We start from the raw sequence: 144,179 nt of genomic DNA on the forward strand, positions 1-144,179 counted from the left end.
TACCCATGACCCAATGCCTGGCCGTAGGAGGAAGCAAAAAGCTCCTTCTGGCAGTTTTGACTCACATGTGTATACAGATGCCATTGGAGTCCCAAGGGGGGTGCCTAATAAATTTAAAGCCAGAGACCAAGTAAAAGCAGGCTTTGAATTTCTGATCCCCATAATAACTGTTAATAAAAATGTAGATTGGATAAATAACATATACTACAACCAACAGAGGTTTGTGAATCACACCAGAGATGTCCTCCAAGGAATCGTTGACCAGTTAGCCCCTACATTCTACATGACATTCCAGAATAGGATGGCTCTGGACATGTTTTTAGTGGAAAAAGGAGGTATCTGTAAAATGATAGAAGGAACCGGAACATGTTGTACATATATTCCTGACAATACTGTCCCGAATGGTAAGGCTATAAAGAAATTGGAAGACCTGTCAGTTGAGTTGAAAAAGAATTCAGGGATCACAGATCCGTGGGATCAATATTTCATTTGGATGAGTGGGTGGCAAAAGATACTTGCCCAAATAGAGGTAATTGTACTAATAATTCTGATTCTCCTGGTCCTGGTTGTATGCTGTGTTATGCCATGTGTGAGGAAATTGATGAGCAAAGCGGTAGACAACAGAACACCTACCTTCCTGAACCAGGAGCAAGAGGATCTCCATATGATAGATGAAGGAAAACCTTATACCCCATTACGGTCCCTCCCCGCCAATAGTAATCTCACAATTTTGTAGGGATAGCATCTGACTTCCTTATGTACAAAGTCTGTGGCAAGGGGGGTGATGAAATAGTCATCACCTGTCTAACGTACAGCATAAAAGAGTTCCAAGGTACATAAGGACAGATGAGCGAGGTCTTATAGGGACAGAGTAAAATAGTCATTTTAAGGGGGGACTGTGATGGATATGGTAAAATGCCTATTTGGTTTCCTACTGAATATATATATATATATATATATATATATATATATATATATATATATATATACGTTTTTCTACACATTTTTTATACATATTTATTTTTATACTTTAATATTATTTCTTTCTTCATATTTATAAATGTTTACTATTGAATATATATGTTGTGTGAATATTTTCTGCCTGCTGGGCTTTGTGGTACTTTAAGAAATTCTTGTTTAAGAAATGTCTGCTCACAGACACCGATCCCCCCTCCCATCGTGCCAACTTGAAACAAAGGAATGTTTTTCTTTCTATAGATAAGACTTGGAAGAAGATCACACCTATACCATGACAGAGATTGTTTTCGTGTGGAAATGACCAATCAAAGACTAGTATAATGCTTATTCTGTTCTCACATGACTCTCGCATCATTTTGCATATATAAGCTCACTTTCTCATTATAATAAACTAGAAGTGTTCATAGACTGAACTTGTGTGTAAGCGTGAGTCTCTTCCGGTGTGCGCACATTCCAAAGCTAGAATGATAAATTAGAACAGGAACAGATAAGCACGGACATTTTTAGTCCTCTTCTAAATCACACTGACTGGTGGCACTGCTGGGCACTGGTGGGTAGCACAGCTGGGCACTTATCATCAGTGCTCTGATGATTGGTGCAGATGTACTCTGTCATTTGCCGGTTATCGGCAGTACTTTCCTCACGGTGTACCAGCGTGAGGAAAGTGCTACCGATAACTGGCAACTGTATCTACATTGTGATCTGCTGTGTCCGTAGGGAGAGCACTGGGTATGTCCTACTGGGGGCACGCGGGAGGGCGCATTCAGGGAGGACGTCATTTGATGCCCTCCCAGAACTTGGACGGCTACAGCGCGGTTCGCAAGTGGTTAAGATGGGACCAGAAATAAATCGAAAAAAAGACTTTGCAGAAGTTACTACAATCTTTTGGGGTTTTGTTTCCAGCAAGAAAATGAAAACCCAATATTTATGTTTAATAGCTGGTGGTGAACCTTTTCAAATGGAGCATATTACAAGTTATATGCACACTGTGCATGTAGATACTAAACTTGATTTGGCGTAATTTATTTCCTCATGGATGTTAATGGTTTTACTGTTTTGTTTCCCTTCAGAGTCTTCCATGTCCCCTTTGTCATGATGCTGATATGGCTATACTGGCTGTTTTATCACGACTAGTACATCTAGACAACACCTCTCCACCCTCTCCTGGAATGTGAGAGGTTTAACTTCCAAATTCAAACGTGCTCTTATGTTTAAAACTCACAATACCCATGTAATTATGCTACAAGAAACGCATCTGATGGGCAGCAATATTCTAGCTTTGAAACTCCCCTGGATCCCAAAGGCATTTCATGCCACCTACTCCTCCTATTCTAGAGGGGTTTCTGTTTTAATTAGCAGATCCTCCTGTGTGATAGAAGAGGTTGTCACTGATCCACAGAGCAAGATTGTGTTGTTGGTAAGTACTGTGTCTAATCAGAAATACTATATATCATAGTGAATGTATATTTACCACCTCCATTTAAGGCGGATGTTTTGTACATGTTGCTGGAGAAGCTGACTCCTCATTGCCCTGCTAAACTTCTCTTTAAAGGAGACTTCAATACCACCCTCTCCCACGATCTGGACAGACCTACCCCCTCATCAACCTACACTACTGATCTCTTCATGTGGGCCCAGGCAGCTGTACCTACTGAGATATGGCGATGGAAGAACCCTCAATCTAGAGCATATTTCTGCTTCTCCACAACCTATAAAACCTCCTCTAGAATTAATTTGGCTTTCTCCAACCTCTCCTTCCTTAATGATACGCATATTTACCCGCTGGTCTGTCAGATCATTGTCCCCTTTTTCTGAAGGTGCGCACTACTCAACTACGTTCCTGAACTCTGTGGTAGTTACACCCTCAGTGGATCTGATACCCTAGCTCTCCAGAATGCCTGCCTTCAGCCTTACAAGACAATTGGCTCGCTAATGTTGGATCTGCTTCTCCAGACATCATTTGGGATGCTTTTAAGGCGTCAACTAGAGGGCTGTATATTTCCACCATAGCTGCTATAAAGGCAGAACAATCAGCCCGTGCCTCTACTCTACAAGACTTGCTAGAGGACAGCGCCCAGTGGTATTCTGAGTCCCCCTTACAATTTTGACCATCTTATGGCGGTAAAGAGGGAACTCCATCTTCATCTATCTGAGGTAACGCAATTGGCGTTAAGTAGTCGCAAGCAAGAGTTTTTTGAACAAGGGGATAAAAATGGCAGGTTCCTGGCTAGGTAGCCATATTAGATGAATTTATCCTATTCTACACTAAGTCATATTCTTGCTCACTCCCATTGGCCAGCATCACTGGCTTCCATTTTGGATCCCTTGGCATTGTGTTGGTTGTCCGGTTCGGAGCGTACCCCTCTGGTTCACAAGATCACCCCGGAGGAAGTTGCTCTAGCCGATTGCTGAGGCCCTCAGAGTTTCTCATAATATCAGAGGCCTACAGGTGGGCTGGTTGGCAGAGAGGGTAGTGCTTTACGCAGGTGACCTTCTCCTATTCTTGAACGATGCGGGGCCCTCCCCACAAGGAGCTCTTAACTACTTTTGGAGAATTTACAGACCTGCATGTTAATTGGCATAAGTCACAACTGTTTCCTGTGGATGATGGGGAGCAACAGTCGTCCTCTGGGGCCTGTCCCCTCTCTAATTGGCTGCATTGGCTGCATTAATTGCTTAAAATGAAATTTCGCCCAAAATTAACCTATTTGTTTCGTAATTCATCTCAATGGCTCCCCCAAAAAATTTTCTGTACAACTCAATCAGCTTTTATGGGGCGATATGCCACCTAGATATAAATTCTCTACCCTTACTAGACCCTCTGTCAGGGCTCTCAGGTATGACCAGAGGTGTGTGACTGAAGCAGGGAAACGCAGACTTCAGATATGTGATTAACAATGTAATTTATTAACACTAACAATATAAACATAAACGCAGTGCAATACTAAACATAATACAGTGCAAACAAACCCAACCAACCACCCACAGATAACAGTACATACAAGCAAGCGTCGTCAGGCAGGCCGGGTCAATATCAATAGGGCAGGTAGGTACAGGGGGAGCAAGCGGAGATGGGTCGGGGTCACAGGCCAGGTTCAGCAGGTAGCAAGCAGCGTAGTACAGAGGGTAAGGCGGAGGGATGGTCAGGGTCACAAGCCAGGGATCAGAACAGGTAGCAAGCAGCGTAGTACAGAGGGTCAGGCAGAGGGATGGTCAGACAAGCCAGGGATCAGAGCAGGGTCAGCAGAGAATCAGACAGGAACAGAGAGCAGGAACAGGATACAGGGCCCAAGAGAACACAACACCAAGGCAGAGTCTGCAAGTCTGGCCATCCCTTAAATACCCCAGCATAATCAGTTCCAGGTGTTAGCTGGCTGAAAGGTTGAGTCTCTGATTGCTGGGAGCACCCGCTGGCCAGCCCTGGTACTGCAGATCAAAAGGCAGGTGAGTCCCACCATTGCTGGCCAGTCCATTCCTGACAGTACCCCCCCCCTCAAGGAGCGGCCTCAGGACGCTCCAAACAGTCCTAGCTGGGAAAAATGTTCCACCGCCCGGGTCTGGTAACTGGCGGGATATCAAAGACTGGCACACCGGGCAGGACTCCGGGCAGCGGTACACCGGGCAGAGGCACATCGGGCTGGACTCCGGGCAGAGGCACATCGGGCTGGACTCCGGGCAGAGGCACATCGGGCTGGACTCCGGGCAGAGGCACATCGGGCTGGACTCCGGGCAGAGGCACACCGGGCAGAGGCACATCGGGCTGGACTCCGGGCAGAGGCACATCGGGCAGGACTCCGGGCAGAGGCACATCGGGCAGGACCCCGGGCAGAGGCACATCGGGCAGGACCCCGGGCAGAGGCACATCCGGCTACCAGGCGAAGCGGCAGGCAGCGGGCCACCGGGCGGAGCGGCAGGCACCGGGCCCCCGGGCGGAGCGGCAGGCACCGGGCCCCCGGGCGGAGCGGCAGGCACCGGGCCCCCGGGCGGGGCGACAGGCACCGGGCCCCCGGGCGGGGCGACAGGCATCGGGCCCCCGGGCGGAACTACAGGTCTCGGGCCCTCAGGCGGAGCGGCGGGTGCCGGACCCCCAGATGGAGCGACAGGCCTCGGGCCCCCAGGCGGGGCGACAGGCATCGGGCCCCCAGGCGGGGCGACAGGCATCGGGCCCCCAGGCGGGGCGACAGGCATCGGGCCCCCAGGCGGGGCGGCGGGCGCCGGACCCCCAGGCGGAACTACAGGCCTCGGGCCCTCAGGCGGAGCGGCGGGCGCCGGACCCCCGGGTGGAGCGACAGGTCTCGTGCCCTCAGGCGGAGTGGCGGGCGCCGGACCCCCAGGCGGGGCGACAGGCATCGGGCCCCCAGGCGGGACGACAGGCATCGGGCCCCCAGGCGGGGCGACAGGCATCGGGCCCCCAGGCGGAGCGGCGGGCGCCGGACCCCCAGGCGGAGCGGCGGGCGCCAGACCCCCAGGCGGAACTACAGGTCTCGGGCCCTCAGGCGGAGCGGCGGGCGCCGGACCCCCAGGCGGAACTACAGGTCTCGGGCCCTCAGGCGGAGCGGCGGGCGTCGGACCCCCGGGTGGAGCGACAGGTCTCGGGCCCCCAGGCGGAGCGACAGGTCTCGGGCCCTCAGGCGGAGCGGCGGGTGCCGGACCCCCAGATGGAGCGACAGGCCTCGGGCCCCCAGGCGGAACTACAGGCCTCGGGCCCTCAGGCGGAGCGGCGGGCGCCGGACCCCCGGGTGGAGCGACAGGTCTCGTGCCCTCAGGCGGAGTGGCGGGCGCCGGACCCCCAGGCGGGGCGACAGGCATCGGGCCCCCAGGCGGGACGACAGGCATCGGGCCCCCAGGCGGGGCGACAGGCATCGGGCCCCCAGGCGGGGCGACAGGCATCGGGCCCCCAGGCGGAGCGGCGGGCGCCGGACCCCCAGGCGGAGCGGCGGGCGCCAGACCCCCAGGCGGAACTACAGGTCTCGGGCCCTCAGGCGGAGCGGCGGGCGCCGGACCCCCAGGCGGAACTACAGGTCTCGGGCCCTCAGGCGGAGCGGCGGGCGTCGGACCCCCGGGTGGAGCGACAGGTCTCGGGCCCCCAGGCGGAGCGACAGGTCTCGGGCCCTCAGGCGGAGCGGCGGGTGCCGGACCCCCAGATGGAGCGACAGGCCTCGGGCCCCCAGGCGGGGCGACAGGCATCGGACCCCCAGGCGGGGCGACAGGCATCGGGCCCCCAGGCGGGGCGACAGGCATCGGGCCCCCAGGCGGGGCGACAGGCATCGGGCCCCCAGGCGGGGCGACAGGCATCGGGCCCCCAGGCGGGGCGGCGGGCGCCGGACCCCCAGGCGGAACTACAGGCCTCGGGCCCTCAGGCGGAGCGGCGGGCGCCGGACCCCCGGGTGGAGCGACAGGTCTCGTGCCCTCAGGCGGAGTGGCGGGCGCCGGACCCCCAGGCGGGGCGACAGGCATCGGGCCCCCAGGCGGGACGACAGGCATCGGGCCCCCAGGTGGGGCGACAGGCATCGGGCCCCCAGGCGGGGCGACAGGCATCGGGCCCCCAGGCGGAGCGGCGGGCGCCGGACCCCCAGGCGGAGCGGCGGGCGCCGGACCCCCAGGCGGAACTACAGGTCTCGGGCCCTCAGGCGGAGCGGCGGGCGCCGGACCCCCAGGCGGAACTACAGGTCTCGGGCCCTCAGGCGGAGCGGCGGGCGTCGGACCCCCGGGTGGAGCGACAGGTCTCGGGCCCCCAGGCGGAGCGACAGGTCTCGGGCCCTCAGGCGGAGCGGCGGGCGCCGGACCCCCAGGTGGAGCGACAGGTCTCGGGCCCTCAGGCGGAGTGGTGGGCGCCGGACCCCCAGGTGGAGCGACGGGTCTCGGGCCCTCAGGCGGAGCGGCGGGCGCCGGACCCCCAGGTGGAGCGACAGGTCTCGGGCCCTCAGGCGGAGCGGGGGGCGCCGGACCCCCAGGCGGTGCGACAGGTCTCGGGCCCTCAGGCGGAGCGACAGGTCTCGGGCCCCCAGGCGGGGCGGCGGGCGCCGGACCCCCAGGAGGAGCGGCGGGCGCTGGACCCCCAGGCGGAGCGACAGGTCTCGGGCCCCCAGGCGGAGCAGCGGGCACCGAGTCACCAGGCACGACAGTGGGCTCCGAGTCAACTGGCATGACCGCTGGCACTAGGTCAGACATTGGATCGTCTGGCTGGACAGCGGGCATCGGGTCACCAGGCATCAGGTCATTTGGCTCGACAGCGGGCACCGTGTCATCTGGCAAGGCAGTGGGCTCCGAGTCAACTGGTATGACCGCGGGCACTGGGTCAGACATTGGATCGTCTGACCGGACAGCGGGCATCGGGTCACCAGGCATCAGGTCATTTGGCTCGACCGCGGGCACCGCGTCATCTGGCAAGGCAGTGGGCTCCGAGTCAACTGGTATGACCGCGGGCACTGGGTCAGACATTGGATCGTCGGACTGGACAGCGGGCATCGGGTCACCAGGCATCAAGTCATTTGGCTTGACAGCGAGCACCGCGTCATCTGGCAAGGCAGTGGGTTCCGAGTCAACTGGCATGACCGCGGGCACTGGGGCAGACATTGAATCGTCTGGCTGGACAGCGGGCATCGGGTCACCAGGCATCAGGTCATTTGGCTCGACAGCGGGCACCGCGTCATCTGGCAAGGCAGTGGGCTCCGAGTCAACAGGCACGACAGTGGGCACCGGGTCATCAGGTACCGGATTGTCTGGCTCGACAGCAGGCATCGGGTCACCAGGTATGACAGCGGGCACTGGGTCACCAGGCATCAGGTCATTTGGCTTGCCAGCGGGCACCGCGTCATCTGGCAAGGCAGTGGGCACCGGGTCACCAGGCATTGGATCGTCTGGCTCGACAGCGGGCATCGGGTCACCAGGTATGACAGCGGGCACTGGGTCACCAGGCATCAGGTCATTTGGCTCGCCAGCGGGCACCGCGTCATCTGGCAAGGCAGTGGGCACCGAGTCACCAGGTACGACAGCGGGCTCTGAGTCAATTGGCACGACAGCGAGCACCGGATCAGGTACCGGATCATCTGGATCAACAGCGGGCATTGAGTCAACTGGCCTAATAGGATCGTCAGGCTGGATCAGTTCATCATGCTGGGTAGAGGTATCAGGCTGAATGCCGGCGTCCGGCCGAGTAGAGGCTTCAGGCCGAGTAGAGGCATCAGGCCGAGTAGAGGCATCAGGCCGAGTAGAGGCTTCAGGCCGAGTAGAGGCTTCAGGCCGAGTAGAGGCATCAGGCCGAGTAGAGGCATCAGGCCGAGTAGAGGCATCAGGCCGAGTAGAGGCATCAGGCCGAGTAGAGGCTTCAGGCCGAGTAGAGGCTTCAGGCCGAGTAGAGGCTTCAGGCCGAGTAGAGGCATCAGGCCGAGTAGAGGCTTCAGGCCGAGTAGAGGCTTCAGGCCGAGTAGAGGCTTCAGGCCGAGTAGAGGCTTCAGGCCGAGTAGAGGCATCAGGCCGAATAGAGGCTTCAGGCCGAGTAGAGGCATCAGGCTGAAGAGAGGCATCAGGCTGCATACAGGCATCAGGCTGAAGAGAGGCATCAGGCTGCGTACCGGCATCAGGCTGAAGAGAGGCATCAGGCCGCGTACAGGCATCAGGCCGCGTACAGGCATCAGGCCGAGTAGAGGCTTCAGGCCGAGTAGAGGCTTCAGGCCGAGTAGAGGCTTCAGGCCGAGTAGAGGCTTCAGGCCGAGTAGAGGCATCAGGCCGAGTAGAGGCATCAGGCCGAGTAGAGGCTTCAGGCCGAGTAGAGGCATCAGGCCGAGTAGAGGCATCAGGCCGAGTAGAGGCTTCAGGCCGAGTAGAGGCTTCAGGCCGAGTAGAGGCTTCAGGTCGAGTAGAGGCTTCAGGCCGAGTAGAGGCATCAGGCCGAGTAGAGGCATCAGGCCGAGTAGAGGCTTCAGGCCGAGTAGAGGCATCAGGCCGAGTAGAGGCTTCAGGCCGAGTAGAGGCTTCAGGCCGAGTAGAGGCTTCAGGCCGAGTAGAGGCTTCAGGCCGAGTAGAGGCTTCAGGCCGAGTAGAGGCATCAGGCCGAGTAGAGGCTTCAGGCCGAGTAGAGGCATCAGGCCGAATAGAGGCTTCAGGCCGAGTAGAGGCATCAGGCTGAAGAGAGGCATCAGGCTGCATACAGGCATCAGGCTGAAGAGAGGCATCAGGCTGCGTACCGGCATCAGGCTGAAGAGAGGCATCAGGCCGCGTACAGGCATCAGGCCGAGTAGAGGCTTCAGGCCGAGTAGAGGCTTCAGGCCGAGTAGAGGCTTCAGGCCGAGTAGAGGCTTCAGGCCGAGTAGAGGCTTCAGGCCGAGTAGAGGCTTCAGGCTGAGTAGAGGCTTCAGGCTGAACCACGGAAGGCAGGCTCACCGGTTTGGATACTGGCAGGATGGTATTGGTTGGAAAGAATTTTCGCTTTTTTCTGGTTTTAACTACTGGAGCACTGCAAGTAAACGCAGGTCTGCAAACGAATGGAGCAGCTGGAGACAGAGAAGAACTGGAGGATGGAACAGGAGAGGGAGCAGTTGCTACAGAGGGCTTTTTTACAGGGTTAAAGGCAGGATAGGTGCAGCGAGTGGGAACAGGGTACTGACATGCGGTAGATAGCCAAGTATACTGGGCTGTAACTGGAGGAGCTGTTGGGAATACAGGAGTAGAGTTAGAAGCAGGACTGGGTTTTTGTAAGCTGACTGAGGCTGGGTGCAACAAGTCTGTCCATGTCTGCAGTATGGGTTGAACAAAGCTGAGCTTACACAAAGCCTGTCTGGTCAAAGACTGCACTGCGTTTATACAATCTCTTAGTGTCTGTGGTGAACATGTGGAATAACGCTCCAGAAAGTAACCCACATCATCCTCTAATAACCACACCAGGGACTCTACCTGGTCTGTACTAAATGGTGGAAAAAATTCATCCCTGCATTCGGGGGTACCAGATGAAACCAACTCTGCACAAACCTCAATCAAAGGCTGCACCTCAGAGAACTCTGTGCCCTGATCTACTAGAACATGAGCAAGCCGTATACATTCTAGCAGTTCATCCCGGGTATACTCCTTCAGAGTTTGATAAGCATACTCTCTGTCATCAAACACTAGCAGATATAAATACGCAACCTCATCCAGATCCATCCTTCCCATCAACAAGCCAAGATGGCTTCCCTGTGCAGCCACTTCTGGTCAGGATTGGCCTTGGTGTAATGTCAGGGCTCTCAGGTATGACCAGAGGTGTGTGACTGAAGCAGGGAAACGCAGACTTCAGATATGTGATTAACAATGTAATTTATTAACACTAACAATATAAACATAAACGCAGTGCAATACTAAACATAATACAGTGCAAACAAACCCAACCAACCACCCACAGATAACAGTACATACAAGCAAGCGTCGTCAGGCAGGCCGGGTCAATATCAATAGGGCAGGTAGGTACAGGGGGAGCAAGCGGAGATGGGTTGGGGTCACAGGCCAGGTTCAGCAGGTAGCAAGCAGCGTAGTACAGAGGGTAAGGCGGAGGGATGGTCAGGGTCACAAGCCAGGGATCAGAACAGGTAGCAAGCAGCGTAGTACAGAGGGTCAGGCAGAGGGATGGTCAGACAAGCCAGGGATCAGAGCAGGGTCAGCAGAGAATCAGACAGGAACAGAGAGCAGGAACAGGATACAGGGCCCAAGAGAACACAACACCAAGGCAGAGTCTGCAAGTCTGGCCATCCCTTAAATACCCCAGCATAATCAGTTCCAGGTGTTAGCTGGCTGAAAGGTTGAGTCTCTGATTGCTGGGAGCACCCGCTGGCCAGCCCTGGTACTGCAGATCAAAAGGCAGGTGAGTCCCACCATTGCTGGCCAGTCCATTCCTGACACCCTCTTCCCAGAGAGGGTTGACCATGCCTGACTGCTACAAGTATTTCCTCACTTCGTAATTGGTTACAGCGCATTGGTGGCGTCAACCAAAATGTAACAACTCTGCCACCTTATTAGAGACCGCTATTCTTAATTCTGTAGAAGCCCTCCAATACATGTTATTTTGGGGGTCCAAAGGCTCAATACAATTTAACCCCATCTATGCTTACCGCGCTGAAAGCCTAGACAATGGGTCTTTGGTTTGAATCCATTCCACCTTGCACACTGTCTCCCCAAACCCCTCTTTGGCTCAACCCTTCCCTTCTCCACTTTTACACTCTTCCAGTAGAGCATATTATCACACATCATAGACTATTACCTATCCCCTCTCTTAAACAAAAATTCAACCTTCCACTATCAGTTTAGATACCTCCAAATTGCCCAAGCCTTCGGCGCTCAGTTATCTGCTATGCAGCTACAACTCTCCTATTCTGAATTAGAGTCCATCCTAAGAGTACCTGACTCCGAGATCTATAGGTATCTGTTGACTGCAGCTTTACCTGACTTAACCTTCCTTCAATAAAAGTGGAGTACAGATGTTCTGGAGATGAATGATGACAATTGGTCTGAAGATATGGTATGGGATTTTCCCTTTAACCACCTGGTATCAATAAGGGACAAATTAATCCAACTCCACACAGACTCCACAAAATAGATTCCACCATATCCCCCACATGCTGGTGATATTCCATGGGAGACTACATACATGTCTTTTAGGAGTGTCCTGCTATAGTGGTGTACTGGTGGCAGGTTCTAGGGCTTATTAATTCAGTGGTACATATCCCTATTGCCTTATAACCCAGATTTTGTCTCTTAGGCCTAGTCGTAAAACTGGTCCCCAGGTTGGCAACAAAAATACTTTTAAGTCTTATTCTGTTCTATGCCCAGAAAGCCATTGCTCTTTATTGTAAAAAGCCTTCTCCACCCTTAGTTTAATTTTGGATGAAACTGGTTAACTTGGTTTTACCCTGGTACCAAGACACCTAGCATAATAGGGGTTGCCCAACAAAGTTTAACAAAGTCTGGTCTTGTTGGTTGGAAACCTCCTCAACTGACACTCCATTTGACACCTGAATTTTCACTACTACCCATCTAGGTGATGTGGTATCTGATTGATCCCTACTCTTACATGTGACTTTATTTTGTGCATGAGCCTTGCAACTTTTTGATGCTTTAATGTTTTTTGAACAATTTTTTGGAATTGCACTTGGGCATTGGCTCCTGTGCGAGCCACACCTTTTGTATTTTGACCATGTCTGTTACTATTGTATATCTGTGAACTCAAATGAACATATTTAAAAAAAAAAAAACTAATTTGGGGTATTTTTCAGGAGAACAAATTACACTCATGTCTAGATTTTGAAATCGGTGTTGAGGGTCCTTTTCCAAATAAGCCCTAGTACAAATGATTTAAGTTGGGCTTCCTTTTTATGTGAGTAACCTATGATAATTTTCATATTAGCAATGGATGGCATACAGTAGGTCCTGCTCAAAGTAGGGCCTAATATAAAAGAATTAAATGCTGGGCATGTTTGTGCAGCAATATTTTGGGGTCTTTTTTCTGTGAATATATTACATTCTTTTGATTACTTCATGAGCAAATGGCTGGTGGTTACCCTGTTCAAAATTAATTCAGTAGTGCACATGTAAACACTACAACAGCTGGAAATTTTTCCAGTGAAATAAATACATTCTAATGTTGATGTTTTGATTAAAAGCTGGTTGTTGTATATCCTGTTCAAAATTCAACTTTGTGAAAGTGCTTAACCACTTGCCCTCCTGAGGATTTACCCCCCTTCCTGGCCAAGCCATTTTTTGTGTTACAGCAACGCATTATTTTAACTGACAATTGCGCGGTCATGCAACACTGCATCCAAATTAAATTTATGTCCTTTTTTTTTCCCATGAATTGAGCTTTCTTTTGGTGGTATTTGATCGCCTGTGCGGTTTTTATTTTTTGCGCTATACACAAAAAGACCGACAATTTTGAGAACATAAACAGTATTTTTGACTTTTTGCTATGAAACATGTCCAGTAAAAAAATTTAAAAAATCAAATTTCGTCATAAATTTAGGCCAAAATGTATTCTTCTACATGTCTTTGCTAAAAAAAAATCCCAATACGTGTAAATTACTTGGTGAAAGTTATTGCGATGATCAGTGACTTATAGCGGGACTGCGGCGGGCATTCTGACTCTGGGGGGAACTGACTTGGTGTCACTGACATCCACAGTGACACCAATACAGTGATCAGTTCTAAAAAAAGCACTGACACTGTACTAATGGCACTGGGCAGAAAGGGGTTAACATGAGGGGCAATCAAAGAGTTATCCTTGTGCTGTGTGCTGTTTTACTAAGTGCTGTGCCCGTGTGCTTTACTGTAAGCCATCCAAAGCAGTGTGCCTGAGCTGACAGGGAGGAAAACTGTTTTGTTTACAAACAGTTCTCCTCCCCATCAGAGATGCTCGGCAATCACCGGGCGCCGCCAAGTAATCACCGTCAGGGACCTGGTGATTGACAGCCGTGGCTGTGAATGCGAAATCATGTATATTTGTGTGGTGATTTTGCGCACTCGTACCGCCCTGTAGCAGTATTTCTGATATAGGGCAATCGGGAAGCAGTTAAATAGTGTGCATGGAGTTACAACAATAATTTGTTGGCTTTTTATCATCAAAACAAATACACTCTACTGTTGTGTTTTTAAATTGGTACATCCAAAAGGTAAAGGAGAGTATAGCCAAAGCTATTTGGCTAAACTTCTCATATGGATCACAGAAGTGCAGTCTGTTTTGCACTCCTGTTACCCGTTTTCAGCCGACGGTGGATTGAAGCCTGTCGTCGGCTGACGTAACTCAGCTGGTCCAGGCTCAGGAAAGATCCTAATTTTACAGTCGGGATCCACCCAGATGCCTGGAGCATTAGCTGGCTCAGCCTCTCATCATGTTGCTGAGAGACTAAGCCAGCCCCTCCTGCACCCTCGAAAGTCCAGAGATACTTTGAGAGCATACTAGCATTACTGTTTTATTGTTAACCATTGCTGTTTTCTTTGCAGGAATGCTTTCAGCTGCAGCACCGACCTGTTTATTCTGAAAGCAACAGGAACTTGCTCTCAGAATATCCATACAGTAAGTCAGTGTGTGCAGTGCTGTTGGATGAGATTTTTCAAAAAAAAAAGTTAAAAAAAGAGCATATTTGCCGAAGCATGGGGGCCTGGGGTAGCCAGTGGATGGATGGCCCCTATGCTTCAGCATATATATTTTATAATATTTGTTGGCACATTTCATGTGTGCCCACCATTAGAAGTGGGTGGATGCAGGAAGATATAATCTAATGCTAGGCATAACACACACTTTTTCTGGCTTTTTTTTCATTTAGTCCACAGGCTGCAAAAAAAAAAAGAACATAGCATATACACCCAACAAGGACCAGTGACGTACTGGTTCATCACTGAACTTTGAGTGGTTATACCAGGATGATGCCTGCAGCTGCAGTGGCTAGTGGCTAATTAGCTGCAGGATTGCTTTTACAAGCAGCCGGAGAAGATGCCCCCTCCCCCGCTGCTTTCCACGGCCTTCTCGGGCAGAACCTGAGAATGCAGCCGATGTTTCTGCCAGCTCACCATAGAGCTGATTGGAGACCAGCATGGTGCCAGTCATCTCTATAGTCTAAGAAATCGGAAGCTACGAGCATTTTATAACTTCAGTTTCGCAGGATATAAACAGCGCCATTTGTAAACTGGGAAAGCATCTGATCACACCGATCTTGGCGAGATTAGATAATGTAAGGGCAGAGGAGATATCTAGAGTCTGATAGACCCCAGATTTCTCAAAAAAGAATATATGACAATGCCCATTGAAGTTATAGGGAATATTTGCAGTCCCTGTGATAGCATTAAAAGTGCTAAACAAAATAAATTAAATGGACATTATTATTATTTCAGGTACTTGTATAGCGCTGTCAATTTATGCAGTTCTTTATACACATATATATATTGTACATTCACATCATTCGCTAACCCTCAAGGGGTGTACAATATAAAGTCCCTAACTTACATTCATACATACACATATTAGGGCCAATTTAGACAGGATCCAATTAACCTACTAGCATGTCTTTGGAGTGTGAGAGAAAACCGGAGTACCCGGAGGAAACCCACGCAGGCACAGGGAGAACATGCAAACTTCAGGCAGGAAGTGCCGTGGCTGGGATTTGAACGAACGACCCTAGTACTGCCAGGCAGAAGTGCTAACCATTTAGCCATTGTGCTGCCCAGGACATAAAATTATTTAAAAAATCAAAATAACTTTTAAAAAAAAGTACCCTCGCCCCCCGCGTGCGCAAGCATTGACCCTGTGCCAGTGTGTAAACAGCAGTTGCAGTAATTCTAGCACTAGACCTCCTCTGTAAATCTAAAATGGTAGCTTGTAAAGGCTTTTAAAGTGTTGCCTATGGATATTAAAAATGTATGCAGTTTGTCGCAATTGCACGGGGCATGCACAGTTTTAAAGCATGTCATGTTTGGTATCTATTTACTCAGCATAGCATCATCTTTTATAAGTTACCAAATAATCGGCTAATATATTGTGTTTTTGTGCATTAAAAATAAAAAAAAGTGTGTGTTTTTTTTTTTTTTAAATTTGCATGTGAAAAATCTCTGCGTGAGTACTATGTGACATAAAAAATTGCAGCACCCACCATTTTATTAAAATATACAGAGATCCTCCTGCGCTCCATGGAATCCCTAACCAAAGCCAGCTGCTGTCACCTTTTTCCTATACCATGGGATATGTGCAAATAACAAAAAATATTGTGATGAAGCGCTCAGCTTATATTGTGTATAAAAATTATAATTAATTCATTCAATCCCCTATAAATTAATGATGAATACCGTGATTACAATAATAAATTTGTGCTCAAATAAATATAAAATATACAAAATACACTACTAATCCATTGAGATAATATATTGTGCCAAATCACACTCCTATTGGGCCACCTAGTGGCTAACCAAAACAAGTGAAATATTTGATGAAGTGATAACACTTGTTGTGTTCAAAGTGACAGGTGTAATAAATTAAATAAATCAACAAAAAACAGTCCAAAATACATGTGAATAAGTGTTCAGTACACAGTGATTCATAACTTCATTCCATGCTGCAAACGTGCTCCTAGTGATACTCTGATGTGACTACCCCGGACGCTTCTTCACCTTCCAAACTCAACCCTTGCGGGTCACAGAGCTTTATGTATAAAGGATCTCAACCTGGCTTTATTAATTCCACTGACTCCACCGACTCCACTGAGGTCCCCCTCCATGCATGACCGCGCAATTGTCAGTTAAACTAGCGCAGCTCTGTATAGTAAAAAATGGTGCAAATTGCAGTATCTATACTTTTTATTTTTTATGCTATAAACAAAAAAAGACCAAAAATTTTGGCTATAAAAAGTGCACAGGTGATCAAATACCACCAAAAGAAAGCTCTATTTGTGTGAAAAAAAGGACGTCAATTTAATTTGGGTACAGCATTGCATAACCACGCAATTACCAGTTGAAATAGTGCAGCGCCGAATAGCAAAAAAAGGCCTGGTCATTAAGGGGGGTAAATCCTTAGGATGGCAAGTGGTTAACACACTTGGAGTTTCTCCATGGTATAAAAAGCACTGAAAAGAACATTTTCAATACCAATTGATTTCTCATGGCAGTAAAATGCACATTGTAATCAAATGGTAGAAAATTAAAAACATAAATGTTTTATTATCTGATTTACACTGTGTATTTATAAATCGTTTGCTATAGGATAGAAGTTTTCCCCCTTGGCATTTTGAGTTTTCTTTATTTACAGATATGCAGTGGATTGTACAACAACATAGAATCAGTACAGAATTCTACTTGATCCATTCTTTAAAACAAGTGTAGTATTTGAGGCATTCAGATGACCGATAGAATATGTAGAATACACCATTTAGTAAATAAAAAATTGTAGAAATAAGCCTGGCCAGCAGAAGTGCAAGGGTTGCACATCATCTTAGTAACAAAAGGGTTAAGACCAGCCCCCAATCACATTTCCAGCCTACACAGTGAGGAGAGTTCCTCCTCCTGACAGCTACAAAGAGTCATTTGGTTTACAGTCAGACAGAACTGAGGCGAGAAAAGAGTTCAGATGTGCTTGTCAGTGATCCCATCCTCCTTGTAACCACTGAGAGCTGAAGAAGGAAGTTCTAAATACACAACAGGAAAACGACTTAATTCGAAACATTCGTTTAATTTAGACAGGATACAAAAGCAGCACTGCAATGAAGTTTTTTTCAAGTTTAATGTTGCTTGTTTCGTTAAATGGAATTGAGAGCTGGGGTCTCTCCCCTGAAAAAAATAATCAGTATGCCTCCTGGGATGAAATGAATGTGATTGCTCATGGGTTACTCCAGCTAGGCCATGGCTTGAAAGAACATGTGGATAAAACTAGGACCAATTTGAGGGACATCACAGGCAAGTTAAACCAGCACAATGTTTCTATGGCAGCACTCCTCACTAATGCCAAGGAAGTCAGAGACAGTGCAGATGTGCTGAAGGACAGGATGCAGAAGCTGGAACAAAGAGATAAACAACTGCAGGACCTAACTCTACTCCTACGTGACAAGCTGCAAGAAGTCAGTAAGGACAGAGAGGTTCTGGACAGTAGGTTGCAGAACATAGAAGAAAAGCTCCAGCTTTTGGAACCAAACAACAATTTCAGCGCCAAGGAAGATGTTCGGAGTATTCAGGTAAACTTTACATTAATCCTTTTATGTTGTTCTTGATATTATTATATATCGAATATACTACAAACCTCCAGCTATGCATAAATTGTTTCACAAGTAGTAAGGGGTAATAAAGGATAAATTAAGTCCCAAGGGTATGGCAGTAAATGTTGGCCTAATAGTTTAAATAAAACTAAAGGAAAAATTTTTGTTTTGGATAGAGCAGAGAGGGATTGGAACACATGTCAGTTACTATTGCTGCCTATGCCCCCATTTGGGAGATTCATCCTTTCTATTTGTCCTATTTACCAATATCATTGAGAGTAAAAGTGAAAGAAAATTCCAAATTTTGGGTTGTCAATAGAACAGGGATAAAGGAAAATTATTCTACTGTGGACACTCGATCTGGTCACAGACAAGTATTCCCTCACTTCAGAGGGATTTCCTCTCACTTACTGTTTTAGCTAAGGGACAGGTAGGTATATCTCCTCATTGGGTCACAGGAGGTAAAAAAGAAACTGAGAGGGGTTATAACTCATCCTTACTCTATCCAAAAGGAATAAAAAAAATATTTTGCCTTTTAGTTCTAGCTTTTCACTAACTATTCTTGATGATTGTGTGGAAATCTCTAAAGGTGGACTCTGGGTCAGTGTCTATGAGTGTATTCTATGGAGTGCAGCACAGGTAGCAGATATATATATAATTTGTCTTTGAAGAAACATTGGAGGAGGTATGCAAGAGAGGCTGGTCATAATGGGGGGATTCAGAGAATGCAAAATATAGGATAGTGAAGATGCAGAGGGTGTAGATTGAAATGTAATGAGGGTGCAGTATGTGGGATAGCGGAGGATGCAAAGTGATGATATATTGGAGATTCAAGGGGTGTACAGAGTGCCAGGGGTGTAGAGTGTTTTTGTAGTGGGGAATGAGGAGGTATAGAGTGAGGTGTAATACAGGGGGTGCAGGATGTACAGCAGTGTGAGGTTCAGCATGTGAGGTAATGGGAGATGTAGGGAGTGCAGAATATGGGGTAGTGAGGGATGCAGGGGGCACAGAATATGGGATAGTAAGGACTTGCAGGGGGTTCTGAGTTTTGGGATATTGAGAATACAGTGGGTACAAAGTGTTGGGGTGGTGTGGGATGCAGAGGATGCAGGGTGAGGTATAATATGGAATGCAGATGGTGCAGAGTGCAGGGTAGTGGGAGATGCATGGGCAGTGTGTGGAAAGACGCTGGAGAAGAGGGGCCCTGTCAAGCAAGCTGTACAGAGCCAAATGATCTCTAAGGACAACCCTTGAAGTGGCACTTGACAAATTGCCTCCACCAAGGCATAGACCAGGGGCGGACTGACAACTCATGGGGCGCCCGGGCAATAGGGGATCATGGGGCCCCTGTGTCCTTGCCAAAACTCAAAAAAGCCTATGAAAAAGGTACCAGGGGCATGTCATGGGGCCCCCTACTGACCCCGGGCCCTCGGGCAGTGCCCGAGTTTCCAAATGGTCAGTCCGCCCCTGGCATAGACTGAGTGATATAGGTGATCAGCACAAAGCCAAGGTCATTTATAATTGTGGGGGAGTGTGAGGATCCTCGGGTGAGATCTACCCTGCATTATTTATAGAAGTCAGTGGGTGGCTTAAATAAACAGCATCAACCTATTTAGAAGGATATATCAAATAATGTTTCTTACTATTTATACTATGTATTAATATAGTAATTGCTACAGGTAATGTAGCAATAAAACAGTAATAGGCTCAGGTAATAATAGCTTTGTCAGCTTACCCAAAGCTAAGAAAATTTTGATTTATTGCTAAATATTACCTGTTCTGAAAAAACGCTATCTAAGCTTTGCAAAATGTACAGTAATCCATGAACTCTGCATTGTTTCATATGCTTCATAAAGAATGCTCTGAAATTATTTCTTATCCAAAAATAAGCACACTTATAGTACAGAGAGGTATAAGATCATTTACAAGCAGAATAGGATTTCTGGCATCCATTTGACTCAGCTTCTGGCATGCTATTTACAGTTAAGTGACTCAGAAAGTATTGAAGCTAGAAACAGCAAAGTAAGGGGGATTTTCAGAAGGCCAGCAATGGCAAATTGCATAATTGTTTCAGTTCCAGTTTATTTTTTTAAAGAAAGATTATCCTATGTGAAGTTGGTCCTTATTTTCCTAAAAATTAAATATTCGTAATTAATCAAATGATAACTGTTTTTCTAAAATTGTCTTGCACACAAAAATCTCATTGGAGACAAATGCAGATGTTAATATTAAATTTTCCTATTGACAATACATCTTTTCATTAATGGTTTGGGCCACTATACCGCACGGACATTATTTTTGCCAATCCTCAAATTTCAGAGCGTAGGTAAAAATGTTCATTTCAAAAAGCAGGAATAATGTTTACCTGTTACACTATTTGCTCTATTTCAGTCACAAATGGAAATCCAGAGCAAAAGAATCAGCGAACTTCTGGAAAAGATTAAATTCCAGCAATATAAACTGGACAAGCAAAATCTGCAGATCAAAAATATACAAAGTAAAGTAAGTCAACCTTTGTACTGCTTATTTTTGCCAAGGACTCGTGTATTCAGGGTGAAGACAACTTTGGTACTAGCCATATTTCTGGAGAACTGTAGTATAATCTGGAAAAATCCACTCCAGATGGTTGGCTTGATAGTTTCTGCAAAGGAATCCTCATAGATAAGTGTTTTCTCTCTTGGTATAACTGTAATCGGCTTAATTGGAAAGCAATCATTTCATGTCTACAGCAACCATAAAGGATAAGTATGCTTTCAGTATGTATCATTTATTTATATTTGTCTTCAGCCTGCTTACAAAAAAATCAGGGGCTACCTGTTTTACTGATAAACAGAATATTCATACACAGGAACATCTATCCTAGAAGCGGTGTGTTTACGTTCTCTGTAAACACACTGAGTTTGGCCACCAGAACAGAAAATACATTTAGTCCTAGATTGTGCCTACCAGGCTTTTCAAACATAATTCCATAGGTTGTTAGGGGTTTCTTGAGCTATGAATGGATTGGTCTTCCACCTGTTGGTGCTTTCATAGTTAGTTCTTGCATCAGTATTATTCAACAGAGCTAATTGTGTGAGACCAGAGAAGCCCTTCCTCTTTCCTCTTGTCTCTTAGGTAAGTAGTCACTGACTCCATTGATCTTTTTATCTTCCTGTAAGGGTGGGACTTTTTCCCTTGATTACCCATATTAGGCACTTTCTGGTCACTAACCCCCTTTGTAACAGGGCATCTTCCCATTTGCCACCAATGTAAGGGGACCCTTTTTTCAACTAACCACTAATCTAAGGGATCATCTCTCCCTCTGAAAGTAAATAAAAATTAGCAAACCAAACAGCTAGTGTTTAAATATTTGCATATGTTATCGGCTTCATAGAACAGAAAGTATACATTATAATCCATATACGTACTGTATATAAAGACGAAAAAACTCCACCATCCAACCCACTAGTTTAGACAAAAGCATAGTATTAACTGTATCAGAGCAAAGGTCAATGGGGAGATCCTTTACACATATACTGTACTTAATAGTATGTTGTATAATACCAGAAAAACACACAGAACACAGACACCTGGATGCAGGTGGAGGTAGAAGTAACCAACAATGTTTTGGGGTGAAAAACCCTTTCTAAAGTCAAACTCTTGATGGGACATGGCTGTAATTCAGGTGATAGTATGCTATTGAGAGCATAAAATTGCTGTATCTTCTTATATGTTATTAGTAGCACCACATCCCAACATTTTAGAGAAAATAAATAGGGCTTATTCACATGAAAGAGCTCATCATGGAAAGATAAGGGACTTTTCATGAGGTGTGTGTGAATTGATCAAAGAGTTCACAAACGTGTTAGGTTAAAAGTAATTTTTTTTTCTTTTTGTACATATTACAATTCATTCTCAAAAAAGAGTAATCTTGTATTTGTACAGTCATTATATTTCTATATGCCTCTACCCATACATTATGTCATTTCCTATGTAATCTATGAGGATCTCAATTATTTGCAACAAATTCACTATTAATCTTGCAATCTCATAAAATCAGGGAACGAGCAGGCATCTTCCTTTGAATCTGCCCAGCATTATGTTCAAACGTCTAACATTATAGGGTAGGCTTATGTGCACCCTGTTGAACTGAATTAAGCTCTCCTTCTTGTACACTCAAGACACTCTTTTTTGAGCCCCCCCCACCCCAGTAGTGCAGATGCTCATAAGATTTCTTGGCCATAATGGGCTCCCGGTTTGATAACGTAGAGACTAAAAAGTGAGAAAATGTTAATAGTAGTGGGGCAATAAGGAAACACTACTGTTTGGGTCTTGACAATATAGTAAGGTAAAGTTAATCCAATTGTATTTTTTGTAGACCATTGTTATTTTGTAGACCTTTTGTTATTTTATTTGTATTTGTACTCATAAAGTCAAAAAGAATGTATTTTTTTCATCAGGGGTTGGGATTGCAGAAGAGTATTTTAATTCATGCCTGAAATACCAGGTGCTGGCCTATGGGAAAGTTAAACCAGGTCCAGGACCCAAAACTAAACTGTACATTTAAGATGGGGTCTTAAGCATAATTTGAGCAAGATTATGGGGTTAGTTTACTGAAGGAATGGAGGCTGTTTACTATGGAAAGTAAATGCTTACTTTGCAAACTGAATATTGAGTAAGGTAAAGCTGTGTTAAAGTGGGATGGAAAGAAAAGAGAATACTTTTTCTAGCAGGTCTGTAGTTTCTGGGTTACGGATTTAATCCTTTTTAAATATAGGTCCCACATTTCTCTTTGGGCCAATCCATTGATACCATTGAAACTAACATATGTAAGACATATGGTCCAAGTGCTCTATTTTATTTTATTTGGGTTGTTTCTGGAACAAATTTGGGCTCCGTCATACATTTGGAATTGTGTTAATACCATTCTCATTTTCTACATCAAATTTATTCTCTATAATTTGTATACATAGGGCTAAGTCGAAATATTAATAGCTGTACTTGTCCTTAGATCTATTATTTTTACTATTAATATTGTAACAGGGTTAGCTCGGCAGCGGGTGTGTGTGACCCCCTGGATGGGTGCACAACACAAAACAAATAGGCACAGCACAACAATAGTGGAGGTGAAAACAAACAGGTGCAATTTATTTACAATATTTACAGAAAAAAGGATAAACAAAAAGAAACATCAAAATAAATCCTGGCCAACTTGGCTACTTACTGCAACAACAGCTTCTCCCTAGCTACCCACTAGGTACAGCCTGCTGCTATACCTAGTTGCTAGTACTTGGAGGCTAGCCACACAGGCTTTGGTCTCTCTGCACACAGGTAACAGGTCAGCTCCCCAGACAGTTCAGGCACAGATCTGGTTCCAGGGTGGAGCAACTCCCTAAGCACTCTGGGAGGTTTTATAGAGGTGTTTAATGAGCCCACTACCTTCAGCTGGGCTCATTATCTCAGTGCTGAAGGACTCAGCACTTCCCTCTAGTGGTACAAATCCCCATAAAGCCTGAACCTTGGACAAATATATCGTCCATCCAGGACGCAACCAGGTGATTTCACCTGCCTACTGTCACATAATGTTTAAAGTGTTACTAAACCCAGGACCCTGCATTCACTATATATGGTTTCCCATAGTACACAGAACATGGAAATGCAATTATTTTAGTAAATATAAACTGCTAAATACCTTTTCTCATCAGCAGTTAGAGTAGTCTTCTACTTCTATCATTGTCTAGAAGAGCACTGGTTAAAGCTTGTAGGAGGAGTTTTAATTCTGCTCTAGGAGGATGCAGGACCCCTGACCTCCATGCAGACCGTGCTGATTGGCCTTGTGCTGATCACATGCACCCTCCCAAGAAAAAAAAAAAAAAAACCTCTCTAGCAATACACACCAAACTGTGCAGAGTGACTCCACACGATATGTCTTATCAGGACATAAGAGGGTGACACCTGAAAAAGGGAAGGATCAGAGAAGTCAGGATCAAACAGCATTTTTACACAATGCAGCGGATTAACCTCTTAGGTTCCACAATGAATATATCAAGCATGCTTTACTGCACATACTATACAGACTGACATTACTGTTGTGGGTTTAGTAACACTTTAATTGATGTTTGGGGGATTTGGTTTGTTGTATGAATGTTTACCAACTTAATTTTGTCTAACAGCCTCTGTTTTATTTTTTTTGTCTTGTTTGCCCTTTCATTTTCTAACATTGGAAAAAAACACGCATATTTTATTATTAAACGTGTTACCCATGTGAATATATTTTACATTGTGTTTCCATATCATCAATCATCATATTTTGTAATGCTAATTATTGGGTACTGGCCACCAGCTTTGGGAAATAACATTTGGTGTTATAGTTGTTTTTAGTAAGTGCATGTTGCTTATAACCTAAATGAATTCATGTTATGGTCACTGCTACCTAAATGTTTGTTTTTAAACATTTAGTAGTATCAAGCACTGCATTGTTTGAGATTAACAGATCCAGTAAAAGTATATTTTTTAGTTGTGGCTTTTATAAACTATCCCATAAAATCATCTTTTGATTATTTTTAATTTTGCTTCTCACTTTCAAAGAGACAATCATCACCAACTTTTTGTTTACCTTGGCTCTTTGAAAGAGAGTAAAAGCAGCAATATTAAGGGCAATAAAAAAAAACAAAACAAAACAAAAATCTCATACTTACCTCCTCTGTGGAGTGGTTTTGCACAGAGCAGCACAGATCCTCCCCTTTTTGGGTCCCCTGATAGCACTCCTGGCTCCTCCCTCCTTCCAAGTGCCGCCAGTGCAAGCAGCTTGCTGTGGGGGCACCCTAGCAGGCTCCTGAACCGCTGCTCTGTGTGTCCATTCAGACACAGAGTCACAGCTCAGCCCCACCCTTCTCTCTCCTCATTGACTCACTCTATGTGATTGAGGAGGGAGTCAATGAGGAGGGAGTGTCCTTGGAGAGCCAAGGCTCTCGTGCACATTGCTGGATTGCGATGGGGCTCAGGTAAGTATTGAGGGGGCTGGGGGGGCTGCTGCACACAGAAGGGTTTTTGGTCATAGAATGCATGAAAGTAAAAAACCTTGAGTCTTTACATCCATTGTAACAACCCAGTCTCATTAAGAATCAAGACAAGATTCTGAAATACAAATTAAATTGTAGTGCTTTACATGCACCACAATTTCCCCCTATCCGATATTTGCTTGCCACACTTTTGCCATTTATAAATAGACTTTATAATCCACTATTACATTTCTTGTTTAGATTTCTATATTTTTTTTTGTTGTTGTGCTATTGGAGCTGTATATATGTGCTTTTTTTTTTTCTAACACAGGGTTCTCCTTACCTACCATAACCTTTCCCCATTTCTCCCATTTCATCCTCCAGTAGTATCTGACACAGGTAAAATGATTTTGGAATAGTGCAAGTGTAGACTGACAGAAGTAAGGAGACAGGATTACATATAGTGATGCTTAGCTTGAGCAAAGGAGAGATGGTTCTGCTAAGGGAAAAGCTGAGTGGCAAACTAGGTCAAAAGGGAAGATTTATGCATGGTGTCTGCAAATGTAGAAGGATTTCTGTCTCTTAGAAACATGAGCAGCTCTTTATTCTTGTTGCCTTAGAGATATTAAGCTGGTATGCAATTGATAGCTAACAGATAACATGCATTGCAGATACAAAGAAGTAAAGTGGAAAGCCAATACTGGAGGCTCAATCTTCAGGGAAATGATGACTGGTTTGAGAAAAACAGCAGCCACAATTCCGCAAAAAAAAGTAAGTTAGTTATATTTGATTTATTTAATTGTGAAAAATCTTACATTTCTTTAAGGATTAACTTTCCTCAAAATCATATTCCAGTTCTGGATGGGCAACAGTGGATCAACCAACTTCTTATGTTGCATAGAGAAGCACAAATAACTAGTGGTGATGCTACATACCTCAAGAATGTCTACTCTTGTCCTAAAAGATAGTGTTTATAACTCCCACACAAATAGTGTCTCCTACCTAACACAATAATCTGGGTAGCTGTTCAGTTAATATGTAAACGTATCATCCAAATGCTAAAATTAAGACTTGTGCTTTCCCAATACCATTTCATGTGAACATAACACTGATGCATACACACTATACATATAACAAGTGATCTGTAAACTCCAACAAATAGTGCCAGTGTATAAAGAAAAAAAGTGCCAACATTCTTGTGTTGACTGTCTTCTTTAATGAATAAAGTGCATAATTGTCTGTGTTACTCCACCACAATAATCCCTTCTCTATGGTCCCTCTGGGACTGAACTCACCGGAAGATGTTGACCACCCAAGTGTATACCAAGGTAGGTCAAATGTGCTTTTCCACAGCCTCACTGTGTATGGCAGTATCTCAGGGTTAATTCAATACCTCATGCCCATATATTATTATTATTGTTATTCAGGATTTATATAGCACCGACAGTTTGCTCAGCGCTTTACAATATAAATGGAGACAATACAGCAACGATACAGTACAATACAGGAGAAGTAGGAGGGCCCTGCTCCTGGACGCTTACAGTCTAATAGGGAGGGGCTGGTGGAACAAATGGTAATAACTGTGGGGGAGGAACTCATGGGAGAGATAGAAGATTTGGTTATTAGCTGTTGGCAGGATAGACTTCCCTGAAGAAATAGGTTTTCAGAGATTGCCTAAAAGTGGATAAAGCAGGTGATAGTCGGACAGATTAGGGTAGAGGGTTCCAGAGAATGGGAGAGGCTCTGGAGAAGTCCTGGAGACAAGCATGAGAGGATGAGACAAGGGAGTTAGAGAGCAGGAGGTCTTGGGATGAGCGAAGTGGAAGGTTTGGGTGATATTTAGAGACAAGATTGGTGATGTAGTTTGAGGCAGAGTTGTAAATGACTTTATATGTTAATGTTTGAATTTTTTTTCGATGGCCAATGGGAAACCAGTGGAGGGATTGGTAGAGAGGGTAGCTGACATTGAACAGTTGGTAAGGTGGATGAGTCTGGCGGTAGCAGCAGCATTCATGATAGACTAAAAAGGGGATAGCTTGCGATTAGGTAGGTGTTATAGAGTTATTATGCAAATACTGTGACCCTACTTGCATATGGTAATATTGCATTGCCTTATACTTCCTGTTTCCTGTTCTGTGCCCGACCTGGATGTAGTTCTGTTGTACAACATGATTCCTCACACCAGCAGCTTGTGTTGTCTGCATTCCTGTACATGAAACATGGTGTCAGAAGTGACTTGAATCAGGACTGAGCCTCTTGTTTGGAGCACAGCAGCTTTGTGAAACACAGGTTTGTGAACTACAGCCTGAGACTGAGGATTTTCTGATATTTGATAGCTCAGAGGCTTACTGACATTATGGCTGCCATGAATTGCATACTTCCCCCAGAGGGGATGACAATGAGTGGGGATTGGAGCAGCAATTGGGAATCTTTCAAAGCTGAATTTGAAGATTATTCTCTGGCTACAGGCTTGAATGAGAAATCTGCAGTAGTGCAGGCAGCAACTCTGAGAAGAGTCATGGGCAGTGAATGCAGGCATGTGTATAAACACAATCTGACCCTCACAGCAGATCATCAACACAATGTTACAGCCATTCTAAATGCACTGGAAGCTTATTTCAAACCTGCCAAAAATGTAATTTATGAAAGGTATGTGTTTGGATGCTGCAAACAAGAAGAGGGAGAATCTTTTGATAACTTTGTTACACGCTTGAGAGAAAAGGCAGCAACTTGTGAATATGGCACACTCAGAGACGAATTGATAAGGGACAAAATTGTTCTTGGTATAGCTAGCGAGAGCACACGCAGGCGCCTCCTAAGAGAACATGAGTTAACTCTAAACGCAGCCATTGAGACGTGCCGTACAGCAGGGCTCACTGACAGACGTCTGAAAGTTATGGAACAGGACAGACAGCAAACCGACAGCATAAACATTGCAATGCAGCATCGCAACATAAACAAACTTCAGCAACGCCGCCTGATTAGCACAAATACTGCCAACCCTACAGCTTGCAAATACTGTGGGACTGTGCATCAAAGAATTAAAGAGCAGTGTCCAGCTTATGGGAAGTCTTGTGGAAGAACAAACCATTTTGCTAACGTTTGTTTGTCAAATAAACGACGGCCATCAATGGGCAAATTACACAACATGGAGAAGACATCCGCATATGAGGAAGAGACACACACCACTGAAGTTATATACAGCAGTGAATTGATCGGCACTGTGCAATCCAGAGGAAAGAAATGGTTTGTCACTTTACATTTAAATAATAAGCCCCAATCCTGCCAGCTCGATTCAGGAGCAACGTGTGATGTAATGTGCTTAAGAGACAAAATGGTGTTAGCACCAGAAACACGTCTACTGCCAAGTGACACCAGATTAAAGTTATACTCAGGTGCGATTATGAAATCTCTAGGGCTCTTCAAGACAGAATGTGCCATACGTGGACTAACACACAAGCTGGAGTTTGAAATTGTGGAAACCTGCCAAAAGCCACTGTTGTCTGGCTCAACCTGTGAGCGTCTAGGGCTGATACGTTTCTCCGTCCCTGCAGAGCTTAATGTGATGGACAATCTATTCAAGGGGCCCTTAACAAAACAACGCTGCTAAAGGAATTTAGTGATGTGTTTACTGGGCCAGTAGAATCTGTACCAGGGGAAGTTCATTTCGACCTTGATGTGAGTGTCCCTCCAGTCCAATGTGCACCACGCAATGTGCCGGTGGCATTAAAACAGGCAGTTAAGGCACAGCTTGACCAGTATGAGGCCAATGGACACTTGGCACCAGTGACTGACCCAACTGACTGGATAAGTAACATGGTGATTGTAAGGAAGCCAAATAAGCTACGAATATGCATAGATCCCAAATTCTTAAATATGGCACTGAGACGATCTCACTACATCATGCCAACTCTCGAGGATGTTTTGTACAAGCTGCCTAAGGCACGTCTGTTCACACTTGTTGATGCCCGAGATGCATTTTTACAGTGTAAGTTGGATGATGCAAGTTGTTACATGACAACCTTCTGGACTCCATGGGGCAGGAAAAGATGGCTCAAACTGCCTTTTGGAGTATCAGTTGCACCAGAGGCGTATCAACGTAAATAACATGAACTGTTGGCTGGACTCAGTGGTATTGAACCAATAGCTGATGACATCCTTGTGGTTGGCTGTGGCTGAGATGAGGAAGCAGAGCAAGATCATGATGGCAAACTGCTGGAACTGATGACTCATTGTAGGCAGGTAAAATTGAGACTTGGCATGAAAAAGCTGCAATTCAAGGTCAAAGAGGTCCGCTTTCATGGACACATTCTAACCTGGGAGGGTTTGAAGGCTGACCCAGAAAAAAATCAGAGCCATACTGGATATGCCGCAGCCAGCAAATGTGAAATCCCTGCAGAGCTTCATTGGATTTGTTACCTACCTAGCAAAATTCCTACCACGCCTCTCAGAGGTCTGCAAGCCATTAAGAAGGCTTCTGGACAAGGACGCTGTTTGGCATTGGCTTCCTAAGCATGATAATGCAGTGCAGGACATCAAACGCTTGGTTACGGACACACCTGTCCTGAAGTACTATGACGTTACAAAACCTGTAACTATTCAAAGTGATGCAAGCAAAACTGGACTTGGGTGTTGCCTATTACAAGCTGGCCAGCCTATCGCTTTTGCTTCAAGGGCACTGACTCTTACTGAGCAAAACTACGCACAAATAGAAAAGGAATGTCTGAGTATAGTGTTTGCCTATCAGCGCTTTCACCACTACCTCTATGGGTGCGACGAGATCACGGCAGAAACTGACCATAAACCTCTGATGTCTATTTTCAAGAAACCACTTTTGCATGCACCCAAACGTCTACAGAGCATGTTGCTCACGTTACAAAACTATTGCCTAAATGTTGTCTATAAACCTGGTCCTGAAATGTACATTAGTGACACTCTTAGCAGAGCTATAGCAGCAGGTGGTACACCTGAGTATGCACAACACACAGTTTGCAATGTTCAACAGGACCTGGATGTCCTGTCACAGATTAATCATTCAGACAAGGAGTCCTCAAACTACGGCCCGCGGGCCACATGCGGCCCTGCTGAGCACATTCATCTGGCTCGCCGGCAGGGGACACTAAGTACGGGGGCGGGCAGGGGGCTGCTGTCTCTTACCTGGCTCCGGTCCCAGTCCCACAACGATCCAGTCCAGGATGCACAACTCCTTCACTCCGGCCGCTTCCTCACTCGATGTCCGCGCTGCTGCTTAGCTCTGCCTCCTCACCGGTGATTGGGCGCCAGTACTGTAGCTCAGGAAAGGCACAGAGGCGGCCAATCACCGGCGAGGAGGCGAAGACGAGCGGCCCCGCGAAAATCAAGGGAGGGAGAGGCCGAAGTGAAGGAAGGAGGACAGCTGACCGCCCGGTAAGTGTGCCATGCAGATGGTACTGCTGCAACCAGGTATGCTGGCTGCAGCAGCACCATGCTGGAACAGGGGTCGGCTAGTTAAGTGTCATTGCTGTCAGTGGGAGGAATAGTGCCCCATCATTGGTGTCACTGATAATAATGATGGGGCATTATTCATCCCACTGACACCAATGATGGGGCACTATTCATCCCACTGACACCAACGATGGGGCACTATTCCTCCCCCCCTGACACCAACGATGGGGCACTATTCCACCCCCCCCCCACTGGCACCAATGACGTACTATTCCTCCCACTGACACCAACGATGGGACACTATTCCTCCCACTGACACTAATGATGGGACACTATTCCTCCCACTGACACCAATGATGGGGCACTATTCCTCCCAATGACACCAATGATGGGGCACGATTCCTCCCACTGACACCAATGATGAGGCACTATTCCTCTCACTGACACCAATGATGGGGCACGATTCCTCCCACTGATACCAATGATGAGGCACTATTCCTCCCACTGACACCAATGATGGGGCACTATTCTTCCCACTGACACCAATGATGGGGCACGATTCTTCCCACTGACACCAATGATGGGGCACTATTCCTCCCACTGACACCAATGATGGGGGACTATTTCTCCCACTGATACCAATGATGGGGCACTATTCCTCCCACTGACACCAATGATGAGGCACTATTCCTCCCACTGACATCAATGATGGGGCACTATTCCTCCCACTGACACCAATGATGGGGCACTATTCCTCCCACTGACACCAATGATGGGACACTATTCTTCCCACTGACACCAATGATGGGACACTATTTTGCTCCATAAGACACACTTGGGGGGAAATGTCAGTGGGAGGAATAGTGCCCCGATACCAATGATGGGGCACTATTCCTCCCACTGACACCAATGATGAGGCACTATTCCTCCCACTGACATCAATGATGGGGCACTATTCCTCCCACTGACACCAATGATGGGGCACTATTCCTCCCACTGACACCAATGATGGGACACTATTCTTCCCACTGACACCATCAATGATGGGGCACTATTCCTCCCACTGACACCAATGATGGGGCACTATTCCTCCCACTGACACCAATGATGGGACACTATTCTTCCCACTGACACCAATGATGGGACACTATTTTGCTCCATAAGACACACTTGGGGGGAAATGTCAGTGGGAGGAATAGTGCCCCGATACCAATGATGAATTCTTCATCATTGTCCCTCATAAGACACACTTGGGGGGAAATGTCTGTGCGTCTTATAGAGCGGCCGGCCCAGTATTCCCACCGCCATTGTATATCCGCAGTCTCTGAACAAATGCGGACACAGTACAGGAGATGACCATAGTTTTTTTTTTTAAACTATAGTCCAGCCCTCCAACGGTCTGAGGGACAGTGAACTGGCCCCGTTTAAAAAGTTTGAGGACCCCTGATTCAGACTATTTAAACGTCACGGACCAACGATTGCTTCAGATAAAACAGCACACTGAAACCGATGAGAGTTTGTAGACTCTTAAATATGTTGTTCTGAATGGTTGGCCTGATTCCAAGTTGGAAGTGCCATTACTTGTGAGAGAATATTGGACTTTCAGAGATGAAATCGCCATTCAAGATGGTATACTGTACAAGGGGCCAAGGGTCATCATTCCTAAATCTTTAAAATCGGAGATGCTGACTCGTATTCATGCTAGTCACATTGGCGGAGAAGCATGCTATAGGTAAGCACGTGATACCCTATACTGGCCCAACATGCAGAACGAGATTAGAGACTTTGTTAGCTGTTGCTGGGCATGCAATGAATATGCACAGGTACAACAGAAAGAACCTATGATGTCGCATGTGCTGCCCACACGGCTTTGGAAAATTGTAAGCATGGACTTACTGAATTATGCTGGGCAGGATTTTCTACTAATTGTTGATCACTATTCCGACTTTTGGGAGATTGAGCTACTTCCTGACCTGTCTGCTGATACTACCATCAAGCATTGTAAAGCACAGTTTGCACGTTATGGCCAGCCGGATAGAGTAATCTCGGATAATGGACCTCAATTTGCATGTGAGCAATTCAGACGGTTCTCTACAGATTGGGGATTTGAGCATGATACCTCATCCCAGAGGCGCCCGCAAACCAATGGCAAAGCGGAATCGGCTGTCAAGATAGTGAAGAATCTTTGTAAGAAGGCCAAGTTGGATGGTACCGATCCGTGGAAGGCCATTCTACATTGGAGGAACACCCCATCTGAAGGCATGGACAGTAGTCCTGCACAGCGTTTGATGTCTAGGAGACTGAAGACTTCATTGCCTGTGGCCAACAAATTACTTGATCCTTGTGTGATTACAGGTGTCCCAGCAAAACTGCAGAGGAGGAAACAGATTGCCAAACTGTCATACGATGTCTCTGCTAAAGACTAACCTGAACTAAGCATTGGAGAGCCAATCCATATGAAGCCACTTCCAGGTGACAGGACTGGTCGCTGGAGACTGGGTTCCTGTGTTCAGAGGGTTGCTCCTCGATCATATCTTGTGGATGTAGAAGGCAGTCTTTACCACCACAATCGAATGGACCTACGAAGGGCAGAACGATTCACCGCACAAGCCTATGAGCACCCTGCACGTGATCCTCCTGAGGTGCTCAATGCCCCGAGTCCTACTGGACCATATACTCAAAGCAGAGAGAACTCTGCTGTCATATGGGGATAGAATGAGGATGACATAATGCAGCCACATATCCCGTCAAGTTCTTCTCTGCCAAACACACCAGCCAGGAAAGAGGGTAGCTCCTTAACACCTTCTGGAGCTGAACAGATTTCCCCAGGCAAAATCCCTGTGACCTTGCGTAGTGGTCGAGTTTCAAGACCACCAGATAGACTCAATCTGTAGTGTATCTACCAGTAACACAGTATGCCATGTTCAAGACTGTTCAGGATCTGTTTTAGTTTAATTGTTTACAAGGTTTGAATTGAATGTAAAAAAGGGAGATGTTATAGAGTTATTATGCAAATACTGTGACCCTACTTGCATATGGTAATATTGCATTGCCTTATACTTCCTGTTTCCTGTTCTATGCTGACCTGGATGTAGTTCTGTGTACAACATGATTCCTCACACCAGCAGCTTGTGTTGTCTACATTCCTGTACATGAAACAGTAGGCCAGTTAGGTGGGAGTTACAATAGTCAAGGCGAGAGATAGCAAGGTGAATAAGTGAACAAGTTGCTTAGTGGTTTCAATGGTTAAAAAGGGGTGTATTTTAGAGATGTTATGGAGATGAAGTCTACAAGATTTGAACAGTGATTGGATTTGGAGCTGAAAGGACAGGTCGGAGTCCAGGATTACACCTAGCACCGTGGCATGAGGGGAGGCACTGATGTTGAGGGGGAGACTGATTTATGATCTTGATGGAGAAGTCAGGGGAGGGGGCATGGGCTGGAGATATATGGAAGGGATCAAACAAAAACATCTTCATAGTGTAATACTGTTTATTAAAAACATACTTAAAAACCAAAAAAGAAACACACTCACGCCAATATACAATATGAATCACTGCCACTTCAGCCAGCATGGGAGCCAGAGTGCATTCCAAAGTGCAGAAGTGGCCCGTGAACTGATAGTTCCTTCCCCTGCGCATTTTGTCACATCTGAGATGTCATCAGGAGGTGTGTCCACAGCCATTACTTCTGCCATTTATATACTCTAAAATTGCCCTTGAACCATTACTAAAAAAAACTCCAAAAACGCTTCAAACTAAATGTATATTACCCATTATTATTGGAAGGTGATGCTTACATTAGACAATTATATCTCTATTGACAGATATATACCACATGTATCTTGGTATTCCCATCTATTGGTGCAAGAATAAACTATACCCATTATCTACATGTCAAATTGAATATGTCCATTTGATACCCCTCATGGTATGAATGTTGACATAGATCTGTTTCATCATAGACTTAATTTTTTGGCCCAGATCCATATTAATGTAATAAAGGATAAAGTACATAAATGTTACATATATATATATAAAAAATTTTTTTTACATATCTTTTACATTTTTTAAAACTTATTCCCTAATATACATACAAATTGGACATATTCAATTTGACATGTAGTTTTTGAATTCACCACAAGATGGAGCCAGGAGCCATTGGCTCCCACTGCTGTCAATCACAGACAGTGAGCCAATGGGGAGAGATAGGAGGCAGGGCCGAGCTGTGGCTCTGTGTGTCAATACACACAGAACAGTGGCTTGGGAGAGAGCCTGCTTAGGTGCCCCCATAGCAAGCTGTTTGCTCTGAGGGCACTTGGCAGGAGGGAGGGGCCAGGAGTGCTGATGGGAGACCCGAGAAGAGGAGGATCCAGGCTGCTCTGTGCTAAACTACTGCACACAGCAGGTAAGTATAAACATGTTTGTTTTTTTTAAACTTGCCTTTAACCGCTTAATGCCTGCGCCTGCCGGCCCTTTAAGGGGTTTCTGATGCCTGGAGGTGGAGTGAGGTTTATGATCACATGATCGCTGTGATTGGCACATGATTGGAAAGTAACTCTCTATAAACCAACTTAAAGGAGAAATACAGCCAATGCTCTTTTGATTGTGCTTCTGTGGATCACAGGAGTGCAGTTTGTTTTGCACTCCTGTGACCCATTTTCAGCTGACAGCTGACTGAATCCTGCTATTGGCTGACATCACTCAGCCGGTCCAGGCTGGGGAAAGACCCCAACTTTAAGGTCGGGATCCACCGCCGAGTTTGGAGCGGTACCTGTCTCAGCCTGTCAGCGATCTGCTGAGAGCCTGAGCCAGCCACTCCTTCCCCAGCCCAGTGCTCCAGTGAGTGCGGGGGGGCAGAGCAGACAGCAGTGACTGACTTTCTGCTCACAGCGGTGGTAAGGATGCAGTGATCAGCGGTCATGTGATCACTGAGTTCTCACATTCAGAGCTAGCGGGGGACTGATGCTGCATCCACCTAAGTATAATTTGGAAAAAAATTTATTATTTTAATTTAATTAAAAAAGACATTTCCTGACATTTGTTAAAAAAATAATAATAATCAAAAACTATTCCCAAGTCTCATTTGTTCAATGAGATTAATAACTAACCACTATCAAGAAAAGTAATTGTCCTGTATCTGTTACATTAAAGTGACCTTGTCAACACAGAGTTGAAACCAATGGCTGAATACTTGCAGTTGGTGGGAGGCTGAGATGTTACGTATATGAAGTATATAAGCACTTATTTACAAGTGACTTATTTTGTAAAAGCAACCCTGTATTAACAGGTTCCCTTTAAATGATAATGCTTGCATGAGGGCACTGGACAATTTTGAGATATTTGTTACTTAATAGTAATCAATTAAAAAAGGAGAGGGTGAACTCACCTCCAGAAAGAAGACCCTACTTTGAGAAAATCCAGCTTTTCTATGTGCTTAAACTAATGTAATATATTTACAAAGCTTTTGGCTGATCTATGGTATTTTCACTGGGAATATCTGTAAATGATTCAATAAATTATTCAATATCGCCATCTTAGTATTACTTTAATTAAAGCAGTTAAACAAATACAGTTACTTCTATGTACTGATTTACATTGGTAATTTTCTTAGCCAGAAATCACTGCACTTATCACAATGTGATCTCTCCTGCAATAACACTGTACAGAAACCAGAGGTCAAAGTTTGTTTTCACTGTACAGATGATAACATTGCCAGTGTGTTAAAGTTGAAACTTGTTTTCTCTTTATATGTTACACACTTAACCAGTTCCAGAAGGCAGTTACAACACTTGGCTTTTTGTCAACTAGGCCGAAGTTCACTAAGTGTAATAGACTGTTCCATGCTATACCATCAGAGTGCTCACATTTTTCTTCTCTTATTCAAAGCCTTTTTCTTTTATATCTGGTTTGTATTTATATATTTACAATTGTAATAATTGTTCATTCATTTTCATCTGCTACAAGACAGAAATTCAACTTGATGCATAATAGTTTAGGCTCTATGTTTAAAGGAGGAATAGTATGTGTGTGTGTGTATATATATATATATATATATATATATATAAAAAAAATTAGACCACTACAACTAATATAGCATATATTTAGTGGGTCAGGGAAAATGTGTAGTACTGGACTTCCTTCCTGTACTTAAAAATATTTATTTCTTAGTGTTTGTAGGAAAAGTAAGTTGCTGCTATGGGGATATTATGTTTGTCTCTTGGTGATTCAAAATTTTATGTAGTTTAGCTCCAGGCCAGTGTAAATGCGGAAACCAGAAGTGGGTGAAAGTTCATAGCTGTCTGAGAATCTGAACATTCCTTCAATATTCTGTTACGGGAAGCCCTGTGGGATTCTGTGTGTAACCTTTCCCCTACATTTCACATCAATGGCAGAGTGACGTATGAACAATTACACTACAATTGTTACACTGTATATGACATGGGAAGTGCAAGGATTTCTTTCTTTATTATACTAGCCATGTAAAGAACATCTTGACTAGTTCATGCAGATGCATAATTACCCAGAGGTTTGCATTCTTTATTATACCAATTTAAAATTGGCCTGTATATCCGCTTGTAGAACAAAGAATTGCAGGTAATTTGATTACCATTTCAGGGCAAAAGTAACTTTTAAAGAAGGGACACCTGGGTGATCTTGATGAAGGTATTTCTTGACATGTTAGATTACCACATTGTTTTTACTTGCTTTTGGATTGGGCAATTATACTATTGACTTGAGTACATTTAAAATAGCAGAATAGGTAGGAGTGGGGTTTTTTAGGTGCATATATTACACACCAACAAAAAAAATTAGTGAATATATTCCAATTTATTTTACACAAATACATAAGAAATTCTAAAGAAACTATTTTAGTTTCATAGTTCATATCCAATATATGCCATTTGAATTGAGGTCCTCAAACACAGTCTCTTCTACATGTTTCGCCTACTTGGCTTCTTCAGGAAGGAAACTTGTAAATGGAATACTGATAAAGATACAAAAACACAATTAAAGTTATCCAACAATAACAGTGATGATACTGTATACACTACACGCATGCAGATAAGGGGGGGGGGGGAGAATAAAAAAAATACCCCAACTACTTGATCTGTCCTGTTCCCACACACCTCAGACCCAGCACATCAAGAACTCGACCAGATGGATTCAAAGGAGGGAGCCCACGGGGAAAACAGGAGCGATCCATGGTGGCACAAACTGCAGAAAGGATATAATGTCCAGAGAATGACCCAAGTGAAATAAAATCATTGGCTATAAAGTATTCCAACACAATCTGTCCCTTTCTTTTATATATCTATCTCACCACTGTATATTGCAATAAAGTAATACTCACTAGAAAATCAGTGAGACAGTTCACTAGGGGAAGCCAGAGTGCTGCATTGATGGTAACAAAAAGAGCTTTGTAATCCAGTCTTTTTGCTGGATTAGGCTGTCTCTTTGCTATATGGGGATGTCTCTTTACTGAATATATAGGGATGTCTCTTTGCTGGATTGGGCTGTCTCTGCTGAATATATGGGGCTGTCTGTATGCCGGATTGGGATTTTTCTGTGTTGAATATATGGTGAGGTATCTTTGCTGGATTGGACTGTCTCTATGCTGAATATATGGGAATATCTCTTTGCTGGATTGGGCCATCTCTCTTGCTGAATATATAGGGCAGTCTGCAGAGACAAAAGACATATGTTGACCGAACATTAAATTGTAAGGTCATATACTTGAGGTGAGCAGACGTCTGGAGGTGGTGGTTTTCAGCACAAAGTTGAATTAAGCTCTAAAGGTATCAAAGCATAAGATTTTCATCCACTGATGTTAACGGATTCTTCCAAGAATATTTATAGATATATTTTTTATATGATATATTTTTTAGATGTGGGAGTCTGTGGCTTTGTTAATGGCACTGGTATTGGTGTTTTTTTGTATACACTAAGCTGCCACTAAGCTGCACTAATTGGTTGTTTACAGTGTATTTATCTATTGGTGATTCACAATTTCCAACCATGTAGTTTAGCTCATGTCTGGTATAATTGTGGAAACCAAAGTGGGTGAAAGTTCATAGCCGTCTGAAAATCTGAATGTTCTTTAAGTTTTCTGTTGTTACTGGAAGTCCTGCAGGCTTCTGTGTGTAACCTTTCCCCTAAATTCCACATCACTGGCAGATTGACGTATGAGCAATTACACTACAATTATTACACTGTATGGCTTGAAAGTGCAAGAATTTCTTGCTTTAACATATTAGCAATGAAGCAACATATTAACTAATTTATGCAGATGCATATTTACCCAGACGTTTGCACTGACATGATGCACACTATGTCCTCTAATATACCAATTTAGAATTGACCTTTATATCACCATTTAGAACAAAGAATTGCAGGTAATAGGGCCACAGTAACTGTTAAAGAAGTGACCCCTGGATAATATTGATGAAGGTATTTCTTGGCATGTTAGATTACCACATTGTTTGTGCTTGCTTTTGGAGTAAGGCAAATAATTATGGTATTGACTTGGGTACATTAGTGTGGTTTGAAGGAATTTGTGTAAACGAAAGAACAATAGTGTGCAACATGGAATGCCATGACAGTCCTAAGTCACATGCAAGCAGTCTAATGACAATTTTTTTTACCATGCATGCAGCCCATTGCAATCTTTCGTAACGGTCTGTCAGTTTCATGTCAACATGTGAACTATAGCATTTTAAACATTAAAGTCTTACTAAACCTACAACAGTAAAATCAGTCTCTATATGCAGTAAAGCATGCTTGTTAAACTCACTGTGGAACCTAAGGGGTGGGGTTAATCCTCTGCCTTGTGTAAAAAACACTGTTTGATCCTGATCCTCCCCTTCTTCCAGTGTTCCTCTCTTATCACCTGATAAAACATCATGTGGAGTCACTCTGCTCAGTTTGGTGTGTATTGCTAGAGAGGTTTTTTTTTTACCTTGGGAGAGTGCATGCGATCAGCTCAGGGCCAATCAGTACTGTCCAGACAGAGGACAGGGGTTCTGCATCCTCCTAGAGCAAACTTAAAACTCCTACAAGCTTTAACCAGAGCTCAGCTGGACACTGATAGAAGTCACAACACTGCTCTAACTGCTAAGGAGAAAAGGTATTTAGCAGTTTATATTTACTAAAATAATTGCATTTCCGTGTTGTGTATACTGTGGGAGACCAGATATAGCGAATGCAGGGTCCTGGGTTTAGTAACACTTTAAGAGTGTTTTAAACCTTTTTCTAACTTTTTTAATCAGTGCTAATTTTAACACTAGTTATGATAGATTAACTAGTCACACAAGTGTGCTGTGGTAATGTTCCATGCACTGGCACAATGCTGTGCCATTAATTCTAAATTGTACTCCAGTGCACTTTACCAACAGATGTAATGTGGGCTACTTTAAAGTAATACACATTATTGTATGACATAATATGTGTAAATAAACGCAGTGGTGTGAATGCGCTCTCAAAGTGCACAGATTATTCAATGATTTGATTAGACAATAAAAAAACAGAGCAGGCAGAAACAAAAACTAAATGCAGTCCAAGTTGCTGACAAAAAAAAATCCAAAATACTAAGTGGATAGAGAGGTATGAGACAAACCAAATCTTTCATCAGACCCAGGCTGACAATACTAAAGTGCATTTAAGCACTCCCAATGACAGCAATATGACTTGAACTATAGTGCTGAGTAACAATCAGCAGGTGATAAAGGCTCAAGACTGACCTATGCAATATGAATGGTAAAAAAACAGCTACAAAATTGGGAGAATGAATTAGAGTTAACGGAGGGTAATAATTCTTAGCAACAGTTCTTGAGCTTTTTTCTCCTAGTTTCAAGTGGTATATCACAGAAAAATAAGATTCCAGACATTAAAACATCTTAAGGGTCTATTTGCATCTTTGCATAGCAGTACCTTCTGCTAAAACGTGGCATGGGGTGCTTGAATTTTAGCTAAATATTAATTATGCTATTAATTTATTAATGCTGTTGATGATGCTACCTTGAAGTTTCCCATGATAAAGGCTATGGTACCAACCCCAATCAATAATTCTCACAATGTCCAGCTGTTGCTGTATTCAGTGCAACACTGCATCTCCCCTTTTCTGCTGGGAGGATCATTATGCTCAGATTCCCACTAAAAGTCATGCTTTCTTGTAGGTTCAGGTTGGGAGAAGGTGCTTTGGCACTTTCTAGAACAGTCCAGGCTCACAGGTAGAGTTGTTTAGCTTCTGATATGTGTTTGTTATGAGTGTAATTTTTTGTAGTTGTGATGAATTCCACCACAGGGACAATCAAATTCAATCCATTGGATGAGATTCCTTTAATAAACTGGCTAAACTTTTTGTCCAGAAGGTTCTTTATCCATTGTTTTTATTGTTTTGGGGTGTTTCTTATCATCCTTTATTCCTCCAGGATAACTCCTCTGTTCTGTTGGTGATCTGTAGTAGCAAAATGTTCCACTTGTTCACTAGTCTCTCCTTGCTTATTAGTTTGTTGTATTAACTCTTTTGAAGATCTCAGGAGAGAGTTTTGGTGGCAAATTCTATTTAACACTTTTAAACTTTCTATTTCAGGTCAGGTGGACCACCTGCCACCTATAAATATTGTTGTTTTACATCTTTTCAACAGTGATTTGACAATTTACATGCAATATCATGATTTTTTTTTATATTCCAGTCGTCATCAAACCACTCACTGGTTCACAAAATACTCTATGGTGTAATTACCTCTGGAGCTGGGAAAAATGTTCACAGTATATTGTACAGAAAGACTAGCCATACATTTTAAGATTTCTCTAGTTCATCCCTGTAGGGTAAACAAGAGAAATTAATTAACTTAATTAAAATCTGCACTCACTGTTTGACTGCAAATTTTCCACCCAGCTCTTTTGATTGTCAGATCAAAGTTTGTCGAGCTGGTTGGTGACAAGGTCATGATTTAGCAGAAATCTGTCAAAATTCATGCTGTGTATGTCCAGCATTTCTGCTGATGTGCATGTGTGATACCTACCTAAAACAATATAAACTCTCCTGTCTTTCCAGAGCTGCCTTCTGATTGCCATGCAGTGTTTTTGAAAGGAGAGAAGAGTGGCATATTTAAAATCCAACCAGCCAATGCTCAGCCCTTTGAAGTATTCTGTGAAATTACAGCAGGTAAGTCTGCAAGTTTAATGGTAGTAAAGAAAACCTGTGGCATCTTTCAACAAGAAAAAGGCATAAATCATATATATATACAGTGAGGGTCTGAAATTCACATTGTAGGTGCATTCCCACTCTGAGAGGCAGAATTTAAAAAAAAATTCAGGAAATCACATTGTATGATTTTTAAAGAATTTATTTGTCTTGCACTGCTGAACATACGTATTTGAACACCTAAGAAACAGCAAGAATTTTTTTTTTTAACTCTGTCTCTCAAAGTGGGAATGCACCTGCAATGTGAATTTCAGACCCCTCCATGATTTCTAAGTGGGAGAACTTGCAAAATCATACGGTGTTCAAATACTTCTGTTCCTCACTGTATGTATATATATATATAAATTTAAAGGCTAAGTTAAAGGCTATAAATCATTATTATAAATGTAAAGGCTAAGTATGAACATGTTACATGTTACACCCGTATTTTGGGTAAACATGTAACCTGTTCAGCATCCTCCCCTTCTACCACAGAAACCCAACCCCCCCCCCCCACAGACACACACACACCCACACCCCATGACAGCGAACAGAAGATCTTCTCCCCGCACCCACGATCACAATTTAAAAACAGTGCAGCAATGTGGAGCTCCACCCACACAGCTACGTCATTCATTCCACAGTTTCCTTGTAGTTCTCCATGAACTGTGAGGGAGCTGGTGACCACTCCCATTGTTCCTTGATCTTCCTGCTCTCAAGTAACTGCCTGGTCATATCGGAGGTATGTGCAGACAGCTATCTTGAGAGTCTGCAGGAGCCTGATATCGCACCCGCAATATGCTGATCATGGGTGCAAAGCTTTACAGGTTCCTTAGAAAAAAAAAGTAATACATGCACATTTTTTTACCTGCAAAAAACATGCATTTATTATTTTTTTCAAAAGGTTAACTAAGCCTTGAAGATCTAGATTCACATCTGTGCATAGTCTTGCAATTTCAAGTTCTGATTAAAACTTGAAAGGAGACTTCATTAGGGAAGGAGGGGCTTTTTCAGCTAAGCACATCCTCCTGCCTGTGTGCCTAAGCTAAGAGCAGATGGGTTTCAGGAAGTAAATGCTACATGAATCATTTGCCTTTACTCAAGATGGGCAAAGCCAGAAATGCTAGAGTGGTGTTTTTGAAAGTGATTTCTCAGCAAAAAAAACATGGAGACATCAGTTCCCACTTTAAGCAACATAAAGTTTAGTTAAAAAGTAAAAAACAAGGGAGTCCACCCCCCTTCCCCTTTCTTTTCTTTATTCCTGCCCTCACTTTACCCTCCATACATTTCTTGCTTGTTCACTATGCCCCTTTTGCCTGTATTCACCCTTGAATATGAAATACACTTATTAAAAAATTTGTGGGAAAAATTATGGCAATAGGGTAAAGAGTCAGCCACCACATACGATTGGTATGAATGAACCATCATTATCTGCAGATTGTATGTTTCCTTAGTTTAATCTTTATAGATTTGCTCTTGATACTCATATTCATGAATCAGCTGATTGGAGTGTCACCGTATAGTTTTGCTCCTTTTTTTAAGCAGCTTTCTACTCACATCTAGATTCCACTGACTTTTATCTACGATCTTATCCACTCCAGCAGTTTTTAAACCCAACTTTGATTTCAAAACTAGAGTTCAGCAGATTTCATGCAGGCTTACTTCAAATAAATGTACCATGTTGTAAATATTCACTCAGTCCAGGTTGTTCTAAGGTCATCAAAATTCATATCTAGGTAAACTGACAGTGGATGATAGCAAAGTCTTGTAGAATGTACTAAGCACTGTGGGCCCTCTTTTAAATACTTTCTACATTCATGGCCCTTAGGTCAGTGTGTAAACTGATCAAAAACCTGGGAAAATCAAACTGTGCATATAATGAAAAAGTACACAAGCAGGTGTATAGCCATGTAGTTACATGACAAGTGGCTGTGACTATCCACCCATTTTCACAAAGGTTCCAACAAGAAAACAATGCCTGCTACAATGATCATTCCGGCAATAAGACTCCCACCTTTTGAACTTTAGGTAGACGATTAAAAATGGGAGTAATGGGTGTTTCCAGTTTCATGTCCTGGTAAGAGCACTCATACACTCCTTAGCAGATACAAGATCAAAAATTGTTTTCTAAAATAAAGTACTGAGATTCATGGTACAGTAAACCTCATTTTCCTTGAGTTGTCTTATAGCCTTTTTTTAATAATCCAGGTGCTCATATTAACCACACAGCCTTCTTTATTTGCATTTCTGATTCTTTCATTTTTATTTGTGTTTAATGTCTGTAAGGCATCAAATCTAGCTTTGGTAATGTTTTGGGCACTCCCAGATCTGCTACTCTGCTTTAGATTAACCAGTTTCTGATCAGTCACTTCCCAAAATTGTTCAACTGCAAAACTCCTAACCTGAATAGGGTAAATAGGTTAGCACTTAACTGTGAAAACTGTTGCAGATCCCACATATGATTCTTGGTAGAACTTCCCCAAAATCAGTTGTGCCTGCAAATCCTGAGTTATTTTCTGCCTATGACTGGGGTTGATTTACTAAAATGGGAGAGTGCAAAATCTGGTGAAGCAGTGCATGATAGCCAATCAGCTTCTAAATTTTTTGCAGGTTACCTCCCCTGGCTGACAAAAACAATCTTTCTATCCCAAAGAATGAGATGGCTGTCATATTGCCACCATGAACATTTCTGTATTTAACTGTTTATCTGGAGTTCAGTTTTAAGGTTCTGAAGTATACAGCTAGCAAGAAAAATGGGAGAATTAAAACTAAGTTGAAGTCTACAGAAACTGCCCTACTAAAACTCACTAAAAACTTACTATCTGCTAAAAGCAATGATCACCACTCTGAACTCCTACTTTTAGACCTTTCAGTTGCCTTTCATACAGTTGACAGTTGCTACTTCTCAAAAAAGTCCTCTCCCTTGTCTTTTGAGACTCTGCTCTTTGCTGGTTCTGCATATCCCACCGTACCTTACAATTCTACCTCCCCCTCTCCTCTCCTCTTTTTTTTCTGTATGGGCCTGCCACCCTCTACCCTCAGACCTTTTCTTATTCTCTATCTACACCTTGGGTCAGCATTCTATGCTGACAACACTCAAATCTACCTCCTCTACTTCTCTGTGTATTAATTTTAATATGTTTTTAGTGTTAATTAAAAGATTATACTCTTAGCATCTGGTAGAGAGAAGGTTTAATTAGAGGAAGAAAGGATATACAGTATATGGTTTTTAAATTGATCAGTGATTGGTTGCATTATGCTGGATTCGCACTGGTGTGATTTTTAAATGTGCATTGTGTAGTTTATTCATTTTAAATGGGCTGTCAAAGCACCTTTGTTTCTAACACAGCACATCACAATGCAAAGATGGTTCACATCTGTGCATTGTGGTGCTATAAAACACATTGATGAATGCAGAGTTCTAGCTTGGACTTATTAGTTGCTGTGTCAGACTGCTACACAGAGACCACTACTCTCCCACAGAGCTCAGTTGGCACTCTCCAGAGTCTGCTGCCTGGCCACAAACTTTGTACTAGTTTCCCTTGATCATATTTAGTATACTAAAGTGATCAACAGTCTAAAACTGAGCATACATGGTTAAAAGTTAAAAATTGAAAAAAGGTTTCCACATTTTTGTCCGCTTGTAAGCCTTTAATAAAAATACCTAATAAGGGCAATTGTTAAAACAGAGTACACAATAAATATGTGATTAAAAAAATTAAAAAATGATTTAGCTAGTGAAAATTGTCATAAAATGTCAAATTACATTGCTAAATTTGGCCAGTGAATTCATTCATCAGTTGACCATTGGCAATGAAAGGGTTAAAGAAAATAGCAGCCTCTTAATGATTACTAATTTTTTTTTCTCATAGAAGCAGGATGGACTGTCATTCAAAGGCGTAAAGATGGGTCTGTTGATTTTGACCAGCTCTGGGAATCATACAATAATGGATTTGGTAATCTAAGTGGTTAGTAGCAAGTTTCTTATTTATATATTGACACATATATTTTAACCACTTCCTGTCCGGACACTTTTACCCCCTTCCTGTCCAGGGCAATTTTCAGCTTTCAGCGCTATCACACTTTGAATGACAATTGCGCGGTCATGCAATACTGTACCCATATGAATTTTTTACCATTTTTTTGAGACAGATAAAGCTTTATTTTGGTGGTATTTATTCACCGCTGGGATTTTTATTTTTTTACTATGTAAATGAAAATGTCCAAAAATTTTGAAAAAAAAGTGTTTTTTTTTATAAAATTTTGCAAATAAATAATATTTCATCCTAAATCTTGGCCAAAATTTATTCCGTTATTTTTTTAGTAAAAAAAAAAAATCCAAATTAGTTTATAACCAAACATTATAATTTTTAAACATTTTTTTTACATTTTTATTTTATTTTTTTTATATTATTTTTTATTTTTATTTTTTATTTTTACATACTGTCACCCTAGCAGTACAGTGTCACCATGGTGACACTGTACTACTTGTGGGGGGTGATGAAGATTTTTTTTTTTTTTTTTACACTGATTGCTTTTACACCCATATAGGATGTAAAAGCAATCATTTCTCTTTCTCTCTGTCTGCATTCTTGCAGTCATTGAGAAATACTGAGTGAGCTGTGATTGGTCACAGCTTGTCACATGGTACAAGGCTGTTGTGAATAGCCTTGTACCATGTGACCTCTGTGATCATTCACAGATTTCACACGTAGTAAGCAATGATGTCACAAGTGACATCTTGCTTACTACTTTGCATGTGCTCACTGATTCGCCAATCAGTGATCACATGACCGGGACCTCGTACAGAGGTCCCGTCCGACGATCGGTGTTTCACTGTGTCCGGAGGACACAGCGGACACCGGATCGCGGTGGTGCGCGCTCCTAGGGAGCGCGCACAGCTAGAAAAGGCGGGTGCCGTTTAGGAACGGCAACCCGACCTTGGACTGCCACCGCCCTGCCGTTTATAAACAGCAGGCGGACGGCAAGAGGTTAAAACTGTCTTAAAAATGCCTCTTGTTTTTATCACTATGGAGATTGGGAATTCTAGCCATTTCATTTTTTATGTTTTTAATTTTATTAAGTGAACTATGTAAGGTCTTTTTAAAAGCCTGGCTCCAGCTTATTGTCACTTTAAATTAGTTTGGTCCAAATGAAACATTACCTTCACTAACAAATGCAGCCACTGTGAGCACTGTATAAACTGCATGTAGTGTCAGCTACATACAGTATAGACTTCCTATCCTGCATCTGGAACAAAATCAAGTCTGACTCAGTGCTGCTCAGCCATTTAAAGGAAACTTTGTATTTTATGGATGAATACAAGTCTTCCTCTGATTGGCTGAAGTGGAGAGGAGGGCGGATGATGTCACAATCTCACAATTATTAGAGGCAATTTTAATGTGACCCAGAGCTAGAGTTTGTCTTTAAGTTTAAAGGCCTTAATGACAATCTCCTGCCTTGAAAATCTTCTGATTATCACATTTGACAGAAATAAATTTACCTTGGCTTATGCATTGGAGAAGGTCCATAGAGTTATACAAACATGACCTCCTTTAACTATTTAAGATAGAAATTAATTTAAAAAAGAATGGGGTACTGTTGCAATCAACAAAATGATAGCAGTATTTCCTGATTTTTCTGTACATCAGGAAACACAATGAGCCAAATTTACTGAACTAGAATGGGGTTTCCATGGTCTCCATATTATGTGTGAAGTGCTTTTTTCAGCTAATTTGAAAGTAATGGACAGAAGCTATATCTTCTTCACATGTTCAGAGAAAGTCTACCTCTGGATTGAAACTCATAACTAGAGATGAGCGAATCGAAGTATCCGAAGTGGAATTCGAGTCGAATATCGGAAAAATTTCGATTCGTGCCGAATCCGAAAAACAGCCTAATTCGGACGCGCGAATCGAAATTTTTCCGAAAATGGCGGCTGACATGTGCGGCGACGGAGCGGGGATGTCGGGGAAGGCGCGCAGACAAGGCGCGCTGCCCCATAATGCATTCCTCAACGACATGTGATCGCATCAGCCAATCAGCAGCCAGCCAGCCAGCACTGTGTAATGGTCGAGGTATATATAGCGGCCATTTTGGAAATCTTCATTTGCCTGCAGTCATTGAACAGAGGCAGACCGCTCTGTACTAGGGACAGGGACAGAGTTAGGGCCACAGAAACGAGAATTGGGGACAGAGAGAAGTTACTTAGGGACAGAGAACCATTACTCAGGGACACAGACTTGTTAATGAGGGCCACAGAATCGTTATTTAGGGACAAAGAAACGCTAGTTAGGGCCACAGAATTCATACTCAGGGACAGACAGAATTTTCACTCAGTGCCAGAGAATTGTTACTTAGGGCCACAGAAACGTTATTAGGGCCACAGAATTTTTACTCAGGGACAGACAGAATTGTTACTGAGTGCCAGAGAATTGTTACTCAGGGACAGACAGAATTGTTACTGAGTGCCAGAGAATTCTTACTCAGGGCCACAGAATTCATTCTCAGGGACAGACAGAATTGTTACTCAGGGACAGACAGAATTGTTACTGAGTGCCAGAGAATTGTTACTCAGGGACAGACAGAATTGTTACTGAGTGCCAGAGAATTGTTACTCAGGGACAGACAGAATTGTTACTGAGTGCCAGAGAATTGTTACTCAGGGACAGACAGAATTGTTACTGAGTGCCAGAGAATTGTTACTCGCACAGACACAAAATTGTTACTTGCACAGACACAGAATTGTTACTCGCACAGACAGAATTGTTACTCAGGGCCACAGAATTCATACTCAGGGACAGACAGAATTGTTACTGAGTGCCAGAGAATTGTTACTCAGGGACAGACAGAATTGTTACTGAGTGCCAGAGAATTGTTACTCAGGGACAGACAGAATTGTTACTGAGTGCCAGAGAATTGTTACTCAGGGACAGACAGAATTGTTACTGAGTGCCAGAGAATTGTTACTCGCACAGACACAAAATTGTTACTTGCACAGACACAGAATTGTTACTCGCACAGACACAGAATTGTTACTCAGGGCCACAGAATTCATACTCAGGGACAGACAGAATTGTTACTGAGTGCCAGAGAATTGTTACTCAGGGACAGACAGAATTGTTACTGAGTGCCAGAGAATTGTTACTCAGGGACAGACAGAATTGTTACTGAGTGCCAGAGAATTGTTACTCGCACAGACACAAAATTGTTACTTGCACAGACACAGAATTGTTACTCGCACAGACACAGAATTGTTACTCAGGGCCACAGAATTCATACTCAGGGACAGACAGAATTGTTACTGAGTGCCAGAGAATTGTTACTCAGGGACAGACAGAATTGTTACTGAGTGCCAGAGAATTGTTACTCAGGGACAGACAGAATTGTTACTGAGTGCCAGAGAATTGTTACTCGCACAGACACAAAATTGTTACTTGCACAGACACAGAATTGTTACTCGCACAGACACAGAATTGTTACTGAGTGCCAGAGAATTGTTACTCAGGGACAGACAGAATTGTTACTGAGTGCCAGAGAATTGTTACTCAGGGACAGACAGAATTGTTACTGAGTGCCAGAGAATTGTTACTCAGGGACAGACAGAATTGTTACTGAGTGCCAGAGAATTGTTACTCAGGGACAGACAGAATTGTTACTGAGTGCCAGAGAATTGTTACTCGCACAGACACAAAATTGTTACTTGCACAGACACAGAATTGTTACTCGCACAGACACAGAATTGTTACTCAGGGCCACAGAATTCATACTCAGGGACAGACAGAATTGTTACTGAGTGCCAGAGAATTGTTACTCAGGGACAGACAGAATTGTTACTGAGTGCCAGAGAATTGTTACTCAGGGACAGACAGAATTGTTACTGAGTGCCAGAGAATTGTTACTCGCACAGACACAAAATTGTTACTTGCACAGACACAGAATTGTTACTCGCACAGACACAGAATTGTTACTGAGTGCCAGAGAATTGTTACTCAGGGACAGACAGAATTGTTACTGAGTGCCAGAGAATTGTTACTCAGGGACAGACAGAATTGTTACTGAGTGCCAGAGAATTGTTACTCAGGGACAGACAGAATTGTTACTGAGTGCCAGAGAATTGTTACTCGCACAGACACAAAATTGTTACTTGCACAGACACAGAATTGTTACTCGCACAGACACAGAATTGTTACTCAGGGCCACAGAATTCATACTCAGGGACAGACAGAATTGTTACTGAGTGCCAGAGAATTGTTACTCAGGGACAGACAGAATTGTTACTGAGTGCCAGAGAATTGTTACTCGCACAGACACAAAATTGTTACTTGCACAGACACAGAATTGTTACTCGCACAGACACAGAATTGTTACTCAGGGCCACAGAATTCATACTCAGGGACAGACAGAATTGTTACTGAGTGCCAGAGAATTGTTACTCAGGGACAGACAGAATTGTTACTGAGTGCCAGAGAATTGTTACTCAGGGACAGACAGAATTGTTACTGAGTGCCAGAGAATTGTTACTCGCACAGACACAAAATTGTTACTTGCACAGACACAGAATTGTTACTCGCACAGACACAGAATTGTTACTCGCACAGACACAGAATTGTTACTCAGGGCCACAGAATTCATACTCAGGGACAGACAGAATTGTTACTGAGTGCCAGAGAATTGTTACTCAGGGACACCTAATCGTTGAATTAAATAGTATGTCAGACAACATGCAGAGGAGTGGCAGAGGAGGCAATGTTTTAGGAGCGAGCAGACGTGGCAGCAGAGGAAGGGGTCGAGGCAGCAGTATTCGCAGCCAGAGGCCAGTGCTCCCGGTGTCATCCAGCGGTCGTGTCTCCACCGACAACCCTGCCGTCATTGATTGGTTGGCTCGGTCGTCTTCCTCTTCCCAGGTCACCTCTGACACCTACAGCCAACGGTCGGTGGGTACGTCAGACACAACCGTTAGTTGGCATGGCCCGGGAGCAAGCCCACTGAAATCACGTGTCCTCTACCTGCCCCTGTCCTTTGCTGTTCCCTCACCAAGCGAAGTATCGCATGCTGTGGGCTCAGCCCCACTGTACAGTGAGGAAGAGCTAACAGAGGGCGGTCAGGAACGGGGGGAGACATCGGCCTTTTCAGCAGCCAAGCGAACAAGTACTGGCGAGGAGAGTGGCTCGGTAGCCGGTCTAGAGACAGGTCTGTCTCCTGACCCAGACGCAGCCGAGGGGGCTAGTAGTGAGGCGGAGACCCTACTTGATGATGAGGAGGTTGATCGCACTTGGCAGCCTCGTCGTCATCAGGCAATTTCTTCCGCATCATCAGGAGAAGAGGGTGGCAGCTTGGCAGCGAGCAAAACAGTCGGTGGGTTGCCCAGGAGACAGCAGCAGGGTCGCATCAGTGTCAGTGGAGCCAAACGTCCACGGAGTAGAGCACCAGCTCCACTGCAGCCTACCACCACGGCCAGTAGTGGTGCCGGTGCGCACGGAGGAAGTAGCAGTCAGCCAGTGAAGAGTAGCGGGGGCAAAGTTTCCTACTCGGTGGTGTGGCAATTTTTCCTCAAGCCGCCCGAGGAAGTAAACGTAGCCGTATGTCGACTATGTGGCCAGAAATGCAAGCGTGGCCAGGGGGCCCATGTTGGGACTACAGCGTTGCGTCAGCATATGCAGCGTCACCATTCGGTGGCCTGGGAAAACCGTGATAAACATACGGCGGTTCTGCCTGCCCCAGCCCCCGCTCCATCACCCGCTCCGTTACTTGCTCCGTCACCCGACGTCGTCAATCGCCCTCTATCAGCCAGTCAAGGCTCCAACACCTCTGCTGAGGGGAGTTGTCGCTCGTTGGCATCTTCCGCTCGTTCAGATGCTCCTTCTCCTGCTACTCCTCTTCTCGGATTCCGTCAACAGTCTTTCTTGGAATCCGTATCCAAGAGACAACAGTTTGCGAGCACGCACCCGACGGTGCAAAAGCTGAACGTCCTCCTGTCCAAGTTGCTGGTGCTGCAGTCCCTCCCTTTCCAACTGGTGGACTCAGCACCTTTCCGAGAAATGATGGCTTGTGCCGCGCCGCGGTGGAGAGTGCCAAGCCGTCATTTCTTTGCCCAAAAGGCAGTGCCAGCCCTGCATTCACATGTAGAAGAGATGGTGGGCCAGTCTTTGAGCATGTCGGTCTCTGCCAAAGTGCACGGCAGCGCCGACGTGTGGAGCTGTAACTACGGTCAGGGACAGTACATGTCATTTACGGCCCACTGGGTGAACGTGGTGCCGGCACAGCCGCACCAGCAACTTGGACAGGTCACGACGCTTTTGCCTCCACGTTTGCACGTCCTTGGTCCAGCAAGCATGTCCGCCTCTACCACCTCTTTTTCCGCCGTGTCCTCAGCCGCCACCCCCGTGCCAAGTCCCATTACCCGACCGGCATATCACATGTGCAGGGCGCAACGGTGTCACGCTGTGCTGCACCTGGTATGCCTTGGCGAACGTAGTCACACAGGGGAGGAACTGCTGAGTGTAATGAACAGAGAAATCGACAGATGGCTGTCTCCGCGCAAACTAAAAATCGGAACCATGTTGACTGACAACGGAAAGAACATGGTGTCTGCTCTGCGTCAAGGAAGGTTGTGCCATGCGCCATGCATGGCTCACGTGTTCAATCTGGTTGTCAAGCGGTTCCTAAAATCCACCATCCCACTGCAAGACATCCTTAAAATGTCACGTAAACTGTGCATGCATTTCAGCCATTCCTACACCGCAAAGAACACCCTCATTGAGCTGCAGCGGCAGAACGGAATTCCACAGCATCGCCTGATCTGCGACGTTGCAACAAGGTGGAATTCAACCCTACACATGTTAGACCGCCTTTACGAGCAGCGAAAGGCCATCACCGATTTCCTGATGTTACAAGCGGATAAAGGTACTCCCCTGTGTAACTTAGATGTCAGCCATTGGCAGCTCATGCGTGACACCTGCCGCTTGCTCAGGCCCTTTGAGGAGGCCACGCTATTCGTGAGTCGGCAGGACTATGGGATGAACGACGTCATTCCTCTGTTGCACGTCCTGGAACAAATGCTGTTAACAATGGCTGGTCAGGGTGCGGTAGACGTGGCGCACAGATCTCAACGCCACATGACCCCTGTGGGGGCAGGACAGGAAGAAGAGGAGGAGGTAGAGGAGGACATTTGTGCTCAGGAATTATTGAGTGAAATGGGTGGTTTTTCCACTCAGCGGACAGGAGTGGAGGAGCAGGAGCATCTGGTAGAGGAGGAGGAGGAGGAGACAGAGGACCCAGACGCACCGTGGCAGTATGCTGTGGAGATGGAGGCAGGGAGTCCCTCGCATTCCTTGGCACAAATGGCCCATAGCATGCTCGGTTGCTTGCGTAGCGACAGCCGAATAATAACCATCAGACAGAGGGATGACTTTTGGCTGTCCACCTTGTTGGACCCTCGCTACCGGTCCAAAATGGTGGCCTTTTTCACACCTGCTGAGAGGGAGGCCAAAATTACGTACTATAAAAACCACCTATGTAGTCAGTTGGTCTCTGCCTTTGTGCGCCAACGTCCATCCTCAGACACTGTGGGCCCTGTGCGCTCGCGTTCCGCTGGCATGGCAGCAGGGGAGGGGTGGGGTGGTAGGAGCAGTGGCAGCTCCACCAGCAGCGGCTGCCTCAGTCTGCAGTCGATGATGAGTAGCTTTCTTCACCAGCGCAGTGAGGAAACTACTAACCAGCCGCAGCAGCAGCAGCAGCATCAGGTGGACCTGGAGCAGGAGCTCAAACAACAGGCTTGGGCCTACTTGGACAGCACCCTGCCAACCGAGGTAGACAATCCCCTTGACTACTGGGCAACGAAACTTGACCTTTGGCCCCAACTAGCTGAATTTGCCCTTGAAAGGCTGTCATGCCCGGCCAGTAGCGTGGCATCGGAGCGCGTGTTTAGTGCGGCAGGAGGTATTGTAACTCCGCGGAGGACACGACTGTCCACCCAAAGTGTGGAGAGACTCACGTTTGTGAAAATGAATCAGGCGTGGATTAGTCTGGATTTCAAACCACCAGTTCCTGACACAACTGACTAAATCCGCCATGAATCATGCCTCAAACATGTGCCACTTTCAGGTCTCCTCACACTGCTGGTGTGTTTAATTTTTTGACATAGGGTGCTGGCAGATTACGGGCCTCACATAGCTGCTGCCAGGCCCCTAATCTGCCATGGGCCCCTATATACCGCCTCCTCATGCTGCTGCCAAGTCCAGAGTCTCTCATGGGTCCCTGTACGGCCTCCCATTGCTGCTGTCTCCATCGCCACACTCTGCTGCCATGTGCCACTTTCAGGTCTCTTCACACTGCTGGTGTGTTAAATTTTTTGACATAGGGTGCAGGCAGATTACAGGCCTCACATAGCTGCTGCCAGGCCCCTAATCTGCCATGGGCCCCTATATACCGCCTCCTCATGCTGCTGCCAAGTCTAGAGTCTCTCATGGGTCCCTGTACGGCCTCCCATTGCTGCTGTCTCCATCGCCACACTCTGCTGCCATGTGCCACTTTCAGGTCTCTTCACACTGCTGGTGTGTTAAATTTTTTGACATAGGGTGCAGGCAGATTACGGGCCTCACATAGCTGCTGCCAGGCCCCTAATCTGCCATGGGCCCCTATAAACCGCCTCCTCATGCTGCTGCCAAGTCTAGAGTCTCTCATGGGTCCCTGTACGGCCTCCCATTGCTGCTGTCTCCATCGCCACACTCTGCTGCCATGTGCCACTTTCAGGTCTCTTCACACTGCTGGTGTGTTTAATTTTTTGACATAGGGTGCTGCAAGATAACGGGCCTCACATAGCTGCTGCCAGGCCCCTAATCTGCCATGGGCCCCTATATACCGCCTCCTCATGCTGCTGCCAAGTCCAGAGTCTCTCATGGGTCCCTGTACGGCCTCCCATTGCTGCTGTCTCCATCGCCACACTCTGCTGCCATGTGCCACTTTCAGGTCTCTTCACACTGCTGGTGTGTTAAATTTTTTGACATAGGGTGCAGGCAGATTACGGGCCTCACATAGCTGCTGCCAGGCCCCTAATCTGCCATGGGCCCCTATATACCGCCTCCTCATGCTGCTGCCAAGTCTAGAGTCTCTCATGGGTCCCTGTACGGCCTCCCATTGCTGCTGTCTCCATCGCCACACTCTGCTGCCATGTGCCACTTTCAGGTCTCTTCACACTGCTGGTGTGTTAAATTTTTTGACATAGGGTGCAGGCAGATTACGGGCCTCACATAGCTGCTGCCAGGCCCCTAATCTGCCATGGGCCCCTATAAACCGCCTCCTCATGCTGCTGCCAAGTCTAGAGTCTCTCATGGGTCCCTGTACGGCCTCCCATTGCTGCTGTCTCCATCGCCACACTCTGCTGCCATGTGCCACTTTCAGGTCTCTTCACACTGCTGGTGTGTTAAATTTTTTGACATAGGGTGCAGGCAGATTACGGGCCTCACATAGCTGCTGCCAGGCCCCTAATCTGCCATGGGCCCCTATAAACCGCCTCCTCATGCTGCTGCCAAGTCTAGAGTCTCTCATGGGTCCCTGTACGGCCTCCCATTGCTGCTGTCTCCATCGCCACACTCTGCTGCCATGTGCCACTTTCAGGTCTCTTCACACTGCTGGTGTGTTTAATTTTTTGACATAGGGTGCTGCAAGATAACGGGCCTCACATAGCTGCTGCCAGGCCCCTAATCTGCCATGGGCCCCTATATACCGCCTCCTCATGCTGCTGCCAAGTCCAGAGTCTCTCATGGGTCCCTGTACGGCCTCCCATTGCTGCTGTCTCCATCGCCACACTCTGCTGCCATGTGCCACTTTCAGGTCTCTTCACACTGCTGGTGTGTTTAATTTTTTGACATAGGGTGCAGGCAGATTACGGGCCTCACATAGCTGCTGCCAGGCCCCTAATCTGCCATGGGCCCCTATAAACCGCCTCCTCATGCTGCTGCCAAGTCTAGAGTCTCTCATGGGTCCCTGTACGGCCTCCCATTGCTGCTGTCTCCATCGCCACACTCTGCTGCCATGTGCCACTTTCAGGTCTCTTCACACTGCTGGTGTGTTTAATTTTTTGACATAGGGTGCAGGCAGATTACGGGCCTCACATAGCTGCTGCCAGGCCCCTAATCTGCCATGGGCCCCTATATACCGCCTCCTCATGCTGCTGCCAAGTCCAGAGTCTCTCATGGGTCCCTGTACGGCCTCCCATTGCTGCTGTCTCCATCGCCACACTCTGCTGCCATGTGCCACTTTCAGGTCTCTTCACACTGCTGGTGTGTTAAATTTTTTGACATAGGGTGCAGGCAGATTACGGGCCTCACATAGCTGCTGCCAGGCCCCTAATCTGCCATGGGCCCCTATAAACCGCCTCCTCATGCTGCTGCCAAGTCTAGAGTCTCTCATGGGTCCCTGTACGGCCTCCCATTGCTGCTGTCTCCATCGCCACACTCTGCTGCCATGTGCCACTTTCAGGTCTCTTCACACTGCTGGTGTGTTAAATTTTTTGACATAGGGTGCAGGCAGATTACGGGCCTCACATAGCTGCTGCCAGGCCCCTAATCTGCCATGGGCCCCTATATACCGCCTCCTCATGCTGCTGCCAAGTCTAGAGTCTCTCATGGGTCCCTGTACGGCCTCCCATTGCTGCTGTCTCCATCGCCACACTCTGCTGCCATGTGCCACTTTCAGGTCTCTTCACACTGCTGGTGTGTTTAATTTTTTGACATAGGGTGCTGCAAGATAACGGGCCTCACATAGCTGCTGCCAGGCCCCTAATCTGCCATGGGCCCCTATATACCGCCTCCTCATGCTGCTGCCAAGTCCAGAGTCTCTCATGGGTCCCTGTACGGCCTCCCATTGCTGCTGTCTCCATCGCCACACTCTGCTGCCATGTGCCACTTTCAGGTCTCTTCACACTGCTGGTGTGTTAAATTTTTTGACATAGGGTGCAGGCAGATTACGGGCCTCACATAGCTGCTGCCAGGCCCCTAATCTGCCATGGGCCCCTATATACCGCCTCCTCATGCTGCTGCCAAGTCTAGAGTCTGTCATGGGTCCCTGTACGGCCTCCCATTGCTGCTGTCTCCATCGCCACACTCTGCCATGTGCCACTTTCAGGTCTCTTCACACTGCTGGTGTGTTTAATTTTTTGACATAGGGTGCAGGCAGATTACGGGCCTCACATAGCTGCTGCCAGGCCCCTAATCTGCCATGGGCCCCTATATACCGCCTCCTCATGCTGCTGCCAAGTCCAGAGTCTCTCATGGGTCCCTGTACGGCCTCCCATTGCTGCTGTCTCCATCGCCACACTCTGCTGCCATGTGCCACTTTCAGGTCTCTTCACACTGCTGGTGTGTTTAATTTTTTGACATAGGGTGCAGGCAGATTACGGGCCTCACATAGCTGCTGCCAGGCCCCTAATCTGCCATGGGCCCCTATATACCGCCTCCTCATGCTGCTGCCAAGTCCAGAGTCTCTCATGGGTCCCTGTACGGCCTCCCATTGCTGCTGTCTCCATCGCCACACTCTGCTGCCATGTGCCACTTTCAGGTCTCTTCACACTGCTGGTGTGTTAAATTTTTTGACATAGGGTGCAGGCAGATTACGGGCCTCACATAGCTGCTGCCAGGCCCCTAATCTGCCATGGGCCCCTATAAACCGCCTCCTCATGCTGCTGCCAAGTCTAGAGTCTCTCATGGGTCCCTGTACGGCCTCCCATTGCTGCTGTCTCCATCGCCACACTCTGCTGCCATGTGCCACTTTCAGGTCTCTTCACACTGCTGGTGTGTTAAATTTTTTGACATAGGGTGCAGGCAGATTACGGGCCTCACATAGCTGCTGCCAGGCCCCTAATCTGCCATGGGCCCCTATATACCGCCTCCTCATGCTGCTGCCAAGTCTAGAGTCTCTCATGGGTCCCTGTACGGCCTCCCATTGCTGCTGTCTCCATCGCCACACTCTGCTGCCATGTGCCACTTTCAGGTCTCTTCACACTGCTGGTGTGTTTAATTTTTTGACATAGGGTGCTGCAAGATAACGGGCCTCACATAGCTGCTGCCAGGCCCCTAATCTGCCATGGGCCCCTATATACCGCCTCCTCATGCTGCTGCCAAGTCCAGAGTCTCTCATGGGTCCCTGTACGGCCTCCCATTGCTGCTGTCTCCATCGCCACACTCTGCTGCCATGTGCCACTTTCAGGTCTCTTCACACTGCTGGTGTGTTAAATTTTTTGACATAGGGTGCAGGCAGATTACGGGCCTCACATAGCTGCTGCCAGGCCCCTAATCTGCCATGGGCCCCTATATACCGCCTCCTCATGCTGCTGCCAAGTCTAGAGTCTGTCATGGGTCCCTGTACGGCCTCCCATTGCTGCTGTCTCCATCGCCACACTCTGCCATGTGCCACTTTCAGGTCTCTTCACACTGCTGGTGTGTTTAATTTTTTGACATAGGGTGCAGGCAGATTACGGGCCTCACATAGCTGCTGCCAGGCCCCTAATCTGCCATGGGCCCCTATATACCGCCTCCTCATGCTGCTGCCAAGTCCAGAGTCTCTCATGGGTCCCTGTACGGCCTCCCATTGCTGCTGTCTCCATCGCCACACTCTGCTGCCATGTGCCACTTTCAGGTCTCTTCACACTGCTGGTGTGTTTAATTTTTTGACATAGGGTGCAGGCAGATTACGGGCCTCACATAGCTGCTGCCAGGCCCCTAATCTGCCATGGGCCCCTATATACCGCCTCCTCATGCTGCTGCCAAGTCCAGAGTCTCTCATGGGTCCCTGTACGGCCTCCCATTGCTGCTGTCTCCATCGCCACACTCTGCTGCCATGTGCCACTTTCAGGTCTCTTCACACTGCTGGTGTGTTAAATTTTTTGACATAGGGTGCAGGCAGATTACGGGCCTCACATAGCTGCTGCCAGGCCCCTAATCTGCCATGGGCCCCTATAAACCGCCTCCTCATGCTGCTGCCAAGTCTAGAGTCTCTCATGGGTCCCTGTACGGCCTCCCATTGCTGCTGTCTCCATCGCCACACTCTGCTGCCATGTGCCACTTTCAGGTCTCTTCACACTGCTGGTGTGTTAAATTTTTTGACATAGGGTGCAGGCAGATTACGGGCCTCACATAGCTGCTGCCAGGCCCCTAATCTGCCATGGGCCCCTATATACCGCCTCCTCATGCTGCTGCCAAGTCTAGAGTCTCTCATGGGTCCCTGTACGGCCTCCCATTGCTGCTGTCTCCATCGCCACACTCTGCTGCCATGTGCCACTTTCAGGTCTCTTCACACTGCTGGTGTGTTAAATTTTTTGACATAGGGTGCTGGCAGATTACGGGCCTCCCATTGCTGCTGCCAGACATGTAATCTGCCATGGGCCCCCGTACCGACTCCTCATGCTGTGACGTTGCAACAAGGTGTAATTCAACCCTACATATGTTAGACCGCCTTTACGAACAGCTAAAGGCCATCACAGATTTCCTGATGTTAAAAGCGGATAAAGGTACTCCCTGTGTAACTTAGATGTCAGCCATTGTCAGCTCATGTGTGACACCTGCGCTTGCTCAGGCCCTTTGAGGAGGCCACGCTATTCGTGAGTCGGCAGGACTATGGGATGAATGAGGTCAAATCGGCCATGGGCCCCCGTACCGCCTGTTCACGCTGATGCTGGTCCCACAGTGTGACCTGGGTCCCTGTACGGCCTCCCATTGCTTCCACTCTGCCATGTACCTCTTTGAAATCTCCTCACACTCCTGCGGTTGTCCATTTTGTCATAGGTTGCTGGCAGATTAGCGGCCTTCCATAGGTGCCGCCAGGCCCCATATCGACCATGGGCCCCCGTACCTCCTGGTCACGCTGCTGCTGAGCCCACAGTGTGACCTGGGTCCCTGTACGGCCTCCCATTGCTTCCACTCTGCCATGTGCCACTTTGAAATCTCCTCACACTCCTGCGGTTGTCCATTTTGTCATAGGTTGCTGGCAGATTACAGGCCTTCCATAGGTGCCACCAAGCCCCATATCGGCCATGGGCCCCCGTACCGCCTGGTCACGCTGCTGCTGGGCCCACAGTGTGACCTGGGTCCCTGTACCGCCTCCCATTGCTCCCACTCTGCCATGTGCCACTTTCAGGTCTCCTCACGCTCCTGCTGGTTTCCATTTTGTCATAGGTTGCTGTATGGCCTCCCATTGCTGCTGCCTCCACCGCCACACTGTGGCTCCAAACACTGGTTTTGGCCCCGTGACTGGCCAAAGGAGTGAAGTGTGCAGTGATTCTAAGATCGACGGCACTCATCTGCATGTCATACTGACAGACAGTATTATTTCTCTTCCCCAGCAGACTCCAAGGGCATTTAAATTAAAGGTACAGTGTTCTGCACTAATATTAAGTCTCTCTGAAGCCTAGAAACACCCTTTTTTAAGTTAAATTCACAGCGAATTTATTCGACTCGAATCGAATATTGTCCACGAATTCGCCGAATCAGTCGAATCGAATTTTTCATTTCTTCGCTCATCTCTACTCATAACCATTAAAGAAGTGAAGTACATAGGGCCTTCTCTTTTCTTTGTTCAAAGACTTAAAGTGTATTTCCACTTTTGCTGTTCAAAAGCGAAAAGTGAATATGTGTTCCCAGTCAAACAGCATACTTTAAAATATTTTTTTATTCAACTTTCTAGATATTTGTTTGAGGTGATTGTAGCTGTATTAGTGCATTTGCGACAGAAACAATTGAGCACTGTCCGTGATACTTTTTTTATTTTCACTAACATACAAGGTCCAAGCAGTACTAATCACAAAGTTTTAGCAGAATGGTACAAAAGATAATGGCCTTAATTTGGACATGGGATTCCTCAATCATTATCCAACAGTTTTATGACTATCACCTCAAGCATGACTCCCTCTGTGAGTGTTGTCTCCCCCCCCCCAGTCTTTGCTTTTGTCTTATCTCTAGTCTCTTTTTTTTTTTCATTCCCCACATCTCTTCTAACATTCTGCTAAAACTTTGTGATTAGTACTGCTTGGACCTTGAAGAAGGGGACATTCCCCGAAAGCTTGTCCTCAAAATTGTATGTTAGTGTAAATAAAAAAAGTATCACGGACAGTACTCAAATGTTTAGGTATTTGTTTGCTAAGCTACTCAGATCAGTTAGAAATGAGAGGAAACTCTCAGTCCTCAGTCTTTCCTCCTTAACAAAGAGGGAGTTTACCCTCATTAACATACAATGAAGAAGCCCAGCTTCTAAAACTTTAAACCTTTTTTAGGACATAAGAGGGTTGATTGACTATAAATGGAGGGTGCAAAATCTGGTGCAGCCGTACATGGTAGCCAATCAGCTTCTAACTTCAGCTTGTTCAATTAAGCTTTGACAAAAAAAAGTTCAAGCTGTTTCTATGTAGAGCTCCACCAGATTTTGCATTCTCTAGTTTTAGTAAATCAACCCCATTTTGTTCACATCTAGTTTACAAATGATAATGAGATCTGTCAGTACAGCACAGACAAGTTTAATAATGGTAAACATTAACCTCCCAACCCCACTAAATCTCAGAGCCCCCTCTGCATAGCTGAGGAAAAATTCAGTTTTGAAGTTTTCAGAAAAGAGGAACTAAAATGTAAAGCAGCAATTTGTTTTAAATGATTTCTGGTAAAGCAGACCAAACTTTGTGGTTTAGGTCTGCTAAAGGTCCTACTGTTTTGAGGTTTTTTTGTACTGCTTATTGTTATCCAAATTTCACACAACCAATATAAAAATCATGTAAAGTCTTACAGTAAATTTATTACATTAGTACTGTAAGAACTCAATTTTGTTATCTGTTTTGTTTTTTCTGCTTTTCAATAGGTGAGTTTTGGCTAGGTCTAGAAAAGATGCACCATATTACTGAGCAGGGGAAGTACATTATGCACATAGAACTGCAAGACTGGGAGGGAAACATCAAGTACATGGAGGTCCATTTTCACTTAGGAGGCCTTGACAAAGCCTACGCCCTGCAGCTACTTGGAGCGGTGACTGGAGATCTGAAAAATGCTCTGAGTGAATTTCAACAAGCATTCTCTACCCAGGACCGAGATAAGGACTTACAATCTGATGTTAACTGTGCAAAACTTCTTTCAGGTAAGCAAGACAATTTAGAAAAAATAACAGTGGGATTATACTGTAACTGTCTGATGTTTGATTGTTACCTACTGGAAAAACACTTGTACATAAAAGTAAATAATAATAATAAAAAATTACCCAGATTGTTACTATATAGTTGCAGGTTTAAAAGATAAGTTTGGGGCACTGGGGACATTTGGAAAGAAGTACTTTTAAAAGAATGTGTATAATTTCTCCATGTTCATGTTATATCATCTGGAAGGGAACATTCCATGGAAATTGAAGTTCTGCTTGACAGGCCTACTCTGCATGCCTTCAAAAGGTTCATAAACAATGGTGAAAAATACCAGCATCTGAAAATTCTAGTAGGCGCGGGTGATGTCACTGTGAAAATTTTTTTGGGAGAGCTTGAAGTTCAAAATCCCATGAAAATTAGATTCTCCAGGGATTGTGAGCACCCAGCTCACCCAGCATGCATGAGAAGTTGGGTTCTGATGTAAGATTTTTTAAAAATGTATTTCCTAAAATGCTGTTTTTTAATCACTGCTTATGTACCTTGTTTAATACAGGTAGTGTGGGTCTGTTGTTTAAGCAGGCCATCCATTTTAATGGAAGGTCTACTTAAATAAATCTATGCAAATTCCTGTTAGGACAGTGTTCCCACTCTGTGTAATCTAGGTGGATCTCCTGCTGCTTCTTATTCATTCGTACCCCCAGTCATCAGTTCCTCAGATCACCAGTTATAGGTGACATGTACAGTGGGGCAAAAAAATATTTTGTCAGCCACCAATTGTGCAAGTTCTCCCACTTAAAAAGATGAGAGAGGCCTGTAATTGGCATCATAGGTAGACCTCAACTATGAGAGACAAAATGAGAAAAAAAATCCAGACAATCACATTGGCTGATTTGGAAAGAATTTATTTGCAAATTATGGTAGAAAATAAGTATTTGGTCACCTACAAACAAGCAAGATTTCTGGCTCTCACAGACCTGTACCTTCTTCTTTAAGAGGCTCCTCTGTCCTGCACTCATTACCTGTATCAATGGAACCTGTTTGAACTTGTTATCAGTATAAAAGACACCTGTCCACAACCTCAAACAGTCACACTCCAAACTCCACTATTTTTTTATTTTTTTTTTTAAGTCCGCAAACGTGCAACTATAACGAAAAACCCGTAAGTGTTCACAAAAAATGTGCAAGTGCAAAACACCACACGAAAAAGTGCACTTAGGGGTGTGCTGTGTCCTACCCCTAAAGGGGCTTGGACCGCTTACCCTGATCCCCCGGGGCACGAAGCTCCTGACGGGGACAAGGTTCCCAATTGGTCCTCCTGGCCAAAAGGCCTGGTGGACCACCGTTCCTTGTGTCCAGCCGAAGCCAGACACCCAGTACTTGGTCAGGGGGCTCTCCCGAAGAAGGGCCCCCTAGGGATCAGGGGAGGAAGGAACCAAAAGGCCACACATCCTCCCCCTAGACTTCAGGGTAGGCCCAAGGACCCACACCCTCCATCCGTGAAACACACACATAAGCAAAGAAAAAAGTGACAAACGTGGGAGGTGAAATAAATTAAATAAATCTCCAAACTCCACTATGGTGAAGACCAAAGAGCTGTCAAAGGACACCAGAAACAAAATTGCAGACCTGCACCAGGCTGGGAAGACTGAATCTGCAATAGGCAAGCAGCTTGGTGTGAACAAATCAACTGTGGGAGCAATAATTAGAAAATGGAAGACATACAAGACCACTGATAATCTCCCTCGATCTGGGGCTCCACACAAGATCTCACCCCATGGGGTCAAAATGATCACAAGAACGGTGAGCAAAAATCCCAGGACCACACGGGGGGACCTAGTGAATGACCTGCAGAGAGCTGGAACCAACGTAACAAAGGCTACCATCAGTAACACACTACGCCGCCAGGGACTCAGATCCTGCAGTGCCAGACGTGTCCCCCTGCTTAAGCACGGGCCCATCTGAAGTTTGCTAGAGAGCATTTGGAGGATCCAGAAGAGGATTTGGAGAATGTCATATGGTCAGATGAAACCAAAATAGAACTGTTTGGTAGAAACACAACTCGTCGTGTTTGGAGGAGAGAGAATGCTGAGTTGCATTCAAAGAACACCATACCTACTGTGAAGCATGGGGGTGGCAACGTCATGCTTTGGGGCTGTTTCTGCGCAAAGGGACCAGGGCGACTGATCCTTGTACAGGACAGAAGGAATGGGGCCATGTATCGTGAGATTTTAAGCGCAAACCTCCTTCCATCAGCAAGGACATTGAAGATGAAACGTGGCTCGGTCTTCCAAACGACAATGATCCCAAACATACCGCCCGGGCAATGAAGGAGTGGCTTTGTAAGAAGCATTTCAAGGTCCTGGAGTGACCTAGCCAGTCTCCAGATCTCAACCCCATAGAAAACCTTTGGAGGGAGTTGAAAGTCCGTGTTCCCCAGCGACAGCCCCAAAACATCACTGCTCTAGAGGAGATCTGCATGGAGGAATAGGCCAACATACCAGCAACAGTGTGTGCCAACCTTGTGAAGGCTTACAGGAAATGTTTGACCTCTGTCATTGCCAACAAAGGATATATAACAAAGTATTGAGATGAACTTTTGATATTGACCAAATACTTATTTTCCACCACAATTTGCAAATAAATTCTTTCCAAATCAGCCAATGTGATTGTTTGGATTTTTTTTCTCATTTTGTCTCTCATAGTTGAGGTCTACCTATGATGCCAATTACAGACCTCTCTCATCTTTTTAAGTGGGAGAACTTGCACAATTGGTGGCTGACTAAATACCTTTTTGCCCCACTGTACATGTACTGCTCCTCTACCAAGATAGCCTCTTCCACACATGGTACAGCATGGAACAAGGCATGGCAGGTATGTAGTTTTGAAATATAGATTTGTGTAAGACATGCATTTGACCCAAATTTACAGAGTTCAAATTCAGTATATCCTGCAAACAAAGCTACCACAATAAGCAAAAAAAAAGTTCTCTGGTAGTGATCTTAAACTGTTAATAAAGGTCTGCATTCCCTCTTGCTTTAAAGCAAGGAATTGTCTACAGTGACCCTGATATTAGGTGAGAAATGTTTTCTTGTCAACAAACCTCATTTTAGGAATAATTTGTGTACATGCAAATGCATGTACAATGCTTAGCTATCAAAGTGTTCAGCATCACGGAGCATGCTAATGACCCTGTCCACAATCAAAACTTTGTACTTATGTGCATACAAACCCATGTTAAAAGTAGAAGTTGTCATTGCACCTTCATTTTGCTATTTAAAAAATACAAACATGACAAATGGTATCTCAATGACTGTAATGCAATTTGAGTATTATTATTATTATACAGGATTTATATAGTGCCAACGGTTTGCTCAGCACTTTACATTATAGTGGGAGACAATACAGTAACAATACAGTTCAATACAAGAGGGATTTGAGGGCCCTGCTTCTTGGAGCTTACAATCTAGGAGGGAGGGGTGAATGGTACAATAGGTAATAACTGTGGGGGACGGAGTGGTTGGAAGAGTAGAGGATTCCAGTATTAGCAGAGGGCGGGATAGGCTTCCCTGAAGAGATAGGTTTTCAGTGATCGCCTAAAAGTAAGTAGAGTAGGCGATAGTCTGATAGATTGGGGTAGGGAGTTCCAGAGGATGGGTGACGCCCTGGAGAAGTCTTGGAGATGAGCATGGGAGGAGGGGATAAGGGAGCTAGAGAGAAGGAGGTGTTGCGAGGAGCGGAGAGTACGGTTTGGGTGATATTTAGAGACAAGAAATAAGTATGAAACTTGTCTTTTTCTTTTTATTGATTTATTATGAGTAATCAGATTTAGGTTAAAACAAACTTTTGGAGATTTGCTCACTTTTATATGCCTAGCAACAGATATGGCATGTAACATCACAATGGCAGCTTACCTGCCATAGCCCACCCACATTTTTCTGGTTCATGTGTGGGTGCTTTTCTACTCACACCCATACTACCTGCTCACAGAAGTGCAGAGTCTAGTGCAAGATTAAATTTGGCTCAGTGCACTGACACTGACTCACAGTGCGTGAGCAGAGTAAACATTTTGGAAAGTATCCTGTGCACAAAATGACCACTACTCTGGGGTTGACTTGACCTTTGTTCTGGCTTTGATTTCTAATCTTCTTATATTTGATTATGACTAACCTTGGATCCTTATTACTGTTATCTGTTTTCTGCCTCTGTCCCCTAACTGACCTGACCTTTGGCCTGTACTTAACTTTATGCTTTATGATTTGACTCCTTTGACTTGCCTATCAGCTGTTCAGAGTGGAATAATTTGAAGGTCCACAGCTAGGACATGCCACACAATCAAGTTTCAACCCTCTTTTGAAGGGACAATGGCAAAATGTGGCACAGGAGAGTCGCTGTTGTCTGTAGAGATTAAATAGAGCCTCTATTGCCATCACCCACAAGTGTCAAAGAAACTGTGGGGTTTATATACTAAAACTGGAGGGTGAAAAAATCTGGTACAAATGTGCATAGAAACCAATCAGTTTCCAGGTTTTATTGCCAAAGCTTAACTGAACAAGCTGAAGTTAGAAACTGATTGACTACCATGCACAGCTGCACCAGACTCTGAGTGCTCCAGTTTAATAAATCTACCCCTGAGTGAGCCTGACATGGACAGAGCCTGAGTCTTATGAAACATGGATATTTAAAGAAAATCAGCATTTTGGTAAACTAAAGGACAATAATGCAATACTGTTGTATATGTACAGTACCGCATTCTCTCATGCTCACATCATCGGTCTACCCAGTTATAGACATATTTACCAGAAACCTTTTAATACATTTTAAATAATGTACACTACAGTATTTTAGTACACAATAAACTTTGTAAAATGCAGAATCATATCATTATATTTTTTAACCCAACCATGTATTATGACTATATTGTTTCCATAATAAGATTTTATGCTACACAGAGGCTGATATACATAAACATATCAGATTTCATCTTGCAAACTGAAGTGGCCATTAGAAGATTTATATAGGTATTTGATTGTGTCAATCATTAACTTTGATACAAACTATGATACAAGTTAGAATTGTATTGCAGAAAATATACTGAAGCATGACTAATAGGATAATTTACTCGCTACTACACAAAACATTTGCTTATGGCATGGTATTCTAAAAATCTTAAAATGGTCTTTGTACAGTAGATCGTAACCATAAGCTTAAACATACATTTGGGACTAAATGTATCATAGGAAAATGTTAGAAATAGGGTGTAGGTGCCATTTTTTTTTTACTTGTTGAGGACAAATTCTGTAAAACTATGTAAATTATTCTTTGTTCCAGGAGGCTGGTGGTTTAGTACATGCGGCAAGTCTAACCTAAATGGTAAATATTTCCACTCAATACCACGGCAGCGACGTGAAAGAAAGCAGGGAATCTTCTGGAAGACTTGGAAAGGAAGGCATTACCCACTGAAATCAACTATCATTAAAATTCGCCCTTTGGAAACAGAATGACCTGGGCCAAAAAGGAGAGGACTCAATTGCAAGACTGTTTTTTTTACAGATCATTTTAATGGCAAGAGGTAGCCATCTCCAAGACAGTGCAACCTAGGTTATTTGCTTTGGCGAATGTATGCACTTTTGAAACATTGAAGAGTGAAGGCAGAAAAAAGACTAAGTGGTCCATTGAATCTGCTTTTTTTATTTTTTTATTTTTATATATATATTTGTTTAAACTTTTTTTTATATGAACTGTTTGTTCCAAGCAGTTTTGAACCCTCTTAACGTTAATTGACTCACTACCTCTGCTGGAAGTCTATGCCATGCATCAATTACTCTTTTGGTAAAATAATACTTTCTAAGATTAGTTTTGAACTTTCCTCCTGCTAATTTGAGATCATGTCCCTTTAGTCTTGATCTTTGCTTCATATTGAATGTACTGCCCTCCAGAACCTTATTCACCCCTTTAATGTATTTAAAGGCTTTAATCATGTCTCCCCTTTCCCTACTTTTCTTGTGGTAATATAGCTAATTATGACCGCATGCAATTAGTCCTTGTGACGAAGGATTTTACCTTTTAGAGTAGAAGTTATAACCTTTGGAAAATGTTTACTTAAAGCATATGCCAAAGCAAAAAAAATCGTACATCTCTAGAATACACGCTTGTTTCCTCAAGTTATCCCCTTAAACAAACTACAAGTACAGAAAAATAACTGTACCAGAAATATAGTATGGAGCACTTTACTTACTTTGCTCTTTGTATGGGATGTCCCATCCATTTTATAGAAAGAGCACAGACTCTTGAACATCAGACTGGGTGAAGGTGGGTCAGTAAAAGGAACCAATCAGGTACATTGTATACAAATGCATTGTTCTCTTTACATTTTTTCAGCTGCGTGGAGAAAGGATGAGTTTGTTGGTTCATTTGAAAAAAACGATGTAGGAATATAAATCATAAAGAGATGGAAACCTTTCAGAATGTTCTTTTTAGACGCACCACAGAACTTTAGAACTATATTAGAAATGTACAGTATGATTCTCATTTCGTAAAGTAAGTCTTCTAAACTTCATTTCCCTATAGTACAGTGAGTCCACCCAAGCTTTAGGCACTATATGGTCTGATTGTACAATCTCCTTTAGATCTAACATCCATTACTGTATGTAGTGCATATGCCTGCGTTATTTTACACCATTTGAAAAGATTGTTTAGGTTTGTCCTCACATTATATAGTTTTGGTAAATCTAAAGGAGATTGTATAGCGCATGGCCAGCTTGTAGTAGTAGAGTCCCCTGCTTTTGCCAAAAACACATTTTCAAAAATTTCTATCACAGCAACACCTGTCTATGTCTTACCTGTCTTACATTAAGTAAGCTGAAGCCAGATCGGCATTGCTTTTGAGGTATCCCTTCTCAAGGTCCAGAAGGCTCTCTATTAGAAAGAACCCAATACCGATCATGTACATCTCTATACCACATCAGCCAAATCTCAGATCTAAATTGAAAGAAACGTAACACCTTTGGCAGGTAAAACAGACCTTAGATGTGTTTTATCAGTGTATATACTGTAGTTTGTTGCCTGTTGTTCAGCTTTGAGTGTGCAATGAATTATGAATAGTAATGTACAGAAGCTGTATAGTAGTTGGTGCTGCCTAACTTTATGTATTTTTCTTTTTGTAATAAACTTGATATGTAAGCAGATGTATACATCTCTATTCAGTCCTGAAATGTAACCTATATTTAATGTAAATTGTGCACTAAATATTTTTCTGGGAGGGAAGAATGTTAAAAGGCCCTCATATGAGACAAGAAGCATCCTGTAAATTAACATTGTTCCAAATACGATTTCCTAAGGTAAGGTTTTCTGTTGATTACAATGATATGGCAGTAAAGGTAAACATACTTTAAATAAAATGCTGGTTTACCATGTTGTTTTAAAAGATGTTGTATATAGAATTTACATATAGTCTAAGATGTAAACATACCATGCATATTAACTAATATTCCAAACACACTATATAAATCCCTTGTGTCTATTGTTTGGCCTGCAGAGTGCATGTGGCTCTTTGAAATATATTGTTTGGTGCTTACTTAAACCAGTGAGGTGAAAAATATCCTTTAGACTGGCTTCTACTAGTTAAATGGTTGTTTGTTACCTTCACACTATCTTACTTTTTGTGTGATGTTCATCCCTTTTCTCTTAAATGTTTTTTTTTGTATCTTTTATAAACCATCTTGTCCAGAGAAATTATAAATATGGCATATGCCTGGTGGAGATCAAGCTGAAGAGGGACATCTCTTGCACCTCTGGTAGTAGTGGTAGGGTATGTGAGTACACAGAGTGACATGATGGCTGATGTTGCAGGTAGCACCTAATCAGAAAGTAGCAGGGTAGCCAAGACAAAAACCTAAGGTCATCAACAGTGGGACAGTGAGGTACTAAATCAGAAAGCAAGGACAGCTCCAAGATGCAGGCTGAGGTCAGCAACAAGCAGGCAGCAAGATACAGGAACATAAGGCAGTGTCAGGATTCAGTGACCATCAGTGCAGTTCAATATAAACAGTATTCACCACATGCTGTATGAAAGTAAAGTCCAATAAAGCAATAAGTAAAAATAAACATAAAAGTCCACAATCCCAAGTGTAATGAGTGAATTGGAAAATATCTTCCTCATAAAAAGTGCAAATCATCCATTGGCTATCACACTTCATTGTTCCTTTAAGGCATACTTGTAAAACATACCAAAATGTTTTGACTTCCTTGCTCAGAGAAGTAAACAAAACACTTGTGTGAAAGGGATCCAGCTTAGTGCACTGTGATAATCCTTTTGTATAGATCTCTGCCAAAATTCCAGGGCTTCAACATATCTAGGGAAAGAAAAGCAGAGAAGTCACATAACGTAAAACAACAAATTTAAAATGTTATTAAAATGGTCAAAATATTCAAAACATAAGAACAGTAGCGCATGTAGTATTGAAAAGCCAGTCCAGGGACTCAGACGAGCCACTTCCAGGTATCCGGATGCATATCACAAACATCTGCTCTGTTTGTTTGTGATCACGCATCCTGATACCTGGAAGTAACCCATTTTGAGTCTGAGGACCGGCTTTTTAGCACTACATGTGCTGTTGCTCTTATGTTTGTGAGTATTTTGGCCGTTTTATTAAAATTTTAAGTTTGATGCACACTATGTGGCTTCCCCAGTTTTCTTTTCTTGGATATGATGGATCCCTGGAGTTTCAATTAGCGGAGATCCATACAAGAGGATGATCACTCTGTGCTAAGCAGGATCCCTTTTAGTGTTCTCTGAGCAAGGAAGTCAAAACATTTTTGGTGTTACGTAAGCATGCAGTGAAAGAACAACGAGGGGTTGTTTCCATACAGTAAATGATTTGTACTTTTTATGAAGAAGATAAGTCACTCATCACACTTGGCTTGTGGACTTTTTTGCTTATTTTTACTTGTTGCTTCATTAGTTTTTTTTGTAGTGGTTATTGTTTATATTGATTAATAAGTGCTGCACTCACATTTTCTTGGTCAACTTATATTGGTTGATGTTTTACAGTAGTGTCAGGATACAGGGTGAGTTCAATTAACAGGGGGGCAACATGATGCAAAGTCTGAAGACAGGGAGAGCAGTTCAAAACATAGGCCAAGGTCACAGTAGGCAGACAAGGATCCAGAGACAGGTCAAAAGCACGCCAGGTCATACATGGGAAAGCAGAAGCAGCAGGTCAGGTAACACGTAAATCAAGAACAAGCTGAAGACCACTCGGCAAACTGTCCACGTCACACTTCAGCTTATAAAAGAAAATTGCACTAATACACTATGAATGTGCTGTGTATTGTGTAAGCTAATCTGTGCTAATACACTTCTGGTACAGACCTTAAGCACAGAAACACATGCATATGTTTGCGCTGCTCTTCTTTTACTGGAACACACTGGACTTTCCTTACAGCCTATGCATGTTTCCAGTCTCCAGCATCTCCTGTAGCATGCCGGTAGTATCTGATCTGTTGCATGTCTGCAGTCCCTCCTGGCAACTTTCTGTAGAGGGTGCTCTAAGGGGCTGAACTTTAGATCCTGTATATCAACTAAGTCAACCACCACTGATAAATGTACTTGTGAATAAAAAAAATACTTATAAAGCTTCTATGCTTGACCTACATCCAAGGATATTGTTGGCCCACTGTGCAGGATCCCGACCAATGCCTCATTAGGGATCCCAGCATAGTAGTCATACTCAATGTTAATCAAGCACTTCCAGTTTTTGAACAGAGCCTCGATATTCTTAAGGGCCCCTGCAGACCTCCTAGCATATCTCAGTTTTGTCCGGCATACAGAGGAAAATCCCAGGTTCCTGTGGACCGCTGGGAAATTTCCCTGCACCCTGCTTAAAGGAGAAGTATAGCCAAAGCTTGTTTGGCTGTAGTTCTCCTGTGGTTTACAGGTTTGCAGTTTGTTCTGCATTCTGTGACCCATTTTCAGTTGACAGCGTGCTAAAGTCCGCTGTCAGCTGATGTCACTCAGCCAGTCCAGGCTGGGGAAAGATCCCAACTTTAAAGTTGGGATCCACCCAGATCTCTGGACAGGAAGTTGGCTCAGCCACTCAGTTGTCCGCTACTCCTGCCCCCTCCAAAGCCCAGCACTGCAGTGACCACTGAGAAGTGGCAGAGCAGAGAGTGGTGACTGACTGACACCCTTACTGCCGGGGGAGGGGGGACAGATGCAGCCTTGGATCAATGCTGCATCCACAAGATAAGTATACATTGAAAAAAAAATGTACTTCTCTTTTAGGTTCTATTGAGTTTTCAGGCTGAAAAAAAAATATGTCCAGTGTGTTTTTGAGTGGAGCTTTTCCGGCAGAAATAAATGCTTGACACTCCTAAACATGGCATTTAGGGGCGTTCTGTATTTTCATTGATGCATTCAGTGTACATTGATTATAGTGAAAAATGAGCAGAGAGGAATGTTTTGGAAAACATTACCCATAAGCACAATCAACTCTTGCAATACAAGCCACTATAAGCGGTTTTTTTATTCTGCTTTATTACCAAAGGTTCTGGCATTCTTTTCAACAGCCTAGTGTGCATTGACCCTAAAATTCACAACTTGCAAAGAATATACCCACCTCAGGGACAAAACCTATAGTACTTGCATTTTAACACTAAGATTTTCACTGATCTACTGTATATGTTAATGAATAAAACAAAACGTGCTAGAAAAGTCATTTTGGCAGTGAGATATGCTGCTGAGCAAGGTAAAAGTGTGATTGTGATAGCAGACACTATATCTGAGCGGGGACAGTGACAAAGGAAAGCTGGAACTCTGCAAAAGAAATGTGGAGTATGAAAATAGGTAAGCTGCTTACCTTTCAGTTTGCTTTTTCCTTACATGTCATAACATAATACTAGTGTATTTATTAAGCTTGGTACACACGTTAAGTTTTTTTTCATCAAACCCAGCAGGCTCAAGGAAAAAAAAAACAGAGGAGGTCTATGTACTAACTATGCAATGTTAGTACATCGATCTCCTCCCTATGCTATTTTGTTTTGACAGGGGGACTGCTCCTCCCCCAGAATACACTGGTTAGCGCTCGCAGCCATTGGCTTCAGATCAGCTGCTGGTTTTACAGCATGCTCATTCGACAAAAGCCAGTCATGAGATTGGCTTCTGATGGATAAGCAGCTGTACAAACAGAAAGTTGGCCAGTTTCTACCGTAACGGCTGATTTAGGATGATATTTGGCCGTGTTTAAGGGGGCTTAAGGCTTGCTTTATAAAGCACAACATTGAAAGGTTTTTGGTTTGTAACACTTAGGGATGAGCGAAATGTACAGATTCCAAGGAAGTTTGTTTCCAAGGAAAGCAGTGATTTCATCATTGTGGAGATTGAGAAGTAGTGCCAAGCGGAGAGAGTGGGCCAATAATGAGCAGGAAGAGGCTTCAAATGAGTCTATCCTAATGTAGAAAGGCTGAAAAGTGTTAAGGCCCAACTGAACATTCCAGGTGCATATAATAGTGTGAAAGGTCTTACAGCTCAGGTTCTCCAAAAAGCAGCTGCAGCAAAGGAACCCCTGTCAGCATGCTGTGTAGTGGGTAGTGCACGTGTATGGTATCTGTGTGTGGTTATTTCTTTTTAGAGTATTACTGCCAACATGTTGATAGAGAAAAGAGCAGTCAGCCCCTTCTTCCTTGTTGCCAGGCACTTACCACTGAGCATTTCTGTGTTCATTCACAATTCAAAGGAGTTGGTAAACAGAGCTTTTGTTACCAATCCCCTGCTCATCATTATGAACTGTTCAGATCCTCCTGCTGTGTGCCAACAGTATGATCCCCTCTTGACCTGTTCTCAGAAGGGATCAGAGGCCACATAGGAGTCAACAGGTTGTAGATCAAACTGCAGGCACACAACATAGAGCTTCTAACGTCAGTTTGTTCAATTCAACTTTGACAATAAAACCTAGCAGCCAATTGGTTTCTATGCAGAGCTGCATCAGATTTTGCATGCTCCAGTTTTAGTAAGTAACCCCCAATGTGCCACATGGAGCATAGAGAAGAGAAAGAGAAGCAAAGAATTGTCTGAGGATTTGAGAACAAAAATTGTGGAAATGCATGGAGAATCCTAACCCCTTCACGCTGGATCGTCCCGGCGTGAAGAGGAGTTCCTGCACCAGGAGAAGGGCGAGACGGGGCGGGGCTTAGTGTCATGTGGCCGCCGTGATGTCACATGATCGGTCAAGGTCCCGATCGAAAGAGCGGACCAGGACCTTTCCGTGAGTATCTCACATGTGTGCTGGGAGCGCTCAGGGCACGCGCTCTCAGCACATGTGTTTTTTGCTACATGAACGCAAATATGCGGTCGCTCGACGTCTAGGCCCAGACACCGGGAGGCCGCACATTTGCGTGCGGCCGGCGTGAAGGGATTAAGGTCACAAGTCTATCTCCAGAGATCTTAAAGGATAAATTCACCTTTCTGACAAAAACAATATATTTCCTTTTTTTGCAGGTAAAAGAAATGTGCATTTATTATTTTTGTCCACAGGAGCCTGGAAAGCATTGCACCAGCAATCAGTAGATCGCTGATGCCATGCAGGTCATCTGCAGACCTGTCAGAATATCTGCTTTTTGTAAGGGATGTACGAGCAAGCAGATATTCTGACAGGAAGCTTTAATGAACTATCACGGCACTCCACAGCGCCGTGGTAGTTAATTGAAAACTACAAGCTGAAAGCCGCTAAGGCTGCCGGGACTTGTAGGCACTCATTCACAGAACTCTGTGAATGAGCGATGCGGCTGTGCGGGGGGAGCCCCACACCGCAGTGCTGTTTTCAAAACTGACATAGTACAGGGAAACTTCTCCCTGTACTGTCAGAGGGAGGGGGGGGGGGGGGCGGCAGGGGCGGCTGCAGCTATGGGAACATGTTACATATTCCACCCTAAAAATGCATGTAACATGTATGTAACATGTTCCCAAAGGTGAACTTATCCTTTAATGTTCTTGTGTCCACTGTGCGTAACATTGTCGAAAAGTTTACAGCCCATGGTACTGTAGCTAATCTCCCTGGATGTGAACAAAAGAGAAAAATTGATCAAAGATTGCAACAAAGGATTTTTCGAATGTTGGCTAAAGAATCTTGATCAACTTCCAGACAAATTCAAGCTGAACTTTGGTAACAGGGTACAACTGTGTCAGGTTGCAGTATACATCGCCATCTGAATGAAAAGGGTCGCTATGGTAGGAGACCCTGGAGGACCCCACTGCTGACAGAGAATCTTAAAAAGCCAGATTGGAGTTTGCCAAAAGTTACCTGAGGAAGCCAAAATTCTTTTGGGAGAATGTGCTGTGGACAGACGAAAAATTACAGATTTTTGGTAAAGGTCATCATTCTACTGTTTTCAGACAAAGTAATGAGGCCTTTAAAGAAAAGAATACACTCCCTACAGTCAAACATGGTGGAGGTTCACTGATGTTTTGGGGTTGCTTTGCTGCCTAAGGCACTGGATGTCTTGATTGTGTGAATGGCATTATGAAATCTGAAGACTACCACAGAATTCTGGAGTGCAATGTAGGGCCCAGTGTCAGAAAGTTGGGTCTCCGTCAGAGGTCTTACAGCAGGACAATGACCTAAAGCACATGTCAAAAAGCACCCAGAAATTGTAGCACTGGAGAGTACTGAAATGGCCAGCAATCAGTCCAGATCTCAATCCCATAGAGCTCCTGTGGAAAGATCTCAAAACAGCAATTGGGAAAAGGAAACCTTCCATTCTGAGAGACCTGGAGCAGTTGGCAAAAGAAGAGTGGTCCAAAATTCCAGTAGAGAGGTGTAAGAAGCTCACTTGATGGTTCCAGGAAGTGATTGATTTAAGAGGCTGTTGCTCAGTCTATACAATTCTGTGCCCCCCTGGCCCTGGTAAATAACGCCTCTGAAAGAACAAAAGAACTCTGCAGGGCAGGCAGGCAGGCAACCAATGCATGCACAGAAATGTTGACAAAAGAAGAGTGGTCTAAAATTCCAGTAGAGAGGTGTAAGAAACTCATTGATGGTTACAGGAAGTGATTGATTTCAGTAATTTTTCCCAAGAAGTCTGCTACCAAATATTAAATTGAGGGTGCCAGTCATTTTGTCCAGTCCATTTTTGGAGTTTTGCACAGAATGTGTCAGATTTGGTCTTTTGTTTCTCCACTTTTTTGTGTCATACCAATACAAACAAAAAAAAATAAACACGAGAATGACTAAACATTTGTAATTGCAACAATTGTATGGGCAAAGTGGTGTATTATCTGACAGAAATGCAGGAATGCCAATACTTTTGGCCATTACTGTAGCTGGGCAAAATAAAAAAAGAAAAGAGCTCCTATAAAAGAATACACTTTATGCTTGCCTGTCCTAATGCCATCCATAGAATATTCACTTGATTGCTAAATAACTCTTCCGAAGGAACCAAATAATTCAGCAGGGGAGGCAGGCATCCAATGCATGCACAAAAATGTTGGTTGTTAAAGTTGAACTCTAAGCACAAACTATTGTTTAAATTAAGGTTTAAAATTACCTTGGTAGAATACTTAAAGCAGAACTAAACCTTAGATTGTACGCACCTTGAGGGTTAGGGATTGATGTGAATGTACAATATATATATGTAAAGCGCTGCGTAAATTACGGCGCTTTATAAGTACCTGAAATAAATAAAAATAAACTAAACTCTCCTATATTTTAGCCTCTGTTTGATCTTCACCTGTCATGATGCTGCACATGTGATCAGTTATGACACTAACCATTTGATGGTTTGACAGTTTGGTTGATAGCACCAGTAAATGTGACAGGTACATTCCTGGCATGCCCGAAATGTAACTGTTTTTTGAACCCGTTAAATCAAAGGGTTTAAATCAATCCTGTCATACACGGTCACCAGCCGCTTTGGCAAACACCAGAGGTTTGCAGTCAAGTGACCACTTGGATAAAGTAAAAACAATGTTGAGATTTGGAGATTTAAAAGTAACTGATTGAAGGCATCAGAAGAGAAGTGGGGATGCAACGTTTAAAATGTGGGCAACTATTGCCTTTCATTAGAAAGCAACAACTTTAAGCTGGCTATACATTTGAATCTTGTTCAGTAGACGGCCTTGCCATCCACTTCCCATCCAACATGCCTCAATTGAAGAATGAGGCCAGGCAGAAAATGATGGTCCGGACAGTGGCGCTATCCAATTAGATGCAGCCATTGTTCGGATATTCTGACAGTTGGGGGCTGGCTAGTATAATAGCTGCAGTGGAAGATTCTTCCTTACATGCTGTGTAGCATAGATGAAGGACTTTTACAAAAAAAATATATGTATATGGCCAGCTTCACAGAGAGGCCACTTCCTGTATACACGGCCAGTGACCCCAGCCAGCTCTGTAAGCACTGGAAGACTAGAATTCCCCCTAAATTTATTTTTTAGTGTTAATATCACTACACTGCCTGAGAAAGATAGAACATTGTTTTGGAAGAGGCAGTACAGCCTCGGCTTTCCCTGCTCAGAACCGCCACTTTGGCGAGTCTACTCTCATCCACTGCTCGCATCCTATTTACTGCAGAACCACTCTCTACTGTGTAAACACCTCTGTTAAACTGTCTCTGCTTCAGACCTCAGCATCTTTTGGCTGTTATTTGCATGGAAGTTAAGGATGCTGAGAATGGAGATAGCACAGTGGGCAGGGCGTTGTGCGCAAAAAGGTAATTAAAAAATGTAGCTAGGAAAGCACAGTAATGCTTGTGGTATCTGGTTGTCAATTGTGTCCTTTCAGTTCTGCCAAAGCTGAAAACATAGCTACAGGACACTACTCTGTGGAAAAGAGAGGGCCTGTACAACCAGAGCAGTGTTAAAATGGGAGAGAGTGTTCAGTAACAAAGCTAAAGAATTGCCAGCATGCTACAGAATTAAAATGTACAACATGACTGCAATGTATGAGTTAGATGTAGGTGCAAAACAAAGGATTGTACCACCACTAGGAATGAACAATGACTATGATCTTTCCTCAGTGTCACGTCCCCACCTCTAATTGGTCACAGGGAATGGCCTAGATAAACATTTTAGTACTACGTTACAGAAATGGTAGAGTGCCCTGCGGACCAATTTACCTGGCTCCCAAGGACAGAAGATCTTTTGCAGCCCCAGAGATGTTAAGACAGGGGCTAAGAAGGGGGGATTATACAGCATTAAGACTGGCTAATTAAAAAATACTAAGGGATGTTACAGACAGGAGAGCAGGGTATTTTTAGGTGCTGACTGTAGTTCAGTTTTAAGATTCTTTAGGAGACTTAGCTCAGCAATGGAGCAAAGACAAACAGACACTGACTGGCTTAGGTAAGTATTAATCTTCTTCAGAAGCTTATTGTTATTTAAAAAAGAATGGTCAAAGCTCTTTTAGACATACTTAAGACATACAGTCTGCTGTTGGCTGACATAACAGAACATGTCCAGCATGTTGGGATCCACCCAGATGCTTGACTGGCAGCTGGCTCAGCTTCTCAGCGTGCCACCGAGAGCCTGAGCCAGCTGCTACCTCCCCTCCACAGCTCAGCACTCCAGTGAGAGCTGGAGGGGCAGAGTAGAAAGCGATGACTGACAGTCACTGCTCTGTGTTGAGAGCAGGACTGTAGAGCTGGCAGGGGACAGCTGCAGCCATCTAGGTGCATGATTTTTTTTTTTTTTTATATCCCACAATTATCTTGTAATGTTTATATTGGATAATTACACATGCAATAGTGACAGATAATGAAAATCAATGCTTCCAGTATTATCATTCAATGAACGTTTAGTGTCCATGTTGTCAGGAAAACAAAATGCACAGCCACTATGTTATGCTGGCTATACACTGATAGAAATTCAGCCAGTTCAGCAGAGAGAAGCCAAATTCTGATCAGTGTGTGGGCATCCCTGCTTGACAGGAGTCGATCATTTGATCAACTTCTGGTGAAGGAGCATGCAGGAAAACATTTGATGCAGCAGGTCCTGCTGGCAGAATATAGTGTCCCAGTGGAGGGGATTCCTCCATCCACCTCATTTGTATAGATGGAGAAATCTGTTCATTTTTTTCTTTAATGCAGCCTGCAATAACTACAGCCCTAAATATACATGGAATAGTTTGTGGGAACCCAACATGAGAGAACATGCCCAGTAGATCAAAAACATAGAGAAGTGGCTGTGAATATAGCATACTTGGATTTTGCTAAAGCGTTTGCCACAGTTCCCCACACATGGCTAATGTGTAAGGTAAACTCTATATGCTTAGAACATTCAATTTGTAAATGAATAGAAAACCATCCAAAAGAACTATTCAGAAAATAGTGAATAATGATTCATACTCTGAATATCTAAGGTTATTAGTGGTGTACCCCCAAATTAAGTGTTGGAACCCTTACTTTTTAACATGTTAATAAATAATATAGGGTCTGGGATTAAAAGTATTTGCAGGTGACTACAAGCTGTGCAGTGGAATAACATTCTTACAGGATGTTTTCAATTTACAAGGTGACCTCAATGCACTATTTATTTGGGCAACTATTTGGCAAATAATGTTTAATGTTGATAAATGTAAGGTTATGCACTTGGGGGTTAAAAACATGCATGCATCATACATTCGAGAAGTACAACTGGGAGAATCAATGGAGTAGAAGGATCTGCATGTTCTGGTAGAACACGGACTTAATATTAACATGCTAGAATGTGTAGGCTTCCTCTCCTGTTTGTGCCAAATGCTCTGGAGCAGTGGGGTCATTTTACCTTATGGTCTGGGAATGCCCGCCAATATGAGCCTTTCTGTCCGAAGTCACTAACTTTATCAGTACGATTCTACAGCTCCCCAATATATGTAACCCCTTCCATTGCTTATTATGTTGTGGAGGATGACGCTTTCAATAATATAATGAAAACACTTCTACAGTTACTGTTTTTTTATGAGAAGAATCAAATAATGATGTATTGGAAACCCACCTTCCTCCCCTCCTTATCTTTTTGGCTTGCTCTTGTTAGTAAGGCAATCCCCATGTACAAAGTGACATATGAGGCGAGGGGATACACTGAGAAGTTCGATAAGGTCTGGTCTCCCTGACTAGATTCCTAAGATACAGCTACTTCAGAATAATGTTCTGTGCCTACATGTACATAATCACTTACTGCCATCAGCTCAGAGGTCATTTGGTGTACCTATGCTTTCAAACCTTTTGTAATTATATATTTTCTGTGTTTCTGTCTAGGGACACAGGTATTTGGTCCTTTTCACTGTACTAGTATATATGGACATGCTGTTATTTGATCTTGTTTTGTAAACTTTTGAGCTATGTCTCAATTTTGTATCTGCACTTGGTTTCTTTTCTTTCTTTTGTATGTTGACAGCATGAGAAAAATGTACCCTTTTATAAAAAGAATGCAATGCCAGATGTAATTTCTAAAGCAAGCAAATACTTTCTAGTAATAAAAGCGGTATAGACTCCAGAGAGAGACATCCTTTTGCCCCTGTACACATTATCAGCAAGACCTCTACTGCATATGTCATTCAAATTTGGCCACCAGTTAACAAGAAGGATAACGAAGAACTGAAGAAAGTGCATGGAAGAGCAACCAAACTAATACGATAAGGGATTCTGCTATGAGGAAGGATTAGCTAAACTGAATTTATTCTCTCTTAAAAAAGAGGCAGTTAAGGGGAGGAATATTATCACCATGCATACTTTAAACACATAAATGGTTCATATAGAAAACTTGGTGCAGAGGTATTCACTCTCAGGTCATTACAATTTGAAGGAAAAGATACTTAACCTCCACAGAGAAAGGATTATTCACAGCAAGAGCTATAAAAATGTGGAGCAGACTCCATAAGGAAATTATCACAGGTTCACCAATGATGTCAGCTTTTACGTGTTAATAGTCACTTTCAGCTAGGTAAACTCCATGGTTACGCTATCAATGTATTCCTGTGGACTCCTTAAAAAGTCCCCTACTGAGGGTGTAGCTGTCATAAGAACATCTTACAAAAGTATTGTATTGAAACCCCCCCACCCCCAAGACAATATACATAAAACACTGTAGCTCCTAATTAATTGCTTCTGTTTACATGTTCACCAACAATATCCTTGTGTGAAACAAAATTAAAGTACAGCTAAACCCTAACTGGATGACATTTTTGATAGTTTTGTGTAGCCACACAGGTTGCCCTTATTATAATGTATCACTGTTTCCCAGTAAAACAGTAACAGGAGGCAGCAAAACAAAAGGCTTCTTTTATTATTCTTTAACAGATACTTACATCACACCATCATGTTATCTGCTTCCATACAGGGCACTTTTACCCCCTTTTTGCCCAGGCCATTTTTCAGGTTTCAGCGCTCTCACACTTTGAATGACAATTGCGCGGTCATACAACACTGTACCCAAACTAACATTTTATCATTTTCTTCACACAACTAGAGCTTTCTTTTGGTGGTACTTAATCAACACTGGGGTTTTAATTTTTTGCTAAATTAACAAAAAAAAAGACTGAAAATTTTGAAAAAAAAAAACCCGTTTTTCTTTGTTTCTGTTATAAAAGTTTGCAAATAAAAAATTGTTCTTCATAAATTTAGGCCAAGATGTATTCTGCTACATGTCTTTGGTGAAAATAACCCAAATTAGGATGTACTATTTCGTTTGTAGGAAAGTTATAGAGTTCACAAACGATGGGATATATCTGAAAAATGATCAATCCTGAAGTACTGACGGCCAATCTAATTTCTTGAGGTCCAAGAATGTCAGAACAGTACAGATATCCCCCAAATGGTCCCTTTTTGCAAAGTAGACAGTCCGACGTACTTCATAAGAGGCATGGCGAGTTTTTTGTCGTTGTAATTTTTTTGTCATAATTTTTCAGACAATGAAAAAAAAATATTTTCACTATTTATTTTTTTTTACATACTGTTACGAGTGCAATACAGCGTCATCATATAACTGGCATGGTGGTGATTAGGGACACTGACTGGTGACAGTATGAAAAAAAAAATTATAATTTTTAAAATGTTGTATTAGTTTTAATTTTTTTTTTTCTTTTAAGATTTTTTTTCATATTTCACTATGATCAAAGTAGTAAAACGTTAGCATAGTAACATTGTACTACTTTGGGGAAGTGACCAGTATTTGTTTTTTTTTTTTTTTTTTTTACACAATTTGCTTATAGCAAAGAATTACTTTGCTATAAGCAAGCATTTACCTGAATGACATCGATTCATTCAGGGTTTTTTTTTTTGTGCTTAGCTGTGATTTGGCCACGGCTAATCACATGACATAGCTGGGCTGTGATTGGTCCAGCTTGTGCATGTGATCGCTGTGAGCATTCACAGCTAGACACATTAATATACAATGGATGGCATGAAAGGAAGCCATCCATTGTATACAACTGTCATGTGACCTGCTGTGATTGGTCACAGCAGGTCACATGGTACCGGCAACAGGGCCGGTACTCAGATCTGTCATCGGCCGTGTCTGAGGTACACGGCCGGTGACAGATCGCGCCACTGCGCGGCTCTGCGGGCTTGCAAACTGCGCATGCCTGAAAGGACGCCATATGGTGGCCTCCCGAACAGACAAGGGGTTTGCAGGCCGCCATCTGGCTATAGGCCGGGCGGGAACCTGTTAAGCAGCGCATATACACTATTTTGCACATTCACATCAGTTATCATTATGTAGAATCTGTTTACTGCAAGTTACAAAAGTCAGAAAGCAGGAAAACAGTTTTGTCACCAATACAAAAGCGTACAGAACCTGTAAACAATGTACAGTGGAGATAGGAGGTGGTTTAGTCCATCTCCTAGAGTTGTAAAGTACAACATATATGTTGGTATAAACCAACATGTAATTTAACAGATCAGAGAACATAAGGCTCACATGATATCCAAGAGTAACCAGATTGTGGAATGCCAAATAGGGAAAGTGAACCTAAAAGGCATCTGGCATGAACACTAAGTTGCAATACAGCAAAGGAGTAAAAGAGTAAAGGAGGAGAAAGAGATAAAGGGGGCAGTGCCACAAAAATCACACCCAAGACTCAGTGGTAGGAAAAAGGGATCAGAGGCATTGGGGGGGGGGAGAAGAACAAAGAGGAACAGCTCCGATACTTTATAGATAGCGAGAGAATTTGGCTGTAGTCAGTATTCCCATTGTGTACACACCATCGGTGGCTGTTCTAGTGGTTTGTATTTGGCATAAATAATCCTTTCCATGGACTGGATTTAGGTAATCTCACCCAGTCTGTGATAGAAGGGCTAAGCAGTTTATGCCAGTTACAAGCTATGACAGTTCTAGCCACTGTGGGCATGTGGCATAAAATATTTTTTCTAGCCGATTTGAAAGATCCCAGGATGATCGCAAGAAATGTGATACGAACGTCAGGTTGAAGAGAGGAAGCCGTGACTTCATAATTGCTAAAAAGTTTTGGCTAGGAGGCAACGAGAGGGCAGCAGGCCCAATATGGGTCTTGGTCCCTTTTCTGCCAGGCATCTCCAACAAAACTCTGGACTGTCATAGTCAATAATATGGAGGTCAACGGTACCATAGAGAAAGGATTTTATAGTTTCTCTCCTGATGTATTGCAGAGATGTTGAGCTTGTGAGTAAGGGAGAGGGATTTATTCCAGTCAGGCTGTGAAATGGACGAGTCCACTAGGGCCAATTTAGAAAGGAACCAATTACCCTATCAATATGTCTTTGGAGTGTGGGAGGAAACCAGAGTACCCAAAGGAAACCCACGCAGGCACAGGGATAACACGTAAACCCTAAGCAGATAGAGTTGTGGCTTAAAGGAAATATAGCTTAATTACTGCACAAAATAGAAGTATAAGCCTCAACTTTTTATGTTAGTTTAGCATATAGTACTGGTGATGCTGTACGGTAGGCTACAATATTCATTTACTGGTATGTTAGAAATCAGCTTTTAAAATGCTGGATGTTTTCTATGCATACCACTATGCACAGCACAATACACCATCACTTTATCATCACAAAATCTATGAGAGACAGGCTTTGAATTTGAAACTCATTGACCCCTCCAAAACACTAAGGAGTCCATGTATAAAAGATTTGCTAAATGAAAGTGACCAATATCCACACAGGCCCAACTTAACTGTTTAATGTGATTATTCCTTATGATCATAAGCACCATCTAGTGGCAATAATGCGATAATTTTTAGAAAACACCTTCAGGGCAAAAAAGGGCATCATGTCCACAAGATGCTGTATTATCACAGATGATAAAATTATATTACACAAAATATAGCAAGTTTAATTGGAGCTGTGTGGATCTTTGTCACATTTGTTCAGCAAATGTTTTATACACAGACCCCTTACAAAGTGTAACTAAACCCAACAATAAAAATGTACAGTAATATAGTGCAGCTTAGCATTGATGTTGTAGAATCATTCATTTTGTCAGATTTTTTTCTAAGCACACAATGATTACTCATTATAAGGCATCAACAGAGGAGCAGCGTTGTCTTCCTCCTCCTTTCCATAACATAGGGGGAAGTATTCTGTACTTCATAGAGATAATTGGGCAGGGCTGGTAGCACTACTAATTGAGAGGCGCTAATAGGACGTCTGGCAAGATTCACAGGTAAAACAACCAAAATGCTCTCAATAGTATAAATAACTGATCAATATATATATATATATATATTGAAGTACCAACCTTTCTTCACTCTGCAATGGACCTTGGTGGATTTAGTGTGTTTAACCCAGGGTTACATAACATACATACTCAATAAAGTATTTACTTATTTAATCACTTGCCCTCCAGAGGATTTAACCCCCTTCCTGACCAGGCCATTGTTTGCGATACGGCGCTGCGGTATTTGATCAGTGCTAATACAAAGCACTGACACTGTACTAATGACACTGGGCAGGAAGGGGTTAACATTTGGGGCACTCAAAGGGTTAACTGTGTGCTGTGTGTTTTACTGTGTGCCATGTTTTACCATGTAAGCACACTGCTTTGTATGGCTCTGCTACGCAGAGCCATACAAAGCAGTGTGCTGGAGCTGAAATCTGTATTGTTTACATACAGACCTCTCCACCGTCAGTGACACTCGGCGATCACCAGGTGCTGGCAGGGAATCACCAGGCTGGGACCAGGTGATTGACAGCTAAAGCCACCAATGGTGGCGCAGTAATAACGCATGTGTGCCCCCTACCTGGAGATACAAAATTACACACACACATATATATATATATATATATATATATATATATATATATATATATATATATACACACACACACACACACACACACACATATACATATACACACACACACACACACATATATATATATATATATATATATATATATATATATATATATACATACATACACACACATGATTTTGCGCAGCACTGCCGCCCAATTCTGCTATAGGGTGGTCAGGAAGCGGTTTAAAAAAAATGTTACTTACTACAGCTTTAGTGAAAGAAAAAAAAAAAAGACATTTTTCTCTCTCACAAACTTCCAACAAATGACACTGCATAATATCACTAGAAAGGACATTTCCTTTCTTCAACAAGACAGTTTCTATACAAAGTATCTATCTCCTTGGAAATGTTCATATTTATTGTCACAGAACACCAAATAAGTTTTTTCTTTTTCTACAGTGAAAATCCAAGTACAGTAGAAAGACACTTTCAGGTCAAAGTAAAAACAAATATCTTCAAATTTCCAAGGGGTTGAATACTTATTGCAGGAATTGTATTCTAATACAAATTAACTGATGGTATATAGGATGCTTAAAACAGTATTAAATCCAAAACCAAAAATGTAATATATTGCAGTTTACCAATCCCCGTAGATGTGGTGGCTGTACTAGTTTTCTTTTTTTCATCTGGTGATCTGGCCAGTAACACACCTCCTGTATTACGTGTGCCTATATGTGCCTACACTCTGAATGAAAGAGCACAGGGGGCATATTTGGGCAGCAGTATTGTCAGTCTGGGGGGAGTGTTAGATGTATTAGTAGATTAAAATACACAAACAAATTAAAGCCAAACTCCAGCTAACACTGTACAAGCAGTTAAAGTTTGTTTTCTTTCAGGATAAAGGTTTTACACAAATAAGCAAAAGCAAATCATTGTAAGCACCCCTGTCAGTGATAAATTGTTTGTCTCATTCATATAAATGATACATTTAGATGAGAGCTTGTTATTTTGATAAAAACACACTTACTGACCAGATCACCAGATGAAAATAAAAGAAAGCCTAAAAAAGAAAAATTAATGCAGCCATCACATCTAAGATTTGGTAAGCTGCAATTTAATAAAGGTTTTGCTTTTGGCTTTAATACTACTTTAATAAACATTTATTATACAAATACAATATACATTAGGTCTGATATAGCTGAGTCCTTGTATCCAAAATAAGTCTCTGAAACAATCACTGGAATGTACTGCTTGGATTGGTAAATTCAGATCCATTGATATAACCATCTAAAAAGCCCCGTGCTTATTTATAAATGTTTATTATAATTATTTTTTTCAGAATTGTGCTCTTTGCTTCACAGTTCTTCCCGGTTACTCTTTACCACGAGTAATAGCTTGTATAAAGATGCAGAAAAGGAACCAGCTTTGTCAGATACTGAACATAAAAGAGAAAAAAAACAATTACAGTGTCACATAGAAACAATGGCTAAATGTGGAATTGTAAAAGAAGAAAATCATGCACTCCAGTGATTAGCCAACCAGTATGTCTTTGAACTGTGCATGGAATCCCATAAATAAATAGGGAATATAAACAACTGAACTGGGCAAATTCATTTATTTTTCATTGCCTTGAATATCAGCAAGTAGTTTAAAAATTTCTTGTTCAATTTCCTTTTAGATTTACCTTCAACTATATAGTGCAAGGACCTGCCTGACAACATACAAATTGAAAGTGTTTAGGTTTGAACTCATTTTTTGGATTTTGGAAAATCTAAAGGAAAATTGTACAAGAAAATTGTATACTGTATGGCCAGCCTTAGTCTGATCTGCAGACAATCTGAAGACAACTTAGAAACATAAGCAATAATAATAGGGAAATAAAGGATAGCTAAACCCACAAAAAAGTACAATACTTTGCAGTTTACAGTCCTTAGTTGTGGTGGCTGCGTTCGTTTTCTTCCCCCCCAAGCTAAGAACATTGTTAGCAAATACAAAAAATACCTGCTGATCTTGCAAGAAATGCAGTCCTTGTCACTTTCTGTGAGCTACACCGTAGAATATCTTTCTTCCTAGCTATCGTCTGTAAACTAACAGTTTAGAAGCCACCATACCAATGACTAGTAATCTTCAATATATAAAATTTTTTGTTTTGGGTTTAGATACACTTTAATGAATTGATATTAATGAATTAATAGGATTCTGTAAAGAGTGCAAAAATATGCATGCATATGCTCAAGAGAATCAACAACTTTGCAACTCTCACATTTGTCTGGTTTCAGATCAATTCAGTCTTTAAAATAGAAGCATGTGTTTTTTTTCCCCAAAATTATACTTCCCTAGGTGGAGGCAGCATTGGTCTGATGCTGCATCTGTCCCCGCCGCCTCTATGTGTGAGAACTCAGCGATCACATGACTGCTGATTGCTGAGTTCTCACTGCCACTGTGAGCAGAGAGCGGTGACCATCAAAAGAGCTTTGCTGTACTTGTCCTTTAAACCCACTTGAAGCCACCCTTTTTTACTTATGCAGTTAGGCTGCATAACAGGAAAAAAATATATGTCTTTTTTGTTTTATTATGCTTTGGTGTTCAGATAAACTAAGCTGCCATGTACCCACAGCATCCTGGGAAGCTGCTCTCACACAAAGCACAGCTATCCAGCACCCCCACCTCAGCACTTAAATCAACAACACTGCTTTAGGAATCATGAGCATTTTTAACTGGTGTACTATAGAGAAGTGTATTAGGCAGCTGGATACTCAAGACCTCTATGCTGTTTGCCATGTTGCTGGCACAGCACATATAAAAAAATGCTACATTTTTAAGTTGTATGCATCCTGCATGACAAGTAAAAAAGGTGAGGCCAGATTCCTTGTCAGTGTTGTTTCTGGATGTGACAGGTCATTAAACCATCCAGTCTCCCATCCCTTCATGCTATCATCAACTGGCATTGGACTCTGGCACTGGATAGCCAATAGATAGTGTTCATGTCACACAGATGGTGATGTGAAACCCTAAAGAGGTAGTGGCATTTAGGCAGTTTTATTATGCCAGTGATAAGTTAACAGGGGGTGGGGAAGTGGGGATCCCATAGGAAACAGCTGAATCCAAACGCTTTTAATCCTGCCAATAGAAATCTGGTATATTTGCTAAATGCTGATAAATCGTGGTGGTAAACTTAGTTGATTTTTCTGTTGCACACGTGGGAACATTTATTTCTAATGAAAAAAGTAGACAGTCTGTGTCAAAGGCCAATCACTCGCATGTAAAATGACATGCGAGCGTGCATGAACAGCAGTGGGAGCTGGCAGCTTCCCACTGGTCTCAACAGGACTGCTTCTCGCAGGCAGTTGTGGGAACTCCTGGGGTTGTCGCATGTAAATCGGACTGCACATGTGAATACACCTTTAGAGTTGTCCCCAGGACAAGAGTTAAGGGAAAATCTAATTGGGACACTTGTTCCAAAGAAAACTGTCTAAGGCTACGTTCACACTAGCTTTGTCAGCAGGCGTCAGACAGGCTTTTGGAAAGTGGTTTTAATGCTTCTCAAACGCCTATGAAAATTCTGCACATGGCAGCACACAGTGCTGTTCACACAGAATAGTTAGCGTCGTGGCAAAACTGACGCCTCGGATGGAGTCAAGAGGAGCTGAAACTTCCCATTCAAGTCTATGTTGCGCTGCGGTTGTGACGCGGTTGCGAGGCGTTTGCGGACCGTTAATACCATTTAACTTCATTATAGGAGTTTGTGGTGCGATTTTAACGATTGGCAAACGCCTATCAACCGCCTCAAAACCACGCATAGGGCGTTTTGGGAGCGTTTGAGGAGCATTAAAAATGCTTCACAAACGCCTGTCTAGCGCCTGTCAAACGCTATAGGGGCATTTGGCAAGAGTTAGAAAAAGTCAAGTGTGAACGAGCCCTTAGAGGAGAATTCCCCATAATAGGCTAGAAGGCAAAAAAAAAAAAAAAAAAAGAAGTTAAATCCAGATCTCACCTGCTGTATCAGTTACATCATATTCAGATTTCTGCAATGGTTTGTTTTCCTGAGACTGAAAAAAAAAAAAAAAAAAAAAAAAAGAATAGAATGTGTATATTAACTAATGGAGTCATTTACCAAGTCATTTTCAAATACAAATTTTTCTACATTTGACTGCATTGTAAAAAGCTATTTTTATGGTCACACTTACATAAGCTTCACAGAACTCGATCTTTCCTCCTGTTACTTCCACTTTGAAATGGAGAAAAAATAAATAAGATGTCCCCATAGGCCTGAAAAAAAAAAAATGACCACAGCAGTTGTGAAAGGCAAAATGTACTTGTAGTATACAGCACTAGGTTAGATTGCATAAGAAGCAATATTCTCTTTTACCTCCATATTAAGCAGGAATAATACTGTCCATCCTCGCTCATCTCAATGGTTATCTGCCATTTCTGTTGGAAGAAAAGTGATTAATATTATACTCAAAAATACTTTTTACAGGTCCATGTTATTTTCAGCATAATACGATTACCAACATTGGCATCCAAAAAAAGATTCACGTTAAACATACCCTGATGTGGCTAACACATTTTAAAGGTAACAGCGCTGGTAACAATATATGCCTTTATTAGGCTTAGAATTAATCCCAGTGATGCTTTGGAACCACTTCGATCCAAGGCCCATGCATTGAGCCTTGACTTCGGCATAACTTAAAGGAGAAGTACAGCCAAAGCTCTTTTGGCTGTATTTCTCCTGTGGATCACAGGAGTGCAGTTAGTTTTCTGCCGGTCCAGGCTGGGGAAAGAGAAGTCGGGATCCACCCCAAAGTTTGGAGCGGCACCTGTCTCAGCCTCTCAGAATTCCCCCTCCCTTTTTTTTTTCTTTATTCTACTCTCTTTCCTCCTTTCCTGTTCTGTCCCTGTGGGCCCCAACTACCATTGCATGGTTGCGTTTGCTTCAATGAGGCCCCTGTTGCTGGCACTGGTAGGACCGTTATCTATCATTTCTGCACAATGGCTCTTGCCCTATTGAAAATATGCCCTCACAATATGCACAGTTCAAACTCCGCGATTAAGCGGGCTAAGGTTTTTCAATCCCTCAAATCCAGCTAAGTTTGTCTGCATGTGGCCAGGTTTTCCTCCTCCTTGGCCCCCATATACTTCTCCCCCCACTTTCTATTTTTCTAAACATAGGGGAGCCCTCGTTGCCTTCTGTCGCTATTTGGTTTTTCATTGCACTAAGGAAACTTCAGATCCAAACAGCAGGTGTCTACTCCTCCAGGGAACCCTTAATGGGCACAAAGTCCCTCTAGTCACATTATATGCTTTTCAACACAAGTTTTTTTCTCATCTTCTCAAAGTCATCTCTCATCATAGTTTTGGAACCCTTCTTCTCATAGGGGACACCAACATGGCCTTGGATTCTTTGGTCAACAGATGCTATGCCCCTGGAGCAGCCCCCTCGCATGACCAAATGGTTAAAGGACAAATGCACATGCTCTTGCTCTCCACAGACTCCTGGACATCTGGCATGAACATCACCCTCGTGACCAGGATTTTACCTACTATTCTAACCCTCACATTACCTTCTGCAGGATTGACCATGTGCTGGTTCCACTTTGTTTTCTTCCTTGTGTTGAAATTTCAATCTGCACCTCTCCTTGGTTTGACCATGACCCCCATCACCCTCCTTCCCAGTGGAGTTAGTGAGTGGAGTTAATGAGTCCCTCACATCACAGGATACCTGCCTTGACATACACACCCGCATACAAACTTTTTTTTGTTTTGTTTTATACAGAAAATGTAGGTTCCATTTCCTCGGCAATCTCATTTTGGGAGGCCCACCTTTCGGGGCCACCTTATTCAAATTGCTTTAGCCCAAAAACAGAGATTTCAGAATCTCAATACTAAATTAGTTGCAGTGAACATTGCCTGGAAATCCTACCTTTCGACCGCAACCTGGAAGGTCCGTAACGCTATTGTCCCAGAATTAGATTTCCTGGCCTCCGATCAGGCTGAGAGACTCTCCGTTGGGCTAAACACAAATTTTACTCCTGCGCAAACAAGCCAAGGGCAATGCTGGCTTGGAAACTGAATTAACCTAGCTGGACTCATAAGTCCATAAGACTTTGAACCATTGGGGGCGATCACACCTAAGATCTAACAAGAATTGCGGAGTCCTTTGATGCTTTCCTGTCTTCTCTCTACAGGAAAGCATGTTCCCTTTCTTGCTGAAGCCGTTTTCCAAGACCTTCACATCCATACCTTGCCCACTGCCATCCAAGAGCCGTTGAACGCGAATATCACTGAACTGTAAGTGACCCTAGCCATCAAGTCAATCCGTCCTGCAAAAGCTCCGGGTCCCGATGGCTATTCTGGCCTATAAAACCGCACGTTTTCTCAGTTGTTGGCTCCTCACCTGACAGCCTACTTTAACGCTATGCAATGGAGTGAGCTGCCCTACCCCGACTCCATTTGGGCACATACAGTGAAGGAAATAAGTATTTGATCCCCTGCTGATTTTGAATGTTTGCCCAAGATCTCACCTCGTGGAATGTCATTGATCATTAGAACAGTGAGGAATCATCCCAGAACTACAATTGATGATCTTGTCAATGATCTCCAAGCACCAGTCACCAAGAAAACAATTGGTAACACACTACGCTGACAAGGATTGAAATCCTGCAGTGCCCGCAAGGTCCCTCTGCTCAAGAAAGCACAGTCCAGGCTCATCTAAAGTTTGCCACTGAACATCTGAATGATGCAGAGGAGGACTGGTTGAAAGTTTTGTGGTCAGATGAGATCAAAATCGAGCTCTTTGGCATCAACTCAACTCACCATGTTTGGAGGAGGAGGAATGCTGCCTATGACTCCAAGAACACCATCCCAACTGTCAAACATGGTGGTGGAAACATTCTGCTTTGGGGGTGTTTTTCTGCTAAGAGGACAGGACAACTGCACCGCATCAAAGGAACGATGGACGGGGCAATGTACTGTCAAATCTTAGGTGAGAACTTTCTTTCCTCAGCCAGGGCATTGAAAATGGGTCATGGATGGGTGTTCCAGCATTACAATGACCCAAAACACGCGGTCAAGGAATGGCTCAAGAAGAAGCACATTAAGGTCTAGGAGTGGCCTAGTCAGTCTCCAGACCTTAATGCGATTGAAAATCTGTGGAGGGTGCTGAAAGTTCGAGTTGCCAAATGTCAACCACCAAACCTTAATGACTTGGAGAGGATCTGCCAAGAGGAGTGGGCCAACAAGGGATTTGCCACCAAGTACTAAGTCATGTTTTGTGAAGGGGATCAAAGACTTATTTCCCTCATGAACATGCAAATCAGTGCATAATTTGTTAGACATGCATTTCTTTTGATTTTTTTTTGCTGCTATTCTGTCTCTCCGTGTTACAATACACCTACCATTCGATTTTTAGACTGATCATTTCTTTGTGAGTGGGCAAACATTCAAAATCAGCAGGGGATCAAATACTTATTTCCTTCACTGTATCTCCATGATCTCGAAATCTGAGGGAGAAGCACAAGACCCCTGGGCTTTCCGGCCCATTTCTTTATTAAACAAGGACATGAAACTTTTGGATAAAATCTTGTGCACTCGTATCAACAAATATTTGCACTGGTTGATCCATAGGGACCAGGTTTTTATGCTGGCCTTAGTCTTTTGATCTTGTATGCTGCGGAGTCCTAAAAAAGTAAACATATTCGCAGAGGATGCTATCCTGACCCACTCCAGCCCCATCACCATGCGCCCTAATCTGCACAATTTGTTGGCACACTTTGTACTTATTTCCGGCCTCCAAATCAATCACCATAAAATGAAAGTCTTGAACGTTTCCCTCCCAGACTCTATGGTCTCTCACCTTCAGGAGTCCTTTCCATACCACTGGGCAAGCTCATCTGTGGACTATTTAGGTGTCCGCCTGACCCCCTTTTACTCTTCTCTCTTTGCTACTAACTACCATTCCCTCTTCTGTACCATCACCACCCTTATGGATTCCTGGCTGAGAGGTGGATTCGAAGTCCTGAATGTGCCCAAATATTACCTGGCTGCACAAATTTCGCAACTCTCGATGCTACATGTAACCTCAGATATTCCCTTGTGGGTGCTTCTAGAAATCCCTAATTGTGCCTCATCCCAGTCTCGAGTCTACTGTGGCTGCTCCCTGCCTCACCTCTCACCGCCCCCCCTTCCTCCTCTCAGCCCCCTTATTTCCCATAGTTTACGCCTCTGGAACTTGGCCCACGTTTCAGGCAACGTAATGTCTCCCTTCCTCTCATTTCTCCCTCTCCTGAACAACTCACTCTTCCTGCTGGGGTTGGACCAACCCCAGGCTTTTGCCCCTTAACCCCTTAGGTTCCTCTCACTGTGGAACCTAAGGAGTTAATCCTCTGCATTGTTTAAAAAGGCTGTTTGATCCTGACTTCTCTGCCCCCCCTCTTGTTCAAATGTCCACGCTGATAAGACAGACTGAACCCATAGCCCTTCTGCATATGGTCAGTTTAGTGTGTATTGCTAGAGAGGTTTTTTTCTTGGGAGAGTGCATGTGATCAGCACAGGGCCAATCAACACTCTCCAAACAGAGGTCAGGGGTTCTACATCTTCCTAGAGCAGAAAGAAAACTGCTACAAGCTTTAACCAGTGCTCTGCTGAAGTCACAAGACTGCTCTAGCTGCTGATGAGAAAAGGCATTTAGCAGTTTATATTTACTAAAATAAATTGCATTTCCATGTCCTGTGTACTGTGGGAGACCGGATATAGTGAATGCAGGGTCCTGGGTTTAGTAACACTTTAATACGGTCACCATGGAGGTGGCTTACAAGGTACTCCTTCATTGGTACTGGGTCCTGGCCTGCATAGCTCACTCAAACCTGTCATAGTGATAGATGTTTCAGGGGCTGCGGTGAATGCAGAGATGAGATCCATATCTGTTGTCCTGCCCCTGCCTGGTGGGATTTTGGTCAAGGGTCTAGGGCCTTCTCTCAACGCTTTTTCATGTACCTTTCCACAGAGATGCCCGGCATGCACTCCTTCAAAGCCTACTGCCAGGCCTCTTTTCCTATCAACAAAAGCTGGCCACGTACCCTTCCATAGCTGCAAAGCACAGCATTGTTAGGACCTGGAGGAAGCCCTAGATTGGGTTTGCAGAGGTGAGCATTTTGACTACCCTCATGGTTCCCAAGAAAATTTCAAATGCCTCAAAGTATGGAGCCCATGGTAGCGTTATGATTTTCCCCACTCTGTTCTCCACCAGCCTGGATATTCCAAACAAATGTGGAGCACCATCTAGCCCACAGTTACCTTCTTCTGTCTCTCTCTCCTGACTATTTGCCTTCTTTCCCCTTACTTTCTACTCCTCCCTCTATGTCTCCCCTTGCCCCCCCCACTCTTTTATTTTTTAATACTTTATTTTTCTCCTCCACCAAGGTATGGGAAATTCCAACCCCCACTTTATCCATCCCTGGGCCACCATGCCCAGACACTCATTGTCATGTCTGGCAACTGATGCCATATGCTACTGCTCTTTTACTTTGGATATCACCAAAAAGGTGCTACTTTTGTAATCACATGCTTTTCTAATTGTCTTGAACTCCTGTGTGGGACTTATTTGTTCAGTGTGTACTCAGCTATATTAGTATTTCCAATAAAAACGATTGTACCAGAAAGCAAGTTGCTCGCTAGGGAGAGAACCTCTGGGGAACTTGATGATAGGATAGAATCTGGGATTCCTAGTAAAACACAGGCTGAGCAGTAGCATGCAATGCCAAGGCTCAGCAGTAGCATGCAAGGCTAGCAGACTATTAATAGGCATTAAAAAGGGTAGTTATCTAAGAGATAACACTATAATTCTACCACTTTACAAAACTCTGGTTCTACATCTTGAGTTTGCCATCCAGTTCTGGTCACTGGTTGTCAGGAAGGATGTGCTGGAATTGGAGAGAGTCCAGAAAAGGGCAACAAAGCTACTAAGGGGACTGGAGGACTTTAGTTATGAGGAACAACTAAAAAGATTAAACATATTCTCCCTGGAGAAGAGATGCTTAACAGGGCATATGATCACAACATACAAATCTTTAAATGGTAACTGTAGCATTAAGAAGAAACTATTTAACCTAGGGTCTCTAAAGGGGACATGCAGCCACACAATGAAGTTGAATGAGAAGAAGTTTGATCTTAACCTGTGTAAGAGGTTTTGTTAGAGTGGTAAGGATGTGGAAATTCCTTCCACTGTTGGTGGTGTCAGCAGGGAGTGCAGATAAATTCAAACTTTTAGATGCGTTTCTTAGCAAGCGCAATGTACAGGGATATTGAAAATAGTAGTGACACACACACATTAAACTGGATGTACTGGTGTCTTTATTCAATATTACCAACTATCTAACTACTAAATATCCAAGGAACACTGAGAATAGAGCTCTTTACAGAATGTATAAAATTGCCTGGGGTATTCGTGCACACCTATACATCTGACATTCCATGTGAGGTAAACAAGTAATGTATACATACTGTACCTTATATTCATCTCCATTGTGGAATTGCAGATCTAGGGGTGTGCAAAAGCACGTGAAGCAATTCTCCATCATGGAATACCAGATTTTTTTCTTTTTCAAACACATATAATTTTGTTTAGTTTTGCTTGGTACAATAATAAACAATTAGAAAAGGGAAGTACCAGATTTATAGGGGTGAACAACTGCACCAAGCTAAACTCTTGCATTCCATGAAGTACTGCATTGTTTGTGCTCTTTGAATGTTTACAGATAACCCTTTGACCAATACTTCTGATGTGGGATGAACCACTGTGCGTGTAGATTTTAGCTTGAGCTTATGCATTTTGTAAACAGGCTTTTTTTTTTACTTAAAAAGAAGAAAACAGAGACTGCAAATGTAACAGAAGCCTAAGGCAGCCCATAGATTTTATGATCTTTATTTCCACAGGTGGTAAAAAAGAAAATAGTCACTGTTGATGGGGGGATCCCTCCCACAGAGCTATTGTGTTCTGCCAGTGGAGGAGCACAGGGAGCCTTCCTGGTCAACAGAACACAAAGGTTACTGCTAGCAGCTATAGCTGCAGGCAGTAATTGTGCGTAAAAAAATCTTACAGGCTGGTTGTATCGATCGACTTGGGTAAAATCAGCTTGCCCATACATGGATAGAATCTCAACTGGTCCCTGCTGAACTGGCCACATTTCGATCCATGTATGGCCAGCTTAAAATGCCACCTTCCACCTGATGGTTCAAAAGTAGAATGGCTCAACATATGTATATATATTTTCTATAGTATGTTTATGACCATAATAGACATATGAAACCACAATACATTCCCTTTAATACAGTCAGAATACATACCTCATTAGTTCCTCCCTGAGCAGCATAAGTAAATTTGCATGAATAGCTTCCCTAGGGAAAAAAAGAAGGCTTGTCAGAATGGAAACAAGCACCTTGAAGACCACATTCCTGAGAGTCAGAACATTTTACGCAGTAGATGTAAAGGAAAAAAAATTTAACCTCCCTAGCGGTATTCCCGAGTGTAGCTCGGGGTAAAATGTCAGTACCAAAAGCGGTAACCCCGAGCTACACTCGGGCTTACCATGCGGCGCTGCATAGGGATTCCGTGCAGAGCTTACCTTGTCCTTCGCTCCCGCGATGTGTCCCCTGCAGCGCCCCCGGCCATCTCCTCCGGCTGATGCCAGCATCCGGCTTCTGTGTTCCCGTCCCTGTGACGTCGGGACGTATGGGCGCCGCCGGCCGCGGGAAATTTGAAAATTTAAAAAAATTTCATTTTTTTTCCAAACAAATTTTACATAGTAAAACATTGCTGTTTCAACATACATATTGTCCCTAATGCTTTGCCCTGTGCCCTGCCTTCATTTTGTCTGTTCTTTCTGCCTGGAAACTGAGAAACGTCCATGGCGTCCAAAAATTGTCCCTTTAGGTCAAAAGCGGTTTTAGACTGGCTAGAGAACAGTGATAGTAAATAAGAACCACTTGCAGAATTGAGTGATGATTCGTGGGGAAATTCGTCATCAGACACTGAAAACGATTTTGCGACTTTGCTCAGCAATGTGCGAACTTGGCGCTATATTTCAAATTTCAGTGTTTTCGGTTTGATTATATTATTGAATTAAATGTATTATTATTATATTATTATTTTTTATGATTATTTATTAAATTATAATTTATGATTTTGTGTTCCAAATTTTATCATACCCGGGATGTTTAATAGACTCTTGTTCGGACAGATTTCAGTGAGTTATTCCTAAAAATTACAGCCTACAATAAAAAAAAAACATATTTTTATATACATATTTCCATGCAAAATAATGGTACCGCTTTCAGCACCAAAAATCTGAAATAATCATACCGCCAGGGAGGTTAAGACTCTAACCAAATAAAGCTTATAGTATGGAGCTAAAGCCAAGGAAAGCAGTAAATTAAATTTAATTTGAAAGGAAGCCATTTCTTAAAGGCAAAAATTATAGTTTCATATTTAGACTATAAAGTAAAATGTAAAAGTCTTCGGCACTTTATTAAAGTGGTTCTAAAGGCTGAAGCTGCATGTAGCTCTTTCCTCAGGGGCGCAGGCAGGGGACCTGAGAAGAGGAAGATCAGGACTACTCTGTGCAAAACCACTGCACAGAGCAGTTAAGTATACCATAGTTGCTGTTTTTCACTGACCCCCACAACAGCAAGTGTAAATGAGCCCTTAAAGCCCAACCCCAGGAAAATGTAAAACTATCCCATGCATGCAGTAGGGCATTGTCTGCACTGCAAGGGTTAATTGCTCATTTTATCTAAGAGGACTGTGAAACAGTTTACTTACCTAATCTTCCACTCCCCTGGCAGATGGCACTCCCCTGCGCTCCAGCAGTGGACTCTCTCTAGGTATCAACACGTACAATGCAAGGCCATGAACCCTGAGTTGGTCAGGACCCTAGTCATGCATGGGGAATGGCAAGGAGATACTGAGGAGACCAGGTTAGCAGTGGGGAGGATCAAGTAAATCATATTTTTTTTTTTTTATTATTCACCTAGACCTAATTAAACAAATAAAGTGGTTGTAAAGGCTCATGGTTTTTTACCTTCATGCACTCTACAAAAACATTCTAGAAAAACATTCTGTGTGCAGCAGCCCCCCCAAATACTTACCTGACAGCCTCAGCTCTCTCTGGGTATTCTCCCTCCTCATTGGCTGAGACAGCAGCGGAAGCCATTGGTTCCCACTGCTGTCAATCACTGCCAGTGAGCCAATAGGGAAAGAGGGGCGGGGCTGAGTCATGCTCTGTGTCCAAATGGACACGCAGAGCAGCGGCTTGGGAGTAAGCCTACTTGGGTTTCCCTATAGCAAGCTGCTTACTCTGAGGGAGTCTAGGCAAGGGCCAGGAGCGCCAGCAGGGGACCCAAGAAGAGGGGGATCAGGATGCATGAAGGTAAAAAAACCTTCTGTGTGCAGCAGACCCCCCCAGCAAGCCCAATACTTACCTGAGCTCCATCACGATCCAGACAACAGAGAGAGCCATTGGCTCCAGCGTCTGTCAATCACAGACAGTGATCCAATGAGGAGAGAGTGGGGGGTGGGGCCGAGCCATTGCTCTGTGTGTGAAAGGACATGCAGAGCAGTAGCACGGGAACGAGCCACTTGAGTGCCCCCATTGCAAGCTGCTTGCTCTCGGGCACTAGGCAGGAAGGAGGGCCCAGGAACACCGACAGGGGACCCATGAAGAGGAGGACTAGGGGCTGCACTATGCAAAACCACTGCACACAGCAGGTAATTATGAGATGTTTGTTGTTTAAAAAAAAAATGCTTTTAATATCGCTTTAACCTTAATTTATTTAGTTGCCTGCAGTAAGGCTCTAATGATAGGGAGCCCTAAGTAAGAGTCCTAAAGCTGAGCTCCGGGGAAAAGAAAAATCCTCTCATGATGCTGGACTACCCCCACACTGCAAGGGTTAAATGCTCATTTAGGTTTAGGGGAAAAGGAATAGCAGTTCCGAACTTCCACTCCCCCCAACAGCTGGTGCTCTGCTTTATGGTAGTGGATGGTTCCAAGGCTTTCTTAGGTTTAATGCAGAGCTAAGGACCTTGCACTCTCCTTGATGTCAGAGGGCATCCAACAACTGGGGCATAGTAGTACTCTTGCTTCTAGACTGCTCCCTGGATCCTTCTTCTCTCCTACACTCCAGCCATCGGATGCCCTCTGACGTCATCAAATAGAATACAAGGTCTATAGTCCTGCATTGGACCTGAGGATGCCATGAAACAGTCCACCACTGTAGACATTGTGGAGTAGAGCTGAGTGGCAGCTGTTAGGGAGCAGAGAATTGGATAGAGTAAAACTGCTTTCCTGGTCCCTTAGACCTAATGAGCATTTAACCCTTGCATTATAGGGACAGTCCCACTGTAAGGGAGGATTTTAACTTTTCCTGGAATTCAGCTTTAAAATGGCATTAAATCCAAAAGCAAACATTTATGAAATTGCAGATCACAAATTCTTAGATGTGATGGATACATTTGTTTTCTATTTTAAGCTTTCTTTCTTCAATTTTCATCTAGTGATCCAGCCAGTGAGTCTGTAGTTTTTCAAAATAACAGGCTGTCCTGCAAATGTATCAGTTACAGAGATGAGACAAACCATTTACCACTTACAGGGGTGCTTACAATGGTCAGTTTTATTTATGTAAATCTTTTAACTTAAAAGAAAAAAAAATGTTGCTGTAACGGATTATACAGTGAAGGAAATACATATTTGATTCCCTGCTGATTTTGAATGTTTGCCCACTCACAAAGAGATGATCAGTCTAAAAATCAACTGGTAGGTGTATTGTAACACAGAGACAGAATAGCAACAAAAAAATTCAAAAGATATGCATATCTAACAAATTATGCACTGATTTGCAAGCTCATGAGGGAAATACGTATTTGATCCCCTATCATTCAGCAGGATTTCTGGCTACCAGGTGTCTTTCATACAGGTAAAAAGCTGAGATTAGAAGCAGTCTCTTAAAAAGAGTGCTGCTAATCTCATTTTGTTACCTGTATAAAAAAGACACTTGTGCACAGGAGCAGTCAAACAATCAGATTCCAAACTCTCCACCATGGCAAAGACCAAAGAGCTGTTCAAGGATGTCAGGGACAAGATTGTAGACCTACACAAGGCTCGACTGGGCTACCAAACTATCACCAAGCAGTTTGGTGAGAGGTTGACAACAGTTGGTGCAATCATTCGCAAATGGAAGACACACAAAACAACTGTCAGTCTCCCTAGGTCTGCTGCACCATGCAAGATCTCACCTCGTGGACTGTCAATGATCATGAGAACAGTGAGGAATCATCCCAGAACTACACATGGGGATCTTGTCAATGATCTCTAGGCAGCTGGGACCACAGTCACCAAGACTGTAACTGTAACAATTGGTAACACACTACGCCAACAAGGATTGAGATCCTGCAGTGCCTGCAAGGTCTTTCTGCTCAAGAAAGCACATGTCCAGGCCCGTCTGAAGTTTGCCACTGAACATCTGAATGATGCAGAGGAGGACTGGTTGAGCTCCATGCAAGATTTCACCTCATGGGGTAAGGATGATCATGAGAAAAGTGAGGGATCAATCCAGTACTACATGGAAGGAGCATGTGAATGATTTCAAGGCAGCTTGGACCACAGTCACCTAACAAACCATTGGTAACACAATATGCAACCATGGATTGAAATCCTGCAGCGTCCGCAAGATCCCCCTCCTCAAGAAGGCACATGTACAGGCCTGTCTGAAGTTTGCAATGAACATCTAAACGATTCAGAGAAGGATTGGGAGAAAGTACTGTGGACAGTTGAGACCAACATTGAGCTCTTTGGCATCAACTCAACTCGCCATGTTTGGAGGAGGAGGAATGCTGCCTATGAACCCAAGAACACCATCCCAACTGTCAAACATGGTGGTGGAAACATTCTGCTTTGGGGCTGTTTTTCTGCTAAGGGGACAGGACAACTGCACTGCATTAAAGGGACGATGGATGGGGCAATGTACCATCAAATTTTGGGTGAGAACCTTCTTCCCTCAGCCAAGGCATTGAAAATGGGTCGTGGATGGGTGTTCCAGCATGACAATGACCCAAAACACACGGCCAAGACAACACAGGAGTGGCTCAAGAAGAAGCACATTAAGGTCCTGGAGTGGCCTAGCCAGTCTCCATACCTTAATCCGATTGAAAATCTGTGGAGGGAGCTGAAAGTTTCAGTTTCCAAACATCAGCCACCAAACCTTAATGACTTGGAGAGGATCTGCCAAGAGGAATGGGCCAAAATCCCTCCTGAGATGTGTGCAAACCTGGTGGCAAACTACAGGAAACGTCTGACCTCTGTGATTGCCAACAAGGGATTTGCCACCAAGTAGTAAGTCATGTTTTGTGAAGGGGGATCAAATACTTATTTTCCTCATGAACATGCAAATCAGTGCATAATTTGTTAGACATGCATTTCTTTTGTTGCTATTTTGTCTCTCAGTGTTACAATACACCTACCATTTGATTTTTTAGTCTGATCATTTCTTTGTGAGTGGACAAACATTCAAAATCAGCAGGGGATCAAATACTTATTTCCTTCACTGTATATCATTAGCAGGAGTTTGGCTTCAATTTATTAATCAAGTCCATATAAATCTGCTAGTACTTCTAACGTTCTCTCCCCTCCCCTATTGACAATGCTGCTGTCCATATGTGCCCCCTATGCTCGTTCATCCAGAGTGGTGTCTCTCCTATGCAGGGGGTGTGCTACTGGCCAGGTCACCAGGTGAAAACAGAGGGAAAAAAGCCTAAAAAAGAAAAAAAACACAAATGCAGCCACCTCATCTAAGGATTAGTAAGCTGCAATACAGTACAGGCAGTCCCAGAGTTACAAACATCCAACTTACATCTGACTCGTACTTAAGAACAGAGACAGCATGATGTCACGCTGGTCTTGGAAACCGCTGGGCAGCCATCTTGCTGCTGTGTGTCCAAGGAGGGTGGTAGGAGAGGAGCAGTGTATACATTGAGGGAGCAGTGTATTCAGACAGGCTCTCTCACTTGTTGCCGCTAAATGTCATTGCTGGTTTTTAAATGCAATTTCCGGCTTTTTTTCTTCTCTGAGGAGGAGCTGTCATTCGCCCCGCTGCTAAAGTAAAAAAAGCGAAAGTGAAGAAAAAAAACCCGCAAATGACATTTAGTGGCGGCAAGTGAGGGAGCTTGTCTGTATCCACTGCTTACCTTATCTCCTGCCTTTCTCCGCTGCCCCCCTATCTGCAATACACACAGCCCCCCCAAACCCTCCAAACAGTGCATCCACCCCTTGGGATGGAATTATCGGCACCTATATCGGCAAAATGTCATTAGGGCTATTTGCGAAACGATATATTTTGCGTTTCCATACAATATTTTGCTGAGAAATCACTCCCCCCTATAGCATTCCTGGCTGTGGTCATCTTGAGTAAGAGCAGATGATTCATGTAGCATTTAATTCCTGGAATCCCTCTGCCCTTAGCTGAGGCATGCTTACAAGAGGATGTGCTTAGATAGGTAACCCCCTCTCCACTCCAGGAATGTATTACATCATTTGTCTAGGTCTGGAAACAAGGAAATAACTGAAGAAATGTTAAAAAAAACTGGTTTAAAACAAGTAAATATGACATACTTTCCTATCTAATAGTGAGTGTTGGCAGACAGTGTGGAAGGTTCACTTTAATAATTACAGACAGTGAAAATGATGTTCCTTCGGCCTTTGAACCACATACCTACGACGCTCAGTAGGTTGTCTGGTGGACATCTTAGGTGATGTAGTTCAAAATGACAGCACAGATTTCCATTAGCGTTTTAACAATTAGAAGATATCTGACCAGTGTCCGGGTATATGTGTACTCCACACCGCCTGGCTTAACGTCAAACTCTTCTGTACTCGCCGTGTCCTCTGCCCCAGCCCCGGCAACCAGCAGCAGACCCAGCACACTCCCTACAATCACGAACGCCGCCATGTCTAGGAAGGGCAGTATTAACACTCGCCACTAGAGGGAGCCAAAAGCCTTATCTTAATATACACCTAGTCTGTTCTCGTTATCAGGAGACATAAAAAATACAAATTAATTTCGGAGAGTAGTCAAGAAAGAAAACATTTTTTTAATGGAATGAGTTTGCAAATATTTGACTCATAGTTTGTGTACCGTGGAGCTTCGAGGAACAAGCTTCATCGCCGCCATTTTGTAGGAGACCTTACTCTGCCGGTTGGCACACTCTAGTAAACGTGGAAGCACTTGATTCGATGTGTTGAAGCTGTGCTGACACTTTGCTATTGGTCAATTTTTTTTCCTTTCATAGTTGTGTGTCCGGAAAGAACCCATACGCATGGCTTCTTTCATGCAATTGCTGAGTGGATGGCAGTTTTTAGTTCTGCTCTGTGGACTTTGTTTTTCAGTCTGCTCTGACAAGGTATTTTGTAATAGTTTTTATAAGGGCTTTCTAATAGCAGGTGTGTTGGGGATGTGCAGCTCTTTCCATCACAACCCAAAGGCATAGTTTTCTATGGTGGCAGTCGTGTTGTATACACAGTTTTTTTCCTGACATGCAGTGTGTTGCAGCATGTACCACCACATTGCAATGCCCTGTGCTGAATAAAACTGTATTGAAATTCCACATGTGGTGAAAAAAGTATACAGTGCTATGCTCAAGGAGCTGTGTCTAATGTTGCCACCTCATCCCTTTAAAACCGAACACATTAATTACACAGATTCTATGACTAATTAAGGTGTAATTAACCACTTCCATACAGGGCACTTATACCCCCTTCCCGCCCAGGCCAATTTTCAGCTTTCAGCGATGTTGCAGTTTGAATAACAATTGCGCGGTCATGCAACATTGTACCCATATGAAATTGTATCATTTTTTTTCACACAAATAGAGCTTTTGTTTGGTGGTATTTAATCACCACTGAGTTTTTTATTTTTTGCTAAATAAAACAAAAAAACTTTTGAAACAAAACACACTTTTCTTCGTTTTGGTTATAAAATTTTGCAAATAAATAACATTTCTTAAATTTAGGTCAAAATGTATTCTGCTACATTTCTTTGGTGAAAATAATAATAATTGAATTTGTATTTTTTTCAAATGTTTCTATTTTTCTTATTTTTATTACATTTTCTTTTCTTTTTTTTACTATTTTATGTTTTCAGCACACTGTGACTAATGCAATACAATGTTACCATAGTAACCCTGAACTACTCTGGGCAAGTGATCAGTATTTTTTTTTCTTTTTTACACATGATTGCAAATACCAATGTATTTCATTGATATTTGCAATCATTGTTTGTGAATTAAACTGATTCATTCAGTCTTTTATTGTGATTAGCTGTGATTGGGCAAAGCTGATCACATGATGGGCTGTGATTGACCCTGTCTGTATCATGTGACTGCCTTGAGCAGTCACAGCTTACAACATAATTGTATACAATGGATGGCACGACAGGAAGACATCCATTGTATACAATCGACATTTGATCTGCTGTGATTGGTCACAGCGGTCACATGACAATGGCAACAGGCCGGTGTAGTGATATGTCATTGGCTGTGTCCTGTGGACACAGCCGGTGACAGATTGTGCTGCTGCGTGGCCCCATGAGCGGCTAGTTTTGACAGGATGTCATATGACGCCCCGATACAATGGTGAGTGTCCCACCCTGCCATCAATCTGCTATAGGCCTGAGGGAAGGTGTTAAACTTAGTTCCTTATCTGCATTAAATTAGCCTCAGAACCTGTGTGATTAATATGTGTTTGGTTTTAAAGGGATGAGGTGGCAACCCTATCGCTCACCAATGGCTGCATTGCTCTCTGGTGTTACTGCACCCTATAACAATGTGATATTCAAGGCAACTTCCTTGTTCAATCAAACAAAATACACTGCTCCAGGACAATTCCGTGTTCCATTACCATACACACACTAAATTCCAGGTGCTGGCTCTGTCCACAGCAGACTCCAATATTCCAAAAAACATCCGCTGGCAGCACAGCCAGTAAAATCACCTTTTTTTTCTTCTAATAGCATATTCCACAAATATGACAGGGATACAGGTCTGCAGCTAATGCGTTTCACACTCCACTAGTACTTATTCATGAGCTATGTCTAAGCACTAGTGGAGTGTGAAACGTGTTAGCTGGAGACCTGTATCCCTGTCATATTTGTGAAATATGCTATTAGAAGAAATAAAGGTGATTTTACTGGATGTGCGGCCAGCGGATGTTTGTTTGTATATTCCTTGTTCAATCATTTTTGTTCTCCTAAATATAATTTATTGTGGTAAAAATCAGTACAAGTGCAGATGGCACAATCAAAACAGCAATGAACAACAAAATGCTATAAGCAGTACAGTGTTTTGAGTCAACAGCAACATCAGTGCATATAGGAACAAATGACAAAAAAGCTGGAGATATGCAATTACCAGCAGGTAAACCATATAGCAAACCCAAGGGGCAGTACGTGTATAGTTCCAGGATCCCAATTCGGAAAAGCAAGGGAAAGGAATGAGAGAGGGACAAAAGGGGTGTTAAAATAAGGTAATGAGGAGAACTTGGGGGGTCTAGGGGAGATGGGATGCCCAAGTAACTGCAAACTTGAGGACAAACTTCTTAGCAACCTCTATGTTGTACAAAATAATGTGAATCCAAAGAAAAATATAGCACTGTCTCTTTTAAGGAGCACTGAAGTTCCCTTGGTGTATCTCCTCAGACTCTAGATGAATCCTTCTCTTCACCCAGCTGCACTAAGGGTATCCCTTGGCAATTCCAAGAGCTAACATTTAAAGCGGAGTTCCACCCAAAAGGAGAAGTTCTGCTTTAAAGATTGGTACTCCGCTCCACTTTAAGGATTGTCACCTTTGGGGAGCGGAGGGGGGAACAGGTACCCGAATTTGATGGGTACGTGTACCTCTTCAAATAGTATAGTAATACATGTGGATATTTGAAGAGGTACACATGCATATTTTGTACTGTGGTTGTGCATTTCACATTTAAAGTGACACGTGGATATCTGAACAAGTACATGTGGATATTTTTTGTTTCCAAACATTGGGCACAATTCACTAAAGCTTATCACATGAGTTAAGACAGTCACATGACCACATATCGCATGCGATACTGAAAATGTCAATTCACTATTGCTAGTATGCGGTGTTTAACGAAAATAGCAAAAACGCTCAGTAAATACCATATAAGAAGAACTTAAAGTTAACTCACAAAATGAAATAAATAATTAAATGCCTGCGGTAATTAAAGCGGAGTTCCACTCACTCTGTAAAAATAAAAGTCAGCAGCTACAAAAACTGTAGCTGCTGACTTTTAAAAGAACAGCCACTCACCTGTCCCACGATCACGCGTTGCCCCCGCTGCAGCCCGTTTCACCGGCTGTCCTGTATTGCAGGAGGCCGGCATCTTCAGTGTGGGCACCCGGCTGTGACAGCTTGTGGCTTCACAGGCGGGTGCCCATTGCACATGCGCGAGTAGCGCTGTGCTTTCTGAATGGCTCCGTCGTCTTCTGGGACCTGTCACGTGTCCCACAAGACTTCGGGGAGGGAGGGTAGGAGGACAACTTCCGTTTCCGATCATCTAGGCAATCGCAGCGGAAGTGGGTGGGGGTACCTGTCAAATTCGGGTACCCGTTCCCCCCTCTGCTCCCCAAAGGTGCCAATCCTTAATGGGGAGCGGGGGACCAATCTTTAAAGCAGAACTTCCCCTTTTGGGTGGAACTCTGCTTTAAGTAGTGGTCCAGACATGCAGCATGTACTGTATCTGTCAGTACTCTCAAGGGTTGTTAAGGAATGGGAGGACGCCGAGTCCCTAACAACCTATGAGTCATCAGCTGTCAGTGGTTCCCCACTGACAGTTGAATGTAAAAGAAAACCAAAAAAAAAATCAAAGCGGGTTCCCCCCCTTCATCCATCCCCTTCATCGGGTCTGGTTTGGATTTTGAGGGGAACCTCCACAACAAAATGTAAAAAAAAATGGCGTGGGGGTTGTCACAATCATGCCCACAGGGAGAGGTGCGGTTCTCTATTTTGCTCCAAATTTCTGCATTGTGGTATTTCTCTTAAACTAATATGCAGTCACCTGAGAGGGAGAGGATGGTGGCACAGGAGGAGATAGCTGTGGGGGATGGAGTGGTAGGAAGAGTGGAGGAGGTCGGAAAGTTAGCAGGGGGCGGGGTAGGCTTCCCTGAAGAGATGGGTTTTCAGGGTGCGCCTAAAGGAGAGGAGAGGAGAGTAGGTGATAATCTGATGGGTTGGGGCAGGGAGTTCCAGAGGATGGGTGACACCCTGGAGAAGTCCTGGAGGCGGGCATGGGAGGAGGAGACCAGGGAACTAGAGAGAAGAAGGTCTTGTGAGGAGCGGAGTGTGCGTGCTGGGCGGTACTTGGATATTAGGTCAGTGATGTAGTTCGGGGCAGTATGGTGGACAGCTTTGTACATCAGCGTTAGGATTTTGAATTTGATCCGTTGCGCAATCGGAAGCCAGTGGAGGGATTGGCAGAGGGGGGTGGCGGAAACGAAGCGGTTGGAAAGGTGAATGAGTCTGGCAGACGTATTCAGGATGGACTGAAGCGGGGATAGCCAGCGGCAAGGCAGGCCAGTGAGGAGAGAGTTGCAGTAGTCGAGTCGCGATATGATGAGGGAGTGGATGAGCTGTTTAGTGGTTTCTGGAGTTAGGAACGTGCGGATTTTGGCGATGTTGCGGAGGTGGAGTCTGCACGAGTTTGTTAAAGAGTGGACTTGGGGCTGGAAGGATAGGTTGGAGTCCAAAATGACACCAAGTACTCTGGCCTGCGGGGCGGGTTTGATGGTGGCGTTGTTGGACATGATGGAGCAGTCAATGGGGGGTGGTGTCCGGGCTGGAGGGAAGACAAGAAACTCTGTTTTGGTGAGATTCAGTTTAAGGAAGTGGAGCGACATCCAGTCTGATATGTCGCTCAACAGGTGTGTGATTCGGGCTGAGACCGAGGGGTGAGGTGGGGGGTTGAGAGATAGATTTGTGTGTCGTCGGCATAGAGGTGGTAGTTGAAGCCGTGAGAGTGTATGAGTTGGCCAAGGGAGGAGGTGTAGATGGAGAAGAGAAGGGGCCCGAGGACAGAGCCTTGAGGGACCCCAACAGAGAGAGGGAGGTGGTGGCATTATAGGTAACGCTGAAAGAGCGTTGTGACAGGTAGGATGAGAGCCAGGAGAGAGCAGAATCTCTGAGGCCGAGGGAGTGTAGTTTTTTGAGGAGGAGGGGGTGGTCGACTGTGTCAAAGGCCGCAGAGAGGTCAAGGAGTAGGAGCACTGAATAGTGGCCATTAGCTTTGGCGGTTAGCAGGTCGTTGGAGAGTTTGAGTAAGGCAGTTTCGGTGGAGTGTAGGGGACGGAAGCCGGACTGTAGGGGATCGAGGAGGTTGTTGTCGTTGAGGTGAGAGCATAGGCGGGCGTAGACTGGGCGCTCGAGGAGTTTAGATGTAAATGGGAGCAGGGAGATGGGTCTGAGGTTGTTCGGGTCATTGGGGTCCAGGGAGGGCTTTTTAAGTATGGGGGTGATGTGTGCATGTTTCAGAGGGGAAGGGAAAGTGCCGGAGGAGAGGGAGAGATTGAAGATGTGGGTGAGGGAGCGTAGGATGGAGGGGGAGGGAGGTTGTAGGAGTTGTGAGGGGATAGGGTCGAGGGGGCAGGTGGTGAGGCGGGCATCAGAGAGGATCTTGGAGACTTCTTCGATGGTAGTAAGGTCAAAGGTGCGGAGTGTTGGGGGAGCTTCAGTATGAGGAATGTAGGGTGGGGTGGGAGAGGAGGTCAGAGCAGTGGTGGGGCCGTGGGAGAGGGGTGTAGAGGGGGTAGCTGAGTGAGGGGGAGGGGGGTTGGAGGGAGTTTGAGCAACAACGAAGTCCCTGTGGGTTATGTCGAGGGGGAGGGGGGATGAGGGGGTAGCTGTGTGAGAGGGGACGGGTTGAGAAGGTAGTGAAGATACTGGTTGATGTTGTGTAGAAAAAGACGCTGTGAGTTTTTGTGAGTAGTCAGACAAGTGAGGACCGTCTTCGATATAACATCTATCAGACAGAAAGCAAAGGAGAATCTCGCAGCAACAACGAAACCCAATGCGAGACCAAAAATCCCTTTTTTAGCTCATCAGATTTGAAACTGCTTAACTCCAGGCATTTATTTGGCAAGTACTTATTTGGCTAAACTTCTTTCTGTTATGTGTTTGCTGTGCTGTTGTGCTCTGTGTATATATATATATATATATATATATATATATCCCCTCCCTCCTAGATTGTAAGCTCCGAAGAGCAGGGCCCTCAATCCCCTCATGTTTTGCATTGTATTGGTATTGTTCTGTCACATGTTCTGTCCCCCTTTGTAATGTACAACGCTGAGCGAACTATTGGCGCTTTATAAATACTGTATAATAATAATAATAATATATATATATATATATATATATATATTGGTTACATCTTCTTTCTGTAAATATTTCTACTGCACCCTTTTGACCTTTTAGTAATAAATCTTACTTTCCAAAAGTGTTGAACTGTTTCTATAGCTTCTGAATGTAACTTATGAGTCCCTGCTGCTGAAGAACGCTACTACGAGTATTTAACCCTCTGTATAACCGGTCTGTAGAGATAGCGGAATACTGGCGGTTAACCAATAATCCTAGTGTATTGCTGAGTTTCCTCTTTCTCTGTATAAAAAGGAGGTGGTGGCAGTGTGAAGGGTTAATTGCATAATTAACCTGACCCAGTAACAATCGCATTCAGGCTGCCAGTACGTCGATCGTGGTCCAATTAACGGGAACATCTGTGTGCAGGGTGCAGCTGGGTGTGGCATTGTTACGCACGTGACAGCACGGTTTTAGATTGGCTAGTCCTTCGGTCATGAGTTTGGTAAAAAAGGGCTCGGGTCTGACGCCGCGCCCGTCACATATTGTTGGCAGTGTATGTGGGATAGTTGCATTAAGAGTTTCAGTGCAGTGATAAAAATTGGCTCTGCACTGAAGGATTGTAACGTTTGTGGAAACAGTCCTTAGAAACAAGCGGTGCATATTTTATATATATATATATATATATAGAGAGAGACAGACATATAGCAACAGCTCCTTTCTTTTTCTACTTTTTATTCTATCTTTGCTTGCAATTATGTCTGGGGCAGCAGAATACGAGAAAATGAGAAAAAAATTTTTGAAGGCGGAATGTACCTCACGAGGATTGGACGTCGGTCGCAAAAATCGTGAATATTTGATTCGAGACCTATTGGAGCATGATATCCAAGCAGAGCAGAACTCGGGGGAACTTGACCATGACGGGGTTCCCGCTACATCCGATCCCAGTGGCTCAGAGACGGCCTCGCAGGATAGGCATACAGAGACTGACACTGGAGGATCACCGAATGTTATCACACCACCGCCCAAGCAGGCCAGCACCGGAGTGCCTGTAACCAGCAGAGACTCTCCTCAGATGCAGGAAGCCCTGGAACGCATCAAGGAGACAGATCCTGAGGCATACCTGTGGTTCATGGACCGAGAAGCTGCGGAATGCCAGGCTGACCGAGAAGCTGCAGAACGCCAGGCTGAGAGAGAGGCTGCGGAACGCGAAGCAGCGGCTGACAGAGAAGCTGCGGAACGCCAAGCTGAAAGAGCGGCTGAGAGAGAGGAGGTGCAGAGGGAAGCTGATCGTCAGCACAAGCTGGAGATGGCGAGGCTCCAGCCACAGCAACAGGTGCAGAACCCCGGGTCCCTAGAACACAGGGACGCCACTCTGGTTGTGGGCACAGCTGCCAAGTTTCCAGTGATGGACAAAGATAGTGACATTGTATTTACTGTCATTTGAAAAAACGTGCCGTCAGTACCATGTGCCCCCAACTCAATGGGCTCGGTACCTGACCCCAGAGCTACGAGGCAAGGCCCTCGATGCGTTTGTTGAAATGCCAGAGCGGCAGGACAACGATTATGAAGCTTTAAAAGATGCCATCATCCGGAAGTACCAGATGACCCCGGAAGTACTAGATGACCCCGGAAGTGTACTGCAAGCGGTTTAGGTCCATGCAAAAGGGACCTGGGACTCCTACACGGATGTGGCGAGTCGCTTATGCACCACATTCCGACAGTGGACTAAAGGACTGAAAGCTGACTCCTACGAGTCTTTGGAGGATCTCATGATACGAGATCAGCTCTTGCATATATGCCCGGCAGACGTCAGACAGTTTGTCTTAGAGAACCAGCCTCTGCTAAAGCTGCAGCCGATTTGGCAGATACCTTTGTCCACACGTGGGTGTCTGACCCTCGCAAGGCTCCTCCAAATGGCTGGAAAGGAGGGAAATCGCCCATAGAAACCACTCCTAAGCCGGTGAGTCAAGATCCCCCTCAACCAACACCTGCAGCGCCTGGGGCCAAGCCATTCCTGACTGACAACCGCAGATGTTTTACCTGTGGAAAAGCCGGACATCTCAGGACGCAGTGTCCTGAGCAGAAGCAGACGACATCATCTGGCCAGCCAGCAGCTCTTCTTCTGTGCTGTTTGTCGGCAGGAAAATGCGGTAACTCCCGCCAACTTGCAGCCAGTCACTGTGGGCAACCGGTCTGTAACTGGTTTCCGGGACACCAGAGCAGAAGTCACCTTGATCCGGCCAGGAGTGATTAAGCAAAGGAACCTCATCCCAGGAAAGTTCCTTACCCTCACGGGAGTTGGGGGATCCGTTCACACATGCCCTGTGCAAAGGTATTCATCGACTGGGGGATGAGGGAGGTGGGGGTCTCGGATGAAATTCCCACACCTGTTCTGTTGAGTGCCGATTTGGGTACTCTTGTGTCCTATTACGCCCCTGCCGAGAATACCCGGAAGGCCACCCTGGAACTCTCTGGACATGCCGAGGTACTGTGTGCAGAAGTTGGGGTAATGTCTGGGCAACCTGTGGATGGACAGAGGGAGGGGGCTGGGAATGGAGTGGGGTGGGGTGGCAAGATTCTTCATTAGCTGGAGAACGAGAGGAAATCACCTTGCATGGGGAGGTATCGAACTCATGTGTCATGGACATTAGAAACATACCTGTTGATAATGATGATGATGAAGCTGATATGATAATATTGATGATGTTGATACGGTCAATGATAGTGATGATAGTGATGATGATGATGATGATATTGATAATGTCAATCACGTTGATGATAAGGTTGGTAATGCTAATGATGATAATGGTCATGAGGATAAAACTGATGCATTTTCAGTGTTGGGGGTCAACCACAGTGCTGTGAAGGGGGCAGAGGTAAAAACTCTGAGGGCGTAGCAAAGGGATGGTCTGAGTAGGCCTGTTCCTTGCCCAGGCCCAGAGGATTCGACTTTGATAAGTGTCCAGGCGTTGTCCGGGCATGGTACTGGACAGCCGGCTGGGGCTTGTAGTTCCACGTGTAAGGCAGCACTGGAAAGCAATTCACACATGGACCTCAGCAGCCAGATAGCTGTGAGCTTCCCTGCTGAGAAAGGTAAACAAAGGCCTGAGAGGGAGACTGAAGGCATGTCACATGATCTGACCTGTCCTGGTGTGTCACCAGGCAGACAAACGTGTCCTAGGCAGTGACAGCACACCTGGATTGGAAGTGCGAGGGGCCTCATTGGAGTTGATCAGCGGATCTCCGAGAGGGGGCTGCGGCCTTCAGCTCCAATCACCTCTCCTTTCCATTCAAGTACAGAAGCTGCTGGCAAGGCCTAGGAGAGATGGTGACAGAGTTCAGGAAAACCCGGGGAGAGCTCACCATGCTGTTCATGAGTTGGACGGCAGGGTGTATCTTTCCCCCATGCCTTCAGCCAACCTCATCTCACAGGAGGTGCAAACTGAACGGGCCAAAGAGACAGAGGGAATGGTGCCGTCAGGAATCCAGGGGTCATCTAGAGTCTGGACATCCCCGGTAGTCTCGGTCCCCAAACAGGATCAGATGGCCAGACTTTGTGAGGACCTTGGAAAACTGAGCGCCGGCCCTGTGGTTGTGGCCTACCCCATGCCTAGGAGCCATGAGGTAATGAAGGGGCCCGCTGTCTAACCATCATGGACCTGAACAGAGGGTCTGGGCCACCATCTCTAACCCAGGAGGCTCAGGACGAGTCAGCCTTCACCACCCCTTGTGGCTTGCCTGAATTTCCGGGAAAGATACTTGGGGTTGAGAACGCACCAACCACCTCCCCAGGGTCAGGAATGGCCTACAATGTGGAATGGGACTGGGTGCAGTTGCCCACTTTAGGGGCCTTGCGGTGTTTGGCCCTGTCTGGGAAGAGCAACTCGGACCCCTGTCACTAGTCAGGCGCGAACTGCCCATGCCTAGTCTGACAGTTGAGAATGGTAACTGTCAGAGGGGCATGTCAGTGGTTCAGCTTTGGGAACCACCGGTAGGAAGAGACCCCCAGAGTTCTGGGAATGGGAAGACTGAGGCAGTTATGGCCTGGCCGACTCCCCAGGTCAAGAAGCAGGTTTCATCAGTCTTGGATGCAGCTGGCTACGGTAAGATGCCTGGGTGCAACTATCATGGCTCAGCTGGACCCATGACTGACCTAGCAGACAGGAAACTGACGGAACTGGTGTCCTGGATGCTAGCAGGTAAAGAGGACTGTTCATCTTTTAATGAAGGTACCTGTGGACACATCTGGGAGGTGGGTTCCAGAATTCGCCTGTCCTGTTCACACAGGCGCCACTACCTTCGGGTCAGATGTAGTCCTGGTTTAGAGGAAGGAGATGGGAGAGGGAAAGCTCACTCTCTACCTCGACAAAAAGCTACATCTCAATATGTTAGCGGATGACACCCCTGAGCCGAAGTGTTTTGTGAACAGGTGGGCACCCCGGCAGTCGCCACGGTATCCGGATAGTCACAGCTGACTGGTGTTCCCCCGTGACCACTCACTTGGTCGGCACAACAGAAGGAACCTGGTTCTCCTGCAGTGCAATGGCACCCTGCCAACCCAAGGTGAACCTCTGGGCAGAGGTCGGTTGCGTCAGGAGGGAAATTGTAGTCCCCTCCCATGCAACCACCTGAGGGGGGAGGTGTCACAATCATGCCCACAGGGAAAGGTGCGGTTCTCCATTTGTTGTTCCAAATTTCTGCATTGTGGTATTTCTCTTAAACTAATATAAAGTCACCTGAGAGGGGGAGGTGTAGTATCGTGCATATAAGAGCCAGGCGCAGGTTCTCCCTGTAGGAAGAAGGCTTCATGTATCTCCTCATTCCCCCTCCCTCAGGAATGCAAGCAGCGTATGATGCTGAGCCCTGCCTAACAAATCCTCTGCCAAATAAGGTAGTGAAGATACTGGTTGATGTTGTGTAGAAAAAGACGCTGTGAGTTTTTGTGAGTAGTCAGACAAATGAGGACCGTCTTCGATATAACATCTATCGGACAGAAAGCAAAGGAGCAACAACGAGACCCAATGCAAGACCAGAAATCCCTTTTTTAGCTCATCAGACTTGAAACTGCTTAACTCCAGGCATTTATTTGGCAAGTACGTATTTGCCTAAACTTCTTTCTGTTATGTGTTTGCTGTGCTGTTGTGCTCTGTATATTTATATATATATATATATTGGTTACATCTTCTTTCTGTAAATATTTCTACTGCACCCTTTTGACCTTTTAGTAATAAATCTTACTTTCTAAAAGTGTTGAACTGTTTCTATAGCTCCTGAATGTAACTTACGAGTCCCTGCTGCTGAAGAACGCTACTATCAGTATTTAACCCTCTGTATAACCGGTCTGTAGAGATAGCGGAATACTGGCGGTTAACCAATCATCCTAGTGTATTGCTGAGTTTCCTCTTTCTCTGTATAAAAAGGAGGTGGTGGCAGTGTGAAGGGTTAATTGCGTAATTAACCTGACCCAGTACAATCGCATTCAGGCTGCCGGTATGTCGATCATGGTCCAATTAACGGGAACATCAGGGTGCAGCTGGGGGTGGCATTGTTACGCACGTGACAGGGCGGTTTTAGATTGGCTAGTCCTTTGGTCACGAGTTTGGTAAGAAGGGCTGGGGTCTGACACCGCACCCGTCACAGGGGTCCCCCCCCAAAATCCATACCCCAGACCCTTGTCTGAGCATGCAGCCCAGCAGGTCAGGAAAGAGGGGGACGAGAGAGTGCCCCACCCCTCCTCCTGAACCATACCAGGCCACATTCCCTCAACATGGGGGTGTGCTTCGGGGCAGGGGGCCCCCCCAAAGCACCTTGTCCCCTTGTCTTCCCCACAACCCTGGCCAATGTTTGTGGTGGTCTGCGGACGGGGGGCTTATTGGAATCTGGAAGCCCCCTTTAGCAAGGCTTTGACAAGTCCTTTATTAAAAAAAGGAAAATAAAAGAATGTCCCCCGAAGTAGATCCAACATCAATCACGATGCCCGCAGCCGACCCAAAAAAGAAAAAAAAAAAAAGGCTCAGCTTCCAACGCTGGCTCCCGGCCATCTTGACTGCTCCGCTGGCTTGACAGTTCTTAAATATGTAAGGGGTGGGGCCACCCAGTGACATCACACATGTGACTCTGCCCCCCGTGTGACATCATTGATCCAGCATGCCCTGGCGGGGGTCTACTTCGGGTGACATTCTTTTATTTTCCTTCTTTTAACCACCTCAATACTGGTCACTTTTACCCCCTTCTTGCCCAGACCAATTTTCAGCTTTCAGCTCTCTTACACTTTGAATAACTACTCAGTCATGCAAGGCTTGTACCCAAATGACATTTTTGTCCTTTTTTCACACAAATAGAGCTTTCTTTTGGTGGTATTTAATTAGCACTGTTTTTTTTCTCTGTAAATTAAAAAAGACCAAAACATTTGAAAAAAATGCATTTTTCATCGTTTCCGTTATAAAATTTTATAAATAAGTAATTTTTCTTCATAAATTTAGCCCAAAATGTATACTGCTACATTGCTTTGGTAAAAATAATCCCAATCGGTGTGTGTTATTTGGTCTGTGTGGAAGTTATAGAGTCTTCAAGCGATGGTACCAATCATTGAAAATTGAACACACCTGATCAAACCTGATGTATTGATGGCCTATCTCATTTCTTGAGACACTAAAAAGCCAGGACAGTACAAATAACCCCAAAATAACCCCTTTTTGGAAATTAGACATTCCAAGGTATTTAGTAAGATGCATGGTGAGTTTTTTGAACCTGTAATTTTTTTCCCACAATTCTTTGGAAAATGAAGAAAGTAAATAAAATTAGTTTTTTTTCACACAACTGTTATATTAACAGGTTATTCCTCTCACAGCATATGCATACTTGCAGCTTCACTCCAAAACACATTGTGCTGCTCCTCCTGAGTATGGGGAGACCACATGTGTAAGACTTTTCCACAGTCTGGCCACATACAGAGGCCCAACATCCAAGTAGCACCTACAAGCGTTCTGGAGGCATAATATACACCTCATTTCCTGACTACCTATCACATTTTTGAAGGCCCTGGAGCACCAGGACAATGGAATTACCCACAAAATGACCCCATTTTGGAAAGTAAACACCCCAATGTATATTCTATGAGGCATAATGAGTCTTTTGAACATGGAAAGAAAATGAAAATGTATTTTTTTTACACAAAGTAGTCCATTTATAAGATATTTCTAACACATAGCATGTACATACCAAAAATTACACCCCAAAATACATTCTGCTACTCCTCCTGAGTATGGGGATACCACATGTGTAAGACTTTTCCACAGCTTGGCCACATACAGAGGCCCAACATCCAAGTAGGACCTACAGGTGTTCTGGAGGCATAAATTACACATCTCATTTCCTGACTATCTATCACAATTTTGAAGGCCCTGGAGCACAAGGACAATAGTATTACCCTCGGATGCCTGCCTATCTTCTAAGAGTGCTGCGCTGCTTGTACTTACCACTTCGCTACTGGTGGATGCCTGCTCCTCCTCAGATCTCCTGAACCTCTTTGTTTGGACTTTTTCCTGCTCAGAATCCATTGCTGACTCACTGTTTCCAATTGGCTCATACTCAGAATCTGAGTCTGACAAAGAGAGTTACCCACTACTCTCGTCCATCATACTCAGATGTTTATCACTGGTACAGATGTTGATTTGATACTGGTACACTGTGACAGATATTGAGCACAGGTAAACTGTGACAGATGTGAATTTGACCCTGGTAGGCCATGACAGATGTTGATCACTGGTACAGAAGTGCATGAACACTGGTACACTGTGATAGATGTGGATCACTGGTGCAGATGTGAATTTTATACTGGTACACCGTGACAGATGTGGATCACTGGTACAGATGAGGATGACCACTGGTACACCGTGACGGATGTGGATCACTGCTACTGCGTGACAGATGTTGATCACTGGTACTGTGACAGATGTGGATCACGGATACTGTGACAGATGTGGCTCACGGGCACTGTGACAGATGTAGATCACAGATGTGGCTCACGGGCACTGTGACAGATGTAGATCACAGATGTGGCTCAGGGGCACTGTGACAGATGTGGCTCAGGGGCACTGTGACAGATGTGGATCACTGGCACCGTGACAGATGTAAATCACAGATGTTGATCACTGGTACTGTGACAGATGTTGATCACTGGTACTGTGACAGGGTGATGTGTGGGTGATGTGCTTGTGTGTACTCGCTGATCGGCTTTGCTTCTCCTCACTTACAGGCTCTATGTGAGGAGAGGCAGAGCCGTTCAACTGAATGGCGGCTTTGTTGACATCACATGATGGCTGTGATTGGACACAGCCGTCGTGTGATTAGAAGGACCAATCAGAGGGCCCTTCTGCCAAGCGGTGTTGCACTGTGTCCAAAGGACACAGGCACACCGATAGCGTGCGGCCGCAAGGCCACGCTTGTGCACATGTTCTGAAGGACGTTCCTGAACATCCACTCAGAACGGCGAAGCTCCCACCTGGCAGTTTATGTGCAGTGGCCAGGTGGAAAGTGGTTAATAAAGAACTTGTCAAAGCCTGTATCCTGTCTTATTTCACTCTACAGGTGTTTTTTCCTGAATGGGTAGCAGTACCATGTACCCCATACTCATTCACATGGGGGGGTAGCGGGATCGTGGGGCCCCACCGTGCTATGTACCCCATACTCATTTACATAGGTGAGGGGGCAGGATCTGGGGGCCCCCTTGTTAAAGTGGTCTTCCAGATTCCGATAAGCCCCCCACCCGTAGACCCTCACAACCACCGGCCAGGGTTGTGGGGAAGAGGCCCTTGTCCCCATCAACATGAGGGCAAGGTGCTTTGGGGGGAGCCCCCCTGCCCCAAAGCACCCCCCCATGTTGATGGCATGTAGCCTGGTATGGTTTAGGAGGGGGGTGCTCACTTGTCCCCTACTTTTCTGACCTGCTGGGCTGCATGCTTGGATAAGGGTCTTGTATGGATTTTAGGGGGGACCCCCACGCCTTTTTAAAAAAAAATTTGCGTTTGGGTTCCCCTCAAAATCCATACCAGACCCGAAAGGCTTGGATGAATGGAGGGGGGAACCCCACATAATTTTTTAATTATTTTTTCTTTTACATTCAGCTGTCAGTTCTCTTAAAATTATCATCAAAAAGGGGTATGAAGAAGGAATTCTAAATAAAAAAGAAAAGTCCTACTTATGTCCATCAGCACCTAAGTTACCAGTCTTATACTGTATATATTACCGAAGGTTCATAAGGACCCCATAAAACCACCGGGGAGGCCAATAATAAGCGGTATTGGTTCCTTATGCTCTAGGATTGGTGAATATGTGGACTTTTTTCTCCAGCCACTCGTTTTACAAACTGCAGCATATTTAAAAGACACTAAACAGGTTCTAAACGAGGTCAGCTCCTTAGTCACTTCTCCCGACACCTTTTTAGTAACAGCTGATGTCGCTTCCCTGTATTCAAATATCAATCATAATGATGGTATGGAAGCAGCTGATTTCTTTTTAACACAATACAGCTCCTTACCTGTCACCCAGAAGAATTTCATTCTAGAGTTATTAGAATTTGCTATGTTCAGGAACAATTTTTGGTTCAACAAAGACTACTATCTGCAGATCAGAGGCGTGGCAATGGGGGCAAAGTTTGCCCCCAGTCTGGCAAACCTGTTTATGGCCCGGTGGGAGGAGGACCTTATTTTTGCCAGAGATTGGCCTGAGTTGTTGTTTTACAAAAGATATATCGATGATATCTTGCTTTTATGGAATGGGGAGGAGGAGTCTCTTAAGAACTTTTTTAACTCATTAAACAATAATACTCTCAATATTAAACTCTCATATGTTTACAGCCGTGAAGAGATTAATTTCTTAGATTTAACACTTGTCAGCTACATGGGCAGGATTACTACTAAATCATTCTTTAAAGCAACAGATCGCAATAGTTTCATCCCTCTTGGGAGTTGTCATCATCCCAAATGGCTGTCCAATATTCCAAAAGGACAGATAATGAGGATTAGGCGCAATTGCACGGATGATGAGACTTTTCATGTTCAGGCCAATATTTTGAAATACAGGTTTCTAGAGAAGGGATACAGTGAGGCAACCCTTGATCATACTATTCGGATAGTGGCGCAGATGAATAGAAACACCATGTTGATGGATAAATCAAGGAATAATCAAAAGAAAATCTGCCCCTTCATTACATCTTTCTCGACCCAATATAAGACAATCAATAAAATAATAAATGACAATTGGGGTATTTTAAAAATGGACCCAGTTTTAACAGCAATACTACCGGAGAAACCGGAAATTGTATTTCGGAAGGCAACCACTGTTAGGCATATGATTGCACCAAATGTTGTTGATCCTCCTAATAACATTTCTTTGTTTAATGATTTAAAAGGGTTTCACCCCTGTAATAGATGCATCATCTGCAAGTGTGATAATACAAGAAAAAGGAGAGTCGGCACATTCCAATCAGCAGTTACTGGCAGAACTTATAACATCAAACATTTCATTTCCTGTCATAGCAAATTTGTGGTATATTTGCTACAGTGTCCCTGTCGCAAACAGTATATTGGCAGGACAACAAGACGTCTGCGTGACCGGTTACGCGAGCATGTTTCTAATATCAAGAAGGGTTTCAGGGAGCACTCATTATCAAATCATTACCGCCTTCACCACAATAATGACCCTTCTTCACTAAAATTTATTGGCATTGATGTGATCGGTAACCATTGGAGGGGTATTAATAAGACAAGGGCAGTTTCCCAAGCCGAAACCAAATGGGTGTTTGAGCTTCACACCTTACACCCTTTAGGCCATAACATTGAGGTAGACGTCAACTGCTTTATTGCTAACAATTGACGGTTTTTTATCTTTCATATTATCATTTAATGATATTTGAGCTCATTTTTTATCCAATGTTTCATATTGGGTTAGATTCTCAGCATGTTTTTTATTTCAAGCACGAGAGACATTTTTCCATGTGCATAACATTTTAGGATCTGGCATTCTATCATGTATCTACCCTGACTGATTTACCAGTCTTTTTTATTATTAAATGTCTCCTCCCGCCCTGCTTCTTACGTTCATATTTAGGAGACGGGTACAGGAAGGATTATGCTGTTTTTAAAAACCTCTTATTGGTTTTATAAGTTTTTTGGGTTTTTTACCTCTTTTTACCCCGATTTCCTATAGTTTCTATATTTATCTATTATGGGACATATATTCGATACCTTGACTGGGTCTGGCAGTATGATACCAGATATGCTATTTTGCCAGATTTAATATACGATTTTTAATAACAATTTCTGAGGTTTTAATTTTCTTGTGTTTTCATTTTAATTTCTTATGTCTAAAGTTTGTGTCATTCATGCATTTGTATTTTTCATCTTGCCGTGGTCCGTTAATAAATTATATGCCATTCACTGAGGGGATCTCTGTACCCCATAGATCATTTTGTGCACTGTTACTGCTATGGTTTTTTGCACTTCCACTCTTTATAGGGATATAGTGTATACAGTAAATCCCCTGGGGTCTGTGACATAGCTAGTAACCGGTATTGGGGTTCTGTGTATTGAGACTTCTCTGTCTCCTCCTTACTATGTGGTAGATCGCGGATCCACGGTAAAATGGCGCCGCCGCGCTCGCGCATGCGCAGTGCGTGTTTTTCTCCGGGAAAATGGCCGCGGTTTATTGCGCATGTGCCAATTCCCCTATTTCTGACACTGGCGTCGGTCACGCTCCTGTACAGTCTCCCCTCTGATGATGTGCCTTTAGCACGAAAGGCCTAAGGAGGAACTGTGCAGAGCATGACGTCATTCCACCGCCGGAGCCACGAGGAGGCCCGGCGGTCATCACTACTGGGGTCAGTACTGCTTTATTTATCTTTCACATGATGTACAACATGCATACTGCCCTGCTGTTTTTATAAATAAACATTCGTTTTTGGACATACTACACTATTTTGGGCATCTGTTTTCTGGGGCTCCTGTCTGGAGCTTTCACTCCCATAGAGAAAGCACTTTGCCATCCTGAGAGGAGGTTTCTCCTGAAGCACCTGGCTGACCTTAAGGGGACCCCCTGGACCTGATATAGGAGTCTGTGATGACCCACCGTGAGGGAGATGCCTGGCTGCCTGGTTTCTGATGTACCCATTGCCCGTGATGCATAATCACACATGCGCATAACCCATGCGTTTCCGGTGAGTGCGCATTTCTGTTATTCTGACAGAGAGGAGGCCGTGGGAATCCGTATTTCTACATTATATCATTGCGATACCAGATTATCACCTCATTGACTTTTCATCTTTTTAAGCGCTGCACTCTATTATTTTGAGATTGATACATATTGAGGTGTTTAACCACTTCACCTCTCACACCTGTTCACTCCCTATGAACCAGAGCAATTTTTACAATTCTGCTATGGACCTGTTCGATAACTTGATAACTTGACAAAGGGATAACTTTGTCATTACAAGATAACAAGGTAACATGTATTGTTCCTTAAAGGACAAACAGGGCTTCCTTTTTGTGATATTGTTTTGCAACAATGACTTTTTTTGCAATCCTTAGACAAAATTTTTTTTTTAACAAATCTAAACAAAACACACCTTTTTCCTTTTTTTTTTAAGCAGTGTTAATTTAAAAATAAATAGTGTTACTGCACATAAAAAGTGCAGATTTTATTCTGTAATGTGTCCTAAAATGACACTAACATTATGATTCTGCTACAAAGCATTGCAAAGTTATTTACAAATTCAGGAAGGTTTTAGCACCTTTATGAGTAGAGCTTTTTTTTTTTTTATATCATTCAGCACGGTTCTACTTTAACTGGCAATTGCTTGGTAATGTAATGCTGTACCCAAACAAAATTTATATATATTTTTTTCATACAAATAGAGCTTTCTTTTGGTGGTAAAAACTACTAAAACAAGACCAGAAATCTAGGATACTGTACTTCGCAATATGGCAAATAAATTGGCACTTTCAGTCACAGAGGCACCAGCTAAGCGGGCACCAACAATTTGCCTACTTTGAAACTCAATATGCTCTGACATGACTCCATATTACTAGCAGTGCACGCAATGAATGACGAAAGTGAGGCTTGCCACATGTTAGCTAGGTGTCTCATGACACAGTGGAATCAGAAGAGCGTTACATCACTTCCACTTTCAAATGAGAAACATGTCACTTTCACACCTGCAATTTATGTAGTGTTTCCATTTTTTGTCTAACCCTTATATATGTATAATGTATAGTAAGATAAAAAAAATGATTGTGCCCTGTTCGGGGTTTGGCTTGAAGAAAAGGTGGCAACCCATAATCAGCTCAAATCCCAGATCTTCAGATCTCAGTTGAGTCCCAATGTATGCACATTCACACCTCAGATCAGCCCCAGTTTCTGAACCTTCAGATCTAAAATGAGCCCCAGTGCATGCGCATTCACACCTCGGTTCACATCCAATTTTTGCAGCTTCAGATCTCTTTTGAGCACCATTGCATGCTCTTCAAACCTCAGATAAGGATCAATTTCTACATTTTCACACCTCAGATTAGGCCAAATTGTTGCACCTTCAATTCTCAAATGAGTCCCAATGCATTCATCATCACACCTCAAATCAAGCCCAATTTCTGCACCATCAGATCTGAAATGAGCCCACAAATACTCATTCACATCTACGTTCAGGTCAAATTTCTGCACCTTCAGATCTCATATGAGCCCCAATTTTTGCAGCTCCACACCTCAGATCGGGCCCGATTTCTGCACCTTCATACTTCAGATTAGGCCCAATTTCTGCACCTTCAGATCTCAAATAAGCCTCAATGAATGCACCTTTACACATAAGATCAGGTCCAATTTCTGAACCTTCAGATCTCATATGCGCCCCAATGCATGCACCTTCACACCTCAGATTAGACCCAATTTCTGCATCTTTGGATCTCAAATCAGACCCAATTTCTGCACCTGCAGATCTCATGTGAGCTACAGTGCATGCACCTTCACACCTCAGATCACGCCAATTTCTGTATCTTTAGACAGCAAGTCAGGCCCCAGTTTTTGCATCTTCACCCTTAAGATCAGGTCCATTTTCTGCATCTTCTTACCTCAGATCAGACCCAATTTCTGCACCTTCCAAACTCAGATCAGGCTCAAATTCTGTACCTTCAAAACTCAGATCAGGCCCAATGTCTGCACCTCCAGATCTCAGATCAGGCCCAATTTCTGTACCTTCACACCTCAGATCAGCCTTAATTTAAGCATCTTCAGGTCTCAAATGAGGCCCCAAATTCTGCACATTTTACTACAGTGATCAGTAATAATATTATACACTTTCACTATACTAACAACACTGGCTAAGAAGGGGTTAACATCTAGGGCAATCAAAGGATAAATGTGTGCCTAACTATGTGTAATGTGTGTATAGTGTGCTGCAAAGACATTTCCCTTTTTGCCAACACAGAGCTGTAGGCTGACACAGCCGATCAGCAGATCCCGGTCTTGAATCTTTGGCTGGGACTTGACAGGCTCCCACTGTGTACAATCACAGAGTGTGCACAATCACAGAGTGTGCAGGCCAGGACGTGAGCATGCACGTGCCCAAAATCTGGAAGTAGACAGCGACATACGGGTATGTCACTTTGCCTACAGTGGCCTTCCATCTGCAGCACATTGAGGGCGGGCAGTTGCTACATGGTTAATCAACCTTGAGTTTTTTTTTTTTTGCTATATAAATGAAAAAAGTCTTAATATTAAAAAAAAAAAAAAATCCAAAAAACATGTTTTTCTTAGTTTATGTTATAGAAAAAAATCTTTTTTCAAAGATTTAGGCCAAAATCTAGTCTGCTACATGTCTTTGTCAAAAATAACCTAAATCAGTGTATATTATTTAGTTTGTGTGAAAGTTATAGAGTCTACAAACTATGGTATATATATCTGAAAGTTGGTCAGACCTGATGAACTGACTGCCTATCTCATTTCATGGGGCCCTAAAATGCTGGGACAGTACAAAAACACCCCAAATGACCCCCTTTATTGGAAAGTAGACGGTCCAAGGTATTTAGTAAGAGGCATGTCAAGTTTTTTGAACATACTGTAACCAGTGCAGTACAGCATGATCATATGACCGGTGTGTCGGCAATCAGGGATACCGACTGGTGACAATATGAAATTTTTTTTAATATTTTTTGTTTTTTTTATATTTTTTTTACATACTGTCACCAGAGCAGTTCAAGCAGTTCAGTGTCACAACAGTAACATTGTACTACTCATTCTTTCATTCATGACAACTTACTATTGTGAGGCTTTGATTGGCTACAGCTAATCACATAATACCGGATGCCAGGTACCATGTGATAGCTGAAGGCCAATTACAGTTTCACAACAGTAAGTAAGCTATCATGAATGGAAGCCATTCATAACCATTTTGCTTACATTGTAATCATGTGATTGCTATGATTGGTAATAGTTGTCACATGATAATATAATTGATCACCCTGATCCGCTGTGTCCACTGGTGACGGGTTCACGCCACTGAGGGCCCCAGGGGGCACGCCAAGGCACATGTGCTCAGGGACATATAGGTATGTCACTGAGCCTGTAGCTGCCGCCCTCTTGCAGTAAATGTATTGTGGGTGGGCAGCAAGTGGTTAAACGTCAAATGTATAAATATATGTTAAAGGTGTAAAAATATTAAGGAAAAAAACAGACAAAACAAATAAAGTTGAAATAATAATGATTAATAAAATAGAAAAGAACAAAAAATAAAAATCAGCAGGAAAAATTTTTATTGAATGGAGGAGGAGAATAAGGAGCTAATTAGGGCTGATTAGTGTAAAATAAGGGTTAACAGGAACATTTTTATTAAAACCAAGAAACAAAAAAAGATTTTTTTTACTTGTTAGGTTGTTAGGTTTACTTGTGAGGTCAAGCACTGATGTCAGATGAGAAGGCCTGGCTCGCAGTTTCTGCTCTAATTCAGCCCAAAGGTGTTCTACCTGGTTGCAGGCAAGTCAACTACCTCCACCCCAAACTCACTCATCCATGTCTTTATGGGCCTTGCTTTGTGCACAGTCATATTGAAACAGGAAGGGGCCATCCCCAAACTGTTCCCACAAAGTTGGGAGCATGAAATTGTCCAAAATGTCTTGGTATACTGATGACTTAAGAGTTCCTTTCACTGGAAATAAGGGGCCCCAACCCCTGAAAAACAATCCCACACCATAATCCCTCCTCCACCAAACTTTACACTTGGCACAGTGCAGTCAGGCAAGTACCGTTCTCCTGGCAACTGCCAAACCCAGACACATCCATCAGATTGAATGAATAAATATAGGTGGCGCCACAACAATAATAGTACATAGACTGCGCTAGTAAAAAAAAATATATTAAATTAAATAACCGTGACGAAAAAATATTAAAATATAATAAATCATGTAAAACTCCCAAAAAACTAAAATATCAAAACAAAATCATATCAAACATATAAAGTCCCAAAAATATATAATAGTAATGATGAAAAATTCAAACGAAATCCACCAAGTGTGTCCACCACCGAATAAAATTAATAAACTCACCAGAGCAATATGCTGATCATATTATAAACCAGCATAAACACTTTTCTGCTCTGGGAGCAATGATCTGTAGACAGTTGAGACAGAAGCTTGGCTTGGAAAAACGATCTCCACTACCCCTGGAGCAATACTCTGCAGGAGATTCTGTGACTCTGTAGATCACTCTTCTAAGCAATGATCTGTAGACAGTTGAGACAGAAGCATGTCTTGGAAAAAACTATCTCCACTACCCCTGGAGCATTACTCTGCAGGAGACTCTGTAGATCCACTTCATTCAAACACCATCCTTGTCATTGGGTATTGGAATAGCCACTCGGAAAATATAAAGAAAAGCTCATGGTGCAGTACCTCTTAAAATCGTTACTTTATTAAAAAACGTATCACACTCACAAAACACGGTGTCCCAGCCGACACCAGCACAATCAGCATATCCAAATGCAAGAAAGCAGACCAGCCTCATCACACCTGCGCTGTAAGGATCACTGAGAATGTGTGTGAGATGTCCTACCCTCATTATAAATGCACTGCAATCAAGTCGTACAGCTATCAGTGATCTGAGATCATGTAACAAAACATGACACGCCAATGACCGATTGCCGCGCTCGACATTCAAAAAACATATCATGGAGGCAAGGATAATACTAAATATATATATAAATGTATCAATGATAAAGTGCTCAATAGTATATATTAATCCATAGGACATGTCAATCAACATTAGTCCAATTAAAGGGCCATGCACCACCAATAAAGGAGGGCTCCGCTCAAAAGAACAAAAAATATAAAAAAAATATATATATGTAAAATCTATCAACAAAAGCTCCATATGTATATATCTAAATATTAATTAGACAATTCATAATATATATATATATATATATATATATATATATATATATATAAATATATATATATATATATATATATATATATATATATATCAAATATGTTCCAGCCCCATAATAACATTATAAAATAAGACAATACAAAGCAAAGTTAAAAAAAAACTTAAAAATTTGTGAGAAAACAATTCAAGTCTATATCAATATTTAACCCATACGGTTTCAAAGAGTTTAATTCATAAATCCAATGTGTTTCTTTTCTTGAAATCTCCTTAATCAAGTCAGTCCCTCTCCAGTGGGGCTTTACCATATCTATCCCATAAAAGGTTAACACCCTGGGATCACAATTATGTACCATCTTAAAGTGTCTGGAAACACTATGTTTCTCAAAACCCTTTTTATATTTCCTATATGTTCTCCTTATTCTGGTTTTTAAACATCTGCTAGTTCTACCAATATATTGAAGATAAGATGGACATTCCAAAACATACACAACATGTGTGGAATTACAGGTTATCAAAGAATTAATTTTGTATTCTTTGTTAGAAGAAGAAAAAGAGTGAAAGGATTTTCTTTTTATTCTTGATTCAGATTTCACTGTTCTACATAGTTTACACTTATTACAGTGAAAGAACCCTTTTACATTACGAAATAATTTGACCTTTTTAGGGGGGTTGATCACGTTATGAACTATTCTTGTTTTTAAAGATTTATTTTTTCGGTAAATAAAATATGGTCTTTCGGGTAAGATATTTCTTAATACATCATCTTTTAGTAGAATTGGCCAGTATTTCTTAAAGATACCTTCAATACTTTTATATTGCATGTTGTAATTAGTGATAAAAGGTACAGTATTGTTATCAAACTTCTTAACCACCTTTTTCTTACATAGAAGCGATTCTCTATCTTTGTTATTAATCTGATCTCTTTCATTGATGAGGAAGCACCTATCATAACCTTTTTCAATAAATCTGTCAATTAATATATTAGTTTGCTCTATAAAATCTCCGTGTTCATTACAATTTCTTTTTATTCTGGTGAATTGGCTTCTTGGTGTACTGTAAAGCCACCTAGGATGATGTCCACTAGACACAGGTATATAGCTATTTTTATCAACCTCTTTAACCACTAACCTACAGGGCACTTATAACCCCTTCCTGCCCAGGCCAATTTCCAGCTTTCAGCGCTGTCACACTTTGAATGACAATTGCGCGGTCATGCAACATTGTACCCGTATGAAATTTTTAGAATTTTTTTGAGACTTTCTTTTGGTGGTATTTAATCACCTCTGGGATTTTTATTTTTTCTTAAACCAAAAACCACTGAAAATTTTGAAAAAAAAGACGTTTTTCGTAGTTTGTGTTATACAATTTTGTAAATAAGTGATTTTTCTCCTTCACTGATGTGCGCTAATGAGGCTGCAGTGATGGGCACTGATAGGTGGCACTAATGGGCACTGATGAGGAGGCACTGGTAGGTTGCACTGATGGGCATTGACAGGCATCACTGATGGGCACTGAAAGGCAGCACTGATACATGACACTGATATATGGCACTGTTAGGCGGCACTGACTGGCACTGTTAGGTGGCACTCACTGGCACTTATAGGTGGCACTGATAGGTGGCACTGATTGGCATTGATAGGTGGCACTGACTGGCACTGATCGGTGACATTGAAAGGCAGCTCAGATGGGCACTGATATGTGGCATTGATGTGCACAGGCATGCACTGATATGTGGCATTCATGTGGCACTGATGGGCACTGGCACGTGGCACTGATGGGCACTGGCACTGATGAGCACTGACAGGTGGCACTTCTGGGGCCACACTGATCATCAGGGCACACTGATCATCAGTGCCCTGATGATCAGTGTACATGTCCCCTCCGCAGAAAGCCGATTACCGGCATTTCCGTGTTTACATGTGATCAGCTGTGATTGGACACAGCTGATCACATGACCGAGCCGACCTCTTCGGCTCTTTCCGTGATCCGCTGTGTCCCTCGGCGATCGCCGCGCTGCGCGCTCCCTGAGCCGCGCATGCGCAGTGAGAATGGTAGGACGTCATATGACGTCCTATCAGAACGAGAGAACCGCCTTGCGCCCGTCATTGTACTATAGGGCGGGCAGAAGGTGGTTAAAGAATGTTTTAGTTAGAATATGACCCTTGTTTTTATATAACATTAAGTCCAGGAAGTTAATTTGCTGTAGATCACTATTAACGGTAAACTCTTTTTTTACAAGTCATAGTTATGAAGAATAAATCTTTTCTTAAAGATAGTGGGGACCTTATCAATATTCTTAAAGGATTTGAGAACATGAATGATTGTATATTGGCAACAATAGACGTAGAATCATTATATACGAATATCAACCAAGTAGATGGAATTAAAGCGGTAAAATGGGTTCTAAAACAAAAATCATCCCTAAAAAAAAGTCCTAATTGTTGATTTACTTGAATTGACGATGAATAATAACTTTTTTTGGTATAAAAATACCTTCTTCCAGCAGCGTAAAGGCGTCGCAATGGGGGTCAATTGCGCCCCCAGTGTGGCCAATCTAGCGATGGATAAATGGGAAGAAGAAAGTATTTTTTAAAAAATGGCCAGAGATGGCGCTGTATAAGAGGTACATTGACGATATTATTATTTTATGGAATGGTACTCAAAATAGGCTTGAAGACTTTATGGAATATATTAATAAAAATAAATATGGTCTAAGGTTTACCGTTAATAGTGATCTACAGCAAATTAACTTCCTGGACTTAATGTTATATAAAAACAAGGGTCACATTCTAACTAAAACATTCTTTAAAGAGGTTGATAAAAATAGCTATATACCCGTGTCTAGTGGACATCATCCTAGGTGGCTTTACAGTACACCAAGAAGCCAATTCACCAGAATAAAAAGAAATTGTAGTGAACACGGAGATTTTATAGAGCAAACTAATATATTAATTGACAGATTTATTGAAAAAGGTTATGATAGGAGCTTTCTCATCAATGAAAGAGATCAGATTAATAACAAAAATAGAGAATCGCTTCTATGTAAGAAAAAGGTGGTTAAGAAGTTTGATAACAATACTGTACCTTTTATCACTAATTACAACATGCAATATAAAAGTATTGAAGGTATCTTTAAGAAATACTGACCAATTCTACTAAAAGATAATGTATTAAGAAATATCTTACCTGAAAGACCATATTTTATTTACCGAAAAAATAAATTTTTAAGAACAAGAATAGCTCATAACGTGATCGAAGTGTAAATTATGTAGAACAGTGAAATCTGAATCTAGAATAAAAAGAAAATCCTTTCATTTTTTTTCTTCTTCTAACAAAGAATACAAAATTAATTATTTGATAACCTGTAATTCCACACATTAATTCAATGTTGTGTATGTTTTAGAATGTCCGTGTGATCTTCAATATATTGGTAGAACTAGCAGATGTTTAAAAACTAGAATAGGAGAACATATAGGAAATATAAAAAAAGGTTTTGAGAAACATAGTGCTTCTAGACACTTTAAGATGGTACATAATTGTGATCCCAGGGTGTTAACCTTTTATGGGATAGATATGGTAAAGCCCCAATGGGGAGGGACTGACTTGATTAAGGTGATTTCAAGAAAAGAAACATATTGGATTTATGAATTAAACTCTTTGAAACCGTATGGGTTGAATATTGATATGGACTTGAACTGTTTTCTCACAAATGTTTACGTTTTTTTAACTTTGCTCTGTATTGTCTTACTTTATAATGTTATTATGGGGCTGGAACATATTTGATATATATATAATGAATTGTCTAATATTTAGATATATATATGGAGCTTTTGTTGATATATAATATATATATTATATATATATATATACATATATATAATATATATATATATAATCAATTTTTTGTTCTTTTGAGCGGAGCCCTCCTTTATTGGTGGTGCATGGTCCTTTAATTGGAATAATGTTGATTGACATGTTCTATGGATTAATATATACTATTGAGCACTTTATCATTGATACGTTTTATATATATATTTAGTATTATTCTTGCCTCCATGATATATTTTTTGAATGTCGAGCGCGGCAATCTGTCATTGGTGTGTCATATTTTGTTACATGATCTCAGATCACTGATAGCTGTACGACTTGATTGCAGTGCATGTATAATGAGGGTAGGACATCTCACACTCATCCACTCCCTGAGGACGTTGAATGAGGAAACTAGTAGGGCGGGGCTTTGAGTGGTGAGACGTTGGCACGTTCTCAGTGATCCTTACAGCGCAGGTGTGATGAGGCTGGTCTGCTTTCTTGCATTTGGATATGCTGATTGTGGTGGTGTCGGCTGGGAAACCGTGTTTTGTGAGTGTGATACGTTTTTTAATAAAGTAACGATTTTAAGAGGTACTGCACCATGAGCTTCTGTTCTTTATATTTTCCGAGTGGCTATTCCAATACCCAATGACAAGGATGGTGTTTGAATGAAGTGGATCTACAGAGTCTCCTGCAGAGTAATGCTCCAGGGGTAGTGGAGATAGTTTTTTCCAAGACATGCTTCTGTCTCAACTGTCTACAGATCATTGCTTAGAAGAGTGATCTACAGAGTCACAGAATCTCCTGCAGAGTATTGCTCCAGGGGTAGTGGAGATCGTTTTTCCAAGCCAAGCTTCTGTCTCAACTGTCTACAGATCATTGCTCCCAGAGCAGAAAAGTGTTTATGCTGGTTTATAATATGATCAGCATATTGCTCTGGTGAGTTTATTAATTTTATTCGGTGGTGGACACACTTGGTGGATTTCGTTTGAATTTTTTCATCATTACTATTATATATTTTTGGGACTTTATATGTTTGATATGATTTTGTTTTGATATTTTAGTTTTTTGGGAGTTTTACATGATTTATTATATTTTAATATTTTTTCATCACGGTTATTTAATTTAATATATTTTTTTTTACTAGCGCAGTCTATGTATTTTTGTACTTACATCCATCAGATTACCAGACAGAGAAGCGTCATTTCGCACTCCAGAGGACACGTCTCCACTGCTCTAGATTCCAGTGGCAGCATGCTTTAAACCACTACATCCGATGTTTTGCATTGCAATTGGTGATGTAAGGCTTGGATGCAGCTGCTTGGCCATGGAAACCCATTCCATGAAGCTCTCTACACACCGTTGTGCTAATATGGAGACCACATGAAGTTTGGAGGTCTTTAGCTATTGACTCTGCAGATAGTTGGCGATTTCTGCGCATTGTGCACTTCAGCATGCACTGACCCCGCTCTGTCATTTTACCTGGCCTACCACTTCATCACTTCATGGCTGAGTTGCTGTTGTTCCCAGTTGCTTCCACTTTGTTATAATACCACTAACAGTTGACTGTGGAATATGTAGTAGCAAGGAAATTTCACAGATGGACTTACTGCACAGGTGGCAATCTATCAACGTACCACGCTTGAATTGACTGAGCTCCTGAGAGCGATTTAAAGAAGCAGTCTGCATGCCTAGGTGCTTGATTTTATCCCCCTGTGGCCATGGAGGTGTTTGGAACACCTGAATCCAATGATTTGAAGGGGTGTCCAAATACTTTTGGCAATATAGTGTATGTGAACAGGCATCATAGGAAGCAATGTTATTTCATATGTAATGGATTGGATGTGGTTCAAACTGCATCCAATCCACATATATGTGAACTGGGTCTCAGGCTTCATGTACACTGCAGTTGCTAAACTGACATTTAGGCCTCATGCACACAGGGCATTTTTGCAGCCACTTTTAGGGGTGTCAGGCGTTATTTTTGCGGCTTCCAAATGGCCCTCCATATTATCCTGTGTCCATGCACACATAGACTTTTAGAAGATTTTAGTAGGAGTAGCATTTACTAGCAGGAAAAAACCCCACAGGGCCAGTGCTCCTGGGAGCAGCAGCGTTTTGGCAGAAAAAAAGCTGACAGCTTCTAAACTCTGCTAAACACCAGTGCCCAGCATTTAGTTTTTTTTTTCACTGGTTGTTAAGGCTGGGAAGCCGGACACACCATCCTTAACAATGGATGACTCATCAGCTGTCAGCGGGGTTCCCCACTGACAACTGAATGTAAAAAAAAAAAACAGTGCCGGTAATAAAAAGCATGTGAAAAAATGGCATGGGGGTTCCCCCCCCCCAAATATTACCAGGCCCTTTGGATCTGGTATGGATTTTAAGGGGAACCCCATGCCAAAATTAAAAAAAAAAAAAAATATGCATGGTGTCCCCCCCCCCCCCCAAAATCCATACCAGACCCTTATCCGAGCATGTAGCCTGGCCTGAACCATACCAGGCCACATGCTCTCAACATGGGGGGGTGCTTTGGGTCAGGGGGGTTCCCCCAAAGCACCTTGTCCCCATGTTGATGAGAACAAGGGTCTCTTCTCCGCAGCCCTGGAGAGTCGCCAACTATCTGCAGAGTCAATAGCTAAAACCCTTGTGAGGGTCTGCGTGAGGGGGACTTATTGGAATCTGGAAGTCCCCTTTCACAAGGGGGCCCCCAGATCCTGCCCCCTCCCCTATGTGACTGAGTATGGGGTACATAGCAAGGCAGGAGCCTACATCGGGACTGGAGGGTTTTTTTTGTTTTTATTTTTTTGGGTCAGAGGTGGCGGCGGGCGGCGTCATTGACGATGCATGGATTTAGGGGACTTTTTTTTTTTTTTTTTTTTAAAAAGGACTTGTCAAAAACGTGTTGTGTTTTTGTTTACATTTTACACTTTTTTGGTGAATGAGTAGGGGTACTATGTACCCCTACTAATTCACATGGGGGGGCTGGGATCTGGGGGTCCCCTTGTTAAAGGGGGCTTCCAGATTCTGATAAGCCCCCTCCCACAGACCCCCACAACCAAGACCCTTGTCCTCATTAACATGGGTACAGGGGTTCTTTGGGGGGGAGCCCCTGCCTCAAAGCACTGCCCCATGTTGAGGGCATGTGGCCTGGTATGGTTCAGGAGGGGGGGTGCACCCCCCCCTTTCCTGACCTGCCAAGCTGCATGCTTGGGTAGGGGTCTGGTATGGATTTGCTGTTTTTTTGGTATGCTGTTGTTTTTTTTTTTTTAATTTTAGTGTGGGGTTCCCCTTTAAATCCATAAGGGGAACCCCAGGGGGGACTGGTATGAATTAGGGCAGGACCCCCATGCTATTTTTTTACTGCCGCTAATTTTTTTTTTACATTAAGCTGTCAGCGGGGAACCCTGCTGACAGCTGATGACTCATCTGTTGTTAAGGACATGGTGGCCGGCTCCTCGGCCCTCTACTTAACAACAGCGGCCTCTCAATAATGCTGAAGCTACTAAACATATCTTACACGTTAGGCTAAACCAGGGGTGGGCAAACTTTTTGACTTGAGGGCCGCAATGGGTTCATATATTGGACCCGGGGGCCGGACTAGCTGCTGGCCGGCCCAGCCACTACCATGCCATCCATAGTAAGTATAGTAATATTCCCCCATAGTAAGCATAGTAATTAATCCCCCATATAGTAATTAATCCCCCATATAGTAATTCATCCCCCATATAGTAATTCATCCCCCCTATAGTAATTCATCCCCCATATAGTAATTCATCCCCCATATAGTAATTCATCCCCCATAGTAATTCATCCCCCATATAGTAATTCATCCCCCATAGTAATTCATCCCCCATATAGTAATTCATCCCCCATAGTAATTCATCCCCCCTATAGTAATTCATCCCCCCTATAGTAATTCATCCCCCATAGTAATTCATCCCCCATATAGTAATTCATCCCCCCTATAGTAATTCATTCCCCATATTGTGTCAATTCACTTACCTTTGCTCCGCGCGTTCCTCTCGCCGTGTTCCCGCGCCGTTCCGGTCTTCAGGGCGGGCTGTGAGAGGAGAGGAGTTCGTCATGCTGCCCCGCCTACATCCTGACAGCTAATGTTTGCCACGCTCCGCGGGCCGGATTAAAAGGTCCGCCGGGCCGTATACGGCCCGCGGGCCGTAGTTTGCCCATTGCTGTGCTAAACGTTGGCAAAAAATAACACTGATTTTCTACTGTCAGGAGAAACAGTATATACAACAAGTATGCATAAAGCCTAAGCCTTCTTAACAGCTGAAGCTGCCAACCTTCTTTGTGTACACAATGCCAACTTTGATTGATCAAAGCCATTAATTGTTTATTGAAAATCATTTAACAATCAAGAAATCTGATAACCTCTTATTACGCAGTCAATAAATAAATAATAAATGTCTTAACCCACCCTCCTTACAATTGTCTTTTAAGCTGGCCATAGACGGATCAAAATGTGACCTGTTCAGCAAGGACCAGGTGAATTTTGATCTATCTATGGCTATTGCTTTTCAACAGGAGTCAACTTAGTGATCAACTCCTCTCAAACTAGAGTTTTGGAAAATTTGTGTTTGATCACCGCAGGCAGCCAATTGGCTGCAGAGCTGATCAGTGTATTATGGCATCTGAGGAGCCTCCACTGTCAGAATAGAATAGCACAGCAGGGTGGATTTCCCCCTATTCACTTTGAATGTGTGGATGGGGGAATCTGTTTTTTTTGTTTTTTGTTAGCCAGCTGGATGATCACAAATAATGAATCAACTTCTCTCAGCATGTGTGACTGGTGGAAGAATAGAGCAGACCCTGCCCTTATCCAGTTCTCCTTCCTCCTCCTAGTAGACTCTTCATGCTTGCTAGCTGTCTACTGTAATCAGAACAAGGAGAGAGTGTAATGCATTCTCCTTCTGCTTCTAATTCTTCCCATGCCTATTGACACTGAGGCTTAGCAGGGCCAGCAATTCTGAAACTCAATAGCAACAAATGGCTATTCCTTGTGATATGATGAATGAGCCCCTGTGCTCTAGGCAGCTGTTTATGATGCCTTATGGGTGTTCCAGCCCTGTGAGCACAAACTGCATGTTCACTATTTCTGTTTTTCATTCAGGTGATGGTATATTGAAATACTGTAGTTTAACCAATTCTCTTTTGACAGTTATATAGTAATTGTAGAACTCTTGCTTGTGAGGCATTTGAGGTAATCCCAAATATACCCACTGCAGGAGCCATAGTATTTTTTACAGAATAAAACAACGTTTCTCTTTGCAATCAGATTCAAAACTCAATTAGAAATGTGAATTTGATTAGTAATATGGAAATCAGAGATGAAGGGATTTACACAGCACAGGCTTCAGGGAGGTACATTCCCAATGCATTAAGGGGGCATGAAGTGGTGGACCAGACAGTGGGACTGAGCTCAAAAGATAACAGCAGGTACATTCAGCTGCCTGCTACAACACTATTGCTTTATTTTGTTAGTCATCATGCAGTGTAAACTCACTTTATAAAAAGCCACTTTATGATTTTTTACATGTACCTAGGAAATCAATTCTATGCAAAATATTTCAGAATCTATATTTTTACCTCTAACTATTTAGAGGGCTTTTTAGTGGGTTTATTGAAAATTTGGTTTACTAAACCTTCTTAACATTCTAGATTAATTGTCAATAATACAGTAACACCATACAATATCAAACTTGTATCACATTTGTATTTTTTAACCCCTCAAAACATTTTTTTAATAAAAATGTTTCAATTATCACCCACCAGGGCTTTTGTTCAGCGGGAATGTAGGGGAATGCAGTTCTAGCACCTCCAGCACTGAATTTATATAATGGCAAGGGGTGCTGGGGTATGCTGGAGGGTCTATTGATGCTGGCTGCTTGGGATGATATTGCCGGGGGGGTCTTTTGTGCTGGGGAGGACTATTGATGCTGGTGGGCGATCTATTGTTGCTGGGGGATAAATTGTTGATGGAATGGATCTGCTGTTGAGATGAGTCTATTATTGCTGACTGCTGGAGGGTCTATTGATGCTGTCTGAGGAGAAAACTGTTGTTGATGGGGGGATCAACTGCTTGAAACCTTAGTACCAGTTTCAAATGATAAATCTTTCTTCTTTTTCTCTTCTGCGTGGCTCTCCATAAAGTCACACCATAAGTAGAGGAACTGTCTTTTCTATTCTACAGTAGTGTCTATAAACTGATGTGGAAGACTTTTTAGGGAAACAGAGCTGTCAGATACTATACTTTCTCTAAAAAGTTTGGTAATCTTCTATTGAAATTTTGGTTACTGTGCTGCACTGCATTGATCTTTTTATGTGCTGCCATATGTTGTGCATATAAGTGGCCTGTCTCTTTTTAGAAAGAAGTGCTTTTTACATTCTTGAATTGCTTTAATCTGTATGACTGAATCCCTTAGGCCTATTTGACTGAGGTGTCCCTGTTCAGTCTGTGTGCCTGTTCAGTCTGTGTGGCTGATTTATGCATAGTATCTTCTGGTATATATCCTTGACCAGGATTATGGGACAGATAATTCAACAGTTCCTGCTGTTATCGAAGTATATCGTATCTTTGCATTTGATCATGGGGGCTTAGTAATAGATTAATTCTTGAGGAAGTCTTACCACCATGTGAGATGGGAAGTGTACCACAATTTACACTCCAGATGGGTATCTGTGTGATTCCACCGGGAGCTCCTCCTGGATTGCCAAAGATTACATGATATTTAACTCAAGGAATGGATCGAAGGCACACATGGGGGTTTAGTACCCCTAGAAGGGAAATTTGACCTTAAGCTCTTGAAAGAATGTAAAAAGTACTGCCCAGATACTTTCAAAGCTAAGACAATTGAACAAATGTGAATGAACAATGTGAACAAAAATGTTGAAAAAGGAAATGAAAGGGACGTATAGTCCTATGTAAGAATATGAACCTGATAATATTGCTAAAATAACTAAGCATGTGATACCCTATACTACCACCCTGCTTACTTACAATGACCTAACTAGAGGCATGGGTTAGAGCCTACTGTAAATGTGAACACCAGATAGAAAAAAAATGAGACCTATATTGAACTATGTAAAGGTTTGAGGTACAGTCCAGAAAAAAAAGAGCAAGTGCTCTTATTAGAGAAATGTGCTAATATTTTTGTCCAGAGTTAAAGCTAACTAATTTTGAGAGTATGTTTGTTGTGTTAAGACGTGTGAGATCCATGGATTGTATGTTGTGTTGTCTGGGTTGACTGTATTAGTGTGCCTAAAGTACTGTGTCAGCAAAATATTTGCCAATACTGATTCAATATCCGTGGCATAATGATTTGTTTTGTGTTTGTTACTTATGTTTTAAGGTGATGTGATGTTGCAAGTAAATGTAATGAGTCAGTGCCATGCTAATCATGGCAACATCTAGAAGCTGAAAAAAAAATTTGACCTTAAAATGACTAAATTTTGTTTTTAGACTTAAAAGTTAAAACAAATTGAGTCATATGATTGGGGTAACTAATGACTTAAAATTGTAAAATTATGAGTGCAACATGCTGTCGTTTTGCACTTTCCAATTTAGGAACGTGGTAAATTTAATGTAAGAAAAAACTAAAATATATTGCTTATTCTGAAAAAAGTAAATTGTACGTTGAAAATTGTGAAACGCTTGCTGGGGGATCTAATCATTTGGTCATTGAAGCCACACCCATTGCAGTTATTAAAACTGATAAATAAAAAGTCAAGTGAAATGTTAAATGAATTAGTGACATGTAAAAATACTTCTCACTGATGTTTAAAGTTTAAAAATCAGGAGTGCTGTCTCATAGTTTAAGGTGCTGACAGCCCACCGAGTGCGGACCCCCCCTTCTTTGACACCGGTTAATTGCAAGGTTTGTGAGTGTGAACATCTGTATGGTCATGCAAATTTACTGAGCCAAGCGAACTTTAAAATGGAATTATCTTGGAATAGTGAATTGTTATGTGTATTCACTATATGGTGTTTGTTTTTCTAGAGATTTCCAATGTGTTTAGTATGAAGTATAACTCTCTGGCAGACAATGGTAGCTTACTAAAGGTTTATATTGAGCTGCTCATTGTTAACCATGGTGAACAATAATAATTTTTTTCTTAATGGTATACCATAAACAAAATCCACGTAGTAATAATTTGACGTTAACAATTTTTGGTTTTAGAAAAGTGCACTGTTAGAACAACTAAGAAAGAAAATGTTAAAAATATGTACTGTATGCTTTATTGGTGTTAGATCTTTAACCATTGGTTTACTGTTAGGAGGAAAATTTAATGTGTATTACTAAATGTTATTGATGCTTATTCCTCAGATTAGATCAATGCCCTGGTTTGACTTCTTTAAGGCTTTCAGAGCAGGAGATAACAGCCTTCATTAAAAATATCCACCAATGGAAGTATTGTTCCAAATTGTTTTCTTCCTTGTTTTATTAGTCTGTTTTCTTATGTAAATACTTAAGGGTTTCACCCCCATTAGCTGATATTGGTACATTCATTTGAGTTTGTACTGACTTTAACAGTTCCTTGTTGCCTATTTATTGGGTGCTAGATCTTCTTTGTTGTGTGTTCTGCTGTAACATGTATGGGCTCTGGTATTAACACGTTTCGACACCTGAAGAGGTCCCCAAACCAGCCAGATATAGCCCCTTATTAAACACAACAAACACTTTACTCCTGCGCTAGGAAAGGACTCAGTAGACCAAATAGGAATGTTCTGGAATTTTCTGGAATATGCACTGCTTGCTGCCCTCAACAGACCGGGGTGGTCCGAATACACTGGATACAAATGGAGAAACAGAAAAAGGGCGCACCGACCTAGTGCATTATCGTTTAAAATAATTTATTAAAGAAACAAAAATAGGTGTTTTTTTGTTTCTTTAATAAATTATTTTAAACGATAATGCACTAGGTCGGTGCGCCCTTTTTCTGTTTCTCCATTTATAGCCCCTTATTACCAGTGACAATTTAACTAAGGATTTTCTGTCTTATAAAGTTTTTATATTATTGTGAGATTAACGTTTGATTAAGATTAAATTGAATAATGGTTTCTCTGTTTTAACACCTATAATATCCTAAGAGATAAAATGAATGTATGTTAGTGTTACTATATTGACTGTTAAGATTAGTTGGATATTGTTAAGATTTAAAATGAGGCCTATGTCAGGGGTCTTTAGCTTTGCTTTGGATCTGTCTCCCCTATTTCCAAAGAGCAGCAGGTATGCTGGTACATGTAGTTCCATGAGTTTAACTTATAAGTTTCTGCTTTTGCCTGTTGTCCCACAAGACTTGTGTTTAAGACCACTTAACCTTCTGTTGATTTAATGAGCTACACGCCCAGCCAGGCCATCTCTTTTCATGCTAACTTGGCTCATTGCCGCAGGCTTTACACCTTAAAGTTACACCTTAAAGTGAGTGTATTTCAAGCATGTTTCCTGTTCCATGTCACCGTGCATCTCTACCTGCTCTTACAGACTACAGTTTGTTCGCTTTGCTACCTACTCCTAGTTGTCTTGTGTTGCTCTGTGTTCCTGTTCCCAGTGTCTGTGTGTTTCCATGCATACCTGACAGCTTGAACTGAGCTCCCTACTGTCCAGTGATCCCTCTGCCTCATCGCTGCAAGGGGTTCTTATTTATCAGTTGGTAGTTCCCAGTAGCTTCCTGCCTGGGTGAGTACGAGGGCTGCAACCTGGGGACTGTCTGCAGCACAACCCATCTCCATCTTCAGGAGCTCTGAAGAAGACAAGGCAGTTCCTTAGACTCTGCACCTTGGCCCTTTCAAGGGCCCTCACCCTTGTTGCATGTGTGGATATGCTGTGTTCTTCCCAGATGGTGCCGTTGGGTATCCTTCCTCTCTTAGAATCCTTGATACATCAGCTGTATCCTGTGAGCCCTGAACCCCAGTGCTACAAGACTTTCTTACTAGCATTTTGTGCCCTGCTTGCCTTTAAGATTAGCACCCCAGTGCTGAACTGTACTCCTGCCATTCTTGTAAGTCCTCTAGTCCGTGCTCTCCAAGTCTCCTGTCTCTGTGCTTACATGTTCCTGGTCAACTGTAAGGTCACTGATCCCAGCCATACATGGCTGAGATAGCCTATTGTTCATGATAAATGTTTCATTGAATTCTGAATAGTGTTGTTAGTTTGGATGACGGTTGAGTAACACATTATACTAAGTGAGAATGGTTTCTCCTTGTATTAAGATGTATTTCTTTTCTTTTCTTCTAGGTCTTATTTTCTCTATAGCCTAGATTTACTTCAGCAGAAAAATAAAAATGCCATGGCTTTATGGGCATTTTTGTTAAATATCTAATGTTGGACTAGCAATCTGAATGACGCTATCTTCAAAAATAATCTCCCTTATTCCTGGACTTTATGACATCAGCCACAAACAACAGTGATGGAGAAAAGTGGTCTCAAAAACTTTTAAATAGCTGAAGAACTTTAATACTTATCATTTCAGCTGTCCATGAATGTAAGTCAAGCTCCGTTTGCTATAATTGCAACAGATCTGCAGATCTACCCGAAGATTCTTGTCATGTGGACTGCAATGGTCCTGAAGAGGAGAAAATTATCTATGAACATTGTATGAGTTCTTAGGTGTTGCAGTACAGTCTTATGGAGGACTAGCTGTTAAGGACACATTGGAGGAATCAACTAAAGGCATTCATAAACTGTTAGCCCAACACACAGTTTTTTTTAGACTTTTTATTTTTTTTTGTTATAATTATTATTTAATGTTTTGTATTTTTCAGCCTTCCTGAAGCAAAATGAGCTTTTTCTGCTGAAGTAAATTGGATGCATAAATCAGGAGAAATATGAACTAGAAATATTTACCTAAGATTAGACAAATAGAGGGAGATGTAAGAGAAGTTAAAGGAGGGGAGAAATTGTAAAATAAGTGTTATCTTCTTCAAAATATATGTTATATTAGGTTTTGTATGTGAAATGAGACCTAGTAATCCTACATTTGTTCCATTTTACCAACATCTAGTTAGGCCCTACACAGCTTTAACCTTTTGCCGCCCGGCAAAATCCCTCAACGTTCCGGGTGGACGCCATATGGCGTCCTCTCAGACATGCGCAGTTTGCGCGCCTGCAGAGCCGCGCAGCGGCACGATCTGTCACCGGCCGTGTACCTCGGACACGGCTGATGACAGATCTGAGTACCGGCCCCCGTTGCCGGTACCATGTGACCTGCTGTGACCAATCACAGCAGGTCACATGACAGTTGTATACAATGGATGGCTTCATTCATGCCATCCATTGTATACTAGTGTGTCTAGCTGTGAATGGTCACAGCGATCACATGCACAAGCTAGGCCAATCACAGCCCAGCTGTGTCATGTGATTAGCCGTGGCCAAATCACAGCTAAGCACAAAAAAAAAAAACCCTGAATGAATCGATGTCATTCAGGTAAATGCTTGCTTATAGCAAAGTAATTCTTTGCTATAAGCAAATTGTGTAAAAAAAAAAAAAAAAAAAATACTGATCACTTCCCCAAAGTAGTACTACTTTGGTTATAGTGAAATATGAAAAAAAAATCTTAAAATATAAGAAAAAAAAGTAATACAAAATTTAAAATAAACAAAATTAAAAAAACAATTATATATATTTTTTTCATACTGTCAGTGTCCCTGATCACCGCCATGCCAGTTATATGATGACGCTGTACTGCACTGGTGACAGTATGTAAAACAAATAGTGAAAATAATTTTTTACATTTTTTAATTTTCCGAAAAATTATGACAAAAAGTACAACTTCAAAAAACTCGCCATGCCTCTTATGAAGTACGTCGGACTGTCTACTTTGTAAAAAGGGGTCATTTGGGGGATATCTGTACTGTTCTGACATTCTTGGACCTCAAGAAATTAGATTGGCCGTGAGTACTTCAGGATTGATCAATTTTCAGATATATACCATAGTTTGTGAACTCTATAACTTTCCTACAAACTAAATAATATATCCTAATTTGGGTTATTTTCACCAAAGACATGTAGCAGAATACATCTCAATCTAAATTTATGAAGAACAATTATTTATTTGCAAACTTTTATAACAGAAACAAAGAAAAACGTGTTTTTTTTTAAATTTTCGTTCTTTTTTTGTTAATTTAGCAAAAAATAAAAATCCCAGCGGTGATTAAATACCACCAAAAGAAAGCTCTAGTTGTGTGAAGAAAATTATAAAATTTTAGTATGGGTACAATGTTGTATGACCGCGCAATTGTCATTCAAAGTGTGAGAGCGCTGAAACCTGAAAAATGGCCTGGGCAGGAAGGGGGTAAAAGTGCCCTGTATTGAAATGGTTAATTGTCACCAAATGAACCTCTACACTGTGAATACTCAAGAACCCAACTGTTCACAACTAGTGTACGAATTGTTTGATATAGCAAATATGTTTTTCTTTTTAGGAAGGGATAATTGTTTGGACAGTATAATGTCCAAGAGGAGGGAATGTGAGGGAAAATGGAACAGCCATTTTATATATCAAACATTTAGTTGTGATTAAGTGGATATATTGAATTTATACTTTGTTATTAGAGGTCCTATTGTGTAACAGCTGTATTTCTTTGTGTTAGAATGCGAATTACACCTCTAGCTGGGAAGATTGCTATCTAAAGGAATTATTGGAAGTAACATACCTGTATGAATGACCATTTACATTTCAATATGAGTTTCACCAGAGACACAGATGGAACTTCAAAGAAAGATTAGATAGCTAGGTACCACCCATCTTATGATATATAAATTGTATTAGATTTCCAAGGCAGTTAGAGCACTACGTATTGTTCTGCTCTCTCTGCATTGAAGGTCTAGCTACTTGCTTGTATAATAAACACATCTACTTTTCAATCTGGCTTCAGCAGTCAAAATGTTACTGAAACCCATATGTTTTGGGTTTCCCGGTCAGTCAGTAATGGGAAAAAGATCTGTCTTAGAGACAATACTGCTGACTATGCTGTAATGGGTACAGCTTTTACAGTTCCACATCTGCTATTCACACGTTTGCAGGCAAGATGACAATTTTTCCAATAGTAAATTGTCATTTTAGATCATGCTATAATCAATAGAAATAAACTCTTCATTTTTATCTTTTGTATTGGTTGGTGACAGAGCCTCTGATGACAGAATTCCTCCTGTTTGCTGCAATTTGAAACCTTACCTGTAAATGCAGTATTCATTCCAGAACATTACAGGAAAGCTATGGGTTTAAAAAACCTTGTCTTCCTGACACTGTAAAGTTGAACGTAAGACCACTGTTACTGAATAAATATCTGCTACTGATTACAGGTGCATGCTTCAGAAACCGATATCTACCTATATATTTTGGGGAAGGGGTAATGTAATTGTGAAAATTCTGCCACAATAATATCACTAGCCAAATGACAAAGAAAGCAGTTTTGCTCTAATGTAAATGAAGGTCACTGCAAATATTAAATACAGTCATCGCCAAAAATATTGGCGCCCCTGCATTTCTGTCAGATAATTCACCTCTGTGCCCAGAAATTTGTTGCAATTACAAGTGTTTTGGCATTCTCGTGTTTATTTCTTTTGTTTGTATATGGTATGACACAAAAAAGTGGTGAAAGAAAAAGCCAAATCTGACACATTCCACAAAAAAAAACCCAAAATGGACTGGACAAAATTATTGACACCCTCAATTTAATATTTGGTAGCACACCCCTTGGAAAAAATAACTGAAATCAATATCTTCCTGTAACCATCAATGAGTTTCTTACACTTCTCTACAGGAATTTTGGACCACTCTTCTTTTGCCAACTGCTCCAGGTCTCTCAGATTGGAAGGGTTCCTTTTCCTAACTGCTGTTTTGAGATCTCTCCACAGGAGCTCTGTGGATTGAGATCTGGACTCATTGCTAGCCAGTTCAGTACTCTCCAGCGCTTTGTCTTAAACCATTTCTGGATGCTTTTTGATGAGTTGCTTTGGGTAAGA

The 144,179-nt window shown here is 43.3% G+C and overlaps 2 protein-coding genes and 1 long non-coding RNA gene across 4 annotated transcripts; 1 reads left to right on the forward strand and 2 right to left on the reverse strand.

Annotated features, from left to right (window-relative positions):
• The first annotated feature begins 17,003 nt into the window (after positions 1-17,003).
• On the forward strand, positions 17,004-68,551 carry LOC149454038 (angiopoietin-related protein 4-like). Of its 2 annotated transcripts, XM_089687875.1 has the most exons (7): positions 17,004-17,645; positions 20,058-20,168; positions 25,318-25,417; positions 41,129-41,239; positions 45,130-45,225; positions 61,097-61,369; positions 66,696-68,551. In XM_089687875.1, exons 1-7 carry the CDS (start codon positions 17,178-17,180, stop codon positions 66,866-66,868), a joined length of 1,332 nt encoding a protein of 443 aa, XP_089544001.1. In that variant the 5' UTR covers positions 17,004-17,177; the 3' UTR covers positions 66,869-68,551. The 2 variants fall into 2 exon arrangements, with proteins under 2 accessions (XP_089544001.1, XP_089544002.1); XM_089687876.1 differs by lacking the exon at positions 45,130-45,225.
• LOC149454039 (uncharacterized) lies at positions 36,882-38,230 on the reverse strand. The gene is made up of 2 exons (XR_016314382.1): positions 37,167-38,230; positions 36,882-37,057 (listed from the first exon to the last, which is right to left on the reverse strand). It is a non-coding gene; the product is annotated as an uncharacterized LOC149454039 (long non-coding RNA).
• Positions 68,552-84,947: 16,396 nt separating the features above from the next.
• On the reverse strand, positions 84,948-102,567 carry MYDGF (myeloid derived growth factor). Its single transcript, XM_089687877.1, has 6 exons — positions 102,410-102,567; positions 95,894-95,944; positions 88,920-88,981; positions 88,738-88,819; positions 88,545-88,599; positions 84,948-85,985 (listed from the first exon to the last, which is right to left on the reverse strand). Exons 1-6 carry the CDS (start codon positions 102,542-102,544, stop codon positions 85,906-85,908), a joined length of 465 nt encoding a protein of 154 aa, XP_089544003.1. The 5' UTR covers positions 102,545-102,567; the 3' UTR covers positions 84,948-85,905.
• Positions 102,568-144,179: the final 41,612 nt, after the last annotated feature.

The sequence above is a fragment of the Staurois parvus genome, unplaced genomic scaffold (genome assembly GCF_062004578.1).
Source record: "Staurois parvus isolate SC_StPar_1 unplaced genomic scaffold, SC_StPar_1.0 ptg000439l, whole genome shotgun sequence".
Classification (NCBI taxonomy): Eukaryota; Metazoa; Chordata; class Amphibia; order Anura; family Ranidae; genus Staurois; species Staurois parvus.

Coding starts and splice junctions, on each gene's coding strand:
- LOC149454038 (XM_089687875.1), top strand. CDS start 17,178: ATGAAGTTTTTTTCAAGTTTAATGTTGCTTGTTTCGTTAAATGGAATT. Junction 41,240..45,129: donor ATTCTGTGAAATTACAGCAG/GTAAGTCTGCAA, acceptor TTTTTCTCATAG/AAGCAGGATGGACTGTCATT. Junction 45,226..61,096: donor TGGATTTGGTAATCTAAGTG/GTTAGTAGCAAG, acceptor GCTTTTCAATAG/GTGAGTTTTGGCTAGGTCTA.
- MYDGF (XM_089687877.1), bottom strand. CDS start 102,544: ATGGCGGCGTTCGTGATTGTAGGGAGTGTGCTGGGTCTGCTGCTGGTT. Junction 88,982..95,893: donor CTCAGGGAGGAACTAATGAG/GTATGTATTCTG, acceptor TTCTTCCAACAG/AAATGGCAGATAACCATTGA. Junction 88,820..88,919: donor TATTCCTGCTTAATATGGAG/GTAAAAGAGAAT, acceptor TTTTTTTTTCAG/GCCTATGGGGACATCTTATT.